This window comes from Rattus norvegicus, chromosome 1 (assembly GCF_036323735.1).
Source record: "Rattus norvegicus strain BN/NHsdMcwi chromosome 1, GRCr8, whole genome shotgun sequence".
In the NCBI taxonomy this organism is placed as follows: domain Eukaryota; kingdom Metazoa; phylum Chordata; class Mammalia; order Rodentia; family Muridae; genus Rattus; species Rattus norvegicus.
Window position 1 is genome coordinate 56,529,021 of NC_086019.1, and position 144,179 is coordinate 56,673,199.

The 144,179-nt window shown below is 44.2% G+C and overlaps 1 protein-coding gene, 1 long non-coding RNA gene and 1 pseudogene across 10 annotated transcripts; 1 reads left to right on the forward strand and 2 right to left on the reverse strand.

Moving 5' to 3' along the window:
* Positions 1–1,245: 1,245 nt before the first annotated feature.
* Positions 1,246–80,473, reverse strand: LOC134482762 (uncharacterized). Of its 7 annotated transcripts, XR_010059318.1 has the most exons (8): positions 80,356–80,473; positions 77,155–77,259; positions 59,748–59,956; positions 55,746–55,846; positions 52,951–53,047; positions 9,712–52,514; positions 6,772–8,846; positions 1,247–6,303 (listed from the first exon to the last, which is right to left on the reverse strand). It is a non-coding gene; the product is annotated as an uncharacterized LOC134482762 (long non-coding RNA). The 7 variants fall into 7 exon arrangements; XR_010059321.1 differs by having other exon boundaries at positions 1,246–6,303; positions 6,772–52,514; positions 59,748–59,795; XR_010059307.1 differs by having other exon boundaries at positions 6,772–52,514.
* Positions 80,474–106,293: 25,820 nt separating this feature from the next.
* Positions 106,294–106,786, forward strand: LOC134484866 (large ribosomal subunit protein eL24-like; annotated as a pseudogene).
* Positions 106,787–113,284: 6,498 nt separating this feature from the next.
* On the reverse strand, positions 113,285–131,910 carry LOC134482773 (sperm motility kinase 3A-like). Of its 3 annotated transcripts, XR_010059325.1 has the most exons (4): positions 129,137–131,910; positions 121,297–128,118; positions 114,080–114,339; positions 113,285–113,644 (listed from the first exon to the last, which is right to left on the reverse strand). XR_010059325.1 is itself a non-coding variant. In XM_063276972.1 (3 exons), the coding sequence occupies exon 2, from the start codon at positions 115,628–115,630 to the stop codon at positions 114,125–114,127; it is 1,506 nt and encodes a 501-aa protein (XP_063133042.1). In that variant the 5' UTR covers positions 115,631–115,656; positions 121,297–121,998; the 3' UTR covers positions 113,285–113,644; positions 114,080–114,124. The 3 variants fall into 3 exon arrangements, 2 of the variants coding, with proteins under 2 accessions (XP_063133042.1, XP_063133043.1); XM_063276972.1 differs by lacking the exon at positions 129,137–131,910 and having other exon boundaries at positions 114,080–115,656; positions 121,297–121,998; XM_063276973.1 differs by lacking the exons at positions 121,297–128,118; positions 129,137–131,910 and having other exon boundaries at positions 114,080–116,869.
* Positions 131,911–144,179: the final 12,269 nt, after the last annotated feature.

Consider the following 144,179-nt stretch of genomic DNA (forward strand, 5'->3'; position numbering starts at 1 on the left):
TTCAAAGGCCTTGAGTTCGATTCCAGTCACCATATCATAGATACTAACTATGTATTATTAGATCTGATGCCCTCTTTGGACACACAGATGTACATGCAGATAGAGCACTAAAGTAAATGAATCTTAAAAGAAAGGAACAAAGGAATGAAAGAAGGAAGAAAAGAAAGATAAAGAATGAAAGAAAGGAAAGAAAGAATGAAAGAGACAGAGAGAGAGAGAGGGAGGAGGAGGAGTAGTAAAGAAAGGAGGAAGCAAACAAGCAAGCTGCTCAGCTGTAGAGAAATGGGCCTGTAATCCCAGACACTCAAGACACACAGTAGGGAGGGGGATCAGAAGTTCAAAGCTAGCCTGGTCTACAGCATGAGTTTCAGGTCTGCTTGGACAACTTAGTGACACCCTTTATCTAAAGGTGAGGAGGGCTAAGGCTACTAACTCAGTGGTAGAGCACTCATGGGGGAAGCAGACTGCTGTCCATTGATAACTCTCCTTTCTTGCTCTGAAATAGACAATGGTGTTAGAAGAGTCAAAGGTCCCTGTCTTAGCATCCACTATTCTATTTGCTACAACGTTAAGGGTCCAATTTTTGGTATTTTTTCAGTGATCAAATCTATGAAACAAAACTTAAGCAATACTCTTATTGCTGTCAGAGTGGCAGGTGGATGATAAATGCTTGCCCACCTGCATCAGTAAAAAGCTGGTTCCTTGGACTCCCTGCAAACACATCACTGCTAACTGTACGCCTTGTGTAGGCTTTTCCAGCACTGTACGTAGCTTGAAAACCTTCCCTGCTATGGACCCTTGAGTGGGCATCCTGCCTCTCAGTCTCAGAATGGAGCAAAGATCCCCTGGTCACCTCTAGGCTCACAGGTCAGGGACCTCTTCCATCCCGTGGTGAGGAAGACTGGCACGGCTGCACACACCTTGGAAAAAGAACATATTGGCAACCCTTATCGAAAATGATGCTTCTCACTTTCCATTATGGCATTCTATAAAATATGGGTATTTCCAGGTATAATTAGACGTGTTGTTGATTGAGTGTGTGTATGTTTTTGGAGGTTGGAGGCGGATAATTCGTTTCTCCAAGCCCCTTCCTCAATTTTGGGTGATAAACATTGACTCTCATATAGACTTTTAATAATTTACAGTTATTTATATATTTTTAAGTTTTGCTTATTTTTACAAACTTTTTGTTCCTCTCTCTCTCTCTCTCTCTCTCTCTCTCTCTCTCTCTCTCCCTGTCTCTCCCTGTCTCTGTCCCTCCCTCTCCCCCTCCCTTCCTTCCTGTCTCTCTCTCTCTCTGGGTAATTAGATATAATACTCAGGGTCAGGACATTCTACCCTTGAGCTACCCCAAACAGAAAAAGGTTATAAACAGCTTTATTATGATATCTGTGACATATAAAGCTGAAACGTGTTAGACGTGAGCATCTTGATGTTCCTAAAGACATGTACTTTCTCAGATACAGAATTCCAGCGGGCTAAAATTCCTGCTGTTACTTCAGATTAACCTTTGTCATGAACTGAACCAATGGGGAACATAGTAAGCACAGTCCCTGAGCTGCTTCCTAGGTCGGTAGCACTGGCTCCATCCCAGGCACAGCTGGAGTGGGCAGCTGTAAGGTTGAGGACCTGCACTCAGGACACTGGGCTCCAGGAGCACCTCACCTTCAGGTCATCCTGTGTACCTCTGATCGTCACTCCTGGGTTCTCACTGCCTGGCACTTAACCATAGACATCACTGTAGAATTATCTAAGGCCAGAATGTCAAAAACATAGTTGTTATGAATTTCTACTTTGAAAATGTCAAATGTTGGGCTGCTTGAACAGTTTTCAAGAACAGGTTCAAGAAATGAACCTGGGAGAAACACAAGAAATATAGCCTGAAGTCTCTTCCAAAACAGCCACTCCAGCATAAGCTTCCACAGGCAGTCACTCTCCTCTGCACTACCATCCCCCTTGTTTTGCAGCTCATGGATCTCCTTGCTTAGCATGTCCACAAGGTGCATTTGCTGTTGCTTCTCCAGCTTCTCCCTGGCATCTTGTTTCCATGGGTCTGGAGACAGACTATCCCCACAGGACAACTCCTCTTTACTGATAGTTTTCTACTGCAGATTCCTGTGCTCAATAGTGGGGGGCTGCTGCTGGGGCTACAGCTCCAGAGTAACTGTTTCTTGGGGCCTCTGCAGTGTGGAAGGTTTTCCTGGTTGGGCCGGTGTGGCCAAAAGAGATAAGGAAGCAGGGATCAGGGAATGAGAGTGCATCTGCCCCAGATTCTTCTCCTGCTCCCCGTGCTTCCTCTCTGCTTCCTTATCCAGGCAGGCCTTCTATATCTCAGACCACCACTGCTGCTCCTCCTTCTTTTTTGCTAGCCAGCAGCCACCTGAGCAGACTGGGATCCTGCCTTGTTTGCAGAAGGTGGTGGGAGGGGCAAAGCCACTGAAATGCCATCAAAACCACTGGTGTAGGTGGACATGTGGTGGAGGAGGTGGTGGAGGGAGGTCTGTTCATATGGGCTGGAAGACAGTCACAGGGGTGGGCAGCACCTCTGCTGGGTTTTCCAATGGCCAGGACCACTCTTGGTAGAGTGGAAGCAGGGGTAACTGACTTGGAGGAATATTTCAGGTGCTCCTGGCTGGATGTCATAGAGTCCACTGAGGAGCTCTGGATCCACATATCATTGTCACACTAGAGATCCATGCTGGCCACTACTCAATGCAGCTCAAGTTGGTAAAACTCTTCCTGAAGTTCTTCCATCGAAGGGGTAACACACCGAGAAAAGAAAAGACGAAGATCTAATACTTCAGAGACTCACCAGAGATATTAACAAAATTTCATGCATGTTTCTTTCTCACAGAGGAGGTAAGAAAACTGAGGAATGGGTGTATAACCAGACCTGACACTGCTTTATGGCTCACTCTCCAAGTAACCAGCTGTACCTGTGTGTACAAAGGAATAAAAAGATTTTTCTATACACTGATGCATGCTGTTTGTGGCATTGTCACTCCTGCAATTTAGCTCCTAGCTTCAGGACTACGTAGAGGGGTCTGTTCTTGTGAAATGTAAAGAAATAAACAATGAGATTCATAAAACTGCATAAAAGGTGAACTTTGTCCTCGGGGATCTGTTTTACAATCTTTAAAAAAGCAATCATGGGGGTTGACACCCCAAAAGGAGCTTTGCCATCTCAGGAAGAGGTGATAGACGGGTTTGTATGAGGGGTTATTGGCAAGACAGGAAGGGCTAATATTGGATTATAAAATAAATAAATAAATAAATAAATAAATAAATAAATAAATAAATAAATAAATAAATGGTTTTTTAAAGAATATATTTTAAAAGCCATGATAAAAAATGTAATTTTGACCTTATGCTTTCAATAAAAAAAAAATCTTTTTTTTTCTGAGCTGGGTACCGAACCCAGGGCCTTGCGCTTCCAAGGCAAGCACTCTACCACTGAGCTAAATCCCCAACCCCAATAAAAAAAATCTTAAATTTTCTTATTTACTCATTTACACTAATTCTCATGTTCCCCGATTCATTAACTTATTTGACTAGTGTAATAGAAATAAACTTAAATGACCAAAATTCAGGAATGATAGTTAATGTAATTTGTTGAGAACTGTATCAAAGAAGTCAGATATTTCTCAAGTAAGAAAGTGTTCCAGCTCATCTCAGACCTCAGTGCAGAGTTCTCCAGTGAAGACAGATGTTAGCTGCTGTTCTAGTGCTATATGCACACTTCTCTCCAGGGATAGAAGGCTGATGTATTAGAAATAGTGTTAAAAACCCAAGTGTCACATTAAATAACAAGTAAAATAAACATAACAACATTCCTTTAAATGCAGGAGCCATGGCATACCCATCATACACTGAGGGCAGGATGTTTAGCACTGAGCCAGAGACAAAGATGTACCAGAAGTCGGCTTCACGCACCCCTACAAGTCTCCTGACGCCACAGACCAGGAGAAGGACTTTCTCCAGGACCAGATGAGATCTGGGCTAGAGACATGAGAGTAAATACGTGAAGCCTTTTGGAGGTTGAAGCCTTTTGGACGTTGGGGTCTCTATTCAGTATACTCCATCCTCACTACTTTGTTAGCAACTCTTTTAAGTGTAAAAATGATCTCCACTAACTTGGAAACCCGATCCATTTTGAAGACACATTTACAGTGCATTTTGATCTATAAGGTCAAGGGTTTTCCAAATAAAATCCTAATTTTGGACTAATATGAGACCTCTATGAAAACTGTATTCTAGCTGGCCAAGGGACACAAAAAACAATGATCAAAGTATAAACAATGATCTGGGTGACAAGGTGACTTAGAGAATGCCTCTTCTTACTTGTCACATTGGAGCTGAAAGGGTGATCTGCTCTGTTTTTCATCAGCCTGTCTTTACCAGGCAGCTTCGTTGGATGACTGTGCTCTGTCCAAGGCTCTTGAGGACTCTCTGGGGAGCCGTTTTGAGCTGAATTATTATAGAGCTCAAAACCTTTACTCTTCCACCTATCGATGTTGGATAATGCCATCCTCTGCTACATAAGTGGCTGGAGTCATGGATCCCTCCTTGTGTACTCATGAGTTCATGTTTTCCTACCTGGTAGCTGTGGGGTCTGGTTGGTTGATATTGTTGTTCTTCCTATGGGATTGCAAACCCCTTCAGCTCCTTCAGTTCTTTCTCTAACTCCTCCATTGTGGTCCCCATATTCAGTGTAATATTCAGCTGCAAGCTGAACAGGGCATTGAGATGGGAATGGGTGGGTGGTAGCGGGATCATACTCATAGAAGCATGGGCAGGGGGTTGGGAGAGCATGGGAAGGGGGTAACATTTGGAATGTAAATACATAAAATATCCAAGAAAAATAAAACTCATAAAAACTTCACTCTGTGCTCTGGGTTTACCTGAGCCATAACGATCTGAAACTGAAACCAAAGCCAATTCACTCATTCTCTCTCCGTCATTTTTTCTAAGATGAAGAGCTTCAAAGGATGCATCTAAAATTCTTATATTTAATAACTGCTCTTGGTATAATAGGGTGATCTTTTATATACATTCTTTGACCAGCCTAAAAATGCAAAAACGAGCAAGCAATCAGAAGAAACCATAGCCCAGGGTCTCACTATATATTTGAGGCTGGTCTGGAATTCAGTACACAGGCAGGAGGGCCCCAAAGTCACAGAAATCTGCCTCTTTCTGCATCCTTAGAGCTGGCATTAAAGGTACATGCCACCACAAATAGCTTTATACGAACATTTTGAAAAGCTTTTACATATATTGTCTAGAAAAACTTTTCATTCACTTAGTATGTATCTATGGGAGAAATTGACCTTATTTATTTTCTCAGATCTGACTTATAATTTGTAAATAACAAAGTAACTATTTTTCAAGTAATATTTAAAAGTACTCAACTACTCTTCTCTCACCTGATAACTCACATATTATTTTCCATCAATCAGTATGACAGCATCACATGGTGCTGTCCCCTGGTGTGATTATCAATGCCTGTTCACAGTTTAGTCTTCCTGTCTGCTCACCCGGGACTCATTCGTTACCCACTTCCCTCTTTGAGTTTTTAAATGGTGTTCTGCTTTAACATGCCAACACATGGTCTAGCCAGGATTGTTTCCTGTTCCTCGCTTTAGTATACAGGATTCTAGGTTGTCAGACACTGATATTGTTGTTGATACTGTAGCTACAAAGGTTAGGCGCTAAGGTGTGCAGGTTCCAAAGCTGAGGCAGGGTCAGAAGAGAGTTCACAATACTGCACTTAACAGACTGTAACTATATCTAGGAAACTGTACCATTAGATCTGATCTGAATCATGATCCAGAAGTATTTCTCAGCATCATGCACTCAGTCTCAACTAACTTCTTCCTTGAAGAGCTGAGCAAGAGCTGTGGTAGGAGCTACTACATGGGAATTTTAGGGCCTCTCTTTATAAAAATAATTTATGTGTATGAGTGTTTGCCCAGCATGTGTACACACGAATGCTTGACTCATGTCCAGAGAACTTAGAAAAGTGCTTTAAATCCCATAAAATTAGAGTTTTGGGATAACACTGGTGTTGTAAAATACTGAATCATCTTTCCAGCCCCAGATTTTGATAACTTTTAGGAGTAGCCATATCCCAATACAGGATCACTATATGTTGGCTAACCTGGCTTGAGTCACTAGCTCTTACCTCTCTGCACCATGGAGGACAATGGCTGGGTAAGAAAGGTGGACAGGCAGTGAAAGAGGATGCCTTGATTTGCAACTTCCAGGGTAACCATGGGACTGGTACTAGTCATGAGTTCTGCTGCCCTAGGAAGAAAATATAAAGAAACAGCGGTCACTGTCACAGTAGAGTCTATGTTCAGAATACTTGTGCTTAGGTTCCTCAGCCTGGTTGCTGTTTGGGGAAATAAACCAGGCTTTCAGAAGATTATGTCCTGTCCACATCACTTATGATAATTAATTATAAAACAGGTAAGTATATTCTATTCTATAACATTAACATTAAGATATTTAAACATTTTACAAGCTCTAAGTATATGTGTACATATTTATATAATTATTTAAGGTAATACTCTATACTAATATACATTCTTATGAGTGAACACAAATGAGATTCATGTGCTCTAACAACTAGGATTATTGAGGAAGGTGAGTAAACACAAAGATCTTTTACATCACTACTTTTTGAATTCAAATTTCAAAACGCAAAATATCACTTCAGTACATTAAAACTAACCAATCAGTTGAGGCTTTAAAGGAAACAATTAGTCATACCTTTCCTGAGAATGTCCAAATAGACTAAATCCATCCACAATGAGGACTTGGTCATGGGCACCTAGTTGTCCAACCTGAACCACCAGAAGGATGCAGGGGTAGGGAGAAAAGAAAAAAGGCAGCAAGTCAATGCACCACAGCATTCCTCACACCACAGAGTCAGTGCACAGCAGCATTCCTCACATCACACAGTCAGTGCACAGCAGCATTCCTCACACCACACAGTCAGTGCACAGCTGCATTCCTCACACCACACAGTCAGTGCACAGCAGCATTCGTCACACCACACAGTCAGTGCACAGCAGCATTCGTCACACCACACAGTCAGTGCACAACAGCATTCCTCACACCACACAGTCAGTGCACAGCAGCATTCCTCACACCACACTGTCAGTGCACAACAGCATTCCTCACACCACACAGTATCCACAGCCATAAGCATCTGCACATTATTTCACAAAGCTCGAGTGAAGAATGCCTTTCACTGTTTCCTTTAAAACAAATACTGACCACATCTGCAATACCTCCTTGGACAACGATTTAACATAGATTTCCAGCTTATACTGGCCAGCAGCCTATGCAAAAAAAATGGTCAGAACAGCACAATTAAATCACACAGCAGGAAATGTGCAAAACCCTGCCCACATACACCCTAGTAGCTTGACTAGTTAGGAAAGTTTCTATTTTATGGTTCCAAACTTGTAAGAAAAATACTCCTGTAAAAATGGACAATTTGGTGAGAAAATGCCCATAGACTTGTAATACTCAAAATGATTATTTATAAAGTCTGAAACAGCTACAAATCCAAAGGAATGAGAAACACCTCAAGTGACTAGCCCTTACCCATATCAGGACAGAAAACCAGCTTGGTACTAAATAATCCAGCATCTGCCTTCTCTATCTTCTATTTAAACATAAGGTTTAAATTTCAAGACAAGAAATTAACTTCTTGGAGGAAGCAGTTAACAGCACTTTGTAAGGAAATATTATCCAGAAAGTGCTCTACTGGAATTCATATCCTGGGACCGAACAGTCAAACACACTTAAATAGCATTCTATGGAGAGCTAATGAAGTGTTTTAGAAAAAGTTAGGTATTGTATATAATTTCAGGATCAAAAATATTCTGCTTAGAGATCATAATATGACAACAAAAGAGCTTTGGATCACATAGGGAAGTATTAAACCATACAGTCATGTGCATGAAGCCCTACCCGGATATTACTGGAAGTTGCACAACACTATGTGTATACTTTTGTACCAAGAATAAAATTAACTTACCTTAAAAACTATGAGATAGTATTTGATATAGTAATGTATCATAAAAAGTGACTTCAGGAAATGAAGATAAATTTCTAAAGTAGCAATCAAGAAGATGTAATTTTATGTGTAAACCATCTGTGTTTCCAGCCAATAGTTAACATTTTATTTTACCTTTTTCATTGATGAGAATGGTCCATTTTCTCCCCTGCAGTAGGGAGTAGGGAAAAGACAGCAGTCATCAAGTATGCAGTGTGTTACTGTTTCATAGGCATACAACCTGTGTTTTATTTACATATAAACATAGGGATGAATATAATAATATTATGAATAAAAAAATAAATTACATTATCTATCAATAGAAATTATATATTATAAAAGAGAATTGTCTTATACAGGGTTCTTTAGAGACACAGAACTTATGGGAAATCTCTGGACAGTAAGACAATTGGTTGATGACTTGCAGTCTATAGTCCAACTCCCCAACAATGATCAGCAACAGGTATGGATAGGAGTCCAAGGATCTAGCAGTGGCTCAGTCCTACAAATCAGGCAGGCAGATGAAAGAGAGACTCTTCCTTCTTCCAATGTCCTTATATAAATCTCCAGCAGAAGGTGTGTCCCAGATTAAAGGTGTGTACCACCACAGCTGGAACTGGGACTTGCTTTGTCCTAGGTGACCTTGAACTCAGAGATCTCCTTGTCTTAAACTCCTGAGATTCACAGCCACTTTGCCTCATGATCTCCATGCCAAGATTCAGTTCAGAAATTTGTGTCTCCCAGCCTCAAATCAGGATCAAAGGTGAGCTTTCCAATTCTGGATTGAAGTTCATTCCACATATAGTCAAGTTCACAACCAAGAATAGCCATTACAAGTATATACAATGTGTCATTATACATATACAATACAGGTACATATAAATTTGAAAATACCATAACATTTTATTAGTATATGTTAACCGAGTAAAGTGACGGAGGTGGCTGTGTCATTTGTTTGCACATCGTGCATGGGTGGGAGAAGAACTTATAAGCCCTTGCATCAAATGAGGAGCTGCAGTTAACAACAGCTGATAGAAATTCACTCTTCCTTGGGGACAAGCCACTGGTAGGACTCTGATAATCCAGTGAATGTCTGTACACACAGTATGCATGTATGACTAGCACTAATAGGGCTTACTGGGATACAAAAAATGTGTGTATGTGTATTTCTGTACACACACACACACACACACACACACACACACACACACACACACACACACACACAGAGGAATGGTTTAGTGGTGCTGACTTTTAAGCCCAGGATCAGATTCAGGTGGACCTCTGTGAGTTCTAGGCTAATTTGATTTACACAGCAAGTCCCAGACCAACCAGGGCTATAGAGTCAATCGGGTGATTCTGAGAGGAATCTTGTAGAAGTTGGAGGACAGATGTTAGGGTGGATATGACCATATTTTACTGTATACATGTATGGAAATTTAAATAAATGAAAAAATACATAAGTAACTGAGATGAAAAAAGTACACTAAATAATCGCAACTTTTTGAACTGACATTTGTCTAGTTATGTGGCAAAGAAGAAATAAATATGCCTTTTACTGATTTCATCTATGGCAATGCCAGTTTCCTTGAGTCAAAACACTTAACATAGATGATTGGAAATGACCTTGAAATCACAGTTACCTGTGGGGAGCGGGTGTGGCGGTAGTCCCAAGATGGCGCCTGGGACTGCAGCTAAGTCTCGTGACTAGCATCTGACTTCCTCACACACCTGAAACTAGCCACGTCCATTGTGAGAGCTGTGCAGGTGCACCATGATGCAAGATCAGGCCATGTGACGTGGACCTATGAACTGAGATTATGCAGTCTGGACTGAGGAGGCGGAGTTGAGGGAGGATATAAGGGAGTGTGCTCGGGGGCTGGGCTGGGAGGGAGACAGAAGAAAAGAAAAGAAAGATTCCTGTTTGCATGTTGTAAGGTTCCTGAATAAACCGCTTTGAAAAGAACGCTGTGTAGTCGCTCTTTTCTGCGGGTCGGAAACAGAAGCGACAGTTACCATCAGCGTCCATGGGCTAGATTGAAAATTTATAGTTCTGATTAATGAAGCTGGAAGATATTTCATAACTTTATATTATCCACTGCAGAGGTTATTTTATAGATCTATAGAATTCCACAACTCAGCTGTGAAATCATTCCATTCTCCCAGTAAACATCCATGATACAATAATGATGTTCTAATCTCTTTGAACAGGTGCTCTGGTGCAGAGTTTGCCTGAGATAGCCCAACAGCTGCATCCTGTCTTGTCTCCTTCTAGAGAGCTTCGTGACTTTTCTGAACAGAATACAAGGTGGGTTATTTGTTTGAATTTTACTTGGGATTTTTGACTTTAGCTTTTTCCCTGATATCTTTTCCATAATTTTTATTCTATTTTCCTAACTTTGACTTTAGTTTCTTTCAATCACTTTTTGTTACATGTAATTTTTAAAATAACCCCACACTAAGTCTGGCTAAACACAGGCATCAGAGTTTCACCCAGTCCCTATGGCTAGCTCTATGCAGCTGTGTTACTCTGCATCCTGAGGCTCGATTGCTAAGCCAATTGTGAACCAGTTTAACATGAAATACCTTGACTACTCAAGATGAAATACTGCTCTTTGTTTAAGCATGTGAAAAGATAGTCTTTTTATGAGCCAAATTTAATAATAACTAATCATAAGTCTTCGTTCATGCATTGTGAACAATGGCATAAGGAATCTTTACCTTTCTTGCTTGGTTCTCTTGAATTTTCTAGTTCTTCAGGGGGGCTCATCTGCCCTTTCTGACCCAGAGAACCCTGGAAGGAGTCCAGTGCCTAATTACTTTTCCTATAAGCAGAAACATAAGGTCTTTCTCCCAAATTAGCATGCGCTTTAGCCAGTAACCAGAAAGATTTTTAGGTTGACATCTTTCCCAGAGGAATAGTAAAATAACCAGAAAATTCAAAATCACATACATTTCGAAAATTAAATACTCATACGAGGGAACTAAACCAAACAAGCAGAGTAGAAACAGTTTTTTCGGGCCTTTTCTAATCTGCCAAGACAGGACATTTAACCCTCTTTTGAGAGAATATGAGAATCCTGTGAGACACTGAGACTTTCCTAGAGGATTTCATCCTTATCCAAATTCTGCTGTCTGCCTTGGAGGCTGTAGTTTTTCTGTTAGCTCAGTTTGTCCCTGCACAGCAGGAGCTCCCAGATAATCTGGGCCCATTTGCCCTGAGTTAGCTCTGAACCTCAGGAGGAATTCCCCAGGTGACTGTGGCCAAAATTGTGTCCTCTTCTATCTTTAAACAAAATTACACCAAATTAGCAACAACTAAACCAAACTTCATTAAAAGCAGGCAGTCTTCAGTCTCCCTCTCTGCCTGGATCCATTTATTATACTGATTCTTTTTACAAGAGGAGAACTCAGAGCCTGATTTGGGTCTGTCTATCACTGTGTTTGATTAAGATTCCCATGTGCTGGAGTCACTTGACTCATCTCTGCTCATTCAGGAATCTAATTCTCTCATCCCTAGGACAAGAATCCTAACTCCCTAGTGGATTGTTGACTACCACAGGCAACATCTTCTATTGCATGAAGTTTTAAATTAAACCCATGCAAATTCCTGCTATGCTCTGGTATCAGTGGTTATCCTGAACCCACATGGCTAGCTCTATGCAGCCATCTTGTCCTGGTTCCTGCTGGTAGTTTGCTACTCTAACCACACAACTTTAATCTGAAATGCCTGGACTACTGCTTGCATTTCTCATCGCATCCACCACCTCTGGCTGACCTGCAGAAGGTTGGATAATGCTCCTTTCACAGGACTTGCCTTAGTCTTTTGAAATGAAAACCCAGAAGCTTATACTAGCCAGATTTATAGTGGTAAATCTCAAACTCCAAAAGTCCCAGTCAAAAAACAGAAAACTCAATAATATAAGTACAAGCTGAGTGCTTAGATTAGACAAATCTAACACTACACTACTCTATTGCCCATTTATGAAATCTCTAGCTACTTGTGGCTCCTGCAAGCCACATGGGCCTGCTCCATTTTCCACCTCTTCTCTCCCATCTTCTTCTTCTTGCCCGCATCATCCATCTCTATTCTTTCTCTCCCTTTCCCAAAACATTCTGCTCTATCTTTTCCTTCCATTGCCCAATGACAGGCTGTAGCCTTTATATGGCTAATTACTATTTCAATTGACATCATCTGAATATGTGATCTATTGCACTACAGGGCCGCCCTCTTGAGAGGAAAAAATTCAAACAGTAATCCACAAGACATTTTGCTCATTTTAGTTAACACATGAAGTGACGATAGCTTCAGTTTCCAAACATCTTTTTCATTATTTTTATTCTACACTTTTAAAGTTACTTCTAGGTATTATTTGTAGTATTTTTAGCTACAATGCTTACACATAGTAAGGAGGATTTCCCAAACCCTAGGCCCCAGCAGAATCTCTGAGGAGGGAAACTTCCACACTCAGTACAAAGTCTTAAGGACTTAAGGAGCAATGCCAAGGTCCCGATATCACATCATCGCCTCCCTAGCAGTCCCATGGCCATCGAACTGCTTGTAAAGAAGCATTGGTGTAGGCCACACATGGCCAAGGCAGAAACAATGATGATGGTCAACAACCTGAACAGCATCTTACTTCCACAATTAAGAGCTTATTGAAGGACAACAGCTTTACCAAAACACCTGAAAATGGGGCCACCTAGAGGAGGACAAGGGCAGGGAAATATTTAGGCAAATAATAGCAACTGTGAGCTAATGCCATGAGCACGGTATAGTACCGAGTGAACTGAAACTGGATAAGATTATGTTGGACATAACTGGAAAAGTCAAAATCATCGACTTTTGCCTTAGAAATCAAGTGGAACCAGGGCAATGCTGAACTGGCACTGTGGTCCTTTCTCTTTTGGAGCTCCTGAACTCTTCCTCAGCAAACTTTATGATAGTCCACAGAATGACATATGGACCATAGTTTTACATTTAATGGTAGATTAAAAAAAGTCAGATTTTACTCTGTCTTCATACTACAGTTTTGAAGACCGGTTGTGGCAAGTATGTATCCTAACCTCTGTGGGGTGTCAGAAGAGATGTAGGACCTCTTGGCCTCTTAATGATAGTCAACACGAAATATAGTTTGACAGTCACAGATGTGATGATGTACCCCTGGTTAAAGGAAGATTGAAAGGCTTTCCCAAATCCCTATGAAGGACTGAGCTCTGTCAGGCTAGACCCTGCAATTGTGGAAGAAATAGAACATACTGGGTACAGAGCCTAAGATATCACAACATATAATCAAACCATGGGATCATGTGGCTTACTGTACAGGCAAGTTCTCCAGGTGCAGGGCAGAACAACAGAGGCTCACACATCGAATCCAGTTATTCCCTACCCTTGATGTATACGATGCATTACCTTTGAGCTGAAGAGGAGTGGAAGCTACCCCACCCTAGTCACACTGGTCTCCACATCCTCCAATGGCCTTGTGTTTACCTTTGGCCATTATCTTGCCAAAGAGAAGGCAGAAGAGCGAAGAGGGCTGTTCTTCTCTTCTTCCGGCCACTTCAGATGAGACCCACACTGGACAAACATACATCCATGCCAGCAGTGTCGCCTGAATTCACTGAATAATCAGCTTCAGTGAGAACAACAGCAGCAATGAGAACACAGGAATGCAAATTCCTGCTATGCTCTGGTAGTAGTGGTGTTTCTCACCCCACCTGGCTAGCTCTATGCAGCCATCTTGTCCTGGTCCCTGCTGCTAGTTTGCTACTCTAACCAAACACCTTTAATCTGAAATGCTTGGACTACTGCTTGCATTTCTCATCCCATCCACCACCTCTGGCTGACCTGCAGAAGGTTGGATAATGCTCCTCTCACAGGACTTGCGTTAGTCTTTTGTAATGAAAACCCTAGAGGCTTATACTAGCCAGATTTATAGGGGTAAATCTCCAACCCCAAAAGGCCCATGCAAAGACCAGAAAACTCAGTAATATATCTACAAGCTGAGTGCTTAGATCAGACAAATACACCACGACACTACTCTATTGCCCATTTATGACATCTCTACCTTCTTGTGGCTCGTGCAAGACACATGGGGCTGCTCCATTTTCAACCTCTTCCTCCCCCATCTTCTTCTTGCCCGAATATTCCGTCTCTATTCTTCTTTCTCTCCCTACCCCAAAACATTCAGCTCTATCTTTTCCTTCCATAGCCCAAACACTGGCTGTAGCCTTTATTTGGCCAATTACTATTTCCCATGACATCACCTGAATATGTGATCTATTGCACTACAGAGTTGCCCTCTTGAGAGAGCAAGAAAAACAAAACAAAAAACTGCAGTCCACAAGACATTTTGCTCAGTTTTAGTTAACACATGCAGTGATTGTAGCTTCAGTTTCTCTACATCTTTTTCATCATTTTTATTCTATAATTTTAAGTTATTTCTAGGGAATATTTGTAGTATTCTTAGCTACAATGATTCCACATAGTAAGGAGGAGTTCCCACACCCAAGCCCCAGGCAAATTTCTGATGAGGGACACTTCCACTCTCAAAACAAAGTCTTAAAGCCCAGGGGACGCAGGAGCAACGCCTTTGCCTCAGTGGCAGACCCATGGCCATGGAACTGCTTCTAAAGAAGCAATGGTGCCTGTCACTCATGACCAAGGCAGAGACAATGATGATGGTTGACTACCTGAACAGCATCTCACTTCTACAAGTAAGAGCTTGTGGAAGGACAACAGCTTTACCAAAACACCTGAAAATGGGGCCACCTAGAGGAGGACAAGGGCAAAAAATATTTAGGCAAATAATTGCAACTGTGAGCTAATGCCATGACCAGGGTATAGTACACAGGGAATCTAAACCTGATAAGTTTATGATGGACATAAATGGAAATGTCAAAATCATCGACTTTCACCTTAGAACTCAAGTGGAACCAGGGCAATGCTGAACTGGCACTGTGGTCCTTTCTCTTTTGGAGCTCCTGAACTCTTCCTCAGCAAACTTTATGATAGTCCACAGAATGACATATGGACCATAGTTTTACATTTAATGGTAGATTAAAAAAGTCAGATTTTACTCTGTCTTCATACTACAGTTTTGAAGACCGTTTGTGGCAAGTATGTATCCAAACCTTTGTGGGGTGTCAAAAGAGATATAGGACCTCTTGGCCTCTTAATGATAGTCAATACGAAATATAGGTTGAGAGTCACAGATGTGATGATGTACCCCTGGTTAAAGGAAGACTGAAAGGCTTTCCCAAATCCCTATGAAGGACTGAGCTCTGTCAGGCTAGACCCTGCAATTGTGGAAGAAATAGAACATACTGGGTTCAGAGCCTAAGATATTGTAATATAAAATAAAACCATGGGATCATGTGGCTTACTGTACAGGCAAGTTCTCCAGGTGCAAGGCTGAACAATGGAGGCTCACACATTGAGTCCAGTTATTCCCTTTCCTTGATGGTGATGATGCATTCCTGTTGGGCTGTAGAGGAGTGGTAGCTACCTCGCCCTATACGCACAGGCCTCATCATCATCCAATGGTCTAGTGACTTCCTTTGACCACAATCTGGTCAAAAAGTAGGCAGAAGAGTCACTGGGGCTGCCCTTTGTTTCTTGAGGCCACACCAGATTACACCCACACTGGACAAACATACATCCACAGCAGCAGTGTCGCCTGAATTCATTCAACAATCATCCTCAGAGAGAACACAACAGCAATGAGAACACAGGAATGCAAATTCCTGCTATGCTCTGGTATCAGTGGTAATGCTCAACCCACATGGCCAGGTCTATGCATCCATCTTGCCTGGTTCCTGCTCCTAGTTTGCTACTCTAACCAAACAACTTTAATCTGAAATGCCTGGACTGCTGCTTGCGTTTCTTATCTCATCCACCCCATCTCCCCGACCTGCAGAAGGCTGGCCAATGCTCCTCTCACAGGATTTGCCTTAGTCTTTTGTAATGAAAACCCAAGAAGCTTCTACTAGCCAGATTTATAGGGGTAAATCTCCAACGCCAAAAGGCCCATGCAAAAACAGAAAACTCAATTATATAATTATAAGCTGAGTGCTTAGATTAGACAAATCTACCACTACACTACTCTATTGCCCATTTATAAAATCTCTACCTACTTGTGGCTCCTGCAAGCCACGTGTGCCTGCTCCATTTTCAACCTCTTTCTCCCCCATCTTCTTCTTGCCCGAATCTTCCGCCTCTATTCTTCTTTCTCTCCATTCCCCAAAAAGTTCTGCTGTGTCTTTCCTTCCATTGCCCAAACACAGGCTTTAGCCTTTATGTGGCCAATGACTATTTCACCTGACATCATCTGAATATGTGATCTATTGCACTACAGGGTTGCCCTCTTGAGAGAGCCAAAAAACAAAGAAAAAAACAAAAACAAAAAGTAAAACAAAAACAAATAAAAGAATAAATTGCAATCCCAAAGACATTTTGGTCATTTTAGTAAACACATGCTGTGAATTTAGCTTCAGTTTCCCTACATCTTTTCCACTATTTTTATTCTATACTTTTAAGTTATTTGTAGGTTATATTTGTAGTATCTTTAGCTACAATGCTTACACATAGTAAAGAGCAGACCCCACACCCTAGCCCTCAGCAGAATTTCTGATGAGGGAAAATTCCACTCTCAATACAAAGTCTTAAGGACCATGGGACACAGGAGCAACGCCTTCGACTCAGTGGCAGCCCCAGAGCAATCGAACAGCTTCTAAAGAAGCAATGGTGCCTGACACTCATGACCAAGGCAGAGACAATGATGGTCGACCACCTGAACAGCATCTCACTTCTGCAAGTAAGAACTTGTTGAAGGACAACAGCTTTACCAAAGCACCTGAAAATGGGACCACCTAGGGGAGGACAAAGGCAGGGAAATATTTAGGCAAATAATCATAACTGTGAGCTAATGAAATGACCAGGGTATAGTGCACAGGGAACAGAAACCTGATAATTTTACCATTGGACATAAATGGAGAAGTCAAAATCATAGACTTTTGCCTTAGAACCCTAGTTGAACCAGGGCAATGCTGAAGTGGCACTGTGGTGCTTTCTCTTTTGGAGCTCCTGAACTCTTCCTCAGCAACTTTATGATAGTCCACAGAATGACAAATGGACCTGAGTTTTACATTTCATGGTAGTTAAAAAAGTCAGATCTTACTCTGTATTCATACTACAATTGAGAAGACCATTGTGGCATGTATGTATCCTAACCCCTGCGGGGTGTCAGAAGAGATGGAGGACCTCTTAGCCTCCTAATGATAGTCAACATGAAATATAGGTTGACAGTCACAGATGGGATGATGTACCCCTGGTTAAAGGAAGACTGAAAGTCTTTCCCAAATCTCTATGAAGGACTGAGCTCTGTCAGGCTAGACCCTGCATTTGTGGAAGAACTGCACCATAATGGATTCTGAGTCTAAGATATTACAATGCATAATCAAACCAGGAGATCATCTTGCTTACTGTGTGCCAAAATATGCCTACCTAGAGCAAGTCAAGGCTAGGGAAATATTGTGCAAATAATAGCTGTGATGAGCCACTTCTACGGGCAAACAATACTTCACAGGGACGTGAAGCCAAAGAGTGCTGGTTTGTATATCAATTGAAAAGTCAAGATTATGAACTTTGGCCTAGTACCTCATTCTACCCAGGGGAAATGCTGAACCAGCACTGCGATACTTATACTTTTGGTGTCCCTGAACTCTTCGTTGAAAAATTTTCTTATGTTCCAAAGAACAAAATATGGACCTTGGGTGGAATTTTATAATTTTTGGCAGTCAGAAAGTTTCCATTTGATTCTCTCTTAATTTTGGAGCTGAGAAGACAGGCTGTAAAAGAGGTATATGCTGCCTCTGGTGGGGTGTCAGAAGAGCTGGAGGACCTACTTAGCCTCTTAAAGATAGTCAACCATAAATATAGGCCAACAGTCATTGTGGTCATGATGCAACCCTAGTTCAACTAAGACTAGAAGCAGTTCCCAAATCCCTATGAGCAACTGATCCCCCTCAGGCCAGACCCTGCTAATGTGAAAAAGCAATGGAATACATTGGATTCCAAGCCCTAGAAACTAAGGACACTTCAACCAGACAATATATTAACCAGACCATGTCATCCTACTTCCTTCTGCAATGGCAGGAAGTTCAGGGGCAAGGCAACAAAACATAGGCTTGGACAGACAGTACAGTGGATGTGTTGGGAAAAAGCAGGTGCTAAGACAGTGGATGTTCTGATACAGTGGCCTCCAAGTCCTTGTGAGGAAGAAGCACTTATGCCATCCAGTAATGACCATGGCAATGACAACAATTGTGTTTATCTACCCCAACATCATCTACAAGTTATTGAGACCAAAACAAGTGGATACCTTGTCATGGAGCTGGGTGAGGTTCAACATCTTTACAAATGTATCTCAAAGTATAGCTACATAGTGAAGGACAAGGCCTGGCAAAGTTTATGCAAATATTAACAGCCTGGATCTACTCTCAGGGGCACAGAATAATCACAGGACAAACAAATAATATGTTGGATAAGAAACAAAAAGCCAAAATCATTGACTTTGACCTTAGTACCCAAGACAATCAGAGCAAATGCTGAACCTTTACAATGGTGCTAACACTTTTGATGCCCATGAACTCTTCCTAGGATAAATTTATGATGGTTCAAAGAACCACATATGAATGCTAGAGTCTTACATTTTAAGGTAGTTGGAAATGTTGCCTCTATTTTCATACACGAGTTGAGAAGACATGTGGCAGGTGTGTATCTTGACCACTGTTGGGTGTCAAGAGAGCTAGATGACCTGCTTAGCAACTTAATGACAGTCAAACCCAGATATATCCATCATAGACATGATAATGCACCCCTGCTTCAAAGAAGAATGGGAGCATTTCCCAAATCCCTATGAGGAAATGATACCTCTCAAGCCACACCCTGGAATTTTGGACGTAATGCAATATGTTCCATTCAAAACACAAGACATAATGTTCCTTTATATCAAAGAAAGTCTAAGCAGATCATGGCATTCAACTGATTACTGTAAGGACAGGCTATCCAGGTGCCTGGCTTCACAACCAGCCTCAGACAGTTACTCCAGTTATGGCTCCATTCCCTACCCTTGATGAGTATGCTACTTCCGCACTAGGCCTGGACTGCAGAGAAGTGGAAACCAACCCACCATTGGCACGTTGGACTTGTCATCTCCCATAGCCTTGTTTATGCCTATGTCCATAATTCTAGTCATAGAGGATTCAGAAGAACCACTGAGACTGGCCTTCTCTTCAGGCCACTCCAGAGGACACCTGCACTGGACAAAACATACATGCCAGGGTGTCTTCTGCCTTCAGTCAACAAGCAGCCTTAGGGTGAAAAGAAGCAGCAATGAGAACACAGAAGACAACCTATTATTCCTCTGTGCCTAAGGAGAGGGCAACACTGTCCCCAGTAGTGGCCATCCAAAAGGCTTTAAGGATGGAACAAGAAATAAAAAAAAATGTCCTGATGAAATGTGTTGCTGCTCTTCATCAAGAAAGAAATCTCACCTGAGGCAGAACACCTTGTCTCTTTTGAGAAATGAAGCACAGTTAGAGCATCCAGAGAACAAGTTGCAGGCACAACCCAGGTACCTTTGTGCTAAGTCCTACCCAATTTACTCTATGAGGGTCCTCCTGTGTCTCTGATTTCCATTTGTTCAAAATTGTTTCCTTTTTAACTTCTGTAAGTACTATATGATTCTTGGTCTATGCCAAGCCCTCTTGCTGTTCTATATTTCTCTAGTTCCCAGCAGGCATTAAATATGACTGATGTGTACCACACTCTACAGACTTGTCCTGCTGACCCCATGCCTTCATCTGTACTTAGAGCACCCCAAAATACAACAGCTCCCACAAGGTCAGGCCTAGAGGCCTACTATGGGCTAATGGAATCTTCCAGAGGCAACTGTTCCTAACATATCTGGCAATTAATCACAAGAGCTGAAGAACAAATTCTTAAGTTTTCAGAAGTAACATCACATTCCATTACGCCTCAAAAATAATAACCAGCAATTCCTTCAAAACAGTGATGGTGGACTTAGTAAACAGTGTGGATCCTGTGACAATGTTGGTCCTGCAATACTGGAGGCAATGAGATAGTGCAGGTACTTTTACATTGGAGGTCAGGCAACATTGGAGGACCAGCATGAGTAGAGTTCCTGGGAAAATGGAGATGGGACTGGTACAGTGGAGGTCCTGACTAAATGCAGGTGCTGCAAGAGTGGAGGTCCTGCAAGAGTGGAGGTCCTGCAAGAGTGGAAGAACGGTGATAGTGAAGGTGCTGGGTCATTACCATACTGGAACAGTGGATGTCCTGCTACAGTGGCTGTCAAAGTGCTGGTAAAGAAGAAGCAAGGGTGACAGCCAGTAATGAAGATGGCACATGTACTGATGATTTTTGACCATTCCAACATCATTTCACTACTCCAAGTAATTGAGTCTGAAACAAGACAATACCTTGTCGTGACGCTACTTGAAGGTCACCAGTTTTACAGACACGTCTGAACAGCTGGCCAGTTGGTGGAGAACAAAACCAGGGAAACATTTAGGTAAATACTATCAGACATGAACTACTGCCATAGTCACATAATAGTTCAAAGAAACCTCAAAACACATGATATTTTCTTGGACAAGAAAGGAAAAGTCAAAGTCATGGTCTTTGGCTTTATGAACCAAGTTGATATAGGGCAAATAGAGAACTGACACTATGATGATTACCTTTTGCTGCCGTGGAGCTCTATCTAGGCAAATTTTATGATAGTCCAAAGAATGACACAGGGAAGACATGAGTAGTCTTACATTTCATGGTAGTCAGAGGTTTCATTTGACTAGTCATAAAAGGGCTGAGAAGTCAGGTTGTAGCCTGTGTGAATCCTGCCCCCTGTGGGATATGAGAAGAGCTGGATGACCTGCATAAGTTCTTAATGAGAGTAAACCCCGGATACAGGCTGACAGTCATGGACGCCATCATGCAAATCTAGTTCAAGAGAGACAGAAAAGCATTCCCAAATCCCTATGAGCAACTGATCACACTCAGGACAGAACTTGCAATTGTGGAAGCAATACAATATATTTGGTTCCAAGCCCTAGATACTACAGGTACCAAAAAAAGTATATCAAGACCATGGCATCCTATTGCTTACTGCAAGGGCAGGCTATCAAGGGACATGGCTGCACAACACAGTGTCACCTAGTGAGAACAGTTATGGCACCATTCCCTAACATTGATGCTGCTGCTGCTTTCCCTCTAGGAATAAAGAAGAGCAGAAGCCAGCCCACCATCAGCACATTAGTTTCGTCATCTTCCAATGGTCTAACTTCTGTTTTTATCCAAAATTCTTGTTATAGAGTAGGCAGAAGACCCAGTGGGACTGGCCTTCTCTTCAGGCCACTCCAGATGACACCAACACTGGACAAAAGACACTGTCTCCCACATTTACTGAATGAGCAGCTTCAGGGAGAAGAGCAGCATCAATGAGAACAGAAAAAACAACATATTCTCTGTCTGTGCTTCAGAAGAGTGCAAGATATTCACCAGCTGGTGTCGGAGCAGAGGCTTTAAGAGATGGAGGAAGAAATGGGGGAAGTTCCCTGATGAACCTTTGTTATGGCTTTACACCCAGAAAGAAACTTCACAAGAGGCAGGACAGAGTCTCCCCAAAAAGAACGAATAAGGATAGCATGCAGAGAACAAGGACCAGGTACAGCCCAGGTACCTTGGTGCTTTATCTTACTCAGTTGGCTCTGTGCTGGTTCTTCCTCTATCATTTCCATTTCTTTAAAATTGGTACCTTCTTACCTTCTGTAAGTACTTTTTGATTCTTCCTCTATGCCAAGGGTTATTCCTGTTCTGGATTTCTCCTCTTCCCATCAGGAACTCAATGTGACTGATGTATACCCCACTCTACAAAGTTATCACTTGCTGATCCTATCCTTTCACCTGAATTGCATTACCCTCTGAAAGGCAACAGCTCCCACAAGGTGAGGAATAGAGGGATATGAGCTATTGTGATCTTCCAGGGGATAACAGTCCTAGAACATGTGGAAATCAGTCACATGTGCTAAAAAAACAAATTCTTGGGCTTTCAAACGTAACATCACATTCCAGTAAGGGTGAAATATAATAACTAGCAATGTCAATAAAAATTGAAAGTGAACTTGATGCAGCTGTGCCTATCATGAGTCAGTGTAGGTCCTGAAACAATGTAGGCACAGAGATAGTGGAATTACTGTAACAATGGAAGTCCACCATTATTGGCAATCATAAAATATTGGAGATAATGAGAGAGTGGAGATTAGGCTGGAACAGTGGGTGTCCTATAACAACGGAGGCACTGTAAAAGTGGATGTCCTGCAACCAGAGATGTCCTTCAATAATGGAGCTACTTGGACTGAGGAAGTCCGTAATACTGGAGGTCCTGGGACAGTGGAGGTTCTGCAAGAATGGTATTCCTGTCAATGTAAAAGTAATGAAACTATGGAGAACCCTCAAAAATGGAGGTCACGTGCCAGCAGAAGTCCTGCAAAAGTCTAAAAGAGTTGATATCCTGTGACAGTGGAGGCCCTGTGACAATGGAGGTCCTGGAACATTGGAGGTCCTGCCCCTGAGGCAGTTCAGTTGCTCCAACATTGGAGGCCCTGAAACAGTGAAGGTCCTGAGACAGTGGAGGTTCTTTGATAGTTAAGGTGATTGGAGAGTGAAGGTCCAGTGTCCGTTGAGGTCCTGCGACATTGGAGGTCCTACAGATATAGTAGACGTCCTGAGACAGTGGAGATGAGCCTGGAAGAGTGGAAGTCCTGTGACAGAGGAGGTCCTGTGACAGTGGTGGACATGCAACAGTGGAAATCCTTCAACACTGGAGGTCCTACAAAGGTAGAGGTCCTGAGACAGTAGATTTACAGTGAGAATGGAGGTCATGCAACAGTGGACTTTCTGTGCCAATTGACATCCTATAAATTCTAGTTGGTAAGATAATCGATGTGCTTCAACAGTGGAGGTCCTACAATAGTGAAGGTCCTTCAAGAGTGGCAGCCTGATACACTGGAAAACCTGCAACAGTGGGCATCCCTTAAGAGTTTAGTTGCTGCAACAGTGAAAGTCCAGCAAATGTGTACATCCTGTGCTAGTAGATGTCCTCAAATTTGTAGTCCTTAGAAAGTGGAGTTGCCTAGACAGCAGAGTATCTATCACAGTGGAGTTGCTGCATAGTGGACATCAAAGTCCTGCTAATGTAGAAGCAATGAGCCAGCCAGTAATGACCATGGCAGTAATGATAATGGGTAACCACCTCAACATGATCTCACTTCTTCAAGTCATTGTGAGCAAAACAAAATTATGTCTCATCATGGAGCTTGTTGAAGGTCAACAGCTTTCCAAATTCATCCAAAAGTATGGCTACCTAGAACAGGACAAGGTCAGGAAAATATTTTGCAAAGAACAGCAGTGATGATCTACTGCCATGGGCACACAATGTTTCACAGCTACCTGAAGCCATATAATATAATGTTGGATTTCAATGGAAAAGCCACAATCAGCAACTTTATCCATAGTACCCCAATTGAACAGGGCAAATGCTAAACCGGCACTATGGTGCTTACAATTTTGGTGCCCTTGAACTCTTCTTTGTCAATGTTTATGGTCAACCATCATAATTTTCTATTACTAACAGTAAACCCCAGATATAAGCTGACAATCACAGATGTAATAACGCAATCCTGCTTCAAAGAATGGGAGGAAAGTAATAAAATATATTCAGTTCTAAGCCCGAGATATAAAGAATCTTTATATTAAAGATAGTATAACCAGACCATGGCCTCCAATTGCTTACTGGAAGGGCAGGCTATCCAAGTGCCTGGCTTCACAACCAGTCTCAGACTGGCTCCATTCCCTACCCTTATGATTATGCTGCTTTCCCACTAGGACTTTAGAGTGGAAACCAACCCACCATTGGCACATTGGACTTGTCATCCCCCCTGGCCTCGTTTCTGCCTATGTCCAAAACACTAGTCATAGAGGATTAAGAACCACTGAGACTGGCCTTCTCCTCCAGGCACTCCAGATGACACCCATGCAGGACAAAGAATACATGCTAGAGTGTCTGCTGCCTTCAGTCAACAAGCAGTCTCAGGGAGAACAGAAGCAGTAATGACAACACAGAAGACAATACATGATATTTTCTTGGACAAGAAAGGAAAAGTCAAAGTCATGGTCTTTGGCCTTATGAACCAAGTTGATATAGGGCAAATACAGAACCAACACTATGATGATTACCCTTTGCTTTTATCTCTCTGTGCCTCTGGAGTAGGCAAGTATGTCCCCAGCATGGCCTGGCCCAGAGGATTTAAGAGATGGTCTAAGAAATTAGGAATATCCAAATGAAGCAGTGTTCTTTTGTTCGATCATGCAAGAAAACTCCCCTGGGACAGGACAGTGTCTGTCCTGAGAAATGAGGGATAGACACAGCATCCAAAGAACAAGCAGCAGGCAGGCACAGCCCAGGTACCTTTGTGCCTTGTCCTGCCCAGTTTGCTCTGTGCTGATTCCTCCTGTGTCTCTGATTTCCATTTCTGCAAATAGTTTCCGTTTTAACTTCTGTAAGTACTGTCTGTTTCTTCCTCCTCCCCATGCCTTCTCCCTATTCTGGATTTCTCCTTTTCCCAGCAAGGACTCAATGTGACTGATGTGTACCCCGGACTACAGAGTTGTCCTGCTGACCCCATGCCTTCACCTGGACTGTAACACCCCCGAAACAAAACAGCTGCCACAAGGCGAGGTCTAGAGGGCTGTGGGCTCGTGCACAACTCTAGGGGCAACTGATCCTAGCACATCTGGTAATTAGTCACAAGATGTGCAGGAAAAATTGTTATTTTTTCAAAAATACCATCACATTCCATTAAGCCTCAAAACTAATAACCAGCAATGCTTTCAAAAAAGGGACAGGGGAATTAATGAAACAGTGCAGATCCTGAGACAGTTTGGGGCCTGCAACTGTGGAGGCACTGGGATAGTGCAGTTTTGTATTTGAGGTTGTGAACATTGGAGGTCCTGTAAGAGTGGAGGTCCTGAGACATTGGAGATGGGACTGGTACAGTGGAAGTCCAGAGACAATGCAGGTGCTGCAAGAGTGGATGTCCTGGAACAGCGGAATTCCTTAGACAGTGGAGGTCCTGCAATAGTGGATGTGTTTAGACAGGGGAGGTCCTCCAACAGTGGAGGTCTGTGACGGTGGAGGTTCTACAACAGTGGCACTCCTGTGATAGTGGAGGGTTTGAGACAATGTAAGGCTGGCAACAATGGAGATGCTATGCCAGGAGAGGTTCTACAAAAGTCTAGTCGGTGATAGAGTGGATGTTCTGAGACAGTGGAGATCTGGTGACAGTGGAGGTCCTGCACCATTGGAGGTTCTGGAACAATCGAGGTCCTGAGACAGTGTAGTTGCTCAGGCATTGGAGGTTAGGCAACATTGTAGGCCATGTGAGAGTGGAGGTGCTGGGAGAAATAAAAGTGATGGGACAGTGGAGGACCTGTGACTATTGTGGTCCTGCAACATTGGAAGTCCTTCATCAATTGGGGTCCTGGGATGTTTGAGGACCTGAAATATTGGATGTTCTGCAGTGTTGGAGGAGCTGATTCAGCAGAGATGAGCCTGGTACAGTTGAGACCTGGCTAAAATGGAGGTGCAACCACACTGCAGGTCCTGCAAGAGTAAATGTCCTAATACAATGCAGTTGCTCCAAGTTTATAATTCCTGCAATACTTGGTTTTCTAGGACAGTGAAAATCCTACAAATGCAGAGGTTGTGTGTCAGTTGAGGTTCTTTGACAGGGAATGTCCTAAAACAATGGACATCCTTCAACATTGGAGGTCTTGCAACAGTGGAGGTCCTGAGACAGTGCATTTGCACTGTCAGTGGAGGTCCAGAACAGAGGAATTTTTTTGGGCCAGTAGAGGTCCTGCAAAAGTCTAGCTGCGGAAAATGTGGATGTCCTACCACATCGGAGGTCCTGCAACAATTGAGGTAATGCAACAGTGTAAGTATACCTACTGTGGACATCCTGTGCTAGTAGAGGTCCTGCAAGTTGGCGTTGCTGAGACTGTGAAGGTGCAGGGACACTGAAGGTTCTGCAAAAATGGAGGTCCTTATAACAGTTGAGGAACTGCAACTGTGGATGACCTGTGCTAGTAGAGTTCCTGCAATTTGAAAGTCCTGAGTCAGTGGAGGGGCTGAGACACTGGAGGTCTTTTGACAATGCAGGTCCTTGTCACCGTGGAGGTGCTGTGATATAGGAGGTCTTACAACAGTAGAGGTCCTTGTAACAGTTGAAGTGCTGTGACAGTGGAAGTCCAGGGGCAGTACAATTCCTGTGCCAGTAGAGATCTTGCAGTTTGGAGGTAATGAGACTGTGGAGTTTCCTGACAGCTGCGGTACTACCACAGTGGAGGTCCTGTGACAAGGGAGGTCTTAGGATAGTGCAGTGACTGGGACAGTGAAAGTCCTGCTACTGTGGTTATCAAAGTGCATGCAAAGAAGCAGCAAGGGTGCCAGTCAGACAAGAGCATGGCCAATATAATGAAGATATTCATCCACACCAATATCATATTGCTTCACCAGGTAATTGAGTCTGAGACACATCTATACCTTCTCATGGAGCTGGTTGAAATTCTATAGCTTTACAAATTCATCTGAAAGTCTTGCCACCTCGAGGAAGACAAGGTCAGGGAAATATTTAGGCAAATATTAGCAGACTCGATATACTGTGATGGGCACGGTGTAGTTCACAGAGACTTGAAATCGAGTGATATTTTGTTACACAAGAACGGAAAAGTCAAAATCATCAACTTTGGCCTTTCCTAGCAAAGTTGAACCTGAGAAAACGATGAGCTGGCACTACGGTGTTTACAATTTTGATGCCTGTTATTACATCCTAGGCAAACATTGTAATGGAACAAAGAACAATATTTGAGTTAAGGAGTAGGCTTATATTTCACTGTTGTAGGATTTGACTCAGTTGTTATAAAAAGGTGAGAAGACATGTTGTGGCCGGTGTGTATCCTGCCCACTGTGGGATGTCCGAAGAGCTGGAGATCTGTGTAGCATCTTAATGGCAGTCAACCCCAGATATGGGTTGATAGTCATAGAAGTAGTGATGTACCCCTGGTCAATGAAGAGTGGAAGTGGTTCCCAAATCCTTGGAGGAACTGATCCCCCTCACGCCAGACACTGCTAATGTGGAAGCAATTGGATATTTTGGGCTTCGAGCCTAAGATATTATAGATACATCAAAGAAAATATTACCAGACCGTGGCATCCCATTGCTTACTGTAAGGGCAGGCTCTCTATGGGCATTGCTGCAGATCCCAAGGTCAGCAAGTTTGTCCAGTTATGGCAACATTCCCTACCCCTGGTGATGGCACTGATTTCCCTCTAGGACTAAAGAGAAGTAGAAGTGAGAACACCATAGACACATTGGTCTCCTCATCTTCCAAGGGTCTAATGTCTGCCTATAATAATGAGGCTAGTCAAAAGGAAGCAGAAGAGTCACTGGACTGCCCTTCTCTCCAGGACACTTCCGATGACAGCCACACTGGACAAAGCATATATACATGACAGAGGTTTCCCCTGCATTTACTCAGCAAGCAGACACACTTACAAGAGCAGCACCAATTAGAACATAAAGGACAACCTATTCTCCAGGTGTTTGTCAGCTGAGAGCAGGCCTTTCCCCAGCTGGGGCCTTCCCAGAGGACTTAAAGGATGGACCAAGAAGATGAGAGAATCCCTCAAGTTGTGTTTCTGCTTTACATCAAGAAAGAAACCTTACATGAGGCAGAACAGTGTTCTCTCAGAAATGAGGCATGGCGAGAGCACCCCGAGAACAAGCAGAAGGCACAACCGAGGTACCTTTGTGCTTTACCCCTCCCACTTTGCTTTGTGGTCATTCTTCCTTTGGCTCTGTTTTCCATTTCCCCACAATTCTTACCTTCTTATACTCTCTAAGTACTTCACGATTCTTCCTCCACCACAAGCTTTCTCCGCCTTGTGGATTTCTCCTTTTCCCAGCTGGGACTCAATACGACTTAATTGTACTCCACTCCACAGAGTTGTCTTGCTGATCCAATCCCTTCACCTGAACTGTATGACCCTCTAAGCACAACAGCTTCAACAAGATGAGGGCTACAGAGCTATCAGATCAGGGAATCTTCCATAGGTTACTGGTCCTAGCACATGTGGCCATTAATCACAAATGATACAGGACAAATTCTTATGTTTTCAAAAGTAACATTACATTCCATTCATCCTCAAATCTAATAACTGGTAATGCCTTTGAAAAAGTGTAATTAGAGTTGCTGCAATAGTGCAGATCCTGTGAAGAGGTAGGTCCTGTAACAGTGGAGGCACTGAAATAGTGCAGGTTCTGTGACAGTGAAGGTCCTTTGAAAGTGGAGGCACTGCGATAGGGGAGGTCATTCTACCTACAGTGGAGATGCTGCACAATTGAAGATTTGGCTACAGCGGTGGTCCTGTGACAACTGAGGTCCTGCAAAATTGTAATTGCTGACACAGTGGTATTCCTGTAAATGTAGAGATCCTGTGACAGTGAAGGTGCAGCATCATTAGAGGTCCTGCTTCAGTTGATGTCCTGAAACACTGTAGTTGCTTTGACCCTGGTAGTGCTACAACAGTGGAAGTTCTGGGACAGTGGAGGTTATAGGCTAGTGGAGGGCTTACCAACAGTGCATATCCTGTGCCAATGCTGGTCCTACAAAAGTGTAGTTGCTGAGTCATTGGAGGTCCTGTGACAGTGGAGGTCCTGCAGCAATGGAGGTCCTGTGACAGTGGAGATTCTTCAACATCTCAGGCTCTGGGACAGTGGAGCTGGTTGATGTATGGACAGTGGAGGTTCTGAAATAGTGGAGGTGTTTAGACAATGGAGGTCCTGTAATAGCATTTTCTCAGTTCTGGATTTCTACTCATCCCAGAGGGGACTCACTATGACTGATATGTAGCCCACTCTACAGAACTGTGTCCTGCTGATCCCATCCCTTAACCTGGATTCAACTTCTCCCAAAACACAACACCTCTGACCAGGTGAAGACTGGTGGACTAAGGGCTCATGGAATCTTCCAGGGGATATCAGTCCTAGAATATGTGGTCATCAATCACATGTGATGCAGAAAAAATTCCTGTGTTTTCAAAAGTAATATCCCATTCCATTAAGACTCAAATCTAATAACCAGCAATGTCAACAAAATGTGAAAGTAGAATTGGTGCAACAGTGCAGATCCTGCTACGGTGTAGGTCCTGCAACAGTGGAGGTACTGCAACAGTAGAAGTCCAGCAACATTGGAGATCCTGCAATAATATGGGTCCTGAGACAGTGGAGATGAGGCTGGGACAGTGGAGGTGCTACAACAATGGAGGCACTCTAAGAGTGGGGGTCCTGCACCATGGAGGTCCTTCAAAAATGGAGGTACTTAAGACTGAGGTTGTCTGCAATAGTGGACATCCTAGGACAGTGGAGGTGCTTCAACAGTGGAGGTCCTGTGTTAGTTAAGGTACTGAGACAGTGGAGGACCATCAGCAATGGAGGTCCTGGGCCACTACAGGTCCTGCAAAACTCTACTAGCTATCCTGCAACTGTGGATATCTTTTAACAGTGGAGGTCATGCAACATTGGAGGTCCCTGAGACAGGAAATTGGTCCGATATTGGAGGTCCTGCAACAGTGTAGGTCCTGCGACAGTGAAGGAGTTGGGACAGTTAAGGTGATTGGACAGTGGAGATCCAGTGTCATTTGAGGTCCTGTGACATTAGAGGTCCAACAGTTATAGTGTAGGTCCTGAGACAGTAGAGATGAGTCTGCGAGAGTGGAGGTCCTGCAAAAATAAGTGTGCTAAGACATGGGAGATCCTGCAACAGTGAATGTCCCGAGACACTGGAGTTTCTGAGATAGTGGATGTGCTTGACCAGTGGAGGTTCTCCAAGAGTGGAGGTCCAAATCAATGAAGGTCCTGTGACTGCATAAGTGCTGAGAGAGTGGCGATCCTGTGACAGAGAAGGTCCTGTGATAGTGGTGGCCCTGAAACAGTGTATGTGCTTCAACACTGGAGGTCCTGCAACAGTGAAGGTCCTGATACGGTGGATTTATCATGACATTGAAGAACCAGCAACTGTGGACTTTCTATGCCAGTTGACATTCTGCAAAATTCTAGATGCTGAGAGAATGGATGTGCTGCAACAGTGGAGGTCCTACAATAGTGGGGGTCCTTCAAGAAGGGAGGTGCTAAGACACTGGAAATCTTGCTAAAGTGGATGTCTTTTAAGAGTTGAGTTGCTACAAGAGTGAAAGTCCTGCAAAAATGTACATTCTATGCCAGGGGAGGTCCTGCAATTTGGAGGTCCTGAGAAAGTGGAGTTGCCTGAGAGTGGAGGTTCTACCACAGATTAGGTCCTGTGACAGTGGCTGTCAAAGTCCTTGTAATGGAGAAATAATAATGCCAGCCAGTAATGACCATGGCAGTGATGATGATGGGTGACAACCCCAACATCACGTGGCTTCTTCAAATAATTGAGACCAAAACAATATTATATCTTGTCTTGGAGCTTGTTGAAGCTCAACAGTTTTACAAATACATCCAAAAGTATGGCTACCTAAAGCAGGACAAGTCAGTAAAATATATTGCAAATATTAGCAGTGATGAACTACTGCCCTGGGCACACAATATTTCACAGGGACCTGAAGCCAAATAGTATTTATCTTGGATATTAATGGAAAAAAACAAAATAATCGAATTTCGCCTTAGTACCCGAGTTGAACCAGGGCAAATGCTGAAGCACCACTGTGGTGCTTACACTTCTGTTGCCCCTGAACTCCTCTTTGTCAACGTTTATGATGGTCAACCATCATCATTATCTCTTAATCACAGTAAACCCCAGATATAGGCTGACAGTCACAAACCTCATAATGCAACCTTGCTTCAAATAATGGGAGGGTTTCCCAAATCCCTATGAGGAAATGATACCTCAGGCCACACCCTAGAATTGTGGAAGTGATGTAATATATTCAGTTCTAAGCCCAAGAAATAAAGATTCTTTAAATCAAAAAAAATTATTAACGGATAATGGCGTCCAATGGCTTACTGAAAGGGCAGGCTATCCAGGTGCTGGCTTCATAACCAGGCTCCCTCATTGAGTCCAGTTAGGGCTCCATTCCCTACCCTTAAAGATTATGCTGCTTTCCCTCTAGGACTTCAGAGGAGTGGAAACCAACCCACCATTGGCACATTGAACTTGTCATTCCCCATGGCCTCTTTTATGCCTATGTCCATAACTCTAGTCATAGAAGATTCAGAAGAACCACTGGGACTGGCCTTTTCTTCAGGCCACTCCAGGTGACAGCACACTGGACAAAACATACATGGCAGGGTGTCTTCTGCCTTCAGTCAACAAGCAGCCTCAGGGAGAACGAAAGCAGCAATGAAACCACAGAAGACATCCTATTATCCCTCTGGGCCTCAGGAGAGGGCAAGACTGTCCCAAGCAGGAGCATGCTCAGATGATTTACAGGGTGGACCAAGAAATTAGGAATATCCAAATCAAGCAGTATTCCTGTGCTCCATCAAGCAAGAAAACTCTCCTGGGACAGCACAGTGTCTCTCCTGAGAAATAAAGGCTAGAGTACATCCAAAGAACAAGCAGCAGGCAGGCTCAGCGCAGGTACCTTTGTGCTTTGTCCTACCCAGTTTGTTCTGTGCTGGTTCCTCCTGTGTCTCTGGTTTCCATTTCTGCAAAATTGTTTCTGTTTCACCTATTCTAGCATTGTATGATTCTTACTCCACCATAAGCCTTCTTTCAGTTCTGGATTTCTACCCTTCCCAGCAGGAACTCAACACAACTGATGTGTACCCCACACTAGAGTTATCCTTCTGACCACATGCCTTCACCTGGACTTTAGCACTCCCAAAAGACAACAGAACCCACAAGGTGAGGCTTCGAAGGCTATCGGCTCATTGAGTTTTCTATGCGCTACTGATCTAGCACATCTGGACATTAATCACAAGAGCTGAAGAAAAAATTCTTAACTTTTCAGAGGTAGCATCACATTTCATGAAGCCTCAACACTAACAACAAGCAATGCTTTCAAAAATGTGACAGTGGAGCTGGTGCAGCAGTGCAGATCCTCTGACAGTGTAGGTCCTGTAACAGTGGAGGCACTGAGATAGTGGAGTTACTTTCACATTGGAGGTCATGCAACATTGGAAGACCTGCACGAGTGGAAGTCACGATACAGTGGAGATTTGACTGCTGTAGTGGAGGTCAGGAGACAATGCACATGCTGCAAGAGTGGATGTTCTGCAACAGTGGAGGTCTTGGACAGTGGAGGCCCTGTGACAGTGAAGGTTCTACAACAGTGGCATTTCTGTGATAGTAGAGGTCTATAGACAATGTAAGACCAGCAACAATGGAGATCCTGGGCCAGTAGAGGTCCTGCAAAAGTCTAGGTGGTGATAGAGTGGATGTCCTGAGACAGTGGAGGTCCATGACAGTGGAGGTCCTGCACCATTGGAGGTTCTGGAACATTGAGGTCCTGAGACAGTGCAGTTGCATAGACATTGGAGTTCCTGCCAACAGTGTAGGTCCTGTGAGAGTGGAGGTGCTAGGAGAATGAAGGTTATGGACAGTGTAACTTTTGTGTTCCTAAAATGATGGAGGTCCTGCAATAGTTGAGGTCTTGATACAGTGCAGTTCTTCCAACTTTGGAGGCCCTGCAACAGAATAGGTCTTGGGAAAGTGGAGGTTCTGGGACAGTAAAGGTGATGGGACAAAGGAGGTGCTGCATCACTTGAGGTCCTGGGACATTAGAGGTCCTGCAATATTAGAGGTCCTTAGAAAAGTAGAGGTCCTGAATGAGTGCATTTGCACTGACAGTGGAGGTCCAGCAACAGTGGACTTTCTCTGCCAATAGAGGTCCTGCCAAAGTGTAGCTGTTGAGAAAGTGGATATCCTACAACGTTGGAGGACGGGCATTAGTGAATGCCCTGAGACACTGGAGATCCTGAAATAGTTGGTTTGCTTGGACAGTGAAGGTACGACAAAAGTGGAGATCCTGCATCAGTGGAGGGGTTTGGATAAAATGGAGGTGCTGCCACACTATTGGTCCAGCAACAGTGAATATCATGAGACAATGCATTTTCAATGACAGTGGATCTCCAGCAACAGTGGGATTTCTGTGCCAGTAGAGGTCCTGCAAATTCTAGAAGCTGAGAGGGTCCATGTCCTGCAACGCTGTGGGTCCTGCAACAGTTGAGGTACTTCAACAGTGTACGTCCAGCTACCATGGATATCCTGTCCTAGTAGAGGTCCTGAAAATTGGCCTTGCTGAGACAGTGGATTATCCTGTGAGAGTGGAGGTCCTATGACACTGGAGGGGATGGGACAGTGGAGGTCATGCCAAAATTGCAGTCCTTGTAATGGTTGAGTGGTTATGACAGTGGAAGTCTAGCAACAGTGGACATCTTGTGTCAGCAGAGGTCCTATAACATAAAGGTCCTAGGACAGTGGAGTTACTGAGACATTGGCGGTCCTGTGAGTATGGAAATTCTTTTAACAGTTGAGGTGCTGTGACACTGGAAGTACAGAAAATGTAAATGTCCTCTGATAGGAGAGCTCCTGCAAATTGGAGCTGCTGAGAGAGGGGAGGTCCTGCAACAGTAGTGATCCTGAGACAGTAGAGATCCTGCAACAGTGGAGGGGCTGAGACACTGGAGGTCATTTGACAGTGGACTTCTTTTAATTGTAGAGGTGCTATGACAAGGGGGTTCTGCAATGATAGAGGTCCTTGTTACAGTTGAGGTACTCCAACAGTGGAAGTTTAGGGACAGTAACTTCCAGTGCCTGTAAAGGTCTTGCAATTTGGAGGGTCTGAGACAGTGAAGTTGCCTGACCACAGACACCCTACCACAATATTGGTCCTTTGACTGTGGAGGTCTTGGGATAGTGCAGGTGTTGGGACAGTGGAAGTTCTGCTACAGGGGTTATCAAAGTGCATGCAAAGAAGAAGCAATGGTGCCAGCCAAACATGACCATGGCAAATATAATGAAGATTTTCATCCACCCCAACATCATCTTGCTTCTCCAATTGAGTCTGAGACAAGTCTAATAACTTATCATGAAACTGGTTGAAATTTTACAGCTTTACAAATACATTTGAAAGTCTTTCCCCTTAGAGGAGTACAGGGTCAAGGAAATATTTGGGTAAATATTAGCAGGCTTAATCTACGGCTATGGGCACTGTAAAAGTACACAGTGACCTGAAACCAGATTATATTCTGTTAGAGAAGAATGGAAAAGTCAAAATCATCAACTTTGGCCTTCAAGGCAAGTCAAATTTGGGCAAATGCTGAACTGGCAGCATGGTGCTTATCCTAATGGTGCACCTGATCTCTTCCTAGGAAAACGTTAGGATGTTCCAAAAACAAAATAAACCCAACATATGGACTTAGGAGTAGGGTTACATTTTGTCATACAAGAGCTGAGGAGACAGGTTGTGAGTGGTGTGTATCCGGCCCACTGTGGGGTGTCAGAAGAGGCAGCTTAGCCTCCTAATGACAGTGAATCACAGATATGGGCTAACAGTCACATAGGTGATGACACACCCATGCTCAATGAAGACTGTAAGTGGTTCCCAAATCCCTATGAGGAAATGATCCCTCTCATGCCAGACACTCCACTTGTGAAAGCAATGTAATATATTGGGTTTTGAGGCCAAGAGATTATAGATTCACTGTATCAGGGAAGGTACAACCAGAGCATGGCATCTTATTACTTAATGTAAGGGGAAGCTATTCACCGGCATGGCTGCATAACCCAGGCTCAGCAAGTTTGTCCAGTTAGGGCCCCATTCCCCACCCTTGCTGATGGCACTGATTTCCCTCTAGGACTAAAGAGGAATAGAAGTGAGTACACTGTAGACACATTGGTCTCATCTTCCAATGGTTAAGTGTCTGACTATGATCTTAAGCCTAGTCAAAGAGGAGGCAGAAGGGTCTGCCCTTCTTTTCAGGATACAGCCAATGCCACCCACACTGAATAAAGCATACATACATGCTGGAAGTGCCCTGTGTCTTCAATCAACAATCAACCACACTTAGAAGAGCAGTAGCAATGAGAACACAGAGGACAACCTACTTTCCTGCTGTTTCTCAGCAGAGAGGACTTTCCCCAGCTAGGGCCTTCCCAGAGGCTTTGAAGGAACGAACAAATTTCAATAGGGAATTCACTAATGAAGTTGTGTTGCTGCTTTCTTTCAAGAAACAAACTTTATATGGGGAGAAGAGAGTGTTCTCCCAGAAATGAGGCACAAGGCGATCGTCCAGAGAACATGCAGAAGGCACAACCCAGGTACATTTGTGCTTTGTCCATCCCAGTTTGCTCTGTGCTCATTCTTCCTCTGGCTCTGTTTTCCAGTTCCCCATAATTCTTACCTTCTTATATTCTCTAAATATTTTACGATTCTTCCTCTAACCCAAGCCTTCTCCCTCTTCTGGATTTCTTCCCAGCAGGGACTCAATATGACTGCTGTGTACCCCACTCTAGAGCGTGGTCTTGCTGACTGCATCCCTTCACCTGAAGTTTATCATCCTCTGAAAACACCAGTTTCCACAAGGTGAGGTGGAGAGTGCTATGACCTCATGGAATCTTTCCATAAGTTACTGGTCCTAGCACATGTGGCATTAATCACAAGAGGCACAGAACAAATTCTTATGTTTACGAAAGTAACATCACATTCCATTGAGCCTCAAATCTAATAACCAGTAATGCCTTTGTAAAAGTGCAATTAGAGTTGCTGCAACAGTGCAGATCCTGTGAAGAGGTAGGTCCTGCAACAGCAGAGGCACTGAAATTGTGCAGGTTCTGTGACAGTGAAGGTCCTTTGAAAGTGGAGGCACTGCGATAGGGGAGGTCATTCTACCTACAGTGGAGGTGCTGCAAAATTGAAGGTTCGGCTACAGTGGAGGTCCTGTGACAACTGAGGTCCAGCTATTGGAATTGATGATACAGGAGTATTCCTGTAACTGTAGAGATCACATGACAGAGAAGTTGGAGCATCATTGGAGGTCCTGCTTCAGTTGATGTCCTGAAACAGTGTAGTTGCTGTGACCATGGTGGTGCTACAACAGTGGAAGTCCTGGGATAGAGCAGGTTATAAGACACTGGAGATCCTGCGACAGTTGTAGTGCTCCTACAGTGGAGGTCCTGTGACAGTGGAGGTCCTGCAGCAATTGGTGATCTGTGACAGTCGAGTTGATATATGGATAGTGGAGGCCCTACTATAGTAGAGGTGTTTCCACAGTGGATGTCCTGCAATCATAGTGTTGTTTGGACAGTGCAGTTCCTCAGACAATGGAGTTCTTGTGACATTGATGATCTTATGACATTGGACGTTGTAAGACACTTGAGCTCCGGCACAGTAGAAGTCCTGTGATAGTTGAGATACTGAGACACTTGAAGTCCTGTAACAGTGGAGTTGACACACAGACAGTGGACTTCCTGAGGTAGTGGTGGTGCTTAAACAGTGGATGTCCTGTGACAGAGGAGGTCTTGCGATATAGGAAGAACAACATATGCTGGCTGGACCACCCAGTGCTTCCAGTAAATAGACCACCAACCAAGGGGTGTACAGGGATATGATGTGTGTGTGTGTGTATACATATATATATATATATATATATATATATAATTTTCTCAAACACAGTTTAAATCTCTTAAGTGTGCTCTCAAATCTGCCCTAATTCACATAAATCAGTCAAAACTGTTGGCTTTGTAAATAGTTCTCTCGTGTCCCAATGTTTATATGCTGGTCACCCCAACAACATTATACTTGTCTACATGAGAGTCAAACAATGTGGGATCCTTGTACCAACTGGACCATGCAGACCCTGGGCTCACCTTCAGGTTCTCACATACATATACAAGCACACACACACACACACACACACACACACACACACACACTCATGAGAGAAAGAGAGAGAGAGAGAGAGAGAGAGAGAGAGAGAGAGAGAGAGAGAGAGCACTTATCATCTATTTCTAAGGCATAATGTGTGCTCTTGGAGTTGAGCACTGGGACTTGCACATCTAAACAAGTGCTGTACACCTAGGAACATTTTCTGATTTGTATTTTCTCTTTTATATCCAGTTCCTTGGACATCTTCAAAAGCAAGTAGGGCATTGACATACCATGAAATCTTGGACGTAAAAGTAAATTTTAATACAAAGCTCACATGTCACTCACAGATGACTCTAATAGGAAGTACATTAAGTTCAGTATCATTCAATCTGAAACCCTCAATGTGTATACACCACTCTCACTGCCCTCACGAAATCTCATGTTTGAACCACTCTGCCTAGCTGGAGATACCTGTTTATCTCCCAGAATAAAAGGGAGGCTCCAGGCTCAAGTGGAACAGCAGATTCAAGGTGGGACTGTTGGGTGACATTACAGTGAACACCAGGGACTGCCCCTCAGAGACAGGAAGTGGCCCTTTCATTCCTGCTGGGGGAGCAGTATCTAGATTGTCCTGCATGGGACAGAATCCTCTCATTCTAGCAGATATCCTGGGTGACAAAAGGAATGTGAGTAGATTATGAAATCAAACTACCACATTTCTTTCTGAGGCAGAGACATTTGAGAACCTTGGCCTAGGAGCTAACAGCTCCAGATAGCAAGGTGATGTCAGTGTGGGCCCTGTATTGACCTATGTATAGTTATTTATGTTAATCACCAAATATGTAAAACTTACAGCACTTAAGAGCAAAGTCTCCCAGGAGGCTCAGCTAAAACTAATCAGTGAGTTTTTAAGAACACAAACAAGTAGGAAATTTAAATTCATGTGACTGCTAGAAGTAAAGCAAGATGCTCTTGGTAGATAAGGTGATAACCTCTGTGTAAGACCCCTAAAATCATACACAACTTAAGATGTGAAGTACTCAGCTAGCATGCTTAGTGCCATGAACCCAAGACAGAGCTTCTCTATGTCTCATCATCTCTGAAGCACAGTCCACAAACAGTTGCAACAAATCTTCTCTTCCTCCAAGTTCAAAGTTACCTTTACTCTTATTGTTTCCACAGTTAACTGAGCTCTCCTGGATACACAGGTTTGACTAACCGTCTCTAAACTTCTCCCACCCACGTACAGATGATACCTCCCTCTGCACATGAAGCCTGTTCCTCTCAGGCCTGCTGTTCTCCTTCCCAGATAGAACTGGACACCTTTCAAACCTACATTCTTAAGTCATCTATCAACATTGGGTACACGATAGGCACAAGTTGTCATTGAGTGCCAAATGACACTTTCCTACCTGACAATGAATAGGGTCCAGGGGTTCCAAACATGAAAACTGGCCAGATAAGGTCAGGTAACCTCCATACTATCTCCATGTAGAGAAGAAAATTGACACACCTTCTCAAGCAGACTTTCTCAGCTGTCTCAGACCACACAGCAGTCCTTTCTTGAGCTTCCTTACTTCCAGTGACTGATTAGAGTACATGAGAAGATGCTTGATTTCTAGAAGACCTGGACCCCATGAACCATAGCAGCAGCAGTTTGTGATCAAAAGTTATATCAGGAACTGAAAATACCTAATGTTCATGTGTTGATTTGAATATGCTGAGCCCAGGGAGTGGGACTATTTGCAGATGAGCCCTCATTGGATAGGTGTAGCCTTGATTGAGGAAGTGTGTCACTGTAGATGTGACCCTTATGTTCCTTGTCCTAGCTGCATGAAAATCAGTTTTCTAGTAGCAGCCTTCAGTTGAAGATGTAGAACTCCCAGCTCCTCCTGCAACATGTCTGCCTAGATGCTGCCATGCCCCTACCTTGATGATAATGAGCCAAACTTCTGAACTTGTAAGCCAAACCCAAATAAATGTTCTTCTTATAAGAGTTGCTTTGGTCATGGTGTCTGTTAATAGCAGGAAAACTCTAAGTAAGTCATTTTCTACCACAGATTACTAAGTTAGTTGAGTGATGTCTTCACCTGAGGAGACATGGCCTCTTATTAAGATGCTAATCTCCAAGCAATTTCAGGCTCTCTTCTGGTATAGGCATTGGCTATAATATTAGTCTTCCCAGTGTCTTTTTCTCTGTAAACTGTACATTTTGTATTTCTTTTTGCCCCATTTGCTATTTTTCATTGAAGAGTATAAGCACAGTATGACAGAGGCCATACTGGGCTCTCTTCAAATTTTCATCAAAGAAATTTGTTTATTACTTTTGAATTTAGCCTCAAGTAAGTTTTTAGGATGTGGGCAGAAAGGAAGCCACATTTTTGTAAAAGCCTCATAGGAATTATCCTAGACCAGTTACAAACATTTTTTTTCCTTCTGAATCCCCTTCTCCTGGGCTTCCACAGTCTGAATAGCTCTTGGCACTCCTGACTCCCAAGTTCTTGCCAGTGTAGCCCATTAAACTCATCTTAGAGCACTGGAATTCTTACACATTTCCCAAAACAAGAAACAAGTACAACCTGGCATCGTCAGGTGTCACACAGCAAGAGTCCACTCCATTAAGTCACCTTCTGCATTAGTTACATTTGCATTTCTGTGACAGAAATGCCATGAGCACAGCAAACTATAAAACAAGTAGGACATTAGTGATTCTATTTCAGAGAACGTGTGTTAGCAGAGGTTAAGTTCCATGACTACAGGGCATGGTGGAAGGAGGAGGAGGCTGAGGTATGACACTAGAATCACAAGTACAAAGCAGATGGTGCATTGGGAGTGGTGCAAAAGCACTAAAACCTCAAAGCCCAGCCCCGCTGACATTCTTTCTCCAGCAAGGGCACACCTCCTGAATCTTCCCAAACAGAGTCACCAACTGGGAAAGGAGTACTCAAATGCCCGAGACAGTGGAGGATAGCTCATGCAAAATGTCATGGTGATTCAGGAATTCGAATCAGTAACAGAGAGAACCTTAACTCTGGGTCTTGGTGTGTTGCTGCAGAGCCAGCAAGCTGCACTCCCTCCACTTTCACATAAGATGTGGATTAAGTAAAAATGTAAACAAGCATCTCCATGGAAAATCAACAGCCCTGTTAATCTGGTCACACTTACAGTATAGGTCTAGAGGTATTGGACACTGAAATCACAGAAGGATCCAACCCAAACTCAAACCCTTTAGTCTTCAGGAATAAAAATACCACAGAAGGCAAAAGGGGCAAGGACATGAAGCAAACACTCATTCACTCAGCAGATGAAATTACACCTAGTCCTAACCCACAGACCTACTTCTTAAACAGCGTACATTCTGCTGGTACCTATTCAACATGATCCTAAATGCTGCAGTCAGAACAAATGGTTTCTTACTTTGTTGAGTATGACTTAAAAACACTAAAGTCCTCTGAAGGAAGTGAATGGAATCTTCTCAGAGCCTAGGGAGGTCTGCTAAGGGAGTACAAAATAACAAAACAACACAAACCAATTACCCCACCAGGAAGTAGAAACCGGTCTGATGTCAGTTGCCAATTCCTCAGGGTTTAAGAGAAGCCTGCAGACTGGAAGGACTGAGGAAGTTGAGGTTAAAGTACAGTTACACTGAAAGTTCACTTTAGGAATGAGTACGGTAGCAATTGGACAGTGCTCTGTGTGTGTGTGTGTGTGTGTGTGTGTGTGTGTGTGTGTGTGTGTGAGTGTGTTCCATGCATGTGTTTCTGTGTGAGTGTGGTTGGGTTGTTGTTGTTGTGTGGTTAATTTGAGACAGAGTGTCACCACAAACTGAAGGTGTCCTAAAACTCACCCTGTACACAAGGGTGGTTTTGAAGTAACGAGACCTGCTCTCTCCTGAAAGGGGGGATTAATGATGTGTAGCACAAGCTATGTGTGAATGTAAATTTCAAAATCTGAAGATTTTAGAAATCTCATTTGGCTTGCTTTAACAATGCTGGTGATTACAGAAATACATGGTACACTGAGGACAGAACAGAATATACAGTGTGAGCTTTTGAGATTGTTCAGAGGTGAAAGGAATAGCTGATGATCTGAGTTTAGTTCCAGAGGCACTGTTAATATTCAAAAACAAATATAGTCAATTTTTATCATTTGTAAAATCATTAAAGGCATCCAGTCAGAGATTAAACTATTTTTGGTGTTGTGATGCTACACAATCATAAGACTGATTCCTGTGGAACAGGCTGGTGGAGCAGACAGTAATCAACAGGACATCAGAAAACCTTCAGAGCAGGAACTAGAGAGATCGTTCAGGGTTTGAGAGCACTGGCTGCCTTTGCAGAGGACCTTCACTTATTTTCAACACTTCCAAGTCAGCTCACAGTCATGTGCAACTCAAGATCTAGAATATCTTACCCTCTTCGGGTTTTATGGGCCCTACATAATACACACAGTGTAAATATACTCATGTACACCCTTGTTGGACAACCATAATCCAACCACAGAAGGGAGAGACCTTGCCACACTCAAGCTTGCCATTTTGAAGGAGGAAGCCTTCTTGTTAAAAGCACTGGAGAACAGCAGGCACAAGGACACCTGACTCACACATTCCACCCGAGATCTTGAAATGGAAGCCACACATAACTCTGGCCTTCTCACTGAAGAGAGGTCATCCTTGGGTAAGGAGCTTTCATCTGATCCTGTTTTCCTCTTGGATCCCATTACAGAAAAGCATTTGTGTTTGTCTAAGTCTGCACAGATTCCCAACACCCTTCCTAGTCATGTCTGACAAATCCATATGGAAACCACTGTGTAACTGGAGTCCTAGTCTATAGCATCTCTCTCCTTCATGTTATCCTCCTTTTATAATGCATATTTGATAGGGAAAATATATTCTTTGTGTACTTACAAATCCCACATTGTTTACATGTGGCTAATGTTTCTTCCTCAGCATGTTTGCCTGGAGACAAGGCTGGATGCAGGTATCCTGGAGATAGGGCAAGATTCAGGTGCTGTGGTAGCCATAGGATAGGAGCCATCACAGCTGTAGCTCAGTGTATGGCATGCATTAACAAAGAAGACTCTGTCAGTCCCAAGGGCAGCTACATCCACAGGGGCCTAAGGAGAGAGACCTGATTGCTACTGTTGATGTTGCATTTCCTCTTTGTTCTGTTTTACATGGAATTGCCCATACACAACAAACTTCCTAGGATATCTGACAGCCACACACAGATGCACATCCAGGTAAAACACAAAAGCAAGTGAAATAAAAATAAATAATTTTAAAGTAGTATATAAGAGAAAAAGACTGATGTTTATAAAAGAGAAACTTACCCTCAAAAACTATTTACGGTCCTGAAACCTATTTCTCATAGGCAGAGGAAAATAGGCATGGAATTCTTTCTCTCTACACTTCTCAGTGTGTTCTGAGCTACTCTAGCTTCACAGGTATTGGGTGAAAAGTTGACGATCTTAGTAAGATTAGCATCATGTTGCACGTCAGCTGTCTTCAGTCCCTCCTGAATTCCATGTTTTCAGCTGAGGATCTCTTGCAGGGGGTTCTGTATCCTGAGTTGTTGTCTTGGTCTGTGGAACTTCATTTACTACTACTACTACTACTACTACTACTACTACTACTACTACTACTACAACTCCACACACATACACACACACACACTCACACACACACACACACACACACACACACACACACACACACACACACACACACACGTACCAGTTTAAGACAAGACAGACTGTGTGTCTGCAGGGGATTCAATGCCTTCTAGAATCAGGACCTGAAAAAAGAGCACTATACTTCAAAACAAAAGTCCAAGGAAAGGAAACAACTGGAGTTTCAGTGGAGGTTGTGTCAGAAGAGCCTGTGAGGAGATGAAGGGCACACTGAACACCCAGCCACACTGGAAATGTCTGCATCTGAACTGTGCAGCATCCCACTCGGAGTGCGGCGTGCTGTGGGGTGTCTGAGAAACCATATCTGATGACCTGGGTTTGCACTTATTGAGACCAAGTATTTGGGGGTTGGAGGTGACTACTATATCTATACATCAATTAAAATTAATGTGGGTGAATCATGGTGCATAAACAGTACAACACAGCTGTCCAGGACCAGCTGTTGGATGTATCATTAAAGCATTATTCCTTAAATACTTCTGAGCTCGAGGAAGAAAGATTTAGGATTAATTTCTGTTCCACTACTGGATGACACACTAAGTGGCAATCTCAATGGAGGGGACCAGCCGTCAAAGGAAAGCCGCAGTCCTTTCCATCTTTTACAACTACAGTAGTCTCCGCAAAGCTAACACTCACATGTGTCTCATCAGTCAATCAGTCTACAGGACAAAGATTACCTATGCGGATCTCAGGGTCAGAATAGCATTTTCTGTTTCCAGTTCAACTACCTTTTTTTTCTTTAACCTGCAACCCAGGATCCAAAAGAAGAATGGACCAACACAGCATGTACATGCCCACATGAAATACCATGATTGAACAGAGTGCAAGAAATGGTAGAAACAGTCTCAGCAAGGAGAAAGTCAACTGTCAGGTTGTGAAGACTCCTTCACATATTGCAGAGGCAAGACAAGTCAGCCTCAGCAAGGCCTGGCCGGCTACACACACACACCCCATGGCTCTGAGCCCATCAGCTCCAGACCTGAGGACTACCAGGGATGCAAGCTGTACACTCGAGACTCTTTTATCTTTTGGTCAGGAAGGTGCCATGGAAAGTAGCTGGGAAGCAGAGTTTACAGAGAAAGCCATAGAAACAGTTCAGCCTTAAAAATAAAAATCTGATCCCTTCAAAGCCAGGTGTGTGTGTGTGTGTGTGTGTGTAGGTGCTCATAAGACGTAGGTAGGCTTGGAAAATCAAGGAGAGGAAGGATTCATTGAGAAGCTGAGATGGTGGGGAATGAAGGGTGGTGGATGTTGGAAGGAAGCTAGAGCATGGTGGGATTTTAATAGCCAAAGAAGTGAAATTCGTATTTAATGCCCTTAAGACAACTGGTCCAGGTTCAGTGTTCCTGGTGGTGGCTCAGTGTTCCAGCTGTGGATTCAGGGAACTCAGAACATCATGATGAAAATAATCTCTCAGACTACAGAGTCAAATTCCTGCTGGTGCTCCAGTCTCATCAGAGAAGAAATTAAGTCCCTCCTCCTATGGATCCTCTCATTTTTGTCATTCTCGCCTGCAGGAGATTCAGTCCTTCCTTTGAGGGGGCTACTCATACCTGCAGGTGATTTAGACCCTCTTGAAGGGAATTCTGTCTCCACATTGGGATGCGGACCCTGCTGTTAGGGAATTAACTCTCTAAATCTTCTCACAGAGTAATGTGAGACAGCATTATCTGCACTTCTAAACTCTGATTGGTAAAGAGAGCCCATGGTGTGAGTTTGAAAACCTCTGAGTTATACACTGTCAATTTCTAAATGTGTTCACTTGATTATGAAAATCTCTGTAATATGTTGATGAAGTTTATTATTTTCTAGATTTCAAAAATAATAGAAGCTATAGTTAAAAGTTTAGTATGTGTTTGGTCAAAGTAATTTGAAAATACTTTTGATTTTTTTAAACATGCTGTATGACATAGAAATTTTACCTTAATTTTGTGCTGTTTACTGATAGGCTACAGAACTGCTTCATTTCTGCTGACAGATCTTATATTCATTGGTCTTGTATAACTCACTATTCAGTGCTAAATTTTAGCAGATTCCTTAGGGTCTCTTCTATTTATAATTGGATTCCATCTACAAGTCGACTGCCTTTTTCTTCCTTACTGATGCGAAGCCTTTTGTTCAGTTTCCCTCCATAAATGACAGATTTATACCATGAGAACAATTTTGGACAGCAGTACCAGAAAGACCTGGGACACAAACATTTACAAAGTCTGGTCCAATTAGAATGGGGCTCTGTGAGAAATTTCTGTCAGGTTTGCCCTGACCCTATGAGTCTCTCTTGAGTGCCTTAGGTTGGACAAGATACACCCCAATTCATATGGTGAAGGATGAAGTCCCTGACACTAAGCAGGTGACACTAAAAGACAGTTCCTTCAAGGTCATCGATTCAAGGAAGCCTGAAAAGTGGGCTCTGTTGTAATGTCTTTGGGGTCCTTATGAAGGGAACCCTAGAGCCACAGACATTAGAAGGGTACAGAGGGAGAACACAGGACATCAAGAGGAATCTGCTACCTACAAACTGAGGAGAACTGGAGCCAACTCTTGGACCCAAGACTTCCAATCTCAAGCCCACAGAAACCTCTGCTCAAATGTGGAGACAGCCCACAAAGATTATTACAGTGTGCATTCTTGGTGTGCCCTGGAGTCTGAAATTGATGCTACAAGCCCAGCTGTATCTTGGGATGGATGGAAGTCCTAAGATTAGTCTCTCAAGGTGAGGTAAAGTGGTCCTGAGTTAGTGCTAAGGTACAGTCCCAGGATGAAGCTTCTGGGTAGCTTCTGGAGCTTGAAGCAGGGAGAGTTGTGCTCTCCTTAAGGACCTGAGCACTTGTTGCTGGAACAGAGATTTCTTCCTTCAATGTACACTTAGGCAAATTTGCAAAGATCCAAAATGCTGCCTGCGGCTCTCACCAGTTTCCTTGGAGCATGCCCACAGACTTCCTTGTCTGCTAGTTGGAAGTCAAGCCTTGTCTTCTAAGGGGCTGCTCAGTAAGCATCTGACCTCTCTGGTCAGCAAGCACTACCTGCTAAAATCTCACTTTTAAGAGGCAGATCAGATCATCTTCTCTCTGGGTAAGGTCACAGTATAGTCTTTTTTGTTTGTTTGTTTGTTTGTATGGTTGGTTGGTTTTTTAATTTTTTATTAGATATATTTCTTTACTTACATTTCAAATGTTTTTCCCCTTCCCAGTATCCTGTCCATAAGCCTTAGGTGGGGCTGATTTCAGATCAGGTAAGGTCCAGACTCTCTACTTGGCAGCCATTACCACACATGGTGTTTATATTTTTGTTCACTTTATCCATTTATTTATTCTGCTGTGTGCTCTACGAGGGCAAAGAGTAGGGTTACATAATTTTTGGTATTAGTAGCTGTACTCCCAAATCCTGCTCAGTATGGAGTCTGTGAATGTTCAGCATAGCTGAGGGAGGTGCCAAGTCAGGGGACCTAGATGTGCTGATGCTGCAAATGCAAGGTCAGAGAGGACCCAAGTGGGAGTTTGAGGAAGGAGCCATAAAGACAGTTGGGAGCAAACAGGTCAACTTCCCTAAGATTCTGAAAATTTGATCTCCATCCCAAGGGAACTCAAGACTCAGAAAACAGTGCTACGATGACAACCCCAGTTCTCTTATTTTTTCCACGTCCCTTAGAGCATGGAGAGATGGTTTCAAACTCCCTGGGCTCCCTTCATACTCACTGGCATTTGATGCTGAAACTGCCACTAACTCTGTTCTGGAAATCCCCTCAGGGCATAGCTAAGTCTGTAGGGGGAGGGGCGGTGGGTATTGTTCATTGGCCACTCATAAGCAAAAGCGGTATGCCTACCCACAGAAGTTTTCCTGGGTAGATTACCTGCTCATTGAATATGGGACTTTGCTTCTGCCTTCTCAAGAAAAACAGAGTCCCCACAGTGCTTGTAGAGTACAAATCAATTTACTGTGGCATTGAATACTCGTATCACCTGGAGACCTAACTTTCCCAGCCAACTTGCGATCCTGCCTCCTGAGCCTTCCGATGGAGGAGACTCTTCCCCATGCCCTCTACTATCTCAAGAGAGCCTACCTAACAGATAATGTCTTATAGGGTCCTTCAATCAACCTGCACAGGTTCTGTGTTCATTTCTCACAGTGTTAACAGTTACACACACATATGGTTTCTCGTCTGATCCCCTAACCTGTCATGTATGTGACTGCCTGGGATCACAGGGTGAGCAGGGGCAGTACTATCTGTATACTGCTAAAAATGATTAAGCAACCTCAAGACTGGCACTTACCTCCCAATGCCTTGAGTGAATAAGTTGAAAAATTTTGTAAATAAACATAATCACCCGGCACTTTAGGAGATGAACATTTCTTCTGCCAAGTCAATCAACCAACCTATTCTGCTTTAATTGTATCATAAATTCATGAGTATATGTGTTTCTGAAAACACTTTATTACCTGGGAATGGACAGAGGAAGACTCATGTAGGATTTGGCAGAAAATGAAGTGGTACAGAGACCAGGGAAAACAGTAGGTCAGAGCCACAAATCCCACACAGGACAGGGTGCATAAGAAGACATGGTCCTCGATCAGGACCAAATCTAGTTTCTAATGGATATCTCCACAGATTTAAAAAACCTGTAAATTAAAATATCGAAATACAAACTCTAATTCTAATATATAAATTCTGCTCTTCCAAAAATGTTCCCCCCAAATTCCTTAAACCCTCAAACATGCCTTCCCTTTCTTAAAGTTCCTTTGCATTTTTTACAGGACACTGTGGAGTGTCACAGTTTACCATATAACAGTAGTCACAGTCATTCCCTGTTCATCTGAACTTTACATCCTTTGAGTAACAACCGCCTCACTCCCTCCTTGTATTTCACCCATCCCCTGAGATTTGGATGCTGTCCTGCTGCCCTGCTCAAGCAAAGTATGCATGAGAGTGAGGGGACACAACATCTCACTGACCCTTCAGCCTGCTGGAACTGATCAGTGTACCTTGTGCCATGATAATAAAGCATACCTTCATTCCATCAGTACTGAGTGGCCACTTACATTTCAAACATGAACGACCAGAAGACCTTTAAGGCAATGGGCTTATCAGTGAATATGTTTGGGGAGTCCAGGCATTAGCATGGGGCAGTGAAAGGAGACATTTCCCCACAGTAATGTATGCTATTCAATGTGCTCTTACAACACATATTCACATCTGACCTCACTGCCCAGGGATGGCCAAGTCTATTTCACTACAGGTCTCACAAACACACATGCAGATTTTTCAGATGCTTGCAGGTTCTTGAGTGCATCTGTCTTCCCATGCACTAGGGATAGCAGGTACCTGCTCTTCTTTGGGAGGTATTGTTATGCCACCAAAGGCTGCCCATGTGCTGCAGAAACAAGGAGAATGCACTTCCTAGGCAAGACAAGTGTGCAAATCCTTCATCAGCTCTCTGGGACATTCTATTCTCTTACAGAGGAAAAAGCAAAGACACACTTTCAAATAGGAAACTCGATAAATGTAAAAAAAAATACTTATGCTTGTATTTCAACACTTGATCGTATAGCTTGTATTAAAAAGAATTTTTGGGTTGAAAATGCTTCTGTTTTATTTGAAAGTGTGCATATTTCACTGATGCACAGATTTCTATGGATCAGAAAAATCTTCTGAACCCACATTAGGGATTCTGAAAATAGAAAATGTGATGAAATCATAAAATCCCCTTTCACATAAAATAAGCAAACTGAGGTCTTTTTCCATAAATCACCTAAGGAATGACAGTGCAAAATTCAGGAATTAAAATTAAATAACTCTATTATGCTGAGAAAGAGTTGCAGACTCGACTGACACAAGTGTTCTTCTAGCACTTAAGTCACAGGAGGTACAGCAACACGCTTCTTCCTTTCCTGACAGTGTATCTACATCTCTTTACTAAATTTACATCTTTTCAGATAGCTATGTTTGACGGCCACCTATGAGCTCCCACTCTTCTCAGACATCTTTGCTCCTACCTGCAAGAATGCTGTGTAATGCTGTGAGAGTCCTAGAGTCTTTGGAACCTCTGAAGAATTAGTTAACTCTCTAACAGAACTGTCACCTATAATGTCCACCAACGATTAGTGTAATGTTGATTTGAATTGATAAAAATAAAATCCCTAGCATCAAATCTGAAACCTTTCTTTAGAATTTTTGAAATTAAATCATGAACTAGATATTCAATCTCAAATATTTACATCAGATCTGAAGGCTCACATTGTTGAAGAATGATGTGTTGTGTGCCTTATATAAAAACCTCCTTCTAGCCACCTCATGCAAATTGAAGAACATACAGGCAACATTTCACCTGCCCTAAGAGACCATTCTCCTGCAGACAGGGTCCACATGACACAGTAGTGGTCTGGAATTCTCAGCTATCACTGTCTGGTAAGCAAATGGAGTTTGGAGAAAGAATGGAAAGGTAATTTCTAGGCTTACTGCCCTTGGAATGACAAAGGAGAAGATAGGATAGAGGAAACACCCTGTCATCTTTACAGTCGTTCATTCTGCCCTCTGGGTCCAAGACTGACAAAGCTAAAAAGAACAGATAACTCCTACATTTGATAAACACCATCAGCAAAGTTTATGGATACAAGTTTAATTAAAAAAAATCAGTAGGACTCTTTTAAACAAACAATGAAGGGATTGACAAATTAGGGAAACACTACTATTTACAATAGCAACAAATAATATAACAAAAAGGCCTCAGTGCAATTATAAGAAAAGGAAAGATCTGTATGACAAAAAATTTAATCTCCAATTAAAGCAATTGAAGAAGATATCATAAGAAAGGTCATGGACAGGTAGGATTAATAATTTGAAAACTACCATCTTACTAAAACCAATCTAAATTGTGAAGGCAATACCTGTCAAAGCTGAAAACAAGTCTTTACACACCTTAAAAGAGCAATTCTCAACTTCAAGTGAAATATTTAACAAACACAGGGAGCTAAAACTTTCCTGAACAATAAAAGAATTTCAGGAGGAATCACCATCTCTGATTTACTGCTGTTCTACAGAGCTATAGTAATACAACTATATGGTATTGGTATAGGAACAGACAGATTGATCAATAAAATTAAATCCAAGACCCTGAAATAAACCCACACAACTATGGATGCTTATTGTCAAGAAAGGAGGCAAAATCATATGACAAAAATAAGAAAGCATCTTCAACAGGTGGTGCTGGTCTAATTGGATACAGGCATAAAGAAGAATGCAATGACCCTAATGTATAAAGCTCTGCAAAACTCAAGTCCAATTGCATCAAAGACCTCAACATAAAACCTTATCCGTCAAACCTGATACAAGAGAAATTGGAAAATAGGCTTGAGCACATTGGTACAGGAGACAACTTCCCGAACAGAACCCCAGTGGTGCTCAGATATTGAGATCCACAATAAACGAAACTTGAAACTGAAAAGCTTCTGTAAGGAAAAGAACACACTTGATAGGAGAAATGGCAGACTACAGGTTGGAAAAGGATCTTCACCAAGCCTATATCTCACAAAAGACTAATATCCAAATTACATAAATAACAAGTTAAACTACAAGAAACCAGATATCCTAATCTAATAATGGGGTGCAAAGCTAAATTCATCAGCGGAACTTCGAAGGGCCAAGAGACACTTGAAGAACTGTTCACCATCCTTGGTCATCAGGTATATCCAAATCAAAAGCACCCTGTGATTCCAACTTACATGAATCAGAATGACTAAAATAAAAATCTCAAGTGACATCCAGCACATGCTGGTGAGGATGTGGAAAAAAGGGAATACTCCTCCATTGCTGCTTGGATTGCAAACTTGTATATCCACTTTCAAAATCATATTGGCAGTTTCTCAGAAAAGTGGGAATCGTTTTACCACTGGACTTAGCAAAACAACCCCTGGACATATACGCAAAAGATGCCCCACCATCCCACAAGGATGCTTGATGAACTTTGTTCATACTGGTTTTATCTGTCATAGCCAAGAACTAAAAAAAGCCTAAATACCCCTCAACTGAAAAATGGATACAGAAAATATGGTATATATCTATACAAAGGAATACTCTTCAGCTATTAAAAATAAATACATTATGAACTTTTTAGGCAAATGGATGAACTTTAGAATGTTATCCTGAGTGAGGAAACCCAGAACCACAGAAAAACGTATGGTGTGTACTCACTTATAGGTGGACATTATCATACAGTGTAAGATAACAGATAGATAGACAAGAAGAAAGAATTCTGGACGGCCTAAATGAGGAGGTGTGAATCTAACTCAGAGGGAAAACAAAATAGTTCTCAGAAGGATGAAGTGATGGAACAGGTTAAGAGAAGAGGCAGGAAAGGAGACGGAAATAGTGATCAGGTCAAGGGAGAGGGGTTTGGGAGAGGGATGGGAGTGGGAATACAAATTTTCTGGGCAGGAGGGAGCAGGGATCTCTGGTGACTTGCTGGATGGCTGGTAAGGGAGAGCATAGGGGGAGTCTACGGGGGTGACCCTAGGTTAGAATCCTACCAGAGCAAGAGACAGAAATGGCTACCTCTTGTTGCAAGAAAGAACTTCTAGACGAGGAAGTGGACATCAATGCACTCACAGCACCAACTCAAAATCTATCTTGCTAATGAATGTGCAGGGATAAAGATATAGCAGAGATTGAGGGAACAACCAATCAATGACTGCCCCAAAGTGAGATCCATCTATGTGACAGAGATAACCTCTGACAGTATTTATGATACTCTGATATACTTGTGGACAGAAAAGAAACATACTTGTCTCTGAAGAGGCTTCATCCACAAGCTGAAACCCACAGCCAAACATCAGATGGAGCTTGGGAAGTCTTGTGGAAGAGTGAGGGAGAATTGTGAGCAAACTAGAGGGGTCAAAAACACTACAAGAAGTCCCCTACAGTCAGATACTTTGGACCATGTATACTAGAGCCTGTGCAACCAACTCCAGAGCCTGGTGTAGCTATCTGCAGTTGGTCTCCATGTGGGTCATCTGACAAGTAGATCCAGGACTGTCTCAGTCTTTGTTGCCTGCCATTGGATCTCTTCCCCATACCCGGACTGCCTGATTGTAAATCTGTGGGGCAGAATGTGCTCGGTCCACCTGGGACTAGATGTCCCAGGGTGGTGTGGTACCCAGGGAGTATCCCCATCTCCAAAGAGAAGGGAGAGCATTGTTAGAAAGGATTTGTATGGTGGGACTGGGAAGGGAAGAGGGAGAGTAGCTGGGATCAGGATGTAACCTGAATAAAGAATACCTTGTTGAAAGTAAAAAAGTTACCTTGGAAATGGGAAAGATTGATAAATGGTTAAGAGCACTGAATGCTCTTCCAGGGGTCCTGAGTTCAAATCCCAGCAACCACATGGCAGCTCACAAATATCTCTAATTAGATCTGATGACCTCTCTGTTGTTTCTAAAGACAACTACCCTGTACTTATATATAAGAAATGAATGAATGAATGAATGAATGAATGAATGAATAAATAAATTTTATCTGGTCTTAGTTTTTGGGCAATGAATAAAATGTCCTGAGATTAAATTCAAACCCATGTCATGGACTGCCTGGATCTTTCAGGTCTGCAGGAAACATCTCAAGGAAGAACAAGAGAGGCTGGAGAAGGATGGGGAGGGGTCTGATCCCTGCAGCTCCTCAGTGTCCACTAGCACAGCACTTGCCCTTGGGAGATGACGTCTTTCACTCTTCCAGACTGTTGCACCAATCAGAATTACGTGCTCTGTGGATGAACCTGTAAAAGAGGACAATTGCTCTTGGGCCAATATGGAGGTTCCTGGCCTCTCAGCAACTTTACTGCTGACTTTTGAGGTCTCTGGTGGGTGAGCAAAATGAAGACACACAGAGTAGCCTCAGGTTGAGTCAGCCAGGCCCAGAGGGCTCAGTGGTGTCTCTCAGATTCCCAGGCCCTCCCTAAGACTGGACACTCTACACAGTGTAAGTGGATTAGGGGATAACCAGGAAATGCAGTTGCTCAGGTGGCTGACTCTGTAGGAGGGAAATAAATCACAGTGGGAAGCTTCAGGACAGTCAGGTGACCTGAGCCCTCCACAGAGTCTAAGTCCAGACTCACAGACATTCATCTGTCCACAAGTCTCCTAAACACAGGCCTTGTCTGACCTGCAGTCCAGAGTATTGTATTATACTGTCCCCTTAGAGAGAGGACATACTTTCCAGGTAGTTGTCTTCTGTGTCACACTGAGACTGGGTCTGTGGTACAGTTGATGCCGATGGGAACTGCTCACAACTGTCATTCTATCCCACCACCTGCATTAAACAAACAAACAAACAAACATACAAATAACCCATCTATCTCACTCCCTACAAACCTCATTGTTGCCAAATGGGAGTGCTTCTGTGACCTTCTTCTTACACATAAAAGCTGACTTCCCTCAGAGAGATGGATGGATGGATGGATGGATGGATGGATGGATGGATGGATGGATGGATGGATGGATGGAAGGAGAGTCAGATGGATAGACAGACAGATGGATAGACAGACAGACAGACAGACAAGTGAATTGCCTTAATCAGTTTCTTCCTGTCCTACTCTTCTGAGCAAAACACCTTGTACATGGCTGGTGCAATATGCCTGTTATTCATTCCCGCTTTTTTTGGCTGTTCATTCAAGACAGCTCTCTTAGAATCTGCTCAACTCAATAAAGGCCCATCTGTGGAACGTGTAACTCCTCAGTTAGGAGCTCTGGCATTCTTGCAAGGCCCTCCCAAGATCCCTTCTGGGGCAGTTGGCAGTGTTCTCTACTTCAGACAGCAGCTGCATGAAGCAAACAGACAACTTTCCGAACATTCCACCTTGGCTGCATGCCTCAGTGAACCTCCAGCAGGGTCCCTGCCGGTTGCACATTCCACAGGGTCACAACTACAAGATCCCTTCCCCAGGACTCCTGCCCCATTGCACCACCCCCAGAGTCCCTGCTACACTGCACCTGCCCCAGGGTCCCTGCTCTGTTGTAAATGATCCAGGGTCCCTGCCCTGTTGTACCTGGCCCAGGGTTCCTACTCAGTTTTACCTGCCCCAATGTCCCTGGCCCACAGCACCAGCCTCATGGATCCTGCCCCATTGTACCACACCATGATCCGCCTTCCTGAGAGTACCTACTACCTATCTTGAGGAGGCATTTTTTAAAATCTAACTGAAAGATCTCGCCAGTCAGAGCCCATGGTCTTTGGTGGCACCAAGTATATATTTGCAGGGCTTCATCACCTTCCCTTTTTCAATCCCTTCTCCCAGTTGGCCATGTGGGAGCAAAGAAACTGGCAGCAGAACACGGACTATTCACTCAGGATATCATCACCTCTAGACTTCTCATGTGATGGGCTGCTCTGACATGTGATACAGGGGTGGCAGGTAGGCTTTGACATTGAACAAGCCCATGCTGCTGCCTCTGCTCATGTGTGCCAGCACCTTAGCCTAAATCTACATGTTCTAAACTCCGAGAGGAGGAAGGAGATCTTCCTACATAGCGGCTGCCCTCTGAATCTGTGCTGGCCAAGGTCAAGTCAGAGTGTTTGAAAATGCCAGCTCCAGCCCCTGAGGGTTCTCTGCCTGCCTGGTGTTTGTTGTGCTTTATGTCTGGTGAGGTGAAGATGTGGTTCATACTAGGAAAAAGTTTGAAGACAACTGCCCTGGGTTCCCATGCTAAAATTCAATTCAGGACTGACAGGGACCTAAATAACAACAAGACAGTGCCAGGATCATGAGTTCAAAACGAAGAGCAAATGGGGCCTTGCTGCCATCATGTGCTGATCTGACAAGAGTTGGCACACACAATTCACCTGCACATACAATGCCCCTTGGGAAAATCATCTGTCAAGGGCAGGTGTTGCCTCATGAGAGTGAACTCTCAGGGTAGGAAATGACACTTGGGAATACTGTCCTGAAAGCACCAGTATCAGGTGAATGGGCTTTGAAAAGTTTTCAGAACACAGGATAGGGGTTTGCAACCAAGTGCAGGTAATCCTTGGGAAACACCCAGTTCCTGGGGAGGTTCTGAGAGCTGTTGGATCCACTCCTGGAGAAGACAGCATTGTGTTCAGGGGGTAACAGAGCAGGAGCCTGCTGATGCTATTCACAGTATTGCAATGGAGCAGTAACAATTCCCTTAGGAGCAGGATGTCCTAGCACTCTCAGATCAAGCAGACAGTCTGGGGCTTCTGGTCCCATAGTCCCAAGAGAATGCAGCTCATCTTTGAAGCTGCTAAAGCCTGGAACCTAAAGAAGGGAACATGAACACTGTCTCAGTTAAGTGTTTACTGTTGAGAAGAGGCACACACAACCAATGCAGCTCTTATAAGGACAACATTAATGAACACAGGATTGCAGGTTCAGAGACTCAGTCCAGTATCATCAAGCTGGGAGCATGGCAGCAACCAGGTATTCATGGTGCCAGAGAGAGTGAGAGTTCCACATCGTCATCTGAAGGCTGGTTGGGGAAGATTGGCTTGCATGTGGATAGGAAAAGGGTCTTAAAGCCCATGCCCAATATGAACACCTACTTTAACAAGACCATGCCTCCTAATAGTGCCACTCCCTGAGCTAAGCATATACAAACCATCACAGACATCTTCCATGAGGGTGGTACTGTTCTATCAGAGAGAAGCCTCAGCTCCCATTAATATACTGAGGTCAACCCTGGATAGGGCACAGAGCCCTCCACACATCCTGGGACTCAGGGAGGCATCCTACGAAAGAGCTTTTTCCCCAGAAGCACACATGGGTCTCCAGGCCTCCCTTCTAGCCAGGCCCTAGGGAGTTTCCAGTGCTAAACTCTTTATCTCCCTTTGCCGAAGTTAAATATAATAAAAATTCACACTTCACAGTACAGTGAATAACAAAAATGATGAAAGTGGTAAATAGGACTGATCAGGTCTCTGAGCATGAGGGTTGATTCTATATGAAATGCGTTTGGATGCAGTATCCTCTTCCATGTACCATGGTTCTTACCCTGCTCGATGCTGCTTTAGACAGAACCATCTGGAATTCACTCACTGAGGGACTTATGCCCTGGATGGCAGCTACAGGTAGGACTTCTGCATCCAGGTCACCTAGCCCAGGGACAGAGATGCATGGATTAAATGGAGAGAAGCAGACTGGAATGGTGGAGAGGTTAACTGGACAACAGCCCCAAGCCCCCAGCAGGGTGAGAATGGAGAACGGCATACAGTTTCCCAGCCAGCCTCACTCTCCATAGACAGACTTCTTCCAGTCCTTCCTTTTGGCCAAGGGAAAGAAAAACTGCATGAACCAGCTCCCTCCCGCCTTCCTGTCTGAGACCATAACCAGCCACAGCCCGGTTCTGTGCTCATCTCTAGAGGCACACGGACCCAGGTTGATGAGCCCTTGTATCACAAACATTCTACAGAATTCTATGGGTGTCAGTCCTGATTCCCTGAGCCTGAGGTGTTCTGCACTGTTATTCAGAGAAGACTTCTCCTGATCTCTGTACAAAGATGTCTGTGTTGGATGTCAGAGGAGAATGTCCACCAAGCATCGGTCCTGTGGCTCTGGCCCTCTAATGTGTTAGCCCATGTTAACATCCCAACAGATCCCCACCTGTCTTTGTGAAACTCCTCCTTGATTGCCTTTTGTCAGAAAACATTTAGAGTCTTTTACAAGAGGCAGGGAAAATGGCACACAGCTGAAGGTGTTAGACAAAGCTGGGGACATATCAAATATTGGGCTGGTGCGAGGCTCTCTAAGCCATTCCTGGGCAGGCCTGTGCCAGAGCTCCCATAAGACCCTTTGTTTCTACCCCTGTACAGAGTAAGAACCAATTACAAGGCTCACCATCTGCCCACAGCAGAGGGAGAAGGGAACTTGGATTCCAGCCCTAGCCCAGTCCTGTAATACCTGACCTTATAGACCTTGCTTTCTTTGGGGCTCAACAGTCCCCGTCAAATGTAGACAGCAAGGTCTAGATAGTGTTCACAGCTTTTCTTGCCTGAAACTGTGCTGCGTTTGAAACTACAAACCAGAAAGCAGTGACTTGAACTTTAGACCACTGACTCAGGCTAGGGAGGACTCCAGGGCACCTGAGCTCAGCTGCAAAGGCAGAAGCTGAACCACAGTGAGGAGAGGTGGCACATTTTGCTCTTTCTTTGCTTTTCTGCTCTCAGGCCTTTCAATGAACTCTGCACATGAGGATCTTTCCTCATAGGCTTAGTGTCTTCAGACATGAGGCTCCTCTATAGGGGACTCAAAACCCCAGAAGAGTCTTCAAAAGGAAAGTGCTACACAATGCACTGCCCGCAGCACTCTGAAAAACAGAGACCCTTTCTGGGCTTGGTCCAGTCAGTGCTCAATAGTTAGCTTCTGGCTGCCCTCGGTGCTCACAAATAACACAGCTGCCTGGGTCCTGTGACCTGGCTATCATAGACTGTGAGAGTTTATTTTAACTGTGTCAGCATAGCCACTCTCTTCCTTCTGGCCCCAGGGACCACAGAGCTTCTTGTCCTCACACACGTCTGTTCTACCATCGGAATGTAACAACTAAAGTGAGCCCCACATTCAGGATGGACTTGGTTTTCTGTACATCATGTTAACCTCTGTGTAAGAGGGAGTGTTTGCATGTGTATGCATACCTCCTTCTGTGCCTAAGTGTCCATGCACAACCCTACACCTATGTCCTGTAAGAGGTCATCATCTGGACAGGTATGTGCACCTGTCTGCAATTCCCAACCCCACCTCATTCCATGGATGCTGAGCTTATGGGCTTTGCTGATGCTTCCAACAAAGCTACAGCAGCAACAGGAGCAACAGCAGCAGCAGCAGCAGCAGCAGCAGCAGCAGCAGCAGCAGCAGCAGCAGGAGGAGGAGGAGGAGGAGGAAGAGGAGGAGGAAGAGGAGGAGGAAGAAGAGGAGGAAGAGGAGGAGCAGTAGGAAGATTTTGCTTCCCCGTGCCCATGAGAATTGCTGAATGACTACTTCTGGAGACAGGTATCATGCTGAGAACTATTTATCAAAGTGATTTAACAGAATATTAATGTTCATAGAAGACCGCTAATATTCCTGAGGTCCTGCAGCCCTGGAAGATAGAGTTACATGGCAGAGGCAAGCAGTGTGATATGTTCTTAATGCTCTCAGAGCTGATGACGTAATAGGTCTGAAGAAGCATTTCATGGGAGTCAGGGTCCAATCCCCCTCTGTCAGGGCACACAGAGCTCCTGGCCTTGCATCATGCCTGAGAGGTGACCTGGTCCTCACAGGGTCCTTGGATTGATTGGTTCCCCCTCAGTCATGGTCTACCCTATACCCCATGGTGTGTGGAACTTGTATGGGCTGGATTTACATTAGTGACCCACTGGAGCTGGACCTGGACCCAAAGAGCACGGAAGCCCTGGACACTGAGGACAATAAGACCAGCAGACAACATCTCCCCTGCCTCTCACTCTGCTCCACGAGCCAAGGCAGCTCCCACACAGCAGGCATCCAGGCTAAATCCCCTCAGAGAGAGTGTGAGATGTCTGTGGAAGAGCCCACAGGGACTGCAGGATTCTGTGGGAAAACATCTGGTAGCTTCTGGAGGAGCTGCAGCAGCCAGGCCACATGGAACTACACTGGGGGTGAGCTATAGGCCCAAGTAGCAAAGAGCCTTGTCTGGCCATTGCTAGTCTGAATCCCTGGTTGCACGCTGGAATGGTCACTCAGGACTACTACAGTGAAGGCCAGTCAAGGGCATGCAATGTGTCACTAACACTGTGTGTGGCTACATTCTCAAAGTCTTGTCCAGGAAAAAACCACTGGCCTTGACCACTAAAGTTGAGTCCAGACTCATGGGCTACAGGATAGCAGATTGAACTGAGTCTGAATTCCCATGAGTATGACCTCTGGCTGATCCCTGGGCTCAGGATAGATGAGCATGAGAAGGCACCATTCCTGTGTCTGCAGGAGTAGCAGAGAGCTCAGAATACATGAGCCACTCCTAACCCTGACTGGAGCCACTCTGGGGAGGACATGGCATCATTTGTGAGATGGCCTTATATGGGACACTGTGCTCTGGTTTGTGGCACATACAGCTCCTGTCTTTCTTGCTGACAGGTCAGATCCTCAGCTGGCCTCATCACGGACAGTCCCATGAGGAAGGATGTGTGGTTCCTACTTGAGAGTTACAGCAGGAATGAGCCCAGGACACGATGGGCCACCACAGTGAGTACGGGCAGTGCTCCTGTCTTGGCCCTGATTTACCTGTCTTTTCTTCCTCATCCTCCTCCAACTCATCTCAGCAGCCACCCAGAGACCTTTGCAGGAGTGTGGGTCAAGCTAATCAGGGTGCAGGGCTTGAGGTCAAATTCTGGGTAAGGTCTCCATATAGCCTGGATGGCTCCCACACACTGCCCAACTAAGATTTTCAAATTGGGTCCTCAGGGTTGTGGAGAATCCTCTACAGGTCACGCTGCAGGTACAGCCAATTCCTTGGGAACACTGGTTTAGCAGTGGTCCTCTGCTTCAGGCACAGAGCCTTAGTGGGAGGGCTTGCTGAGTGGCACACCAGGACCAGAAGAGTGTAGAGCCTTGGAGAGGTGTACATGAAGAACTGCAAGACTTTATTTCTACCCTTCTTTACCTCTATCTTGTACTAAAGGGTTTTTACCAGACCCCTAGGGACCTAAGAAACTTGAGTTTGTACCACCATAGGGCACTGGAGAAACTAAACCAGCAGCCCTGTGAAACCCCGGTAGAGGACAGTGTGGGCTCTGTGTTTCTGGACTGAATCTAGACTGGCATGAAGGCTGATTGACCAGCCAGCACGATGCTGGACTCACTGAGAGTTAGGAACAGTTAAAGAGTGGGAGGAGAGAGCATAAGAGGCAGTCACAGCAGAATCCAGGCCAACAATGGAACTAACTCATGTAATAGAGAAGCACATGCCCTCCCAAAAGTCTGTCAGCTTAAGGCACCACACTGAAGAATTGAACCAATAACATGCCCCATTTACACATCTCCTACCTGTGGTTCGTGTAGGGTCCTCAGGGAAGATCCTAAAGTCCATCGTGGCTGAAAAGCAGAAATATGCACATCACTGCAATGTGAAGGCTACTCTCAGCTGATGGGACCCACACAGTCTGTGGACAAGTTTGCTTAAGTGAAAGGTGGCCGTCCTGGAACTCTGGCGGTTCTTTCAGGGTAGTATACGATGACCACATCTAGAGCCATTCCTGAAAGACATAAGTGCTAAAATTCAACAATAGGGAGAGAATACTACACTGGATGGAATCACTCGACCCAGTGTGGACAAAAAGAGGTCCTACGCCATGGCATGGAGGCTCCCAAGAACCTCTAGGATGAATGTGAGCCCCACACGAGGCCACAGCCCAGCCTGGAAGAACATTAAAATATCTGAAATTATCAGGGATCATAAAGTAGGTGGGGCAGGACATGGAGCTGTTGCATGCTGGAAAGGTTGGAGGAAACAGCATGGGGCAATATAGAGGGCAGTGTGCCATGAGAGCTAAGACAGAGAACCAACAGGATGACCTATCACACCCAGGACAGATTGTCTATGCCAGAATTAGAACAGTCTGGGTAGACCTGGAGCCCTGGGATTGTAAGAGCATAGAAAGCACCAACAGTCATGGTGAGGACTACCACCATGTTGCTGTATCTTTCTGCAGGTTGAAGAGGAAGAGAACAACCACAGAGGTGACCAGTATGTCCTCAGCCTGGACAATGCCTGTCTGCTCAGTCATACAGACAGTTCATGACTAGATCACCCAGCGAAACCTGAGACTGCACACTGGTTAGCTCCTCTCAATGGCATGAAGTTCATTCTGTGCTAGCCTGGCAAAGATCCACCCCTGCCAGATATTGTAGTGTAGGCAAGAGCCATACAGCAGCCCTGTCTGTGCCAGCCAGCCTTTAAGGTTGTTTGGTAACATTCCAGAACCAGCAGCCTTTGGCCATGTCTGGGCAAGGCAGTTTTTGGCCCTCAACCCTGATGCACACTATAAAGGTCTTTTTGCCTGCCCACTTTTAGAAGATAGGCAGCCAGTTCTGTCATTAGCTTAGGGCATGTGGTGGGCCCTATTCTTCCTTCACTGAAACTAAGCTCCTAGGATTCTCAGGTGCAAACGTGTCTGAGAGAAACAAGTGTCTATGTTAGCCCTGAAGCAGCTTGGGCTCCTGTCTTAGCTGCAAGAGTTGTCATGGTGAAACTTGGGCAGTAGAGGGAGCTCTATGACTGTAAAGCCTGCCTAAGCTCCAAGGACCCAGAGCTGGCTACTGCAGGATGTCTTAGATCAAAACTCTGTAGGTCCTTTTCCCATGTCTTGCTTTTAAGTACAGTAAGCAACACAAAGGCCTCCCTTGCAGTATGTCTCACTTCCACCCAAACCTTGCAAACAAAACACCAGTGGATGCAATGGGAAAGAATCCTTACCCCATTCCTCAGGCTGTGGGGGCTGCCTCCACCTGGCATGATAGTGTTCCTGGGGCAGTGGTATAGGGCTGTTTGGGGTCTCCTCTCCTCACCTTAGTCAAGCAGGTTCAGGGGCCAGTAAGCAGGTGCAGTTCATGGGCTCTGGGAAGGTATATGGTACGTTATCTACCCATGGAGCCCTCATGATTCCTTTACTGCCCAAGGTCCAAAGAAGTATTTGATGTCCATTTACTTGGGCAAGAGGAGACTTGAATGTCACTGCTGAGCTCAGATTCTTGGTAGTTGTGCCAGCATTGTGTGAGAGCCACATCTGGATCCCTTCTAACATTCGTCAGTGTGGAGCTCAAGTCTACCTGGCTGGGTAGGGCAGAACCTCCTCATCTAGGCCTTCTCCTGTGGGTCCTGAGCTCAGCCAGAACGTGGAGTTTGGACAACCAGTCAGGATGTCAGTTGATGCAATGACTCACACTGGGGCACAGGCAGAGCTGAGCGTTCTATTGTCTGGACAATGTGATAACAAACAGACTGGGAACCATGGGAGGAGGAGGACCCCCAAGCTAGCTCAGGTTTCAATCCCAAAAGATCAGTGTTCCCCATTCTTATGAAGTGCGTTAACTATCCCTGACCAAGAGGTATGTTAGCTTCTATTAGAAAAAGTTTGGGAACAAAAACCCTAGTGTTAAGTGGGGACTGTGCCAACTGTGAATGACCAGCATGGGGCAGGACTGGTGTCAAGACATGCCCCCCTGACACACACACAGGCACACATGCAGGTGCATATATAGGCACACATGCACATGAGCATGTGCAAACACACACACACACACACACACACACACACACACACACACACCACCTGGTACCAAGGGGGTGTGTCCTCCTTGCCTTTCCTTAGCTTCCCCTCATCACATATGTCCCTGAAGAGTCTGAGCCAAGGGTAGTCCCTCCCCTCTCTGAGGTTTTTATCCCTCAAGCTCAGGTAAGGTCACTCTGATCCTCTTTCCTTGCCTGGCCTCAAGCTTGTCACCTGGTCCTGGGGTTCACAAGTGCTACCAAGGAAGAAAGTACCCCCCCGCCAGCATGCTAGGAACATAGCATATTTGTATTTTATGGCAAAACTACTTTGAATTTGGTTGTCTGGCCCTCAGTACCCTACCCTCTCCTTTTTTAGGGCCACAGTTCCTGTCCTCTGGCTTCTGGTCCTCATCATTCTCCACCCTGGTTTCTTAAGTAGTTGGTTCGTTTTAGTCTTCCTGACCTTCAACCAGTGGTCTCAGTCCTGCTCCTCCTTGTGGCAGTTTCATATTTGCTAATACGAATTTGCTCATTAAACATTTTGTTGTATTAAAAAAAAAGGACGAAAGTGCAAATGTCTCCATTTTTACCCAGCTGCTCATACTGCTGGCTCTGGTCATGAGTCAAGTGTGGACAGGAGCTTGGTAGGGTCTAGGTACTTCGTTTGTCAGTGTGTCCACCAACACAAGTCTCCTGTGGTACCAAAGCACTCCAAATAGAGCTTGGGATGTGCTGGGTGGCATGGCTGAGTATGCCTGTGAATAGCAGACAGGCCCAGTACAGCCACAGTACAGCCTTCTCTGGGCGTGAATGTGCCTGAAAACAGATGATGTTTTGTTGGACAGGAATGGAAAAGTCACAGCTATGCACTTTGGCTTCAGTACACAAGTTGAACTAGGGCAAATGCTGAACCAATACTATGGTGGTTACACTTTGCTGCCTTTGAACTCTGCCTAGGCAAACTTCATAATAGTCCAAAGAATGACATATGGGACATAGGAGTAGCCTTATATTTCACGGTCGTCAGAAAGGTCTCATATGACCCTATAATCATGCAAGACTTGAGAAGACAGGTTATGGCCTGTGTATACCTCGTCCACATGTGGGCTGTCAGAAGAACTTAAGGGCCTACATCATCTATCTATAAGGCATATTGTGTGGTCTTGGAGTTGAGCACAGGGACTTGCACATGTAAGCAAGTGCTGTACGCCTAGGTCCGTTTTCTGAACTATATTTTCTCTTTTATATCCACTTCCTAGGATATCTTAAAAAGAAAGTAGGGCCTTGGTCTACCATGAAATCTTGAACCTGAAGGTAAAGTTTAATACAAAGATCACATGTCACTCACAGATGAATCTAGTAGGAAGTACATGAACTTCAGTAGCACTCAATATGAAACCCACAATGTGTGTACACCACCCTCACTGCCCTCATTTAAACTCATGTTTGGACCACTGTCCCTAGCTGGAGACACCTTGTCATCTCCCAGAATAAAGTGGAGGCTTCGTGCTCCAGTGGAACAACTGATTCAAGGTGCAAGTGATGAGTAACATTACAGTGAACACCAGGGACTGCCCCTGCAGAGGCAGGAAGTGGCCCTTCCATTCCTGCTGGGGAAGCAGTATCTAAATTGTCCTGAACAGGGGAGGATCCCCTCACTCTAGCTGATATATTGGGTGACACAAGGAATGTAGGTAGATTATGAAATCACAGTACCACATTTCTTTCTGAGGCAGAGACTCTTGAGAAACTTTGCCCAGGAGTTAACAGCTCAAGATAGCAAGGTGAGGTCACTGTGGGCCCTGCATTGACCTATGAAAAGTTATTCATATTAATCACCATATCTTTAAAACTTACAGCATGTGAGAGCAAAGTCTCCTAGGAGACTCAGCTAAAACTAATCGGTGAGCTTTTAAGAACACAAACAAGTAGGAAATTTAAATTCATGTGACTACTACTAGTAAAGCAACATGCTGGCAGGTAGATAAGGGCCTTTGTGTAAGGCCCCTGACAACATATAGAACTTGAGATGTCAAGTGCTCAGCTCACATGCTCAGTGCCATGAACTCAAGACAGAGCTTCTCTGTGAGTCACCATCTCTGAAGCATGGTGTGCAAACAGTGGCAACAAACCTTCTCCCAAGTTTGAAGCTGACTTTACTGTCATTGATTGTTTGCACCCTCCCCCAGATTGCCAGATTTGATTAACATTCTCTGAATTTCTCTCACCCATGTACAGATGGACCTCCCTCTGCACATGAAGCCTGTTCCTCTCAGGCCTGCTCTTCTCCTCCCCAGATTAGGAACTGGATACCTTTCAAGCCTACATTCTCAAGTCTTGTATCAAATTTGGGTACACAATAGGCACAACATGACATTGAATGCCAAATGACACTTGCCTACCAGACAATGATTACAGTCCAGGGGTCCCAAATGGAAACTGGCCAGGGAAGGTCAGGTAACCCCTATCCTGTCTCTATGTAGAGACAAAAATTGACACACCTTCCCAAGCAGACTTTCTCAGCTGTCTCAGCCCACACAGCAGTCCTTTGCTGAGCTTCTTTACTTCCAGTGACCAATGAGAATACATGAGAAGATGCCTGATTCTGGAAAGACCTGGGCCCCATGAACCACAGCAGCCACAGCTTCTGATCAAAGGTGATTCCAGGAACTGAAAATGTCTAATGTTCCTGTGGCGATTTGAAAACAGTAAGGCCAGGGAGTGGGACTATTTGGAGGTGTGGACTAAGTGTGGCCTTGATGAAATACATGTGTCACTGTGGCTGTGACCTTTACGTTTCTTGTCTGAGCTGCCTGGAAATCAGTTTTCTCCTAGAGGCCTTCAGATGAAGATGTAGAACTCTCAGGTCCTCCTGCACCATGTCTGCCTAGATGCTGCCATGCTCCCACCTTGATGACAGTAAAGTAAACCACTGAATCTGTAAGCGAGACACAAATGTGTTCTTTAAGAGTACCTCTGTTCATGGTGTCTGTTCACAGCAGTAAAACCCTAAATCAGTTACTCCTGATTACAGAATAGAAGCTTAGTTTAGTGATGTCGTTCCTTGAGGAGAGATGGCCTCTTATTAAGGTGCTATTCTTCTAAGAAATTTCAGGCTCTCTTCTGGCATGGGCATTCATTATAATATTAATCTTCCCAGTGTCCTTTTCACTCCAAACTATAATTTTTTATTTCTTTTTTGCCTCCTTTGCTTTGATTCATTATAGACCTGTTAAGAGTAATTGCTAAGAACAACATGACAGTGGTTATACAAGGCTCTCTTCAAATCTGCACCAAATAATTTTGTTTATTACTTTTAAATTTAGCCTCAGGTAAGGTGTTAGGGTGTGGGAAGAAGGAACCCATATTTCTGTAAGAGCATCACAGGAAATATCATTAGCCAGTCGTAAACATTGTTCCCTTCCGAATCCCCTTGTTCTGGGCTTCCCCAGTCTGAATAGTTCTTGGCACTCCTGAGCATTCCAAGCTCCTGCCAGTATAGACCATTAAGCTCTTCTTAGACCATTCAACAACTTCTAGGTCAAAGTTCCAAAGTTTTCCATATTCCCCTAAACAAGAACCAAACAAGCACAACCTGGCAGGATCAGGTGTCACACAGCAAGAGTCCACTCCATTACATCACCATCTGCATTAGTTACATTTGTATTTCTGTGACAGAAATGCCATGAGCACAGCAAACTATAAAAGAAGTAGGGAGTTAGTGATCCTATTACAGACACCACTTGTTACCAGAGGTTAAGTTCCATGACTACAAGGCATGGTGGACATATAAAGGCAGACCTATCAGAATCACACCAGACTTTTCGCCGGAAACTATGAAAGCCAGAAGATCCTGGACAGATGTCATACAGACCCTAAGAGAACACAAATGCCAGCCCAGGTTACTGTATCCTGCAAAACTCTCAATTAACATAGATGGAGAAACCAAGATATTCCATGACAAAACCAAATTTACACAATATCTTTCTACAAATCCAGCACTACAAAGGATAATGAATGGTAAAGCCCAACATAAGGAGGCAAGCTATACCCTAGAAGAAGCAAGAAACTAATCGTCTTGGCAACAAAACAAAGAGAAGAAAAGCACACAAACATAACCTCATATCCAAATATGAATATTACAGGAAGCAATAATCACTATTCCTTAATATCTCACAACATCAATGGCCTCAACTCCCCAATAAAAAGACATAGATTAACAAACTGGATACGCAATGAGGACCCTGCATTCTGCTGCCTACAGGAAACACACCTCAGAGACAAAGACAGACACTACCTCAGAGTGAAAGGCTGGAAAACAAATTTCCAAGCAAATGGTCGGAAGAAGCAAGCTGGAGTAGCCATTCTAATATCAAATAAAATCAATTTTCAACTAAAAGTCATCAAAAAAGATAAGGAAGGACACTTCATATTCATCAAAGGAAAAATCCACCAAGATGAACTCTCAATCCCAAATATCTATGCCCCAAATACAAGGGCACCTACATACGTAAAAGAAACCTCACTAAAGCTCAAAACACACATTGCACCTCACCCAATAATAGTAGGAGATTTCAACACCCCACTCTCATCAATGGACAGATCATGGAAACAGAAATTAAACAGAGACGTAGACAGACTAAGAGAAGTCATGAGCCAAATGGACTTAACAGATATTTATAGAACATTCTATCCTAAAGCAAAAGGATATACCTTCTTCTCAGCTCCTCATGGTACTTTCTCCAAAACTGACCATATAATTGGTCAAAACACGGGCCTCAACATGTACAGAAAGATAGAGATAATCCCATGCATGCTATCAGACCACCACGGCCTAAAACTGGTCTTCAATAACAATAAGGGAAGAATGCCCACATATACGTGGAAATTGAACAATGCTCTACTCAATGATAATCTGGTCAAGGAAGAAATAAAGAAAGAAATTAAAAACTTTTTAGAATTTAATGAAGATGAAGGTACAACATACCCAAACTTATGGGACACAATGTAAGCTGTGCTAAGAGGAAAACTCATAGCACTGAGTGCCTGCAGAAAGAAACAGTAAAGAGCATATGTCAGCAGCTTGACAGCACACCTAAACGCTCTACAGCCAAAAGAAACAAATACACCCAGGAGGAGTAGAAGGCAGGAAATAATCAAACTCAGAGCTGAAATCAACCAAGTAGAAACAAAAAGGACCATAGAAAGAAACAACAGAACCAAAAGTTGGTTCTTTGAGAAAATCAACAAGATAGATAAACCCTTAACCAGACTAACGAGAGGACACACAGAGTGTGTCCAAATTAACAAAATCAGAAATGAAAAGGGAGACATAACTACAGATTCAGAGGAAATTCAAAAAATCATCAGATCTTACTATAACAGCCTATATTCAACAAAACTTGAAAATCTGCAGGAAATGGACAATTTCCTAGACAGATACCAGGTACCGAAGTTAAATCAGTAACAGATAAACCAGTTAACCAATCCCATAACTCCTAAGGAAATAGAAGCAGTCATTAAAGGTCTCCCAACCAAAAAGAGCCCATGTCCAGACAGGTTTAGTGCAGAATTCTATCAGACCTTCATAGAAGACCTCATAGCAATATTATCCAAACTATTCCACAAAATTGAAACAGATGGAGCACTACTGAATTCCTTCTATGAAGCCACAATTACTCTTATACCTAAACCACACAAAGACCCAACAAAGAAAGAGAACTTCAGACCAATTTCCCTTATGAATATCGACACAAAAATACTCAATAAAATTCTGGCAAACCGAATCCAAGAGCACATCAAAACAATCATCCATCATGATCAAGTAGGCTTCATCCCAGGCATGCAGGGATGGTTTAATATATGGAGAACCATCAACGTGATCCATTATATAAACAAACTGAAAGAACAAAACCACATGATCATTTCATTAGATGCTGAGAAAGCATTTGACAAAATACAACACCCCTTCATGATAAAAGTCCTGGAAAGAATAGGAATTCATGGCCCATACCTAAACATAGTAAAAGCCATATACAGCAAACCAGTTGCTAACATTATACTAAATGAAGAGAAACTTGAAGCAATTCCACTAAAATCAGTGACTAGACAAGGCTGCCCACTGTCTCCCTACTTATTCAATATAGTTCTTGAAGTTCTGGCCAGAGAAATCAGACAACAAAAGGAGGTCAAGGGGATACAGATCGGAAAAGAAGAAGTCAAAATATCACTATTTGCAGATGATATGATAGTATATTTAAGTGATCCCAATAGTTCCACCAGAGAACTACTAAAGCTGATAAACAACTTCAGCAAAGTGGCTGGATATAAAATTAACTCAAATAAATCAGTAGCCTTCTTCTACACAAAAGAGAAACAAGCCGAGAAAGAAATTAGGGAAACGACACCCTTCATAATAGACCCAAATAATATAAAGTACCTCGGTGTGACTTTAACAAAGCAAGTAAAAGATTTGTACAATAAGAACTTCAAGACACTGAAGAAAGATCCTCAGAAGATGGAAAGATCTCCCATGCTCATGGATTGGCAGGATTAATATAGTAAAAATGGCCATTTTACCAAAGCATCTACAGATTCAATGCAATCCCCATCAAAACAGCAATCCAATTCTTCAAAGAGTTAGACAGAACAATTTGCAAGTTCATCTGGAATAACAAAAAACCCAGGATGGCTAAAGTATCCTCAACAATAAAAGGACTTCAGGGGGAATCACTATCCCTGAACTCAAGCAGTATTACAGAGCAATAGTGAAAAAAACTGCATGGTATTGGTACAGAGACAGACAGATAGACCAATGGAATAGAATTGAAGACCCAGAAATGAACCCACACACCTATGGTCACTTGATTTTTGACAAAGGAGCCAAAACCATCCAATGGAACAAAGATAGCATTTTCAGCAAATGGTGGTGGTTCAATTGGAGGTCAACATGTAGAAGAATGGAGATCGATCCATGCTTATCACCCTGTACAAAGCTTAAGTCCAAGTGGATAAAGGACCTCCACATCAAACCAGACACACTCAAACTAATAGAAGAAAAACTAGGGAAGCATCTGGAACACATGGGCACTGGAAAAAATTTCCTGAACAAAACACCAATGGCTTATGCTCTAAGATCAAGAATCGACAAATGGGATCTCATAAAACTGCAAAGCTTCTGTAAGGCAAAGGACACTGTGGTTAGGACAAAACGGCAACCAACAGATTGGGAAAAGATCTTTACCAATCCTACAACAGATAGAGGCCTTGTATCCAAAATATACAAAGAACTCAAGAAGTTAGACCGCAGGGAGACAAATAACCCTATTAAAAAATGGGGTTCAGAGCTAAACAAAGAATTCACAGCTGAGGAATGCCGAATGGCTGAGAAACACCTAAAGAAATGTTCAACATCTTTAGTCATAAGGGAAATGCAAATCAAAACAACCCTGAGATTTCACCTCACACCAGTGAGAATGGCTAAGATCAAAAACTCAGGTGACAGCAAATGCTGGCAAGGATGCAGAGAAAGAGGAACACTCCTCCATTGTTGGTGGGGTTGCAGACTGGTACAACCATTCTGGAAATCAGTCTGGAGGTTCCTCAGAAAATTGGACATTGAACTGCCTGATGATCTAGCTATTCCTCTCTTGGGCATATATCCAAAAGATGCCCCAACATATAAAAAAGACACGTGCTCCACTATGTTCATCGCAGCCTTATTTATAATAGCCAGAAGGTGGAAAGAACCCAGATGCCCTTCAACAGAGGAATGGATACAGAAAATGTGGTACATCTACACAATGGAATATTACTCAGCTATCAAAAAAGATGACTTTATGAAATTTGCAGGCAAATGGTTGGAACTGGAAAATATCATCCTGAGTGAGCTAACCCAATCACAGAAAGACATACATGGTATGCACTCATTGGTAAGTGGCTATTAGCCCAAATGCTTGAATTACCCCAGATACCTAGAACAAATGAAACTCAAGATGGATGATGAAAATGTGAATGCTTCACTCCTTCTTCAAAAGGGGAACAAGAATACCCTTGGCAGGGAAGAGAGAGGCAAAGATTAAAACAGAGACTGAAGGAACACCCATTCAGAGTTTGCCCCACATGTGGCCCATACATATACAGCCACCCAATTAGACAAGATGGATGAAGCAAAGAAGTGCAGGCAGACAGGAGCCGGATGTAGATCGCTCCTGAGAGACACAGCCAGAATACAGCAAATACAGAGGCGAAAGCCAGCAGCAAACCATTGAACTGAGAATAGGACCCCCGTTGAAGGGATCAGAGAAAGAACTGGAAGAGCTCGAAGGGGTTCGAGATCCATATGAACAACAATGCCAACCAACCAGAGCTTCCAGGGACTAAGCCACTACCTAAATACTATACATGGACTGACCCTGGACTCTGACCTCATAGGTAGCAATGAATATCCTAGTAAGAGCACCAGTAGTAGGGGAAGCCCTTGCTCCTGCCAAGACTGAACCCCCAGTGAACGTGATTGTTGGGGGGAGGGCGGCAATGGGGGGGAGGGGGAGGGGAACACCCATAAAGAAGGGGGGGATTAGGGGGATGTTTGCCCGGAAACCGGGAAAGGGAATAACACTCAAAATGTAAATAAGAAATACTCAAGTTAATAAAAAACAAACAAACAAACAAACAAAAACCAAAAAAACAAGGCATGGTGGAAGGAGCAGGAAACTGAGGGCTCACATCTAGAATCACAAGTACAAAGCAGAAGGTGCACTGGGAGTCACGAAAATCACAGTAACCTCAAGTCCAGCCCAGATGACATTCTTTCTCCAGCAAGGGCACACCTCCTGAATCTTCCCAAACAGATTCACCAACTGGGAAAGGAGTACTCAAATGCCCGAGACAGTGGAGGATAGCTCATTCAAAATGTCATGGTGATTCAGGAATTCGAATCAGTAACAGAGAGAACCTTCACTCTGGGTCAATGTGTGTTGCTGCAGAGCCAGCAAGCTGCTCTCCCTCCTCTTTCACATAAGTTGTGGATTAAGTAAAAATGTAAACAAGCATCTCCATGGAAAATCAACAGCCCTTTTAATCTGGTAATACTTATAGGATAAGTCCAGAGGTGCTGGACACGGAAATCACAGAAGGATCCCACGCAAACTCAAACCCTTTAGTCTTCAGGAATAAAAATACCACAGAAGCCAAAAGGGGCAAGGACATTGAGCAAACACTCACTCACTCAGCAGATAAAATTACACCTAGTCCTAACCCACAGACCTACTTATAAACAGCATACATTCTGCTGGTACCTATTCAACACAACCCTAAATGCTGCAATCAAAACAAATGGTTTCTTACTTTGTTAAGTATGACTTAAAAACTCTGAAGGAGTCCTCTGAAGGAGGTAAATGGAAACTTCTCAGGGCCTGGGGTGGTTGGCTAAGGGAGTACAGAATAACAAAACAACAACACCCAATTTCCCCACCAGCAAGCAGAAACCGGCCTGATGTCAGTTGCCAATTCCTGAGGGTTTAACAGAAGCCTACAGACTGGAAGGACTGAGGTAGGTGAGATTAAAATAGTTACACTGAAAGCCCACTTGAGGAATGAGAAAGGTAGCAACTGGACATTGCTCTGTGTGTGTGTGTGTGTGTGTGTGTGTGTGTGTGTGTGTGTGTGTCTGTCAGTCTGTCTGTGTCTGTGTTTGTGTCTGTGTGTGCCTGTGTAGAGGTCTGTGTGTGTGTTTGGGTTTTTGTTGGTTATTTTCAGGCAGGGTCACACCACAAAATGTGGCTATCTTAATATTTAACATGTAGACCAGAGTAGTTTAGACAGTTTAGAGAGCCTCTCTCTCCCAAGTGGTGCCATTAATGATGTGTAGCACCAGTTATGGGTGACTTTAAATCTCAAATTCTGAAGATTTTATAAGTCTTCTTTTGCTTGTCTTAACAATGCTGCTTCTTGAGGCAATACATGGTGCACTAAGAACAGAATAGAATATACTGTGTTCGTTGGTGAGATGGATCAGAGGTGAAAGGAACTTACTGACGATCTGAGTTTAGTTCCAGAGGTACTGTTAATATTCAAAAACAAGTACTGTCAATTTGTATTCTTTCTAATAATCTGTCAGGGCATCCAGTCAGAGATTAAACTGTTTTTCGTGTTGTGATGCTACACAATCATAAGACTGATTCCTGTGGAACAGGCTAGTGGAGCAGACAGTAATCAACAGGACACGAGAAAACCTACAGAGCAGAAACTAGAGAGATGGTTCAGGGTTTGAGAGCACTGGCTGCCCTTGCAGAGGACCTGCACGTGTATTGCAGGACCCATAGGCAGCTCACAGCCATCTGCAACTCCTGGTCTCAGGTATCTGACCCTCTTATGACTTTGGGGACACTGCCTAATACATACAGTGCACATACCCACATATATGTGGACCATGCATATACACAAAATAAAATACCTAACTCTAAAAGAAAATAAATCCTTCAGAGACATCAAACAGATTCATGATACCCTGTTGGACACACTGACTTTTGTGACATGAGACAATGGCCAGCTTTGCTCTTATGACCTTGAAGAGGAGCTATTAACTAACCTTCATGACCAGAGAGAGCAGGTATTCTAAATCTTATGACATGGGAGAGTGGCTATACCAAAACATGTGTCCTGACACTTGAAGTTAAATCCATAACTACCAATATTAGCAGTCAGCAGCTTTCTAAATTCATTTGTGATGACATTAAATTACAGCCAAATATATTCAAAACGTGACCAAAATAACTATTTCTGCAGACTTTCTGACATGTACAACAACTGATAAGTGATAGAGTTATTACTACCATTTCCCAGCATCAAACACTGAGCCTCTCCAATCTGAAGATATTCCTGCACAAACCAACTTCTCTCTTCTGGAATATACTAAACTGAAGCTGAAGAGTTAAAATAAAAACTTCATAAAAACTGCAAAAGAACAGCAGATAAGGGGGCAGGACAGAGCTGGCCTGAGATGTGCCCGGCCAAGCCTATAAACAAGGTCGAGGGATTGTTCCAGGAAGGGGGCCATCCGGACGGATGACTCCCTGCTCTACAGATAAAGACATTCTCCTATATTGAGAACACCCCAGCCCGCACGTACTGCTTGCAGATGAGACCTTGTACCCATTTCCCTTGCTGATAACCACGCGAAACCCCCTGGCTTCTCCTATATAAACCCCTGCCTGAAGAGGCTCGGGGCCGATTCCTCTGTCTCCTGTGTGAGATAGGTGTCAGTCCGGGATCTCGTTAATAAACGCTACCTCTTGCTGTTACATCAAGACCGGCTACTCGCGTTTCTTGGGGGCACCTCAACCTGTGACTGGAGAGAGTCTCCCCAAGTTTGGGGGTCTTTCAAAGCTAAAGCCATCTCAGTTCACCTCTACAGCTGCAGCCTGGTCCTCCTCTCACAAGCACTCTTAAAACATAACCCCATGACAGTAGTCACACTGTGAAATGAGTGTTGTTTAAGGGTGCCTGAGCAAGTCCACTTTCTGTTGCAAGAACAAAATGACTGAAGCTGGCTTATGCATGAAGAGGTTTGTTTGGGACAGTTTTGTTATTGAAAGCTGGGGTGACCTCACTGGCTCAGCTTTGGTCATAGTACCATATGATATCATGGTTGGAGTGTGTGCTAGAGAGAAAGATCCCATGGCATGATGAGAAGTGAGAGGGGTTTGGGAAGAGTTTGGATCTTTTCATAGCCACCAGGTTTTGCTACACCGGCTCCCTCTAGACATGACATAACCATCTTGCAGTAGGCACCACCTGTGTGTGTGTCTGTGTGCTTGTGTGTTTATGATATGTGTAGTATAATGTAGGTTGTGTGTGTTCGTATCTATATATGTGTGTCTTTGTGTGCATGTGCACTTGTGTGTGTGATTTCCATGTGTTTATTTGTGTGTGTGCCTCTGTGTGGTATGGCATGATGTGTATGGTGTGGTATATGTGTATGTGAATGTGTGTGTGCACCCGTGTGTGTGGGCATCTGAGTTGTGTGAATGCATGTATGTGTGTGTGTGTTCCATGTGTGTTTTTGTGAGTATGTGCATGTGTGTGGGCATGTGTGTGTGCACATGTGTGCCTCTGTGTGCATTTGTGTGTGCACATATGTGTCTGTATGCATGTATATGTCATGAGTGTGTGTTCATGTATGTGTGTTTGTGTGTGTGTGTGTGTTGTGTGAGCATGAAGAGACAAAATGAAAAGATTAAGTCCTTTTTTCATCACTCTCTCCCTTACAAGTTCAAGTCAAGCCACTCACTGAAACACAAGTCTGTCATCTCAGCCAGGCTGACTGTCAGCTACAAGAATAGGCTGGTATCACACTGTCCCACAGTTCTAGGATTATGGGCATATATAGTCCACAGTCACAGCTGGTTAGTCCTAATGGTTCTTACATGAGCTTCCAGCACAAGGCCTTTTGGGGACATCCATAATCAAATGATGACAGGGACAGACCTTGCTACCCTCAAGCATACCATTTTCAAGGAAGAAGCCTTCTTGTTAAAAGCAGTGAAAACAGCAGGCACAAGAACACCTGACCTCACTTTCCTCCTGAGACACAGAGATAGAAGCCACACATAACTCTGGTCTTCCCACTGAAGAGAGGTCAGCCTGAGCTAAGCAGCTCTCATCTGTCCCAGTTTTCTTCTTGGCTTTCATCATAGGGAAGCATGATAAATATTTTTCCAAGTCTGCACAGGTCACCAACACCCTTCCTAGTTGTGTCTGACAAAGCCACATGGAGACTACTGTGTAACTGGAGTCCTAGTCTATGGCATCTCTCTCCTTCACACTACACTCTTTCTAATGAAGCTTTGATAAGGAAACTATATTCTTTGTGTACTGACAAATCCCACATTCTTTACATGTGGCTATTGTTTCTTGCTCAGAATGCTTGCCTGGAGACAGGGGTGGATGCAGGTATTTTGGAAACAAGGCGAGATGCTGGTACTCTAGTAGCCATAGGACACAAGCCATCACAGCTATAGTTCAGAGCATGGCATGCATTCACAAAGAAGACGCTGTAGGCACCAAGAGCAGCTACATCCACAGGGACCTAAGGAGAGGGACCTGATTGCTACTGTTCATGTTGCATTTCCTCTTTGTTCTGACTGTTTTAAATGGAATTGCCCAACACAACACACTTCCTAGGATATCTGACAGCCACTCACAGATGCACATGCAGGTAAAACACCAATGCAAATGAAATAAAAATAAATAATTTTAAACTAGTATATAAGAGAGAGAGACTGGTGTTTATAAAAGAGAAACTTACCCTCAAAAACTATTTACTGTCCTGAAATCTATTTCTCATAAGCAGAGGACCATAGGCATGGAATTCTTTCTCTCCACACTTCTCAGTGTGTGCTAGGGTACTCGATCTTTATAGGTATTTGGTGAAACATTGAGGAGCTTAGAAAGATTAGCATCATGTTGCATGTCAGCTGTCTTTATAGTCTTGAGTTCCATGTTTTCAGCTGAGCATCTGTTGCAATGGGTTCTGTATCCTGAGTTATTGTCATGGTCTGTGGAACTCCATTAACTACATGGATACAGGGGCCACAGAATGGTCATCTGGTACTTCCCCAGCCCATGAACATGACCCATGTCCAGTCACAAGTCAGAATTGGGTCCTCAAAGCTGCCACCAGGAATGCATGTAGACAAAACTAAGGTATCTGAGGAGGGTAAGGAGGAACAGAGTCAGGTTGAGGCCTGTTTCAAATTCAGAATTGCCAAGTATGTATTTCAGTTAACTGCTTTCATATTTCCCTACTGGGTGAAATCTTATCACTTGTTAGATTGGATCTTTTAAGCCAGAAAGCTAACACTGCTGAAGCAAAATCGTCATACAGACAGGCTATCAGGAATGTCACCCATGTTTATTATCTCTGGTAACAGCAGAAGTGCAGAAACATTTCCTCACTCAGGGTGAGTATGGCACAAAGAAAACCAGTGCATGCTCCTTACACCCCTGAGGGCTTCCCAGTGTAGGGGCCAGCACACTGGGTTCTGACAGTCAATGTGTCTGTGATGTGACTAAGGCACTAGGGACTGCTTACATCATCAACAGCAAGGGTCACTTTTCTAGGGATGGCACTGCAGAGATCAGACAGTAGTTAAACCTGAAAGCTCATCACATTCAACTTCTCCCTGAGCTCCTAACACACCTGATCCCCACACCCTAAGCACTTGCAAGGCCTTCATGCCTGCTGCTGTACTTTCACACTCTGCTTCCATGCACTCTGCATTCTTCCTCCTCTCATGCTCTGCTCCCAAGGCCCTGCCTTCCACCCTGGTTTTTCTTTATTTTTATTTCATGCTCCTACCTCTTCCATGTATTCTGAGTGGATCAGCTATGGGGTAGGATCATGAAATCTGTGGTTCTAAACACACACACACACACACACACACACACACACAGAGAGAGAGAGAGAGAGAGAGAGAGAGAGAGAGAGAGAGAAACACACACAGAAAAACACACAGACACATAGACACACACACACACACACACACACACACACACAGAGACACACACACAGTCGTACCAGTTTAAGACAAGACTATGTGTCTGCAGGGGATCCAATTCATGCAAGATTAGGGACCTGAAAAAAGATCACTAAACTTCAAAAGAAAAATCGAAAGAAAATAACTCAAAGGAGTGTCACTGCAGGTTCTGCCACCCAAGAAGAGCCCGTGAGAAGACGAAGGGCATACTGAACAACCAGCCACACTGGAAATGTCTGCATCTGAACTGTGCAGCATCCCTATCCTGGAGTGTGGCATGCTGTGGGGGTGTCTGAGACACCATTTCTGAACACCTGGGTTTGCACTTATTTAGACCAAGTCATTGGGTGTTGAAGGTGACTACTATATCTATAGATTTATTAAAACTTATATGAATGAATTCATGATGCACAAATTGTACAACCCCACTCTCAAGAACCACCAACTGTTGGACGTATCATTAATGAATTATTCCTTAAATACTTCTGAGCACGGGGATGAAAAATTTAGGATTAATCTCTGTTCCACTTCTGGATGACACACTAAGTGTGCACCTCAGTGGAAGAAACCAACCATCTAAGGAAAGCCGCAGTCCTTTCCACCTTTTTGCAACCACAGTAGCCTACGCAAAGCAAACACTCACCTGTGGCTCATTGGTCAGAGCAAAACATTACTTCGTTATCTCTGCCAATCTCAGGGACAGAACAGCATTTTCTGTTTCTAGTTCAACTATCTTTTCTTCTTTAACCTGCAACCAAGGATCCAAAAAATGCATCAACACAGCACTTACCTGCCCACTTTGAAACACCATGAATGGACAGAGTGCAAGAAATGGTAGAAACAGCCTCAGCAAGGAGAAAGTCAACTGTCAGGTTGTGAAGACTCCTTCACATACTGCAGAGACAAGACAAGTCAGCCTCAGCAAGGCCTGGCCGGCTACCCACACACACCCCATGGCTCTGAGCCCATCAGCTCCAGACCTGAGGACTACCAGGGATGCAAGCTTTACACTCTGGACTCTTTAACCTTTGGTCAGGAAGGTACCATGGAAAGTACCTGGGAAGCAGAGTTTCCAGAGAAAGCCATAGAAACAGTTCAGCCTTAAAAATCAAAATCTGATCCCTTCAAAGCCAGGTGTGTGTGTGTGTGTGTGTGTGTGTGTGTGTGTGTGTGTGTGTGTGTGTGTGTGTGCGTGTGTGTGTAGGTGATCATAAGACATACGTGGTTTGGAAAATCAAGGAGAGGAAGGATTTATTGAGAAGCTGAGATGGTGGGGAATGAAGGGTGGATGTTGGAAGGAAGCTAGAGCATGGTGGGGTTTTATAAGCCAAAGAAGTGAAATTCGTATTTAATGCCCTTAAGACAACTGGTCCAGGTTCAGTGTTCTTGATGGTGGCTCAGTATTCCAGCTGTGGATTCAGGGAACTCAGAACATCATGATGAAAATAATCTCTCAGACTACAGAGTCAAATTCCTGCTGGTGCTGCAGTCTCATCAGAGAAGAAATTAAGTCCCTCCTCCTATGGATCCTCTCATTTTTGTCATTCTCGCCTGCAGGAGCTTCAGTCCTTCCTCTGAGGGGGCTACTCATATCTGCAGGTGATTTAGACCCTCTTGAAGGGAATTCTGTCTCCAGATTGGGATGCAGACCCTCCTGTTAGAGAATTAACTCTCTAAATCTTCTCACAGAGTATGTGTGACTACCTGGAGACAGCATTATCTGCACTTCTAAACTCTGATTGGTAAAGAGAACCCACGATATGAGTTTGAAAACCTCTGAGTTATACACTGTTAATTTCTAAATGTATTCTGTTGAGTATGAAAATTTCTGTAATATTTTGATGAAATTTACTTACTTCCTAGATTTCAAACAATAATAGAAGCTATAGTTAAAAGTTTAGTATGTGCTTCCTCAAAGTAATTTGAAAATATTTTTGATTTTTATTAAAGATGGTGTACGACATAGAATTTTTCCCAACTATTGTTTTGTTTACTGCTAGGATATAGAAATGCTTTATTTCTGTTGACAGAGCTCATATTCATTGTTCTGGTATAACTAATTGTTCAATGCTAAACTTTAGCAGATTCCTTAGGGTCTCTGCCATTTATAATAGGATTCCATCTACAAGTTGACTGCCTTGTTCTTCCTTTCTCATGTGATGCCTTTTGTGCAGTTTCTCCCCATAAATGACAAAGTTAGACCATGAGAACAATGCTGGATAGCAGTGCCAAAAAGACCTGGGACACATTTACAAAGTCTGGTCCAATTAGAATGGGGCTCTGTGAGAAATTTCTGTCAGGTTTGCCCTGACCATATGAGTCTCTCTTGAGTGCCTTAGGTTGGATAAGATATACCCCAATTCATATGGTGAAGGATGAAGTCCCTGACACTGAGCAGGTGACACTTAAAGACAGTGCCTTCAAGGTCATCGATTCAAGGAAGCCTGAAAGGTGGGCTCTGTTGTAATGTCTTTGGGGTCTTATGAAGGGAACCATAGAGCAACAGACACTTACAGGGTGCAGGGAGAAACCACAGAACACCTAAAGGAATCAGCTACCTACAAACTGAGGAGAACTGGAGCCAATTCTTGGACCCAAGACTTCCAATCTCAAGCCCACAGAAACCTCTGCTCAGTTCTGCAGGCAGCCCAAAAATATTACAGTGTGCGTTCTTGGTGTGTCCTGGAGCCTGAAATTCACTGCTGTAAGCTCAGTTCTATCTTGGGGTAGATGGGACTAAGCATTAGATCTTAAGATTTATTTCTCAAGGTGAGATAAAGTGGTCCTGAGTTGGGTGCTAAGGTACAGTCCCAGGGTGAAGCTTCTGGATAGCTAAGTTGGGCCTTGAAACAAAACAGAGCTGTGCGGTCCCCAGGAAACTTAACACTTGTTGCTGGAACAAAGGTTTCTTCTTTCAATGTCCACTTAGGCAAATTTGCAAAGATCAAAAATGCTGATTGTGGTTCTCACCACTTTCCCTTGGAGCATGCCCACAGAGTTCCTTGTCTTCTACTGGGAAGTCAAGCCTTCTCTTATAAGGAGCTCTCATGCAGTCATCTCACGTCTCTGGTCAGGAAGAAAACCTGCTACAAACTCACCTTTAAGAGGCAGAACAGATCGTCTTCTCTCTGGTTAAGGTCACAGCATAGTCTTTATATGTTGGCTAGGATGGTGGGGCTTGAGCTCCCATTCCCTCAGTCTCTACCTTCTTTCCAGTATACCACAAGCCCTGGCTGGTCACATATCACTTTCCACAGAGACCTCTGTCTTCTAAGCCCTCAGTCTCCTCTGTTGAACAGGAGCTTTCTGTCCCTGCAGCCCAGACAAGGACTCTAACTTTAGGGTGGGGCTGAGTTTAGATCATGTAATGTTCAGACTCTCTGCTTGGCAGCCATTATCAGGCATAGTGTTTATATTTTTGTTCACTTTATCGGTCTATTTTTTCTACTGTGTGCTCTAAGAAGGGAACGCGTAGGGTTACATAATTTTTGGTGTTAGTAGCTGTACTCCCAAATCCTGCTCAGTATGTAGTCTGTGGATGTTCAGCATAGCTGAGGGAGGTACCAAGTCAGGAGACCTTGAGGTGCTAATGCAGCAAATGAGAGGTCAAAGAGGACCCAAGTGGCAATTGGAGAAAGGAGCCATAAAGACAGTGAGGAGTAAACAGGTCAACTTCCCTAAGATTCCGAAAAGAAGCAGACCTAATTGGGCTCCATCCCAAGGGAACTCAAGATAAGACTCACGAAAGAGTGCTACCAAGCCAATCCCAATTCTCTTATTTTTCCCACGTTCCTGAGAGCAGATAGGGGCGGTTTCAAATTCCCTGGGCTCCCTTCATACTCACAGGTATTTGATGCTGAAACTGCCACAACCTCTGTTCTGAAAATACTCACAGTAACGAATGAAGGGCGTGGCTAAATCCTAGAGAGGGGGGGCTAGTATCGTTCATTGGCCACTCATGCCCATGCGCACTATGCCTACCCACAGGAATTTTCCAGTCTAGCTTACCGGTTCATTGAACCGGTTCATTGAACCCACAGGTTCATTTTGCTCCTGTCCTCTCAAGAAATACAAGGTCCCCACAGTGCTTGTAAAATACAAATCAATTTACTGTGGCATTGAATACCCATCTCACCTGGAGGCATCTCTTTCCCAGCCCACTCGCGATCCTGCCTCAGACTTCCCAGAGAGCAGGCCCTTCCCATTCCCCTCTACCATCTTGCGAGCATACCTTACAGATAATGTTTTGTAGGGTCCTTCAGTCAACCACACAGGTTCTATGTTCATTTCTCACACCGTTAATTAAATTAAAATTAAATAACTCTGTTATGCTGAGAAAGAGATGCAGACTCAACTGCGACAAAGTGTTCTTACAGCACTTAAGTCACAGGAGGCACAGCAACACGCTTCTTCCTTTCCTGACAGTGTATCTACATCTCCTTACTAAATGTTCAAGTTCTGAGATAGCTGTGTTTGCCTGCCACCCACGAGCTCCCATTCTTCTCAGACGTCTTTGCTCCTACCTGCAAGAATGCTGTGTAATGCTTTGAGAGCTCTAGAGCCTTTGGGGCCTCTGAAATATTAGTTAACTTTAGAACGGAATTGTCATCTTTAATTTCCACCAGTGATTAGTCTAATAATGATTTGTATTTTTAAAATTAAATCCCTAGGATCAAATGCAAAATCTTTCTTTAGAATTTTTGAAATTAAATAATGAATTAGATATTCAATCTCAAATATTTACAATAGATAGGGAGGCTCACATTTTTGAAGAATGATATGTTGTGCACCTTACATAAAAACCTCCTTCTAGCCACCTCATGCAAATTAAAGAAGGTACAGCCAACATTTCACCTGCACTGAGAGACTTTATCCTGCAGACAGGGTCCACTATGACACAGTAGTGGTCTGAAATTCTCGGATATCAATCTCCCGTAGGCAAATGGAGTTTGGAGAAAGAAGGGAAAGATAATGTCTAGGCCTACTGACCTTGGAATGACAATGGAAAAGGTAGGGTAGAGGAAACACCCTGTCATCTTTACAGCCCATCATTCTGCCCTCTAAGTCCAAGACTCCCCACAGCTAACAAGAACGGGTACCTTCACCTTAGTCAGATCACTAAGAACTAGGCAGGGTTTTTCTTGGTAAAGTAAAACAAAGTTTCTTGGATTTGGAACAATTGCAACCATTTCAGAAAAAGAAATTAAATATCACTTAGAAGTACATTTGTTCCTTCTTCTTCAGGCCCACTCCCACAAATCCACTGCCTAGGTCAGACCTGCTTGAGTACAGGTGACCTGTCTCTTCTCACTTACTGTTCAGTTCATTCTCAAGCTCTGTTAACTTAAGAGAGACTTTCATTTTGTCAGACACATCAGGACCTTGTGAAAAGTGGGGCAGATGCTCTTTAAATATCAGGTTTTCAGGGGCTCCAGAACTGCCAGGTAAGTCTGCATCGTGGCTGGAGAAGAAGAAAATACAAACGATCATGCATAAAAATACAACTAACTTGCCTAACTAAATTTTCATCAGAATATTCATGTTTCAGTGAAATTTATTCTTTGTTGCATATTATTTCAGTAATTTTATGTATTGCGGCTGAGACAAGCTACACCTACGCTTTGGTCTGAGCAGAACTTTAAAACCCAATCTGTGCTCATCAACTAAATGTAAGTTCAAGGAAAAGGGCAGGGTTTGTGACATAGGCCTATAACCAGTCTCCCAAAAAGTTATGAATACAACTTAAAATATAACAAAAGTCTAATAAACCAAGAAACAATTCCATGTAGAAAAGGGACAATATATTTTCTTGACAGTAACTTTCAAAAATAAATATGCACACTACAGATGGCCCAGTGGTCAACCGAAGATTACATAAATGCTAGAAAGACAAGGCAAACAGCTTAGCCATTGAGAGACCCTCTTTCAATGAGTAACAGACAGTAATTTGAGGATAATTTCTGTCAACCTCAGGGTAAGCCTCCACGTGCACCTATGTACACAGATATATATGGTAATGCAACAAACCCACACTAAAAATGGAGAAAGAAAATAACGAAGACAGTGTTCTCAATTTCAGTAAGCAGGCAATTTGTGCCACCTAAGCAAGCATAACTACGGGGGTTGTTTAAAAGTACAGCGTTTCCACAAACTTTCCCCAATCTAATACGGAGAGTCAGAACAGCCCTGATTAATGTAATTCAGTTTTACAAAGGCAGAGGACATCTAACCTGAATGGATGTTTAACTATTTACATATATACTTATGTAGATATATAACCATATACAACAAACAGACAATATCAAACAAAATGGAGAGAAATTTGAAGCAATACTACTAAAATCAGGGACAAGGCAAGCCTTCTCATTCTCCCAGTATCTATACAGTATATTATGGGAGGTTCTAGCCAGAACAATTAGATAACAAAAATAGATCAAAGGAATGCAAATTGGGAAGGAGGAAGTTAAGATATCACTATTGGTGGATGATATGATAGTATCAACCGGTGACCACAAAATATTCTACCATAGAACTCCTTCAGCTGATAAACAATTTAAGCAATGTGGCTAGTTAGAAAAATTCACTCTAACAAATCAGCAATCTTCCCCTACTCAAAGGAAAAATGGGCTGAAAAAAATTAGGGAAACAGCACCCTTAAAATTAGTCGCATATAATATAAAATACCTCAGGGTGACTCTAACAAAGCAAGTGAAAGATCTGAACAATAAGAACAAGACTCTGATAAAAGAAATTGCGGAAGACCTCAGAAGATGGAAAGATCTCCCATGTTCTTGGATCAGCAGGATAAACATAGTAAAATGGCCATCTTACCTAAACCAATCTATAGATCAAAGCAATCCCCATGAAAATTCCAACTCAATTCTTCATAGAGTTAGAGCAATTCTCAAATTCATCTAGAATGACAAAAAACACAGGATAAAGAGAAAATATTCTCAACAATAAAAGAAATTCTGGGAGAATCAGCATTCCTGACCTCAACCTGTACTACAGAGAAATAATTTTAAAAAACCACAGTTATTGATACAGGGACAGGCAGGTAGATCAAGGTAATACAATGTACAACCCAGAAAATAACCCCACACACCTATGGGCACTAATGTGTGACAAAGTAACCAAATCTATCCAGTGTAAAATAGACAGCAGTTTCAACAAAAGGTTCTGGTTCAAATGTCAGTGAGCATGTAGAAGATTGCACATGATCCCTAATGTTTATACAAGTCTTATTTATAATACCCAGAACTTGTAGCCAATCCAGATGTCCGAAAATGGAAGAATGGATATAGAAATTGTGATACATTTTCACAATGGAGTACTACCAAACTATTATAAACAGTGACTTCATGACTTCATGAAATTTGCAGGGAAATGGATAGAACTAGAATATATTAACCTGACTGAGTAAACAAGACGCAAAAGGACTCACATGCTATGTACTCACTGATAAGTTGATATTAGCCCAAAAGCTCAAAATGCCCACAATAACCCTCACAAACCACATGGAGCTTAAGAAGAAGGAAGACCAAAGTGTGGACGCTTCAGTCCCACATAGTAGGGAGAACAAAATAATAACAGGTGGTGGAGCAAGGCAGGGACCAGGGAGCAAGAGAGGAGGGGAAGAGAAATATGCAAGGGTTGGGGAGGATAGGATCAGATTTTAGAAGGGAAATGGGCAAATTAGAGTTTCAGAAAATTGATTAAAAATATGTAGCAGTGGGGGATGATGAACTGGGTGTAGCCAGTATAAGGTCCCAGGTGTTAGGGCAGTGAGAGTCTCCTAGGACGCAAAAGGATGGCTTTATCTGAAGTATACAACAAAGGGACATACAACCTGTAGAGACACCTCCACTAATCTAGACACGGCTCCAAGTTGAAGGATTGGGACACACGACCATCTCAAAATTTTTGCTTAGTTATATTCCTGTCAAAAGTAAACACAAAAATAAAAAACTGGAACAGACACTGAAGGAAAGGCAATACAGAAACTACCCCACCTAGGATTCCATCCCATCAGCAGATACAAATTCTATACACTATTCCTAATGCCAAGATGTGTTTACTGACAGTAGCTTGGTATTGGTGATCCCTGTTATATCAGCATCTGACCAATACAGCTGCAGATACTCACAGCCAACCATCAGCCTGAGCCTGGGGACCACAAAGGAAGAGCTAGGTGAAAAACTGAAGTAGCTGAGGGAATTGAACCCCATAGGAAGAACATTATCAGCTAACTAGACCACCCAGAGCTCTGATAGACAAAACAGAAACTAAAGAGTATACATGGAAGAAACCATGATTCCAGTTACATGGCCTTCACTGACATCAATGGGAGTGGAGGACCCTCGTCCTGTGGAGGTTTGATGTGCCAGCCTAGGGGGATGTTAGAGTAGTCAGGCGGGAGTAGGGGAGAGAGTGGAGGAGCTCCCTCATAGACGCCAAGCTGAGGGGCATGGGGAAGATGGAATTGGTGGTTGTGGAGGGGCAACAAAGAAGGGGGATATCATTTGAAATTAAATAAATAAATTGATTAATTTAAAAAAAATCTCATGATCATCTCAGTAGATTCTGAAAAAGGCCTTTGACCAAATGTGACAGTCCCTCATGTTAAAAGTCACGGAGAGAGAGGGTTACAGAAGAATACATGAACACAATTAAGGTAACATACAGCAATCCACTAGCCAACATCACATTAAATAGAGAGAAACAAAGCAATTGTCCTAGGCTCAGGGGCAGGGCAAGGCTATCCGCCCTCTCCCTATCATTTCAATATGGTTCTTGAAGTTCAGGCAGAGCAATAAGACAACTAAAGGTGAACAAGGAGATATACATTGGAAGGGAAGAAGACATCATATTGGTATTTGTAATGATATCATAGAATATAGAAGAGACACAAAAAATTCTATCAGAGAACTCCTACATTTGATAAATACCTTCAACAAAGTGGATAGATACAACATTAATTAAAAAATTCAGTATCACTCTTTTAAACAAACTATAAAGGGGCTGACAAATAAATTAGGGGAACACCACTCTTTACAATAGCGACAAATAATATAACAAAAAGGTCTCAGTGAAATTATAAGAAAATGAAAGATCTGTATGACAAAAATTTTAATCTCTGATTAAAGCAATTGAAGAAGATATCATAAGAAAGGTCATGGACAGGTAGGATTAATAATTTAAAAATGACCATCTTACTAAAACCAATCTAAATTGTGAATGCAATACCCGCCAGAGCTGAAAACAAGTCTTTACAGACCTTAAAAGAGCAATTCTAAACTTCAAGTGAAACATTTAACAAACCCAGGATAGCTAAAACATTCCTGAACAATAACAGAATTTCGGGAGGAATCTCCATCTCTGATTTACCGCTGTCCTACAGAGCTATAGCAATAAAACTACATGGTATTGGTATAGGAACAGGCAGGCTGATCGATAAAATGAAATCCAAGACCCTGAAATAAACCCACACAACTATGGATGCTTATTGTCAACAAAGTAGGCAAAATCATATGACAAAAAACAAGAAAGCATCTTCAACAAATGGTGCTGTGCTAATTGGATATAGGCATAGGGAAGAATGCAATGAGCCTTATGTATAAACCTGTGCAAAACTCAAGTCCAATTGCATCAAAAACCGCAACATAAAACCTTATCCATCAAATCTGATACAAGAGAATGTGGGAAATACGCTTGAGCCCATTGTACAGGAGACAACTTCCTGGATAGAACACCCATGGTGCTCAGACATTGAGATCCACAATTAATAAATGAAATTTGATGAAACTGAGGAGCTTATGTAAGGAAAAGAGTACACTTAATGGGAGAAATAACAGCTGAGCTCAGGTGTCCTGGAGTCCTCCCTAGTCTGTGTCAATGATCTCAAGTCCAAGTCACAGCCGCCTGATTTGTAGTATCAAACACAGCAATGTTTCAGGCCAAGGGAGCTGTGAACACCATGTACACCTTGCTGTTTGAATTTTACGGGAACTGCTGAGCACCAAAGGAAGCAAGGGCTACAAGGTCAGGTATTACAGGACTGGGACAGAGCTGGAATCCAAGTTCCCTTCTTCCGCTGCTCTGGGCAGAATGTGGGCCTGGTAATTGGTTCTTGCTGTGTATAGGGGACAGAACCAAAGGGTCCTTTTTTTTTTTTTTTTTTTTTTTTTTGAGCTAGGGCCCGAACCCAGGGCCTTGCGCTTGCAAGGCAAGCGCTCTACCACTGAGCTAAATCCCCAACCCCCGAATCAAAGGGTCCTATGGGAGCCCTGGCACAAGCCTGCCCAAGCCTGGCTTAGGGAGCCTCACAGCATCCCAGTATTTGATGTGTCCCCAGGTTTGTCTACCACCTTCTGTTGTGTGTCATATTCCCTACCACCTGCAAAGGACTCTAAATATCTTCCTACAAAAGGTTTTCAAGGAGGAGTTGTACAAGACACATGGTGGCTCTGTGGTGAAGTTAACATGACCCAATAGATTAGAGGGCTAGAGCCCCAGGACTGATGCTGGGTGGACACTCTCCTCTGAAATGCAACACGGAGATCTTTGTATAGAAATCAAGAGAGTGCTCTGAATAGCTGTGCAGAGCACCTCTGGCTCAGGGACTCAGGACTGACACCCATAGAATATTGTAGAGGAGCCATTTGTGATACAATGGGTCATCTTCTTGGGTCCCTGTGCCTCTAGAGATGAGCGGAGGACTGGGCTGTGGCTGGTTATGGGCTCAGACAGGAGGGTGGGAGGGGACTTGTCCTCAGCTCCTGGGAGTAGAGCAGCTTTTCTTTCCCTGCCCCTGCTTTTTGGATTTTTTTCCCCTTGGCAAAAAGGAAGGACTGGAAGAAGTCTGTCTATGGAGAGTGAGGCTGGCTGGGAAACTGCTCGCTGTTCTCCCTTGTCATCCTGCTGGGGGTTTGGGGTTGTTGGCAGGTTAGCCTCTCCACAATTCCAGTCTGCTTCTCTCCATTTAATCCATGCATCTCTGTCTCTGGGATAGGTGACATGGATGCACAAGTCCTACCTGTAGCTACCACTCCAGGGCATAAGTCCCTCAGTGAGTGAATTCCAGATGGTTCTGTCTAGAGAGAAATTGTACAGGGTCGTTGCTCAGTATGTAGGTACATGGAAGAGGATACTGCACGGCACCCAAACACATTTCATATAACATCAATCCACATACTCTGGTACTAATCGGTTCTATTTACACCTTTCGCCATTACTGCTATTCACTGTACTGTGAAGTGTGAATTTTTATTATGTTTCACTTCTGCAAAGGAAGAGACAGAGTTTAGCACTGGAGATTCCCTAGGGCCTGGCCGGAAGGGAGGCCTTGACACACATGTGTGCTCCTCGGAAAAAGCTTTTTCATAGGATGCCTCGTTGAATCCCAGGATGTGTGGAGGGCTCTATGCCCTATCCAGGGTTGATCTCAATATATTAATGGGAGCTGATGCTTCTCTCTGATAGAACAGTACCACCCTCCTGGAAGATGTTTGTGATGGTTTGCATATACTTAGCTCAGGGACTGGCACTATTAGGAGGCATGGCCTTGTTAAGGTAGGTGTGTCACATTGTGCATGGGCTTTAAGACCCTTTTCCTATCCACATGCAAGCCAATCTTCCCCAAGCAGCCTTCAGATGAAGATGTGGAACTCTCACTCTCTCTGGCACCATGCCTGCCTGGTTGCTGCCATGCTCCCAGCTTGATGATACTGGACTGAGTCTCTGAACCTGCAATCCTGTGTTCATTAATGTTATCCTTATAAGAACTGTATTGGTTTTGGTGTGTCTCTTGTCAACAGTAAACCCCTAACTGACACAATGTCTACGTTCCTTTCTTCAGCTTCCAGACTTTAGAAGCTTCACACATGAGCAGAATTCTCTTGGGACTATGGCCCTAGGCTCTAGGCTATCTGCTTGATCTGAGAGTGTAAGGACATCCTGCACACCCCTATCCTGTGTTCTGAAAACTTTTCAAAGCCCATTCATCTGAGACTGGTGAGTTCAGGACAGTAGCCCCAAGTGTCTGACAGTTCACTCTCATGAGGCATCACCTGCCCTTGACAGCGGATTTTACTAAAGGGCATTGGATGTGCAGGAGAACTGTGTATGGTGAGTCTAGTCAGATCAGCACAGGAGGGAATCAAGGTCCCGTTGGCTTGTGGTTTTTAAACTCATGGTCCTGGCACTGTCTTGTTGGTATTTAGATCCCTGTCAGTCCTCAATTGAATTTTAGCATGGGAAGCCAGGGCAGTTGTCTTCAAAGATATTCCTAGCATGGACCACATCTTCACCTCACCAGACATTAAGCACAATAAACACCAGGGGGGCAGAGAACCCTCAGGGGCTGGAACTGGCATGTTCATACACTCTGGCTTGACCTTGGCCAACAGAGGTTCAGAGAACAGCCTCTATGTAGAAAGATCTCCTTCCTCCTCTCAGAGTTTACAACATGTAGACTTAAACTAAGGTGGTGGCACACATGTGAGCAGAGGCACCAGCCTAGGCTTGTTCAATATCAAAGCCTACATGCCACCCCTGTATCACAGTCACATCAGCCCATCTCATGAGAATTCTAGGGGTGGTGATATTCTGGGTGACTATTGAATATTCTGCTGCCAGTTTCTTTGCTTCCACATGTCCAACTGTGAGAAGGGATTGAGAAAGGGAAGGTGATGAAGCCCTGCTAATATCTACTTGGTGCCACCAAATACAATGGGGTCTGATTGGCAAGATCTTTGAGTTAGATTTTATAAAACACAACCTCAGGGCAGTTAGTAGGTACTCTCAGGAAGGTGTAGAATGGTGGGTACAATGGGACAGGATCCCTGAGGCTGGTGCAGTGGGCCAGGAACCCTGAGGCAGGTAAAATTGTGTAGGGAGACTGGAACAGGTACAACAGTGCAGGGACCCTGGTGGAGGTTCAGTGGAGCAAAGACTCTGGGGGAGGTGCAATGGGGAAGTTGTCCTGGGGAGGGGACCTTTTATTAGTGATCCTGTGGCATGTGTAACTGGCAGGGACCCTGGGGCAGGTGCACTGTGACATGTTCCCGAGCTAGAATGTTCATACAGGTGTGTGTTTGCTTCATGCAGCTGCTGTCTGAAGTAGAGAACACTGGCAACAGCCCCAGAGGGGATTTTGGGAGCTCCTTTCAAGAACGCCATAGCTCCTAACTGAGAAACTATACATTGCACAGATGGGCCTTTATTGAGATGAGCAGATTCTAAGGGGGCTGCCTTGAATAAACAGCCAAAGAAAGCAGAAATGAATAAGAAGCAATTGCGCCAGCCATGTCCAAGGTGTTTTTGCTCAGATAATAGGCCCTGAAGAAATCAGTTAAGTCAAATCACCTATCTATCTATCTATCTATCTATCTATCTATCTATCTATCTATCTATCTATCTATCTATCATCTATCTATCTATCTATCTATCTATCTATCTATCTATCTATCTATCTATCTATCTATCTATCTATCTATCTATCTATCTATCTATCTATCTATCTATCTATCTATCTATCTATCTATCTAATCTCCCTGAGGGAAGTCAGCTTTTATTTGTAGTAAGAAGATCACATCCGCGCCCCCTTGTGGTGAATACGAAGATCGCATGTCGTGAGATGGGTTATTTCTTCCTTTGTATCTTTGTATCTGTGTTTCTTTCTTTGTTTCTCTCTCTCTCTCTCTCTCTCTCTCTCTCTCTCTCTCTCTCTCTCTCTCTCTCCTTCCTTCTTTCCTTCTTGTTTTTCTTTCTGTACTTCTTTATTGCTTGATGTGGGATAGAATGCCATTTTTGGCCAGTCCCTATCAGTATTGGCTGTAACACAGACCCAGTCACAGTGTGACCCAGAAGAGGCCTACCTGGAAAGTTTGTCCTATCTCTAAGATACACTGTATAATACCATAGTCTGGACTGCCGGTCAGACAAGAACTGTGTTTAGGAGAATTGTGGACAGAATGAATGTCTGTGAGTCTGGACGTAGACTCTGTGGAGGGCTCAAGTCTCCTGACTGTCCTGAAGCTTCCCAATGTGATTTTTTTCCCTCCTACAGAGCCAGTCACCTCAGCAACTTCATTTCCTGGTTATCCCCTAATCCTCTTACACTGTGTAGAGTGTTCAATCTCAGGGAGGGCCTGGGAATCTGAGAGACACCACTGAGCCCTCTGGGCCTGGCTGACTCAACCTGAGGCTACTCTGTGTGTCTTCATTTTGCTCACCCTCCAGAGACCTCAAAAGTCAGCAGTAAAGTTGCTGAGAGGCCAGGAACCTCCATATTGGCCCAAGAGCAATTGTCCTCTTTCACAGGTTCATCCACAGAGCACGTAATTCTGATTGGTGCAACAGTCTGGAAGAGTGAAAGACGTCATCTCCCAAGGGCAAGTGCTGTGCTAGTGGACACTGAGGAGCTGCACGGATCAGACCCCTCCCCATCCTTCTCCAGCCTCTTTTGTTCTTCCTTGATAAGTTTCCTGCAGATCTAAAAGATCCAGGCAGTCCATGACATGGGTTTGAACTTAATCTCAGGACATTTTATTCATTGCTATAAAACTGAGACCAGGTAATTCATTTGTTTGTTTGTTTGTTATATATAAGTACACCGTAGCTGTCTTCAGAAACACCAGAGAGGGCATCAGATGTCATTAGAGATTTTGTGAGCCACCATGTGGTTGCTGGGATTGGAACTCAGTACCTCTGGAAGTACATTCCGTGCTCTTAACCACTGAGCAATCTTTCTAATTTCCAGGCTAACTTTTTTTAATTCCAATAATGGTTTCTTTATTCAGGTTACATCCTGATCCCAGTCACTCTCCCTCTTCCTTTCTCAGTCCCACCTTACAAATCCTTTTCACCATAATGCTCTCCCTTCTCTTTGGTACTCCCTTTGGTACCACCCCATCCTGGGGCATCTAGTCCCAGCAGGATCAGCCACCTCCTGTCCCACAGATTTACAATCAGTTAGTCCAGAATGCGTAGGGTTCTAGTGGCAGCAACAGAGAATGAGACAGCCCTAAATCTACTTGTCAAATGACCCACATGGAGACCAGCTCCAGATAGCTACATCAGGCTCTGGGGTTGGTTGCCCAGACTCTAGCATTCTCCATGGTCCAAGGCTAATTGACTCTGGGGGTCATCTTGTAGGGTCTTTGACCCCTCTGATTTGCTTATCCCCCACTCTTCCTCAAGACTTCCTGAGCTCCACCTGACATTTGGCTGTGGCTTTCAGCCGCTGAGTGAAGCCTCTCCAGAGACAGGTGTGCTACTTTTCTGTCTGCAAGTAAATCAGAGTAACATAAATACTGTCAGAGTTTGTGTCTGTCACATGAGATGGATCTCATTTTGGGGCAGTCACTCTTTGGTTCTTCCCTCAATTTCTGCTCTGTCTTTATCCCTGCACATTTATTGGCAAGACAGATTTTGAGTTGAACATTTCGTGAGTGTATTGATGTTGCCTTCCTTTTCTAGAAATTCTTTCTTGCTACAAGAGGTGGCCATTTCACTCTCTTGCTCTGGTTTTAATCTAAGGTAGAGTCACCCTCGAAGACTCCCCCTATCCTCTACTTTACCAGGCATCTGGCAAGTCACCACAAATCCCTGCCCCTTCCTGCCAAGACAGTTTGCATTATCAATCCCTTTCCTCTCCCAACTCCTTCTCCCTAGACCTAATCACCGTTTCTATCTCCTTTCCTGTCCCTTCTCTTGTCCTGTTCCATCACTTCATCCTTCTGAGGACTGGGACTATTTTTTTTTCACTTTCTGAGTGAGATTCACAACTCCTCAGATAGGACCTCCTTCTTCCTTCATTCCTATCAATCTGTTATCTTGAACTTTATGATTAATGTGCACTTACAAGTGAGTACACACCATAAATTTCTCTGTGGTTCTGGGTTACCTCCCTAAGGATGACATTGTCAACTTCATCCATTTGCCTACAAAATTCATAATGTATTTATTTTTAATAGCTGAAGAGTATTCCCTTGTGCAGATATTACATGTTTTCTGTATCTTATCTTCAGTTGAGGGACATCTAGGTTGCTTTTAATTCTTGGCTATTGCAGATAAAACCACTATGAACATAGTTCATTAGGCGTCTTTGTGGGATGGTGGGGCATCTTTGGGTTTATGTCCAGGGATTATTTAGCTAAGTCCTGAGGTAAAACGATTCCCAGTTTTCTGAGGAACTGCCAAATGACTTAGAAAGTGGATGTACAAGTTTGCAATCCAAGCAGCAATGGAGGAGTGTTCCCTTTTTTCCACATCCTCATCAGCATGTGCTGGATGTCACTTGAGATTTTTATTTTAGCCATTCTGATGCACATAAGTTGGAATCTCAGGGTGCTTTTGATTTGGATATACCTGAAGACCAAGGATGGTGAACAGTTCTTTAAGTGGCTGCTGGCACTTGGAAGTTCCTCTGAAGAATTTAGTTCTGCACCCCTTGTGTCCCCATAGGCCCAGAGAAAAGGCAGAAATAGAATCTTTATGGGACCCACGTGGCTTCTCAGGGTCAGTCAAAGGTCTTGGCTCCTTTATTCTCTATAGACACAGGGCACAGGTCCTGACCTCCATGCACATGCTGCACACACTAAGGATGAGTTATGCTGGCCTCTGCTGCTTTTGGGAGTACTGAAAAACATAATCCCTGGACCAGGGGAATAATGGGGGACAAGTGAGCTCAAGGCTCCTGCCACCTGCCTGAGGATAGAAGCCCCAGCAGGGTTCTCACTGCTGTGTTCCCCAAGATAATGACAAGCAGCTGTTACAGCAGGCCATGCTCTGGTTGAAAGGGCAGACAGGCACATCCAGGCCCAGAGGTGTGTACTGTTGCCGTGCTGGTTCTGTCTGCTCTTTACCGGCATACTCAACCATGCCACCCAGGATTTCAAAAGTTCTGTCTGCAGTGCTTTGTTTCCACAGAAGCTCTGTGGTCATGGAGAGACTGACAAACCAAGGACCAAGACCCTGCCAAGTACCTATCCACACTGGACTCCTGCCAGAAGCCAGCAGTATGGGCAATCATGTAAAAGTGGAGATATGGACTACTTTTTTCCTTGGGAGCACTTGTGAACCCCCAGGGTCAGGTGAAAAGCTTGATGCCAGGCAAGGACAAGACGGAGCAGAGTGACCTAAACTGAGCTTGAGGGATAGGGAACCCTTTGACTCACAAACTTCAGGGACATATGTGGTGGAAGGCGAGGCAGGCTGTACACACCCCCATGGTAGCAGGTGGTGTGTGTGTGTGTGTGTGTGTGTGTGTGTGTGCATGTGTGTGTACCTCAATGTGTGTCCATGTATGTGTGTGGGTGGGCCTGTCTTGACACCTGTCCTGACTGATGCCAGATACCCACAGTTGGCACAGACTCCACTTAACACTAGGGTTTTTGTTCCCAAAGGTTTTCTAATGGAAGGTAATATGCTTCTCGTCAGGGCTAGTTCACCAGATTTTGTATGAATGGGGGACACTTATCTATTGGGATTGCATCCTGAGCTAGCCTTGTGGGCCCTCCTCTTCCCACTGTTCCCAGTCTGTTCCGTGTCACAATGTCCAGGGAATAGAACCCTCAGATCTGTCAGCACCTCTGTGTGGGTCATTGCATCAGTTGACATGCTCAATGGTTGTGCCAAACTCACATGTTCTGGATGAGCTCAAGATGCACACAAGAAGGCCTAGATGAGGAGGTGCTGTACTACCCAGCCAGTCAGACTTAAGTTCCACTCTGACAAACGTTAGGAAGAGGTGCAGATGTGACTCACAAAAATGCATCCACTATTGGGCTCAACTAGCAAGAACCTGTGAGCAGCAGTGACATTCAGTTTCCTCTTATCCAAGTAAAGGGACATCAAATACTTCTTTGGACCTTGGGCAGTCAAGAAATCTTGAAGACTCCATGGGTTAATAATGGACCATGCACCATCCCAGAACCCCAGGACTGAACCTGCTTGAAGCCCCTGGACCTCCTTGGCTAAGGTGAGGAGAGGAGACCCCAAACAGCCCTTTACCAGTGCGTCAGCAACACTGTCTCACCAGATGGAGCAGACTCCATAGCCTGAGGTGTGCAGTGAGGGCTTTTTTCCATTTCATGCAGTGGTGTCTTGTATGTATGATCTCGTATGGAACTGAGACATACTGCAAGGGAGGCTTTGTGTTGGGTACAGTTAAAAGCAAGACATGAGAAGAGGAACTGCAGAGTTGTGATCTAGGAGACCCTGCAGTAACCAGCTCTGGGTCCTTGGAGCCTAGGCAGGCTTTGCAGTCACAGAGCTCCATCTACTGCCCAAGTCCCATTCTGACCCCGTCTCTAGCAGATAAGACAAGAGCCCAAGCTGCTTCAGGGCTAACAAGACAGTTGTTTCTCTCAGACACTTTTGCTCCAGAGAATCCTAGGAGCTTGGAGACAGAACCAAGAAAAATAGGGTCAATCCCAAGCCCTAGGCTCATGTCAGAGCAGGGTTCCCCCCCGCCCCCGCCGTCTCCTACAAGTGGGCAGGGAAAGGACTGAAGTGGTAGGCAGAAGTGCTGAGGGCCAACAACTGACTTGCATGGAAATGGCTGGAGGCTGATCATGCTGGAATGCTCCCAAACCACCTTCAAGGCTGGCTGGCACAGACAGGACTACTATATGACTCTTGCCCAGACCACAATGTCCTCAAGGGTAGGGTCTTCCCCAGGCAAGTATAGGAAGAGGTAGTTCCTGAACTTCATGCCATTGAGAGAGCGAAGCTCTTGAGGACCCAGCTGGTCCACCAGTGTGCAGTCTCAGGTTGCTTTGGGTGAGATAGTCGTGAGCTGTCTGTATGATTGAGCAGACACTTGTTGTCCAGGCTGAGGACATACTGGTCACCTCTGCGGTCATTCTCTGCCTCTTCAACCTACAGGGAGATACGAAAACATGGAGGTAGTCTTCACCCTGACTTTTGGTTCTTTCTATGCTTCTACAATTCCAGGACTCCAGGTATTCACAGACCACCTAATTCTGGCTATTCGATCTGTCCTGGGCCAGATAAGCCATCCTGTTGGTTTCTCTGTCTCACAACACATTTCCCTCTATGTTGCCTCAGGCTGTCTCCTCCAAGCATCCCAGCATGCATCAGCTCCATATCTTCCCCAACCTACCTTAGGGTCTCTGATAATTCCAGATACTTTAATGTTCTCCCAGGAATGCCTGTGATCTCTTGTGTGCCTCACATTCATCCTAGAAGTTCTTGGGAGCCTCCATGCCATGGCATAGGATGTCTTTGTGTCCTCAATGGGCCAAGTGATTCCCTCCAGTGCAGGATTCTCTCCTTATTGTTGAATTTTGGCACTTATGTTTTTCAGGAATGGCTCTGGATATGTTCACCACACACTACCCTGGAAGACTGGAGAGTTCAAGGACGGCCAACTTTCACTTAAACAAACTTTTCCATAGTCTGTGTGGGTCCCATCAGCTGAGAGTAGCCTCCATATTGCAATGATGTGCAAACTTTTGCTGTTCAGCCATGATGGACTTTAGGATCTGCCCTGAGGACCCTACACAAGCCACAGGTAGGAGATGTGTAAATGGGGCATGTTACTGGGTCAGGTTATCAGTACAGTGAGGCTGTTCCAGACGCTGCCAGTTATCTTCCCACGCAATCATGCAGTCGCTGTGGGTTCATCCACAGACATCTCACACTCTCCCTGCTGGGAGTTAGGCTGGATGCCTACTATGTGGGAGCTGCCTTGGCTTGTGGAGCGGAGTCAGAAGCAGTGGAGGAGATGGTGTCTGCTGCTCTTAATGTCCTCAGTGCCCAGGGCATCCCTGTGATCTGGGTTCAGGTCCAGCTCCAGTGAATCATTGATGTAATTTCAGGCCATAGAAGCTCCAGACACCATGAGGTACAGGGTAGACCAGGAATGAGGGGGAACCAAGCAATCCAGGACCCTGTGGGGACCAGAGAAGCCAATATTCCATGTCATCTCTTAGGCATGATGTAAGGCTAGGAGCTCTGTGTGCCCTGACAGAGGGGGATGGGACCCTGACTCCCACAAAATGCTCCTTCAGACCTATTACACCATCAGCTTTGAGAAGGTCTTCCTCATTAAGAACATTCCACACAGCTTGCCTCTGCCATCGGACTCTATCTTCCAGGGGTGAACCCCCTCAGGAATATTGACATGTCTTCTATGAATGGTTAATATTCTGTTAAGTCGTTCTCATAAACAGTGCTCAGCAGAGTATGTGTATCCACAAGAAGTCATTTTCAATTCTCTCAGGGAAAAGGAAGCAAAATCATCCTCCTCCTCCTCCTCCTCCTCCTCATCCTCCTCCTCTTCCTTCTCCTCCTCTTCCTTCTCCTCCTCCTCCTTCTTCTCCACATTTTCCTCCTTTTCCTCCTCCTCCTTCTCCTCCACATTTCTCTCCTTCTCCTCCTTCTCCTCCTCTCTTCCTCCTCCTCTTCTCTTCCTCCAGCTCCCCCCTCTTCTCCTCCTCATCTTCCTCCTACTCTTCCTCCTTCTGCTACTGCTAATGCTGCTGGTGCTGTTGCTTCTACTCCTGTTGCTGATGTAGCTTCAGCTGGTGTCTTTTCCTTGGCCATGTCTCTGATGTCACCTCCTGTTTATACTCAGGACATGACAGAATTTCCAGATGGCACTGTGAAAGAGACAAGACAATTTATTGCAAGCCAAAAAATAAAAAAAAATAATGAGTTAGAATTCTTAGATTACTATTTGGGGCTTTGATTGCCTTACTATTTTATTATTTCTCCTTTTCTACTTCCCAGTTGAGATCTTTGAAAGAAATTATTTAGAAATGTTACCTATAAAATCCTATATATCACTAGGTCTTAGGAACAAAAAATCAGTATGCACAAAACTATGCATGCATGCACGATTCTGACCATCAACAATAACCAGCAAACTAGGCTGTTGATACTTATTCAATGACAAACTTTGTTATTAGTTTTGAGACTTACTGAAATGTGATGTTACTTTTGAAAAGATAAGAATCTGTTCTGAGGCACTTGTAATTAATGACCACATGTGCTAGGACCAGTAGCCCAAGGATGAGGCTATGAGCCCATGACCCTCTAGTCATCACCCTTTGGGAGTTATTGTCCTAAGGGGGAGATAGAGTCCATGTAAAGGGATTGGGCAGCAAGACAATTCTGTAGAGTGGCATACACATCATTTATATTGAGTCCCTGCTGGGAAGAGGAGAAATCAAGAAGAGGGAGAAGGCTTTTTGTTAGGGAAACATCAAAAGAAATTAGAGAAGGAACAAGGTAAGAATTATGGGGAAAATGGAAACCAGAGACAGAGGAAGGACCAGCATAGATCAAACTGGAAAGGACAAAGCACAAAGGTACCTGGGCTGTGCCTGCTGCTTGTACTCTGGACTCTCCCTGTGGCTCATTTCCAGGGCTAGTTGCTGTTCTCCCCCACGCGAGGTTTCTTTCACCTTGGCAAGCAGCAACACAGCTTTATCAGGGCATTTCCTTTATTCCTGGTCCACCCCTTAAATCCTCTGGGCCAGACCCTGCTCAGGATGGGCTCATCCTCTGCTGGGGCTCTGTGGGAGAGTAGATTGTCTTATTTTCTTACTGCTACTTTTCTCAGTGAAGATGCTTGTTGGTTGAAGGCATGGGATACTCATGGCACATTTGTGATAGTGGTTCTGTGTAGGTGTCTTCAGGAATGGCCTGAGAAGACCAGGGACAATGGATCTTCTGCCTCCTCTTGGAGTAGCCTTCTGGCCATAGCCAGACCTTGACCATGGGAGGATGACAGTAGCAAGGTGACAAGAAGTAGCACAATTCCACTCCTCTTTAGTTGTAATCTGAAAGCAGCAGCAGCATCAAGGCTAGGGAAATGGGGCTGTAACTGGACTCACTTGCTGTGCCTGGGCTATGCAACCATACCCTTGGAGAGCCTGCTCTTGTAGGAAGCAATAAGTTGCCATTGCCTCATTATATTTTCTTTTCATTAAAGAGTATTTTATTACAGAGGCTTGGAATCCAATACATTCCACCGCATCCAAAATTGCAGGGTCTGGTGTGAGGGGGAGTAGTTCTCCATAAGAACTTGGGAAACCCTTCCAGTATTCTTTCAACCAGGAGTGTTTCATCACCTCTGTGGCTCTTGATCTATAGCTGGGAATTACTCTCAGTAACAGACTAAGGAGGTCCTCCAGCTTTTCTGAAACCCCACATGAGGAAGGATACACTCTTGCCACAGCTTGTCTTTGAAGCTCTTGGATGATCAGTGAATCTAATTCGAACTTTCCCACCACCATATAACACAAGACCACTCCTATGGTCCACATGTCATTCTTTGGCCCGTCTTATAGATGGCCAAGGAAGAGTTCAGGGGCACAAAAAGAGTACGCACAGCAGTGCTGGGTTAGCATTTGTCCCGGTTGAAATTGGGTGCTAAGACCAAAGTCGAGGACTTTGACCTTTTCGTTTTATCGATCATAAGATCATCTGGTTTGAGGTCCCTGTGAACTATACCAGGCCCATGGCAGTAGCTCACTGCTGATAATATCTGTTCAAATATTTCCCGGGCCTGGTCCTCCTCTATGTGCTCTGACTCTCTGTTGGCCTTCCACCAGCTCCATTATGAGGTATATTCTAGGTTTGCTCTCAATGATTTGGAGGAGCGAGATGATGTTCAGGTGGTTGGTCTTTCTCTATATATTTGCTTCCGTCATAGCTTGCTGGAACCACTGCTTGTACTTTAGGAGAACTTTGACAGCCACCGGGGTGCCTGTGAGCCAGTGGTGGACCTTGGCGTGGCTCCCTTGCCCAATTGTCCTCAATACTTTGTATTGGGAGTGAACGTTTCCCTCCTCAGAGATACTGGGCTTGGGGATATGGAGTGGTAACTCCTCCTCACTCTGTGTAGACATTTGATCAGTACTGATGCTGTCTAAAAATAACATTAAAAAGTAGGAATCAAATAGTGAAAAAGATGTAGCAATACAGGAGCTAAAATTACACATGTAAATAATCAAAACAATAATATTCCACATAAGAACATAAAAACTACCACAATAAATAAAACCAGACACCCTAATAAAGCATAAAAAAAATCGAAACCTCAGTAAGGAAATAGCCAGTGGTCCTCCAAATATATGGCCTAAATCTATCTCTTGTATTCATACAAAAATCAGTCAATCTATAAATAAGAAGCCAGCCATCTACATAGGCCTTTAATCTGATATTATGGGTTGGCATACCAAAGGCCTGGAAGCGACTGGTCATCCAGCCCAGATAATTGGCCAGCTGCAGGCCAGTGAGAGAGCCTGTCTTGAAAATAAGGTTGAGGACCTACCTCAGGAACAGCAGCCGGGGTGACTTCTGGCCTCTACACTCTCTTGCACTGAGGTGCAGATAATATAGATACAAGGGGCAAAAGGGGATGGAGACACACACACACACACACACACACACACACACACACACACACACACATCTCCCTGACATACAGGCCACCACGTAGATGTAAGAGGATACTGCACTGCACCCAAACACTTTCCATATAAAGTCAATCCTCATGCTCAGGTACTAATCTGTTGTATTTAAACCTTTCACCATTTTTGCTATTCGCTGTATTGTGAAGTGTGAATTTTTATTTTATTTTTCTTCTGCAAAAGAAGAGACAGAATTTAGCCCTGGAGACTCCCTAGGACCTGGATGGAAGTGAGGCCTGGAGAGTCATGTGTGCTTCTGAAAACAAATCTCATTCATATGATGCTTCCCTGAGTTAAAGGATGTGTGGAGGGCTCTGTGCCCTATCCAGGGTTGATCTCAATATATTAATGGGAGCTGAGACTTCTGTCTGATAGAACAGTGCCACCCACCTGCAAGATGTCTGTGATGGTTTGTATATGCTTAGCTCAGGGAGTGGCACTATTAGGAGGCATGGCCTTGTTAAAGCAGGTGTGTCACTGTGGGCATGGGCTTTAAGACCCTTTTCCTATCCACATGCAAGCCAATCTTCCCCAAGCAGCCTTCAGATAAAGATGTGGAACTCTCACTCTCTCTGGCACCATGCCTGCCTGGATGCTGCCATGCTCCCAGCTTGATGATACTGGACTGAACCTCTGAACCTGCAATCCTGTGTCCATTAATGTTGTCCTCATAAGAGCTGCATTGGTTGTGTTGTGTCTCTTCACAACAGTAAACCCCTAACTGAGACGATGTCCGTGTTCCCTTCCTCAGCTTCCAGACTAGATGCACAGAACACATGAAACTCAAGAAGGATGACGAAAATGTGAATGCTTTACTCCTTCTTTAAAAGGGGATCAAGGGGCTGGGGATTTAGCTCAGTGGTAGAGCGCTTACCTAAAAGGGGATCAAGAATACCCTTGGGAGGGGATAGGGAGGCAAAGTTTATATCAGAGACTGAAGGAACGCCCATTCAGAGCCTGCCCCACATGTGACCCATACATATACAGTCACCAAACTAGATAAGATGGATGAAGCAAAGAAGTGCAGGCTGACAGGAATTGGATGTAATCTCTCCTGAGAGACACATTCAGAATATGGCAAATACATAGGCGAATGCCAGCAGCAAGCCACTGAACTGAGATCGAGATCCCCACTGAAGGATTCAAAGAAAAGACTGAAAGAACTTGAAGGGGTTTAAGACCCCATATGAACAACAATGCCAACCAACCAGAGTTTCCAGGGACTAAGCCACTACCCAAAGACTACACATGGACTGACCCTGGGCTTCAACTGCATAGGTAGCAATGAATAGCCTAGAAAGGACACCAGTGGAAGGGGAAGCCCTTGGTCCTGCCAATACTGAACCCCCAGTCAATGGGATTGTTGGGGAGGGTGGTAATGGAGGGAGGATGGAGAGGGGAACACCCATATAGAATGGGAGCGGGAGGGGTTAGGGGCATGTTGACCTGGAAACCAGGAAAGGGAATAACAATTGAAATGTAAATAAGAACGAAATTTTTAAAAAGATTAAAAAAGGGGGGGATTAAAAAAAGAAGTGAATGACTGGGACTGGGTTGTGGCTGAGCCATACATCACTGCTTGGAGTATAGTTATTTTCTCATTACGAAATATGGCCCAAGGCAGCTGAAGGAAGGGAGGGGGCTTGCTTTGGCTCATGGTTTGAGGAAACACAGTCTAGAAGAGAAGGCGCTGTGATGGGAGCATAAAGTGGTTGGGCAGATGGTGACCGCAGTCACAAAACAGTGGCTATGGAGTGCTGGTGTTCTTCTCTTTCCCTCTCCTTTTCTCCTTCAGGGTGGGATCCTAACTCATAGAATGCTGCTGCATTCATTGGAAGAAGGGAGTCTTCTCTCATCAGTTAAGCCTCTCTGGATACATCCATAGAAGTTGGCCAGAAGTGTGCGTCCTAAGTGAGTCTACATCCTGTCAAAAGGACCATCAAAATTAAACATCGCATTTAGTATGGACATTACAGAAAAATGGTGGGAACAAAGGAAGGAAGGGGAGAGAGAGAGAGAGAGAGAGAGAGAGAGAGAGAGAGAGAGAGAGAGAGAGAGAGAGCAGGTGGGAGAGGGAGAAAAAGGGAGAGGGGGGGAGTGAGGTGGGAGAGAGATCTAGGAATACAGTCACTATTGACTTGATTTCATCATTCATTCTACCAGGACTGTAAAGTATAAACTATTCTTGTTTTTAAACCTCTACATTTATGGAGATTTTAAAGGAATAGGTGAAAGGTTTTGAATGGGGAGTCGTCGGGAGGGACACTGAAATGGATCTCTGGGGAGTGAAGAACTTTTCATAGAAGTTATTATAGCTGTGGACAGACAGAGAGGCAAATGCATCACTGTGGCTTCAAGGATCATTCAGGACCCAGCAGCAGAGACAGACTGTGTGGTGGTGTCTTGGAAGAGAGGAAACTATGGCCTCACTGCAGAAGTAGGGATATCTTTTTCTGATTTCTGGAGATAGGGGATGTCTCACAGTACAAGTCTGCTGCCATACGTTCTAATTCCTAGGCAGGTGTCAGGGAAAATGGTGGGAATAGAATGTCTGGCTTCTAATGCGCCCTGTGATTTAACCTGATGTCCCAGGTGAGAGATCCTGATACTGGGAACTCTGTCAGCTTAGGGCCCCAGAAACAGGGTCTCAGTGGGATGCTTGTCAGTATCTTCAAAAAGGCAGTGGTGGCATCTGCAGATATTGTGATCTGAGCAGCAACTGGGTCTCACAGGACATTCTTATAGCAGGAATAAAAAACTGATGCAGTAAGCAAAATATTAGAGAATCAACAACTGACATTGTGGTCAACTGAAGTGAGCACGTAAATGATTTCCTCAGTGTCAGAAAGACCCTAAGGAGCCCTCGGTGTCTGTCAGCACAGCACCTTGAGTGGTAACTAGTACAAAAAGTGGGGCCAGGGTCCAGGTGAAGGTGGTGTGCGGGTGTTGGGGTGGGGTGTGTGTAAAACTGTCTCCTCTCACTGGTCAGGTGACTGCAGAAATGCCCTGGGTAGTTGGTGAGCGTGCGTTCGTGTGTGTGTGTGTGTGTGTGTGTGTGTGTGTGTGTGCGTGCGTGTGTGTTCATGCACACATTTGTGTGTATGTAGAGCCCAATCTAAGCAGGCTTTGGGGATGACTCGATTTCTCTACCTTTTGACCATCACTGCTTCCTCATTTGGAAGATGGAAACAATTCTTCATACAAAGTAGTAATACTGACATGAAAGTCTGCTGTGGAGAATGCTATAGCCTCCATTGGAGACTGACTTCTCAATCTTCAAGGACCTTTGAATAGCCAAATTGAAGTCTTCAGTGTGAGGGAAGGTGTTGAGCTGCTGGGGAGCATGTGAGTCAGGATATGGAGCACTCACTTCCTCAGCAGGTCAAGAAGAGCTGAGGCCTAGCAGGCTCCTGCTAATGACTTGTCTATCTCCACACACAGGTGATGGTTTTAAGAAACATGTTCAAACTGGCTCTTTACTATGTGGGAGCAGATAAGGAGAAAAAGTTGGCTTGGCTCTCTCTGGTGGTACATATTCCCGTGCCATAATGGACCAAGGTACTTTCAACACTGACCTGCAGGGTTCAAGAGGGTTGAACCACTGTTATGACATCCCACTTAATGGAATTCCATTTTTGTGTCTCACTTAGTTCTGTGGTCCACATGCTGATGTCTATTTGGAGTGCCTGGTTTTATAAGATATGCACACAGTCCCTAAATGTTCCTGAACAATGACTGTTATTCTTTACTGGGCCTGGGGCTTGCTCTATGCTAGATGCTCATGGGTTTTCTTCATTGTTAGTTCTAGCTGTGGTTTTGATGGCAATGCAAAGTTGGGTGAATGCCAGCCACTGCAGCATTCCTAGAGGGAAACACTGCTGCTCTCTCGGTTGGAGACATCAATGACTTCATTAACTTGCAGAGAAACCATGCTGGCCAGGGTTTTCTCTTCTGACATCTGGAGACCAAGGTGGAGAAAGTGCTCAAAGGGCCTCAGACTCCTTAACTTCAAACACAGGGAGCTCCAGTTCCTAGACTGCAGGAGACACAGCTGGCAACTGATGCATCACTGAGGAACCAGAGCAAATGTAATCAACTTGTGGGCTTCAAGAGGGCCCAGGGAGTGGTCCTTTGTCACCTGGCCCAAGAAACTGCCTTTCCCACAGGCAACTCACTGTTTCTCAGAGGAATGTTCTCCTCACAGGATTTTACCCAGCCCAGGAAGGGCTTTGGCTGAAATGGAGACTTTGATCTTTTAGTAACAAAAACATCAGAAAAAAAGCTGAATCAGTTGTTTGAGGCTTCAGGAAAAAAAAAAGCCTTCTGACAGTTTCCCCTCCCAGAGCTCAGCACAAGCCAGACAGAAGGCTCAGAAGGGAGCCTGCTCTCCAGGGCAGAGGCAGCATCTGTGTTCTGCAGGAGGCCACTCATTCGAGCTCCTTTCCTCTGGGTTTGAAGCCGTGGGCATCACTGTGACCTGCAGCACTCCCAGGCAGGTAGAACACCCAAGGCCTGGCCTGAGACAAGCCAGCAGACAGTGCCCGGGATGATGGCCACCCCAGTGGAGCTGCCTCAGCTGGCCTGTGTTTTCCTGACGGTCCTGCACCCTGAAGCAAGGCTAAGCAGGCAGGGGAGTCCTGTGCACAGCTTCTGTTTCAGTTCTGATAAAGCTCTTTCCTCTGTCAGAGAGGAATCTCATGGGATTCACTGTCTTGAAATATACGTGTACAGCCTGAAAACAACCTGCACTGCCACAAGTCAAATAAATGCCCAGACTGGAAAAGTCAGGGTTTTTCTTAGAAGATATTCTTTCCTTCGTCAAAGAAATTGCTGAGCAGACTTTAGGCCTCAGGAGCTAGAGGCCTGGAAGGCTAAAGACCTTACTTGCTCAGATTCTTGGTTAAAATGAGCCTGCTGGGGTCTTTGCTGAACACTGTCAATGGTAGTAAACCCAAGTCCCTCAGAAAGACATGCTACTGTGGCATGCTGGCACTATCAGCAACCTGACCACACACACTAAGAAGCATAAAATAGGAAACTGCATTTATTTCTGGGCCTGTGTCTGTTAGTTTACTTTCCTCTGTGTTCTGACAAAAGCCACTTAAGGACAGATTTGTTTTGGCTCACAGTTTTGGACTACAGTCCATCACAGAAAGGGAAGCATCCACCCATCCATCTTCCATCATCCAGGTTAGGGAGCTGCTCACATTGTGTCCACATTCAGGAATCAGAGTTAATGAATGTGAGCACTCAGCTAGCTTTCTCCCTTTTAATTCATCTTAGGAATCTCAGGACATTATTACATGGTCTTCCTATATCTGTTAACTCAGTTTCGAAACTCCTTACAGATATTTCCAGAATGTTCTTTCCTAAGTGATTCTATATCCCATGCAGTTAGCAAACAGTAGTAACCATTACACTCCCTGACCATTCATCTATCCACCTCTCCATCCACTACCCTTCCATTCATCATCAATCCATCCATCATCCATCTCTCCATCACACATCCATGATTTATCATCCATCCATCATCCTTCCATCCATCTGCCATCCATCCATCTGCCATCCATCCATCCATCCATCCATCCATCCATCCATCCATCCATCCATCCATCAATGTATCATTATCCACCATTCATTCATACACCAACTCACACACCAGTCCATCCATCAATCCAGTGATCCATTCATCCTCTATCCAAGCATTTATTACTCAGTCCCTCCCTTCTTCACACGGTCTATCCACCCATCCATTCTCTGCCTTGTTCCAATACAGGGCCAATTATTGTGAGTTTCTTGATACCTAATGAGTAGAGAAAGAAGTTGAAACCGAACAAAATAGACAACAGAGAAACGGTAAAAAGAAAATGAAAGCAATGTGAAGTCAAGTTGATCTTTATTGGAAATCTTCCATTAAGTTGAAAAGAAATAAAAAGAGAGAGGGAAGAGTCAAAACACAGTTCTCTGTATTTAAAAAATAAGTCTCAAGCAACATAATGGTAACAATTAATAAAGCATGCAGCTGTGAATTAATATTTATTTATTTATTTATTTATTTATTTTTGAGACCACATCTCACTATGTAGTCTATGCTGTCCTCAGCTGTGGAATCAGTGGGATCAAGTCTCATGCTGGTTTCATATTGAAAGTAAATCAAACACATCTTTCAAAATCAAGATAATTTTCTGCTAGAAATATCTAAATTTATGTGGCTTTTTGCAACAGTGTTTATTTTAAACTTAAAATCACACCAAGAAAGGAATGCATTTTTTAAAATCATTATCAGAAAAAGCACACAGAGAGGGTGTGTTTGAAAGGAATCAGAGACATCTGTCACCATGAAGGTAGAGCTGTGCAGTTTTAGCAGGTACAAGATCTACTCTGGACACGGGCCTCGCTATGCCAGGACCGATGGGAAGGATTTCAAGTTTCTTAATGCCAAATGTGAGTCTGCATTCCTTTCCAAAGGAACCCTCGGCAAATTAACTGGACTGTCCTGTCCAGAAGAAAACACAAGGAAGGACAGTTGGAAGAAATTCAAAAGAAAGGAACCCGCTTGCAGTCAAATTCCAGCAGGCCATCACGGGTGCTTCTCTGGCTGATATAATGGCCAAGAGGAATCAGAAACCAGAAGTTAGGAAAGCTCAGCGAGAACAGGCTATCAGAGCTGCCAAGGAAGCAAAAAAGGCTAAGCAGGCATCAAAGAAGACAGCAATGGCTGCTGCCAAGGCCCCCACAAAGACAACCACTAAACAATAGATCGTGAAGCCTGTGAAGGTCTCTGCTCCCCGAGTTGGTAGGAAATACTAATTTGGTAGATGAGAGTTTAAAAATAAAGATTTGTCTTTAACTCAAAAAAATTAAAGAAAAGAAAAAAGAAAAAAGAAAGAAAGAAAAAGAAAGGAATCAGATGTTGGAGTAGTTACTGGGTTTGCGTTGGGTCAGATCTCCCCCTCGTCGATGTGTCTCCATCTTCCTTTCATGTCTCTGTTTCTTTTCTGTGACAAAACACTCTGACAGAAGCTACTTAGCAGAATGGGGTGGGTTTATTCCTGCTCACAGTTCTAGGTAACCGTTCCTTATTACAGGACAATCACAGATGCAGGAGCAGGCTCATCTGGTCACATTGCAACCACAGTCAACAATAGAGCAGCCGGATTCCTGGACTACAGACAACTTTTTCAACCTCATGGGTCAGCACAGAAAAGAAGCTCTGTAGAGGCTTTCTGTCACCCGTGGGCAAACAGTTTCAGGAGGGAGAGACATGGGTTATGGCTTCAGCATTTCCTTAGTACCAAGCCCCATACCTGACTCGTGTAAGGATTCATAGTCAGTGTTTCCCCCCTGGCAGGCCCCTCAGTCTTCCTCAGGAGAGAGGCTGCCCCTTTCTGTGTGCACTAATAAACACAGTCCCATCTGGTGAAGGTTGGACTCCTGTGTCTTTCTGTCTTCCATCTCTGTATTCTACCTTAAAAAGGTAACAGTCAAGCAGCAGAGAGCAAGGCATGCAGCTAGCACAGTCCAGAAATCTCAGCAAACGACACATAGGACCAGGCAAGACAAACTAAGGGACCAGCCAGTCAGATTCCAAGACCTTATGAATTTAACCCATGTCAGGCTTTCAGAGGGTGAACACACTCGAAGACAGAAGGTGCATCAGTAGGATGGGTGGGGGTGGGGATGCGGTGGAATTCCCACAGCTGAGTAAGACCCACAGGAGTCTGGACACAGTAGCCTGGCATATTAAGCTGTGTGCTGGCGAAGACTAAATCCTGCTTCATTTGTTTTAACTGTGGAATAAGGTAAACTTCAGTTTCTCTCTGTGTGACATTTTTCTTCACAGACGGAATCTTAAATGTAAATGTGGGTGTTGTGTGTGGTGGGAAGCATCTGTGTTATCTGAGAGCTTCAGTAACTAAGAGCAGCTGAAGCACAGAATGAGGACTTGAGCACTAGTGTGCTCTTGGGACAAGAGAGTGTCCACGGGACATTCACAAGTATGAAAACCTCAAGAGAGAGGCGAATCCTCAGTGAGAATTGGACATCCCAGGGGAGGGGAGGGGAGGAGACCCAGCAGTGATGGAAGTGGGTGGGAAGGTCCTGGGACTGCAGAGGGCTTTCTCCAATGGAGGTTGATGACAAAACCCCTGGGCAAAAGAAAAGGCAGTGCTCTGACTATGAATAGCAAACAGTACACACAGACTGGTTAGCACTTGATAATAGCAGCTTACCAGCTACTTTGGGGATGTGACCACACAGTGCTTTTCAGACCACCCTAGGATCACCTCAAGAGAGACAAGTAGGGGCCCATTCCAATATGTAACTTGAGGAGGGAAAGTTAAAGAACAGAGTTAGAGCTGTTCTGCTATTTAGACTTAGTGATTGCCTTTGTTACTATAGGAGTTCTCCATTGTGGAGTGCATTCAATGGGCTGGGTGCTTTCCCACGTACTTATGAGCTTCATTTTTAGAAGAAGCTACAATGTAGATTAAGTTTTTAATTTATATCACTTAATTAGGTAATTCTTTGAGTACACACACCCACACACACATCACACACACACATACATACACATACACACACACACACACACACACACATACCACACATTAAACAATTAGCAGAAACAAAGGACTCATAAGGCACAGTGTGTGTACAAACTGCCAACACCAGGGAGTCCCACAGGGAACTCGGTGCTGACATAAAGGGCGGCAGGCCCCGCTGGTGCTCTGCTTGTACTGGATGAGGCTCCCTTCATCCCCACACAGCAGAGCCACATCCTTTGGAGAGAAGTGCACATCAGTGCACACACTGCTGCTCTGCTGTCTTAACGATTGCATAGAATCCCCTTCTACAAATGAGCTATAATTTATTCAGCCAGACCCCTTTAAGGAATGTTTGGATGGCTGCCAATCCTTTGCTTTTAAACCCCATTGTGCAAGGGATACCATGATTTCACAAATGGTCAACTGCCCAGACACAGCTTCTCAAATCCGATTCCAGCATATCCCTCGACGTCCTCATGGGGTTTGCTTTTCCAGCTCCAATCCTAAGCAAGGCCATATTTTCTCTTTACAGACAACTAAAACAATACATCGCTATCTGTGGACAGGAGCAAAACTGGGACCCAGCTGTCTCAGTAGGCCAAACAATGAACATACTGTCATATGTAAAACAGTGCCCTCTTCCCACCGATTTCTAACAGTGTAATTGCCGTGCGATGGAGTTATTTTTATTTTATGATATAGTAAATATCTTTTCAATTTCTCATTTTAGCAAGCTGGGGAAATGAATAGAGTACTCAGTAAAGTGCTCGCCTTGTAAGTCTGAAGACCTGAGTTCACTCTCTAATACACATATTAATAAAGCAAAACAGCTGGGTGGGGCTAGAGCTGCCTTTAATCCCAACACTCGATGGGCAGATGCGGGCAGATCTCTGTGTGCCTGAGGCCAGCCTGGTCTACAGAGAGTATTCCAGGACAGCAGTGGCTACAAAATACACCATGAAGATTGAGAGGGAGAGGGAGAGGGAGAGGGGGAGGGGGAGGGGGAGAGGGAGGGGGAGGCGGAGGAAGAGAGAAGAGAAGAGAAGAGAAGAGAAGAGAAGAGAAGAGAAGAGAAGAGAAGAGAAGAGAAGAGAAGATCCAAGCATGGTAGTGCACACTTCCAATCCCGGCACTGGCAAGATGGAGCCAGGCAAATCCCTGGGGCTAAATGGCCAGTCTAATGCTCTGACCAGGCCAACTGGTGTTGCCATTGGCAGGAGTCAGGGGCAGCATTTCTATACTCATGTCCTCAGGCCCCGCTCACCTGCACACAATCAAGGTTCAGGGTCCTCTCTCCCATGTGCTGCTGCTTCTAAGAGATTGGCCAGCTCATGGAATGACAAAGAGGGCACATATGTGTAATATGTAAGCGGTGTTGATTGCTTTCCCGGGTGTGTACCCACGAAGAGTTCTCCAGCAGAGTGCAAACTGGTGCACAGGGCTCATCATGTGGTACAGCCCTGGACTTCACCCATCCGGCTGATTAAAACCATCTGTGTGTTTTAATTGGCATCTCAGCACTGTGCGTGCACCCAGGCATTTCTGGATGTTTATGGACTGGTGCTGTTTCTGTAAACCATGCATTCTTACCCCCTTTAATTTTCTATTGAGTAATTGAAGCACTTTTTTCCCTCTTGGCCACTTTTGGTCATAGATACTGGGAAGACTACTTTTTTATCTGGGAACAGTCAACCACCCCGACCCCTCATGATATTTTTTTCGTCTTTACTTTGACACATGCTATTTTTTCTTTTGTATAAAATGTTTCAGAAAATCTATGTGTCCAAATTAACTAATTAATTGCATCTTTTATGACTTGAAGTTTACAAGCTATTTAAAAAAAAACCTTTTGTGTTGAAGTTTATGAGAAGGAAGTTTTCTCAAGTATCACACAATACACAGGAAAAGGAAAAGTTACTTGAAACAATGTATTTCTAGGTACGATTAGTCTCAGTGGGTGTCTGTGCTTGCTTTGTACAAGCTGCTTTTGCTTCATGAAGAAAACTGAAATGGGTCTGGGAGGTAGTGGTGCACACTTTTAATCCCAGCACATTGGAGATAGAGGCAGGAGGAGCTCTTCCAGTTTAAGGCCAATCTGACCTATGTAATGAATTTCAGGACAGCCAGGGATGTCATTGAAGGACCTCATGTCAAAAAAACAAAAAACAAAAAAGGAGAAAGGGAGGGTATGTGGGGAGGGAAAAGGAAGACCAGGAATGGTGTAGCCACACACTTCATTAGAAATGAGGTTTGCTGGAGCTTCCTAATAGGGAATATGGGGATGAGATGGTGAGGACGGTGGAACTGAGGGTGAGTCATTCATTACCAGTGCAATTCATGAGTTCTAGTCATTCATTAGCAATGGAAGACAGTCTTGTCTCGGGTCCTTACCATTAACCACACCCTGGCTCAGGTTGTGACCTAACTCAGGGACTGTGAAGACAGGAGTCAGTGTTTCCAACCTCCTGCTGACCCAAGGAACTCAATCCCAAGTGGCTGTGATGGATGAACCGGTCAGTCACAGGCTCTCCCTTATCCACAGTCCCAGGGAGAGCTCTCCAGGCTGCTCCATAGGCCACCCAATGCTGCCCTTGGCAGAGCACAGGGTCAGCTCTCTTGCTCTCCTGCCTTCAGGGCAGGCTCACCTCTACTCTAGAGTCCAGAGCCAGCTCCCAAGTGCTGCTCAGTCAAGGCTCTGGGTCCACTCTCCCAAGAGCTACAGCCTGGGAGGGACTGGGTGTGTCTCAGGGCGCGAAACAAAATAATTGGGACTAAGGAAAGGAAGAGATAGCAGAAGAATTGGTAACTGACGAAGGACTCTGTAAATATTTGTAAATAATTTTAAAAAATTTGTGTATGAGTGTTTGTGTGTGTGTGTGTGTGTGTGTGTGTGTGTGTGTGTGTGTGTGCGTGCGCGCGCACATGTGTATATGTAGTACCCACGGAAGCCAGAAAAGGCCACTGGATCCTGGGGCTAGAGTTACTGATGACTGTAAGTCACCATGCATGCTGGGTAACCTTGGTCCTCTGCAAGAGCAGCAATGGTTCTTTGTTACTGAGTCATCTCTCCAGACTCTGATAGGGAAGATTTTGAAAAACTGTTTTAAACATGGTGGTAGGCACCATTCAACACATGTGCAAACACTTCCAAATCTTATAGTTGTCTTAACTGTCAAGAATTATTAAAATGGACACATGTTTAAAGAATAATTTTTATTTAAAAATCCTAAGTTCTGAGAGGAGCAAAGGAGAATCCTTTCTGTTCCTCGCCAAACAACATCAACAATAAAAAGCTCCCAACTCTTGATTCGTTTTGTGAAAACATAGGAGAGAGCGACTTGATGGGGCATTACATTGTACCTTAATGAAAAATGTCCAGCCGGGACAAGAGGCAACCAGCTCTCCCCAGACTGCCATCGTCCTTGCCTCCTGTGCACATAGCACTCTCCAGCTGAGGTCCCTTTCAAAGGATGGGAATCGTCTGCCCCGTCTTCCTGTCAGGGCAGGTCCCCAGGTGGGACCCTGAGGAAGGGACCTGAAACTTCCAAAGAACGGAGGAACTTGTGCCACTTGATGCAAGCAAAGACAGTTTCTACCTGCCTGAGATTTTTATTACAAAGGTTGTTCAACTGGACAATTACAACTCGAGAATTGCCCAGAAATCCAAGCGTCGTCCTCCTTGCCAGAGTACAGTCTCTAAACACGACCACCACTGTCTGCTAGGTCATCTCTGAGAGTGCTGTCTCACCCAGATGAATACTTGGCCTAGGTAGGCTGTGACTCAGATGGTGAATAATGTGGTTCTCAACTATCCTATTGCTGCGACCCTTTAATATCTTTCCTTGAATTGTGGTGACCCCCTAATCATAAAACTATTTCTGGTGCTACTTCATAACTGTAATTTTCCTGCTGTTATGAATCCTAATCTAAATATCTGTGTTTTCTGATGGTCTTAGGTGACCCCTGTGACTTGAACCCCAAAGGGGAACGACCTACAGGTTGAGAGCTGCTGATGTAGAAGAATGAGAGCTGGGCCTGTCAGGAGGGGCTCTGAGGGGTTTCCTGGGAGGAAGCCACCTAAGGGTCCAGGGTTGAGGACCTAGTGCTCTGCACAGAGGAACCCACCACACCCAGTCCAACAGTCTCTCAGAGAATTCCAGGGTCTGTCCAGTTTAGGCTGGATCTCAGAGGGCTGTGAGTGAGAAAGGGAGAGGCCCTGTTATAAAAACTGAAGGCCTTAGGAGCACAGTGTCCTTACCGAGCTCTTAGAATGTTCGTTGTCATGGCTCAGTGCTGGGTTCCTGCGTCCACGGCCCTGTCTGTCCATGCTCGTGGCCTCAGTCATTTTAGACTCCTAGGTCTGTGCAATGGTTGTCTCACCATTGCTAGCTGTGCTGAGAGAGCAGAGACTGGGCTGACAGATGAGGCGATTGAGGATGCAGAGCCACTTTGAGGCCTTTGGGCATCCATAGAGGCGATACCGGAAGAGGGGGCTCTGCCTTGTCACTGGTGACAGTGAAGCATGCCGGTGAGGCACCTGAAGGAGTAACAAATTTGACAGAAGGGACAGGAACTCCCAGCGCCCAATCCTATGGAGGCCACTTAGAGGCAGACTATGACCAGCACACAGTGGTCCAGCATGTAAGGACCCCATTAGGACACATGACCTTTTTGGCCCTGAGGTGGGCCCTATTACCCAGTGCTTCCTGGGGCCTTGGAATGCCACAGGGCCAATTTCCCTATGTGAAGAAGATGCAGAAACATCTACGAGGTCATCTTTCACAAACAGCTATTTTATTCTCAGAGTCGGATAAACACATTGAGAAGACATATATTCTCCACTAAGAGTGAGGCGAGAACTTGTGCCAAGAGGAGGTGTGTGATGTGACCCTGGTCGGCAAAAGGGCTCTGGTCTTTACCAGCTTTGGACTGGTTTTCAACCTCCACCAGGAAGAGTGATGCCTTTGAGGTGCTCTCTTGCCACCTGGCATCTCTTCATTTGCTTTCATCCTTCCACAGCTGACCTGGAAGGTGACAGCTCTCACAGCGCTCCCTTCTGCAGGACCGTGTCCACACGTGGGTCCACTTCAATACTGGGACTGCAGAGATGCAGCATCCGGCATCCTCTAGTGATCTTCTAAAAGGCAATGACACATGTGAGAGGGACTCTGGGACCTCTGCTGGACAGGGCATCTCTCCAGCTGTGGTCACCCTGTTCCAAACTGCTCTCCAAGCTTCTCGGAACCTCTTCCCCTCATCTCCTAGCCCCCACCCCATACCACCCTCTCCTCCCTCAGCATCTCCTTCTCTTCCTTCTCCAACTTCATCCTCCTACATTGGTTAGTATCCTGCTGTCTCTTTCTAGTTGAATGTATTTTAGTATTCCCATGAGCAGGATGAACATGGGAGTTACAGTCGGCAATGATAGATGTGCTGGTAGCTTAGACTTAACCATCGTACCACGGTGTTTTAGACCTAGCTTCCCCGTGCATCGTCCCATAGACATACACACTATGATAACCTGCCAGTTGACTCAGACACGAGCAAAATAGATACAAATTCAGCAATGTACCTGGGCAGTGTTGGATGCTTGCTCTCTGGATTCCTTCCATGTTCTTCATTTCTGGGGAACAACTCTGTTGTGCCCCAGGGGAGGTTTTTTTCTGGACGGAATGCAGCAACACAGGTTCATCAGGCCATTTCGGATGTTCTTGACCCACCCCCTAAATCTTTTGGGCCAGGGCCTGCTTGCGACAGGCTTAACCTCTGCTGAGTCACTGGATTTGTCTTCTGTGCTTTCAGTGTTGATGGTCTTCTTGCCTCTGCTGTGCACTGAAGAAAAGCAGGGGTCACTAATAGAAATTCTGTGGGTTAGCTCCACTGTGGGTGCTATCTGACGTGGCCTGCAGAGAAGACCGCCAGGCCAACTGGCCCTCTTGACTAATCGATGACTAGGAGTCTGGCTGAGGTCAGAACCTTGACTATCGGAGGATGACCCGAGCCATCTGGGCTCGCTTCCTCGACTTCTGAGCCCTCGCACTGAAGTAGCAGGGTAATCAAGGGTCGGGAATGGGGTCATGCATGGATGAGGCCGGGTTGGGTTGTCACACTCCTGAAGAGCCTGCTTTTCCAATAGGTAATAACAAGCCATACTTTGGTTGAATTTCTTCTGATCGAGGGAGTCTTTAACCTCTTGGGCTTCAAATCCAATGTCCTGCATTGCTCTAAGAATGGCTGGGTCTGGCCTGAGGGGGATGAGTTCCTTACAAGGTTGTGGGAACCCCTCTGAGTCTATCTTAAGCCAGGGATGAGTCAAAAGATCAGGAATTGTGGGCCTCTGCTGGGAGTTCACTTTCAATAAAAGACTCAGCAGGTCTTGTAGCTCTTCTGACAGGCCAGGTGGGACAACGTACGTCCCTAACACAATTTGCCTTCGGAGTAGCGGTATGCTGGCAGCCTCAAATGGGACCTTTCCAACTGTCATATAATAAAGAATTACTCCTAGGGCCCACACGTCGACCTTGGGGCCCTCATAAAATTTCCCGAGTAACAGCTCAGGAGCAGAAAATGCATAAGTCCCATAGGGCTTTCTCAACTTTTGCCCAGGCCGCACTTGAGTGGCAGAACCAAAATCAATGATTTTAATTCTTCCCTTGGTATCGACTAACAGATTATCAGGTTTAAGGTCCCGGTGTATAATGCCTTCTTCATGGCAGTATCCCACAGCACTTAATAATTGTCTGAATATGCCCCGTGCTTCATCCTCCTGCAGATGGCCAGCCTCTTTGATGTGAGAATAAAGCTGGTTCCCCTTGGCCAACTCCATGATGAGGTATGTTATCTTTTCAGTGTCAATGACTTGTATGAGAGATACAATATTTGGGTGGTTGATCCTCATCATGATTTCTACCTCAGATGTGACCTGCTGGCACCACTGTTGTCTCTTGAGGAGCATTTTGACAGCCACGGGGGTACCTGTGAGGCGGTGCACGGCCAACTTCACGGCCGCGTGGAAACCATGGCCGATGGTATTCAAAACCAAATATTGAGAGCAGAAACTCTCTGTGCAAGAGCTGCCCTGAGATCGGAGCCTTTCTGACTCCCGTTTGCTCCCGAAGCTCATTGGAGGTAACAGAGTATAAATGCTACCTAAGAGGAAGGAAAAAGAAATAAAGGGAAGAAAGAAAGCTAAGATGGAAAGTAAAATAGTGAAAAATAAGAAAAACAGAAAACTAAAACCAACCAAAACAACAACAGAAACCCTCAAAAGTAAAACAAAGCACAAAGCCAAGGAAATCCTAAGTAAAAAACTACATACTAGTCACTAGCAGGGAGGAGCACAGCTCAGCCACACTAAGATCAACATCACTGATTGTGTAAGAAAAAGAATGTACAATGAAATGAACGATCAAAGAAATTAAAACTATTAACAGTTAGAAAACCCAAGCTACAGAAAATGAAATGAAACAAAATCAACTTCCAAACAAGCAAAACTACATAAAAGCTAAAAACCTAGAGATTAAAACAAAATAGAACGCACTCATCAAAACTCCTAGAATATAGAAAGTATTAAAGAGACAACTCTAAGGAAACGTCCCAGTGAACAATTGGGATTAATTGAGATAGGGGTCTTCAAAGGGTTTTTCTCACAAGTCATGCATGGCTAAGGAATGTATGGCTAAGAAATATATATGTATATGTTCACCATCTTGGGCCATTAGGGAGATGAAAACTAAAACTAGTTTGAGACTTCATCTTATTCTAATCAGAATGGCAAAGGCAACAATGCTGGGGTGCATGTGGGGGATGGAGACCCTCATGCACAGTGTCCGTGGGAGGATATAAACTGAGGTGGCCACTGTAGAGTGTGGGGGTTCCTCAGAAAACTAGAAATAGGTGTGCCACCTGATACAGCTACGCCATTCCTGGGATATACTCAAGGAACAATATTTCCTGCTGCAAAGACACTTGTTCATCCATGTTCACTACTGTTTCATTTGTTCACGGTGCAGGGAATGTAGACAGCCTAGGTATCCGTCCAGCTGATGAATGACTAATGCGAGTGTGGTACCTACACACAGTGGAATGTCATTCAGATGTAAAAGAAACTGAAATTATCAAGTTTCCAACTAAATGCTTGGAGCTAGACAAGGTTACACTAAGTGAGCTCACCCAGACTCAAGATAACAAACACAGCATGTTCTTACTCATATGCACATCCTTGCAAGAAGTCTTCAGATTTAATAGTACAACTCTCATATCTCAGAGAAATTTCTTGGTGCAATTGCACAGAAACTCATAGCTGCTAAAAGACTGGAGAATACCTGTTGACAAAGTGCTCAGGCAAAACAGGTGTGGTGGTGTGTCCACATTCCCTCCCTCCCTCCCTCCATGGCTCAGGGACTATAATGGAAAACAAGGGCAGAGACATTGTAAGATTCTGGGGTTGGGAAGAGACGTATCAAAATATCTTCTCAACACATGACCACCTCATTCATAAACTCCCAACAGCTGTGACTGCCTGCATCAGATCTCCACAAAATCAAGCAGTCCTGCATGACTAACCCAGAGTGGGAACATTGACAGTTGATGACACATAGGGAAGAGAGTCATTCCCCACACTCAGGAACACAGGACACCAGGTTATTAAAAAACCATGAATTTGTGGGTTGTGGCAGGTGACTGTGAAGATGGATGTGGGAGGAGTTGGTGAAGGATGCAGGGAGTGAAGAGGATCCAAATACATTCAATGGAAGATGAAATTCTCCAAGAATTTATATAACATTTAAAAACCACAAATAATCACAAACTCAAATCCCCAGTTAGAGTAAAAACAGCAATAACCAAAACTCCCATGCATAAAGAGTCCTATGAGAGGTACCCAAATCCCATGGGGGAGACAGCTGGACTCTCAGAAGTGAGGAGAATTCTGGGAGCATGGGGGAGGCCACCAATTCTCCTCACGTTCCTGGCAGAAGAGGAACCTGCCTAGAGCCCCGTGCACCCAGGATCCTAGGAGCAGTCAGGCAGTCTCTCCCTGTGCAAGAATTGAAAGCCATTCACAAGGGGCGAAGACATACTAGAGAGCAGTTCTAAGACCATCAGTTCTGCTCCAAGGGTCCTGCCTGAAGCCCTCAGGACACACCAACCCAGGAGCAGTCTGGGATAGAACCCTTTCAGTTCCTGCCTCCAACCAGAGCTGAGCCAGTCCCAAAGCTCTCTGTACCCAGAAATGACTGTGTGAAAGCCGGTCTCCAGGATTGCTGATACACAGGCTTACAGGAGGGTCAAGCCACTGTTATCGTCAGCAAGACCAGATAACACCAGAGACAACCAGATGGCAATTGAAAATTGCAGCAACCTAAGGATAATAGGGATGGAAGAGAGAAAGATTCCCAACTTAAAGGGCCAGTAAATATCTTCAAAAAATTATTGAAGGTAACATCCCTAACCTAAAATAAAAGATGCCCATAAACATCCAGGAAGCCTAGAGAACTCCAAATAGATTGGACCACAAAAGAAACACCAAATGCACAAAACAAAGACAGAATATTAAAAGCAGTAAGGGTAAAAGGTCACGTAACATATAAAGGCAGACCTATCAGAATTGCCGCAGACTCCTCACCAGAGACCTTGAAAGCCAGAAGATCCTGGGCAGATGTCAAACAGACCCTAAGAGAACAAAAATGCCAGACCAGGTTACTGTATCCAGCAAAATTCTCAACCAGCATAGCTGGAGAAAAGAAGATATTACATGGCAAAACCAAATTTACACAATATCTTTCCACAAATCCATCCCTAAAAAGGATAACAGATGGAAAACTCCAACACAAGGAGCGAAACTACCCCTTAGAAAAAGGAAGAACGTAATCCCCTTGTAACACACACAAAAGAGAGCCACACAAACATAATTCCACCTCTAGCAATGAAAACAACAGGAGACAGCAATCCTTAGATCCTATTCCTTAATATCTCGTACCAGCAATGGACTCAATTCCCCAATAAAAAGACATAGTCCAACAGGCTGGACATGTAAAAGAGGACCCAGAATTTTGCTGCATTGAGGAAACATACCTCAGTGTCAAAGACAGCCTCTACCTCAGAGTAAAAGTCTGGAAAACAATTTTCCAAGCAGATGGTCCCAAGGAACAAGCTGGAGTCGCCATTCTAACGTCTAACAAAATTGACTTTCAACCAAAAGTTATCAAAAAACTTTCATATTCATCAATGGAAAAATCCACCAAGATGAACTCTCAATCCTGAATATCTCTGCTTCAAATGCAAGGGCACCTATATTCATAAAAGTATACTTAGTCAAGCTCAAAGCACACATTGCACCTCACACAATAATCATTGGAGACTTCAACACCCCACTCTCATCAATGGACAGATCATGGAAACAGAAACTAAACAGAGACATAGCTAGTCTGACAGAAGTTTAGGAACCAAATGGATTTAACATATTTATAGAATATTTCATCGTAAAACAAAAGAATATACCTTCTTCTCAGTACCTCAAGATACCTTCCCCCAAACTGACCATATAATTAGTCACAAAACAGGTCTCAACAGATACAAGATTGAAACCAACATTAGCACAAAATTCTCCAAATTGTAAACATAAGAAAAACAAAAGAGAATTAAAAAATAACAACCTCAACAACTCTGAAAGCCAAAAACAATCCAAGCAAAGAAAACCAAAAAATAAAATCAGAAGCATAAAAGGTTAAAACTCAGATAATCCCTGGGTCGTGATGGTCCATACCTTTCCTCCCAGCACTCAGGAGGCAGAGGCAGGAAGATCTCTGAGTTTGAGGCCTGCCTGGTCTATAGAGAAAGTTCCAGGGTACTCAGGGCTAAGCAGAAAAACCTATCCTTAGGAAAATAAACAACGAAAAAACCCAAACCCAAGCACAAACCCAAACCCTCCAATATCCCCAGGCTAGGGAGATAGTTCAGTAGTTAACTAGCAAAACTCAAGGGAAAATGTTCTGATCTTTAAAACCCATATAAAAGCTGTCAACCGTAAAATTTTAATTTTGGATTATGAAGTAGATCAAAGATCTCAACATAAAATCAGACACACTAAATGTAATACAAACAGTGTTGAACTCATTGGTTCAGGAGACAACTTCCTGAACACAACACCAATAGCTCAGATACTAAGATCAACAATGGGACCTCATGAAACTGAAATCTTCTGAAGTTGCAGAGGACACTGTCTTTAGGACAAAACAACAGCCTAAAGAGTGTGGAAAGATCTGCATGATCCTACATCTGACAGAGGGCTAATATCCAAAATACATAAAGGAGCCAAGAAGCTAGACATTGTGAATGCAAACAACCCAATTGAAAAGGGGCACAGAGCCAGAGAATTCTCAAGTGAGGAATCTCTAAAGGCTGAGAAGCACTTAAAGAAAAGTTCAACGTACTTAGTCATCAACGAAATACAAATCAAAATGACTCTGAAATTCCATTTTACACCCATCAGAATGTGTAAGATCTAAAACTCAAGTGACATCACATGCTGTTGAGGATATGGAGCAAGAAGAACACTCTTCCATTGTTGCTGGGAGTACCAACTTGCACAACCACTCTGGAAATCAATTTGGCCGTTTCTTAGAAAATCGGGAATAGTTCTAACTCAAGACCCACCTATACCACTCCCAGGCATATATCCAAAAGATGTTTCACCATACCACAGGCAACTTCCTCAACTGTATTCATAACAGCCTTATTCATAACAGCCAGAAACGTGAAACCACCCAGATGTCCCTCAATGAAGAATGGATAAGAAAATGTGGTTCATTTACACAATGGAATATTACTCAGCTATTAAAAGGAGGACACTGTGAAACTTGAACGCCAATGATTAGAAACTGAACATGTCATCCGGAGTGACGTAACCCAGACCCAGAAGGACAAACCTAGTATGTATACACTTATAAATGGATATTAGCTACAAAGTACAGGATAACCATGCTATAATCAACAGACCCCAAAAAAGCTGAATAAGGATGACTCAAGGCAGGATGCTTGAATCTCATTCAAAAGGGAAATTCAAAAAGTTGAGTGGAGGGAGGCAACTGATGGGGAGAGGATTGGGGACAAGAACAGGGCAGGGCACAGAGGGAGGGGAAAGGAGAAAGCTGGGTTTGGGCAATGCATCTCTGGCATGAAGGAGACTGGGGGTGGGAGGCTCCAGGGAGTCAGAGTGATGCTAGCTGAGCCTAGTAGCAGCTGGGGTTGGAGAGACTGACATACCCATGTCCTGTAGGTAGAAAGGATTTTCACTAGGGGAAGGGGGACACTAACCAACCCACAAAACCTTCAACCCAACATTTGTCTTACTTACAAGATGTTCAGGGATAAAGGTAGAGCAGAGATTGAAGGAAAGTCCAACTAATGACCGGCTGAACTTGAGACCCAGCACATGGGACAGAGCATTGTTAATTATATTCTATGACTTGCAGACATGACTTAATGTAAGTGTCTTCTTCTGACAATTGGAGCAGAGGCTATCTCTTACTCTGTTGCCTGACTTTGGATCCCTTTCCCCTACATGGGCTGGTTTTTCTAGCCTTAGTGGGTGAGGATAAACTTAGTCCTGCTATTTCAGGGCAGAGTGATACCCAAGGGGTTGGCTACTTCTTCTCTAAGAAGGGAAGGGAATTATAGGAAGAGGGGCAGTGAGGTGGCACTAGGAGGAGAGGAGAGAGGGAGGGGCTGTGATTGGGATGTAAAGTGAATAAACAAATAAACTTAAACCAAAATATGGTAGATGCTTACCTTAGGAACAATGGCCAAGCTGACTGCCAGCCTCAATACTTTTCCTCACACAGGTGTTCTCACACTTACAACTAGTGCACGTACGTCACAACAGACACTCACACACAAGTTGGGCACACACACACCCACACACACAGATGCACTCACAGTCACCCCCAAGTATACCAACACACACACACACACACACACACACACACACACACACACACACAAAGGTACTCACACACTCAAGTAAACTTAAAACACAACATACATGCACACGCAAACACGCAAACACACACACACACACAACACACACACACAAAAGCGACCCTCCACACAAACACTGACCTAGACACACATACACAAGCTACTCACAAATCAATCAAATGCAAAATCCACACACTGCTCACTAGATCCACCAAAATCACCAAAGTCTCCACTCCACCACTCCTCTAAACACACTCAAGGAAATCCAGGCCTGGCTACAGCTTAACATCTGTTGGCTGGACCGCCTCACAATCACTCCTCATGAGGTCACAATAGGACCTGTCCTTGCATGGTTGGGAAGGACTCCAAGGCTCTGGCTTAGGTTGGCTATGGGGAGCCTTTAGGCTTTTATAAATCAAAGCCTGCAGGGTGGTTTGCTGTCCTTAGTTCTCTGAACTTTTGCTGTGCCTCCTCCTTTAAATTCCTTATGTCTACCTTCCATGGGTCCCTTTTGCATTCCAACTGAAGGGTTTAAGAAGATGCTACAGATATATATATATATATATATATATATATATATATATATATATACATATATATATGTGTGTGTGTGTGTGTGTGTGTGTGTGTGTGTGTGTGTGTGTGTGTGTAATCTTCTCTTTAAGACCTGGGTGGCTGCTGCCTTTCTGACATTACTGTAGCCACTTTGTTTTAATACCAGTCACCAGCCATCTTACATTATTACAGAGGACCTTTCTCATGCCCAGCTAATCATTAACTACATATCGCACTAAGTTGTGTGGTCTGTTGTTCCTGGAAATTACCCTAACCTGTGCCCTCCTTTAGGGCCAATCATAGTTAAGTTTAGTTAGAATTGCTTTGTATGCTAGTAACAATAACCTTGGACCCGAACCAACTACCCAACTGCCTGGGAAGACTTTCGGCACCTGTGTATGAGCTCTTAGTTGCTAAGAGCTTCTGTGGTTTTGCCTTTCATACTGCAGTCCTTGGAAATAGGGTTGCAGTCTCTACTCCCCTGTGTGACATGTGTCTCTGACCAATCAGTCCCAGGATATATGTTCCATAAACTGTCCCTGCTTGACTGAAATGGCTGTCTGGTTTGTGGGGTGATTCCTGCACCCCAACACTGCTCATGAGACATAATAAAGAAGCTTATTACCACCTGTAGGGTGACAGGAAGATGCCTTCCTCACAGCTTCCAAGGCTTTTGATTCTCATCTGCCCTGCAAAGGGTGAAGACCTGATTTTGAACCCATGCGAAAGTTGAGCACACACCTGTAATACCAGAGCTTTTAGGAAGCAGGAAAAGCAGGAGAGACAGAAATTTGCCTGGGAGCTTGTCATTCAGGCAACCTGCCATGTGCAACATCAAACCACACACCTAGTTCCAAACAAGGTAAGATAAGGTCTGACAAAAATGTCCTCTAACCTCCACACACATGGTGGGACACATCCATAACAGTGTACATACAAGACTGCTTCATTCTTTTCTCTCTCTCTCTCTCTCTCTCTCTCTCTCTCTCTCTCTCTCACACACACACACACACACACACACACACACACATACACACACACAAGCACACACATACCACACCACACACATTCCCACCCTTTATTACAAACACACAGACTTACACTCACACAGACTCACAGAATGGGTGAGTATACACAACACTATACAAAAACAACAACACAAACACTCTTTAGGAACTATGATTTTCTAGTAAAATTTTCCTTCAAAATTGAGGAAGAAAACTAAGAAACTCCCACAGATGAAGACCGATTTAAAGGATTTCAGAATCTCAAGAAGAAATAAAGAACAGGTGATCCCCGGACAATCCCCAAAGGCAAGGTGAACTTCTGCTTCCTCCAAGATGTGAGAGATGCCATGTTATATGACCACAAACAGCAGTGCCACCGAGGCTCATGTACACAGACATCTCCTTCATTGACATCAGAAACTGAAGAAGTTGTTCAGGGCTGTCAAAATAGCAGTAATACAGTTCACATAGGACTGGTAGTATTTTAGCATTTTCAGTATGATCTCCATGGTAACAAAGAAAAAAAGAACCAAACCCCAGATCAACAGAAAGGAAGAGAAAGTCAAGCATTTCTTTACAAAAAAACCCAACACAGCAGAAAAGGCAATAATCAGGGAAGAGAGACAAAGCTGTAAGGCTAATGAAGAATACAGGAATGCTTCTTTGGTGGCTAGTGCATGTTCTCTCTCTCTCTCTCTCTCTCTCTCTCTCTCTCTCTCTCTCTCTCTCTCGCTTGCTCTTGCTCTCACTCTTGCTCTCTCTCTTGTTCTGTCTTTCCCTCCATCCATCCCTCTCTCTCTCTCTCTCTCTCTCGCCATCCTTCCATCCCTCCCCTCCCCCTCTTTACACACAGAGGTTGGCAGGATTTTATAGAAAACCAAGTCCATCCTGAGTGTAGGGCTTACTTTAAGACACTAAGGTCCAATAGTGGAACAGGTGTGTGTGAGGACAAGGAGCTCTGTGCTCCCTCAGACCAGAAGGAACAGAGTTCCTGTGCTGACACAGTTAAAATAAACTCTCAATCACAGTCTGTGACAGCCAGGTCACAGGACCCAGGCTGCTGTGTTATTTGTGAGCACCCAGTGCAGCCAGAAGTTAACTATTGAGCACTGACTGGCCCAAATCCCAAAAGGGTCTCTGTTTTTCAGAGTGCTGGGGGAAGTGCAGTGTGTAGCACTTTCCTTCTGAAGACTCTTCTGGGGTTTTCAATCCCCTGTAGAGGACCCTCATGGCTGCAGACACTAAGCCTGGGAGGAAAGATCCTCATCTGTAGTGTTCATTGAAAGGCCTGAGAGCAGAAAAGGAAAGAAACAGCAAAATGTGCCCCTTCTGCTCACTGTGGTTCAGTTTCTGCCTTTGCAGCTGAGCTCAGGTGCCCTGGAGTCCTCCCTAGCCTGAGTCAGTGATCTCAAGTTCAAGTCCCAGCCTCCCAGTTTGTAGTATCAAACCCAGCACAGTGTCAAGCCATGGGAGATGTGGACACTATCTAGGCCTTGCTGTTTGCATCTGAGTGGTGCTGTTGAGCACCAGAAGAAGCAAGGGCAACAAGGTCATGTAGAGTACTGACAGGCACTGGGCTACTAGTGACTATTAAGTCACCCTTCACCCCCACCAAGGTGTTCAGGGACATGCAGCCTTGAGCTAACCTTCCAACCTCGATTTTATGATCCCTCTAGCTCTATATTTTGGTTCTGCAACACCTCCTAGCCTCTCCTCAGACAGTTGTATCTCTGAAAGAGAAGGTAAATTGCCCTTCACCAACCCCTCCTTTGAAAGATGTCCTTTCTAATACACAGTGGCACCGCAGAGACTGGAACAGAACGAGACCGCCCTTCACGGTGGCATGGTCAGAGCAACAGGGTTTGCTGGTTCCCTGAGCAGCAGCCCTGAGTCCGTGTGAGCACTGGATCCTGGAGACCTGCATTCAGAAGGAAGATGGGACAGAATGAGTTAGACTCTTTGGCATGCTCTCCATCATGTCCTTAATTCACCCAGTGCCACAGGACAATCAGAGACACATTACTGACTTGTATTAGACCTTTATATGTTGTTTCCAGTTAGAAAGGAGACATTTGTGTTGTCTCAAGCATTCTGCAAGCACTGGTTGACTTAATGTACCATTGGTCAGGAAGGTGGTGTGGTGCACAGCCAAAAGCCTAAGTACCCAGTCCCCAAGCCTGCAGTATCCTATGGAACTGGGAATGTCCCCATTCTGCTGTGCTGGCACAGGCCACTCACAGTTCTAGAAGGGCAGAAAAACATCCACTAGGTTCACAACATAGAGGGTAGGTGCTCAAGTCTCCACTCTACCCCACACCTCCTGATTCCTTGTCCACAGCATGGACTGAAAACAAGAAACACCCTAAGTTGCTAACATGGCATCCAGAGGGTTCTTCCCACGGATACGACATCTACTGGCCTCGTGCTTACTATTGTGCCTATTGGAGTGGACAAGCCAGAGTGCCTTACAGCATTTACATCTGCATACCATGCTCTGCCTTTCCATACTCCAGGGCCTGTGCCTCTTCTGAGTCCTCAGTTCACTTCCCTGAGATGTGGCCTTGGTGTTCCTTCTACACAGGCACTGGCCCTGTTGTGAAAGTAGCTAAAAGACCAGACCGCAGTTGACTGTAACACAGAGGGTAGTCATGCCCAAGCCTATCATACCCTGACTGCACAAGCCTCCTTTAAAATCTCTTCACTCATTTTGGTGTTCCTATATACATGTGTGCATGGCAGGCATGTGTGTAGAGTGAGGTGTGCATGCATGTGTGCATATAAGTACAAATGGCACGTGTGATGTGCACAGTGTATATATGTCTGTGATATATGTAATGTGCATGCACATCTGACACGTGATGTGTATGTTGTGTGGGTTTAGGAATATGGAAGATATATACATATATATATATATATATATTTGTATAGTGTGTGTGTGTGTGCATGCGTGAGTTTGTGTATGTGTGTTGTGCACTGTGAACATCTGATGGGGTCCTTTTGTTCTCATAGTAGCTGGCCTGCTGCAGAAAGGAAACAGGTCTCCCCAGGAGAGTCTAAGCATCCAGCCGTCCAGGGATGGGCCTGCACATGAACATAGTCTGGCCAGAAACACCCTCTAAGCTCTTAATAAAGAAATTCTCATTCCAGAAGAAGCAAGAGAAAACTAAAAAGAAGCCAGACAGCAAACTGAGCTTCCACCACAGAAAATTCTTATATGGGAAAGCTCCCAATTCCCTGAGAGTGAGATGTTTACGACCCCACTGCCTGCTCTGGAAGCAAACCCACTCCCCTGCTGAAAATTGGGGCCTTCCTGTAATCTCCTACCCTGAAGACAGGCAGAGGGAGAGTGGCTGGGATCAGGATGTAACCTGAATAAAGAATACATTATGGGAATTTAAAAAGTTAGTCTGGAAGTTGGAAAAATTGCTCAGTGGTTAGGAGCACTGAATGCTCTATCAGAGGTCCAGAGTTCAAATCCCAGCAACTATATGGTGGCTCACAAATATCTCAAATGAGACCTGATGCTGTATCTGGTGTTTCTAAAGACAGCTACATTGTACTTACATATAACAAATAAATAAACAAACAAACAAATGAATTACCTGGTCTTAATTTTAGAGCAAGGAGTAAAATGTCCTGAGATTAAATTCAAATGCATGTCATGGACTGCCTGGATCTTTCAGATCTGTAGGAAACATCTCAAGGAAGAACAAGAGAGGCTGGAGAAGGATGGGGAAGGGTCTGATCCGTGCAGCTCCTCAGTGTCCACTAGCACAGCACTTGCCCTTGGGAGATGACGTCTTTCACTCTTCCAGACTGTTGCACCAATCAGAATTACGTGCTCTGTGGATGAACCTGTAAAAGAGGACAGTTGCTCTTGGGCCAATATGGAGGTTCCTGACCTCACAGCAAGCTCACTGCTGACTTTTGAGGTCTCTGGTGGGTGAGCAAAATGAAGACACACAGAGTAGCCTCAGGTTGAATCAGCCAGGCCCAGGGGGCTCAGTGGTGTCTCTCAGATTCCCAGGCCCTCCCTGAGATTGAACACTCTACACAGTGTAAGAGGATTAAGGGATAACCAGGAAATGAAGTTGCTCAGGTGGCTGACTCTGTAGGAGGGAAATAATTCACAGTGGGAAGCTTCAGGACAGTCAGGTGACCTGAGCCCTCCACGGAGTCTAAGTCCAGACTCACAGACATTCTTCTGTCCACAAGTCTCCTAAACGCAGGCCTTGTCTGACCTGCAGTCCAGAGCACTGTATATACAGTATCCCTTAGAGAGAGGACAAACTTTCCAATTAGGCCTCTTCTGTGTCACACTGAGACTGGGTCTGTAGCACAGTGGATGCTGATGGGGACTGGCCACAACTGGCATTCTATCCTACCAAAAGCAAAAAAGAAGTAAGAAAGAAAGAAGGAGAGAGAGAGAGAGAGAGAGAGAGAGAGAGAGAGAGAGAGAGAGAGAGAGAGAGGGGGGGGGGGGAGGAAGGAAGGAAGGAAGAAAGAAAGATACAAAGAAACAAAGATACAAAGATATAAGAAGATACAAGGAAGGAAGAAAGAAATAACCCATCTATCTCACTCCCTGCAATCCTGGTTTTCACCATAATGGGGCGCGGATGTGACCTTCTTCCTACAAATGAAAGCTGACTTCCCTCAGGGAGATAGATAGATAGATAGATAGATAGATAGATAGATAGATAGATAGATAGATAGATAGATAGATAGATAGATAGATAGATAGATGGATGGTTGATGGATGGATGGGTGGATAGAGAGATAGAGATAGAGATAGAGATACAGAGATAGAGAAGTGATTTGACTTAATCAGTTTCTTCCAGTCCTATTCTTCAGAGCAAAGTCACCTTCGACATGGCTGGTGCAATTGCTTGTTCTTCATTTCTCCTTTTTTGGCTGTTCATTCAAGGCAGCCCCCTTAGAATCTGCTCATCTCAATAAAGCCCCATCTGTGGAATGTATATCTTCTCAGTAAGGAGCTGAGGCATTCTTGGTAGGAGCTCCCAAAATCCCCTCTGGGGCAGTTGACAGTGTTCTCTACTTCAGACAGCAGCTGCATGAAGCAAACACACACCTGTCTGAACATTCCAGCTTGGGTGCACATCACAGTGCACCTGCCCCAGGGTCCCTGTCAGTTGCCCATTCCACAGGGTCACTACTACAAGATCCCATCCCAAGGGCTCTTGCCCCATTGCTCCTCCCCCAGGGACCCTGGCCCACTGAACCAACCTCAGGGATCCTGTTCCATTGTACCCACCATGCTGCACCTTCCTGAGAGTACCTACTGTCCTGAGGTCACTTTTTATAAAATCTAATGCAAATATCTTGCCAGCAAAACCACATTGTCTTTGGTGGCACCAAGTAGATATTAGCAGGACTTCATCACCTTCCCTTTCTCAATCCCTTCTCACAGTTGGACATGTGGAAGCAAACAAACTGGCAGCAGAATACAGAATATTCACCCAGAATATCACCACCCCTAGAATTCTCATGAGATGTGCTGCTATGACTATGATACAGGGGTGGCAGGTAGGCTTTGATATTGAACAAGCCTAGGCTGGTGCCTCTGCTCACATGTGTGCCAGCAGCTTAGCTTAAGTCTACATGTCGTAAACTCTGAGAGGAGGAAGGAGATCTTCCTACATAGAGGCTGTTCTCTGAACCTGTGTTGGCCAAGGTCAAGCCAGACTGTTTGAACATGCCAGTTCCAGCCTCTGAGGGTTTTCTGCCTGCCTGGTGTTTGTCCTGCTTTATGTCTGTTGAGGTGAAGATGTGGTCCATGCTAGGAATAAGTTTGAAGACAACTGCCCTGGGTTCCCATGCTAAAATTCAATTCAGGACTGACAGGGACCTAAATACCAACAAGACCGTGCCAGGCCCATGAGTTCAAAAACCAAAAGCAAATGGGACCTTGATGTCCTCCTGTGCTGCTCTGAAAAGACTCAGGACACACAATTCTCCTGCACATCCAATGCCCCTTCGGAAAATCCTCTGTCAAGGGCAGGTGATGCCTCATGAGAGTGAACTGTCAGGGTAGGAAAAGACACTTGGGACTACTGTCCTGAACTCACCAGTCACAGATGAATGGGCTTTGAAAAGTTTTCAGAACACAGGATAGGGGTGTGTAAGCAAGTGCAGGTAATCCTTGGGAAACACATAGTTCCTGAGGAGGTTCTGAGAGCTGTTGGATCCACTCCTGTAGAAGACAGCATTGTGTTCAGCGGGTAACAGAGCAGGAGCCTGCTGATGCTATAAACAGTATTGCAAGGGAGCGGTAACAATGCCCTTAGGAGCAGGATGTCCTAGCACTCTCAGATCAAGCAGACAGCCTAGCGCCTATTAGGGCCATATCCCAAGAGTATGCCGCTCATGTAGGAAGCTTCTAATGTCTGGAGGCAGAAGAAGGGAACATGGACATTGTTTGAGTTAGGGGTTTACTGCTGAGAAGAGACACACCACAACAAATGCAGCTCTTATAAGGACAACATTAATGAACACAGGATTGCAGGTTCAGAAACTCAGTCCATTATCTTCAAGCTGGGGAGCATGGCAGCATCCAGGCAGGCATGGTGCCAGAGAGACTGAGAGTTCTACATCTTCATCTGAAGGCTGCTTGGGGAAGATTGGCTTGCATGTGGATAGGAAAAGGGTCTTAAAGCCCAGGCCAATGTGACACACCTACTTTAACAAGGCAAAGTCTCCTAATAATGATACTCTAAAGCTAAGCATATACAATCACAGACATCTCCAAGGAGGGTGGCACTGTTCTATTAGAGAGAAGCATCAGCTCCCATTAATATATTGAGGTCAACCCTGGATAGGGCACAGAGCCCTCCACACATCCTGGAACTCATGGAGGCATCCTATGAAAGAGCTTTTTCCCAGAAGCACACGTGTGTCAAGGCGTCCTTTCCAGCCAGTCCCTAGGGAATCTCCAGTGCTAAACTCTGTCTCTTCTTTTGCAGAAGTAAAATATAATAAAAATTCACAGTACAGTGAATAGCAATAATGGGGAAAGGTGTAAATAGAGTGGATTAGTACCTGACCAGTAGGATTGATTTTATATGAAATGTGTTTGGGTGCAGTGCAGTATCATCTTCCATGTTCCTACATACTGATGAACGACCCTGTCCAATTTCTCTCTAGACAGAACCATCTGGAATTCACTCACTGAGGGACTTATGCCCTGGAGTGGCAGCTACTGGTAGGACTTGTGCATCCATGTAACGAAGCGAAGAGACAGAGATGCATGGATTAAATGGAGAGAAGCAGACTGGAATGGTGGAGAGGCTAACCTGCCAACAACCCCAAACCCCCAGCAGGATGACAATGGAGAACAGCGAGCAGTTTCCCAGCCAGCCTCACTCTCCATAGCCAGACTTCTTCCAGTCCTTCCATTTTCCCAAGGAAAGAAAAACTCAAAAAGCAGGGACAGGGAAAGAAAAACTGCTCTACTCCCAGGAGCCAAAAACAAGCTCCCTAGCACCTCCCTGTCTGAGCCCATAACCAGCCACAGCCCAGTCCTCTGCTCATCTCTATAGGCTCAAGGACCCAGGCAGATGAGCCCTTGAATCACAAACGGCTCCTCTACAGCATTCTATGGGTGTCAGTCCTGAGTCCCTGAGCCTGAGGTGCTCTGCACTGCTATTCAGATAAGAATTCTCTTGATCTCTGTACAAAGATCTCTGTGTTGGATGTCAGAGGAGTGTGTCCACCCAGCATTGGTCCTGGGGCTCTGGCCCTCTAATCTATTGGTCCATGTTAACTTCACCACAGAGCCACCATGTGTCCTTGTACAACCCCTCCTTGATCACCTTTTGTAGGAAGATATTTAGAGTCCCTTGCAGGTGGCACAGAAAATGGCACACGGCTGAGGGTGGTAGACAAACCTGGGGACACATCAAATGCTAGGATGTTGTGAGGATCCCTAAGCCATGCTTGGGCAGGCCTGTGCCAGGGCTCCCATAGGACCCTATCTTTCTGTCCCCTATACACAGCAAGAACCAGTTACCAGGCAGGGGTGAAGGGAACTTGGATTCCAGGCCTAGCCCAGTCCTATGATTCCTTACCTTGTAGCCCTTGCGTCCTTTGGGGCTCAACAGTTCCCCTACAATGCAGACAGCAAGGCATACCTGGTATTCACAGCTTACCTGGGCTGAAACTGGGCTGCGTTTGATACTAAAAACCAGGAGGATGTGACTTGGCCTTGAAATCACTCACTCAGGCTAGGGAGGACTCCAGGGCACCTGAGCTCAACTGCAAAGGCAGAAGCTGAACCACAGTGAGCAGAAGGGGCACATTTTGCTGCTTCTTTGCTTTTCTGCTCTCAGGCCTTTCAATGAACTCTACAGATGAGGATCTTTCCTCCCAGGCTTAGTGTCTGTAGCCATGAGGGTCCTCTACAGGGAACTCAAAACCCCAGAAGAGTCTTCAAGAGGAAACTGCTACACACTGCACTGTCCCCCAGCACTCTGAAAAACAGAGACCCTTTCTGGGCTTGGGCCAGTCAGTGCTCAGTACTTAGCTTCTGGCTGCACTGGGTGCTCACACATAACACAGCAGCCTGGGTCCTGTGACCTGGCTGTCACAGACTGTGATTGAGAGTTTATTTCATGTGAGTCAGCACAGCCACTCTGTTCCTTCTGGTCCCAGGGAACACAGAGCTCCTTGTCTTCACACATTCCTGTTTTAATGTTGGACCTTAATATCTAAAGTGAAGCCCACACTCAGGATGGACTTGTTTTTCTATACATCATGCCAACTTCTGTGTGAGAGGGAGTTTTTTCGTGTATATGCATACCCCCTTATGTGCCTAGGTGTCCATGTATATCCATGGTACCCATGGACCAACTGTCTCCCGTCCCCAACCCCACCCCGCCCCTGGGATGCCCAGCACAGCCACAGTACAGCCTTCTGTGGGTCTGGATGTGCCTGTCTGCCCTACCCACCAGAGCATGGCCTGCTATGACAGCAGCTCTTCATTATTTTGGGAAACATAGCAGTGAACCCAGGTGGGGCTTCTGGTCCTCAGGGAGCTCACTTGTCCCCCACTAGTTCCCTTGGTTGAGGGATTGTGGTTTTCAGGACTCCCAGAAGCAGCAGAAGCCAATGGACTCATCCTTAGTGTGTGCAGCAGCTAAAGGTGCATGGAGGTCAGGACTTGTGCCCTGTGTCTTCAGAGACAAGAAGGAGCCAAGACCATTGGCTGACCCTGAGAAGCCACTTGGGTCCCATAAAGATTCTATTTATGTCCTTCCTCTGAGCCTGTGGAGACATTGTGGGGAACTATACCAATTTCCTTGGATGGCAGGCTGTGCAGAACTGCAGACTGTGGTCACAATCCATAGGGAATGAACAGGACAATTAAAGGCCAGGCTCTGCCATGTCTCTGCCAAAGAGAGTTCAGTGGGGTCAAGGTGTGGGCATAAGGAGGAGCCCAGGCAGATTCCAGAGTCTCTTTCCTATATTCATCTGAAGGCTGGGGAAAGAAAGTCACCACAAAATCATAGTGACTTTACATGACTGCCTATTAAAAGAAACATCAAAGATGACAGGCGTAAATCATGAAAATGGCATCTGTGTGTGCGGAGACAGCTGTCTGCATGGACAGAGTGTACCCACACTCCAAGCACAGACTACAGGCATGGGGAGTGTCTGTCTACACTTGCAGCAGGGCATACATGCTACCAAACACACAATAAAGGCCATCATGTGGGGCTGGGGATTTAGCTCAGTGGTAGAGCGCTTACCTAGGAAGCGCAAGGCCCTGGGTTCGGTCCCCAGCTCCGAAAAAAAGAACCAAAAAAAAGAAGCCATCATGCCCAAGCCTTGGGTCTATAAGTCACTGAAAGCCTCTCACCCCTCAGTGGGGTCCGAACTCCAACACCTTAGAGACATCCACAGACTGTGCCTGTCAGAATATGGAGAGCCATGATGAGAGTCTCCCCCGGGAACTCTGTGGTCTTGCTGGAAAATCAAGAGGAAAGCCCAGCCTATAGGCCAACGTGCAGCACAGTTAATACACAGTGTAAGCTGCATTGACACACAAAGATGCTGAAGACAGAACATGGGAGGGCCTGGCAGAACTGTAACTCGGCCAAAGGTGGTGCGGCTTACAAAAAAGAGCAATCATGCCTGTGGTAGCTCCCTAAAGCCCAGCTCTCTGCCCCCTGTATTTTGGGGTCTCTGAGGAAGACAAACTGATGGACTCCTAGAGCATCCTGTTGATTAGCTTGCTGTTCAGATGTGGGATGTGGTCACAGTGCTCTGACAAGGCCATAAGGGCATCTGTTAGGACAGCCAGACTCTAATTGATAAAGAAGGCCTCCTTCAGGGCAAACCCAGTCACCACAGACACAGCTGTAAAGTAAGCAGTCCAGTCGCTTGTGAGCATGCTATCCAGACAGGAACAGGCAAACAGAGGTGGTTCTTGGAGGGACCATGGGACCCACCCACTTCCCAGACAGGCACCATGGCCTGGTAGTCATTGAGGTCCCTTGTTGGATACCACAGTCCTTTTAACTGCAGGTAACCCTTTTTCTAGACACAGAACAACATAAGGCCCATCATGGAGTATAACATGGCCTTCTGTTGACAGTTCACAAGCTCTCTCTACTGTGTTGCCCTTTGATGACTCTGGCATTCTTGACTGGGCAGATGTCGTCCCCCATTCACCTGCATACACACTGCTGGCCCAGTCCATGTGCTGAAACCTGCCCCCAGGAGCTGCTCAGCATGGTCGGGTGGGTCCACTGGAGATGAAGCCCAGTGCAGTGGTAATCCACAAATACCTGCCCTTGCTTTCTCGAGAAGGTCAGCTTGGCTGGACTTTGGGGCTGTGGTCCGGAGAGTGGAAAACAGAAGGGTCACAAAGGTCTGTCAATCATCAGACAGAGCTGAATGTCTGGGAATCCATTGGCAGACAACTGAGACTCCCTAAGCACCATGAGGCAGGCTTTGCTCAAGCACTGTCCATAGGGGGCAAGTCCTGGAGGTGGATGTGCCTACTAAACAGACAATGCTGCCCTAAGCAGTCTCGTCCCTTACAGAAGTGTCACTGTAGCAAGATGGAGAATGTCCATCTATACTGGCTTTCCATAGGAGTGAAAACTAGCCTGGGTGTGTCCTGCTGTGCCCAGGGCTCTGCACTCTGGCTTATGATGTGGAGGCCCAGAGCAGCTGTCCAGCATAGCATGTGAGACCTTGAACGCACTGCATTTAAGTCCTAGGGTGAGTCTCATGTGGTCAAACTGCATGACTCAGGTGGCTGACATCTAACCTGCTGTGATTGACATCGCTGGCTTTTACAATGTGGGTGTAGCCTTAGGGGCCATGTTCTCTGAGTTGCATACCTCTGTGGATGAGGCCCACAAACTCCAGGGCACTGGTGACAGACCTGGAAAAGGACAGCATGAGTCAGAGGTAACCCCCTGGATGATCTGACAAGGGATAAGCACTCTGCGCTCAGGGTAACCTTACCTTACTCATCTGACAGACAATTCTCATGTGAACCAAGTGTGGTAAGTTTAAGAAAATAGGCTGGGGCTGGAGAGCAGGCTCAGTGGTTAAGAGCATGGCTGCTCTTTCAAAGGCCTTGAGTTCGATTCCAGTCACCATATCATAGATACTAACTATGTATTATTAGATCTGATGCCCTCTTTGGACACACAGATGTACATGCAGATAGAGCACTAAAGTAAATGAATCTTAAAAGAAAGGAACAAAGGAATGAAAGAAGGAAGAAAAGAAAGATAAAGAATGAAAGAAAGAATGAATGAAAGGAAAGAAAGAATGAAAGAGACAGAGAGAGAGAGAGGGAGGAGGAGGAGGAGGAGTAAAGAAAGGAGGAAGCAAACAAGCAAGCTGCTCAGCTGTAGAGAAATGGGCCTGTAATCCCAGACACTCAAGACACACAGTAGGGAGGGGGATCAGAAGTTCAAAGCTAGCCTGGTCTACAGCATGAGTTTCAGGTCTGCTTGGACAACTTAGTGACACCCTTTATCTAAAGGTGAGGAGGGCTAAGGCTACTAACTCAGTGGTAGAGCACTCATGGGGGAAGCAGACTGCTGTCCATTGATAACTCTCCTTTCTTGCTCTGAAATAGACAATGGTGTTAGAAGAGTCAAAGGTCCCTGTCTTAGCATCCACTATTCTATTTGCTACAACGTTAAGGGTCCAATTTTTGGTATTTTTTCAGTGATCAAATCTATGAAACAAAACTTAAGCAATACTCTTATTGCTGTCAGAGTGGCAGGTGGATGATAAATGCTTGCCCACCTGCATCAGTAAAAAGCTGGTTCCTTGGACTCCCTGCAAACACATCACTGCTAACTGTACGCCTTGTGTAGGCTTTTCCAGCACTGTACGTAGCTTGAAAACCTTCCCTGCTATGGACCCTTGAGTGGGCATCCTGCCTCTCAGTCTCAGAATGGAGCAAAGATCCCCTGGTCACCTCTAGGCTCACAGGTCAGGGACCTCTTCCATCCCGTGGTGAGGAAGACTGGCACGGCTGCACACACCTTGGAAAAAGAACATATTGGCAACCCTTATCGAAAATGATGCTTCTCACTTTCCATTATGGCATTCTATAAAATATGGGTATTTCCAGGTATAATTAGACGTGTTGTTGATTGAGTGTGTGTATGTTTTTGGAGGTTGGAGGCGGATAATTCGTTTCTCCAAGCCCTTTCCTCAATTTTGGGTGATAAACATTGACTCTCATATAGACTTTTAATAATTTACAGTTATTTATATATTTTTAAGTTTTGCTTATTTTTACAAACTTTTTGTTCCTCTCTCTCTCTCTCTCTCTCTCTCTCTCTCTCTCTCTCTCTCGCTCTCTCCCTGTCTCTGTCCCTCCCTCTCCCCCTCCCTTCCTTCCTGTCTCTCTCTCTCTCTGGGTAATTAGATATAATACTCAGGGTCAGGACATTCTACCCTTGAGCTACCCCAAACAGAAAAAGGTTATAAACAGCTTTATTATATCTGTGACATATAAAGCTGAAACGTGTTAAGACGTGAGCATCTTGATGTTCCTAAAGACATGTACTTTCTCAGATACAGAATTCCAGCGGGCTAAAATTCCTGCTGTTACTTCAGATTAACCTTTGTCATGAACTGAACCAATGGGGAACATAGTAAGCACAGTCCCTGAGCTGCTTCCTAGGTCGGTAGCACTGGCTCCATCCCAGGCACAGCTGGAGTGGGCAGCTGTAAGGTTGAGGACCTGCACTCAGGACACTGGGCTCCAGGAGCACCTCACCTTCAGGTCATCCTGTGTACCTCTGATCGTCACTCCTGGGTTCTCACTGCCTGGCACTTAACCATAGACATCACTGTAGAATTATCTAAGGCCAGAATGTCAAAAACATAGTTGTTATGAATTTCTACTTTGAAAATGTCAAATGTTGGGCTGCTTGAACAGTTTTCAAGAACAGGTTCAAGAAATGAACCTGGGAGAAACACAAGAAATATAGCCTGAAGTCTCTTCCAAAACAGCCACTCCAGCATAAGCTTCCACAGGCAGTCACTCTCCTCTGCACTACCGTCCCCCTTGTTTTGCAGCTCATGGATCTCCTTGCTTAGCATGTCCACAAGGTGCATTTGCTGTTGCTTCTCCAGCTTCTCCCTGGCATCTTGTTTCCATGGGTCTGGAGACAGACTATCCCCACAGGACAACTCCTCTTTACTGATAGTTTTCTACTGCAGATTCCTGTGCTCAATAGTGGGGGGCTGCTGCTGGGGCTACAGCTCCAGAGTAACTGTTTCTTGGGGCCTCTGCAGTGTGGAAGGTTTTCCTGGTTGGGCCGGTGTGGCCAAAAGAGATAAGGAAGCAGGGATCAGGGAATGAGAGTGCATCTGCCCCAGATTCTTCTCCTGCTCCCCGTGCTTCCTCTCTGCTTCCTTATCCAGGCAGGCCTTCTATATCTCAGACCACCACTGCTGCTCCTCCTTTTTTGCTAGCCAGCAGCCACCTGAGCAGACTGGGATCCTGCCTTGTTTGCAGAAGGTGGTGGGAGGGGCAAAGCCACTGAAATGCCATCAAAACCACTGGTGTAGGTGGACATGTGGTGGAGGAGGTGGTGGAGGGAGGTCTGTTCATATGGGCTGGAAGACAGTCACAGGGGTGGGCAGCACCTCTGCTGGGTTTTCCAATGGCCAGGACCACTCTTGGTAGAGTGGAAGCAGGGGTAACTGACTTGGAGGAATATTTCAGGTGCTCCTGGCTGGATGTCATAGAGTCCACTGAGGAGCTCTGGATCCACATATCATTGTCACACTAGAGATCCATGCTGGCCACTACTCAATGCAGCTCAAGTTGGTAAAACTCTTCCTGAAGTTCTTCCATCGAAGGGGTAACACACCGAGAAAAGAAAAGACGAAGATCTAATACTTCAGAGACTCACCAGAGATATTAACAAAATTTCATGCATGTTTCTTTCTCACAGAGGAGGTAAGAAAACTGAGGAATGGGTGTATAACCAGACCTGACACTGCTTTATGGCTCACTCTCCAAGTAACCAACTGTACCTGTGTGTACAAAGGAATAAAAAGATTTTTCTATACACTGATGCATGCTGTTTGTGGCATTGTCACTCCTGCAATTTAGCTCCTAGCTTCAGGACTACGTAGAGGGGTCTGTTCTTGTGAAATGTAAAGAAATAAACAATGAGATTCATAAAACTGCATAAAAGGTGAACTTTGTCCTCGGGGATCTGTTTTACAATCTTTAAAAAAGCAATCATGGGGGTTGACACCCCAAAAGGAGCTTTGCCATCTCAGGAAGAGGTGATAGACGGGTTTGTATGAGGGGTTATTCGCAAGACAGGAAGGGCTAATATTGGATTATAAAATAAATAAATAAATAAATAAATAAATAAATAAATAAATGGTTTTTTAAAGAATATATTTTAAAAGCCATGATAAAAAATGTAATTTTGACCTTATGCTTTCAATAAAAAAAAAAATCTTTTTTTTTCTGAGCTGGGTACCGAACCCAGGGCCTTGCGCTTCCAAGGCAAGCACTCTACCACTGAGCTAAATCCCCAACCCCAATAAAAAAAATCTTAAATTTTCTTATTTACTCATTTACACTAATTCTCATGTTCCCTGATTCATTAATTTATTTGACTAGTGTAATAGAAATAAACTTAAATGACCAAAATTCAGGAATGATAGTTAATGTAATTTGTTGAGAACTGTATCAAAGAAGTCAGATATTTCTCAAGTAAGAAAGTGTTCCAGCTCATCTTAGACCTCAGTACAGAGTTCTCCAGTGAAGACAGATGTTAGCTGCTGTTCTAGTGCTATATGCACACTTCTCTCCAGGGATAGAAGGCTGATGTATTAGAAATAGTGTTAAAAACCCAAGTGTCACATTAAATAACAAGTAAAATAAACATAACAACATTCCTTTAAATGCAGGAGCCATGGCATACCCATCATACACTGAGGGCAGGATGTTTAGCACTGAGCCAGAGACAAAGATGTACCAGAAGTCGGCTTCACGCACCCCTACAAGTCTCCTGACGCCACAGACCAGGAGAAGGACTTTCTCCAGGACCAGATGAGATCTGGGCTAGAGACATGAGAGTAAATACGTGAAGCCTTTTGGAGGTTGAAGCCTTTTGGACGTTGGGGTCTCTATTCAGTATACTCCATCCTCACTACTTTGTTAGCAACTCTTTTAAGTGTAAAAATGATCTCCACTAACTTGGAAACCCGATCCATTTTGAAGACACATTTACAGTGCATTTTGATCTATAAGGTCAAGGGTTTTCCAAATAAAATCCTAATTTTGGACTAATATGAGACCTCTATGAAAACTGTATTCTAGCTGGCCAAGGGACACAAAAAACAATGATCAAAGTATAAACAATGATCTGGGTGACAAGGTGACTTAGAGAATGCCTCTTCTTACTTGTCACATTGGAGCTGAAAGGGTGATCTGCTCTGTTTTTCATCAGCCTGTCTTTACCAGGCAGCTTCGTTGGATGACTGTGCTCTGTCCAAGGCTCTTGAGGACTCTCTGGGGAGCCGTTTTGAGCTGAATTATTATAGAGCTCAAAACCTTTACTCTTCCACCTATCGATGTTGGATAATGCCATCCTCTGCTACATAAGTGGCTGGAGTCATGGATCCCTCCTTGTGTACTCATGAGTTCATGGTTTCCTACCTGGTAGCTGTGGGGTCTGGTTGGTTGATATTGTTGTTCTTCCTATGGGATTGCAAACCCCTTCAGCTCCTTCAGTTCTTTCTCTAACTCCTCCATTGGGGTCCCCATATTCAGTGTAATATTCAGCTGCAAGCTGAACAGGGCATTGAGATGGGAATGGGTGGGTGGGAGCGGGATCATACTCATAGAAGCATGGGCAGGGCTTTGGGAGAGCATGGGAAGGGGGTAACATTTGAAATGTAAATACATAAAATATCCAAGAAAAATAAAACTCATAAAAACTTCACTCTGTGCTCTGGGTTTACCTGAGCCATAACGATCTGAAACTGAAACCAAAGCCAATTCACTCATTCTCTCTCCGTCATTTTTTCTAAGATGAAGAGCTTCAAAGGATGCATCTAAAATTCTTATATTTAATAACTGCTCTTGGTATAATAGGGTGATCTTTTATATACATTCTTTGACCAGCCTAAAAATGCAAAAACGAGCAAGCAATCAGAAGAAACCATAGCCCAGGGTCTCACTATATATTTGAGGCTGGTCTGGAATTCAGTACACAGGCAGGAGGGCCCCAAAGTCACAGAAATCTGCCTCTTTCTGCATCCTTAGAGCTGGCATTAAAGGTACATGCCACCACAAATAGCTTTATACGAACATTTTGAAAAGCTTTTACATATATTGTCTAGAAAAACTTTTCATTCACTTAGTATTGTATCTATGGGAGAAATTGACCTTATTTATTTTCTCAGATCTGACTTATAATTTGTAAATAACAAAGTAACTATTTTTCGAGTAATATTTAAAAGTACTCAACTACTCTTCTCTCACCTGATAACACACATATTATTTTCCATCAATCAGTATGACAGCATCACATGGTGCTGTCCCCTGGTGTGATTATCAATGCCTGTTCACAGTTTAGTCTTCCTGTCTGCTCACCCGGGACTCATTCGTTACCCACTTCCCTCTTTGAGTTTTTAAATGGTGTTCTGCTTTAACATGCCAACACATGGTCTAGCCAGGATTGTTTCCTGTTCCTCGCTTTAGTATACAGGATTCTAGGCTGTCAGACACTGATATTGTTGTTGATACTGTAGCTACAAAGGTTAGGCGCTAAGGTGTGCAGGTTCCAAAGCTGAGGCAGGGTCAGAAGAGAGTTCACAATACTGCACTTAACAGACTGTAACTATATCTAGGAAACTGTACCATTAGATCTGATCTGAATCATGATCCAGAAGTATTTCTCAGCATCATGCACTCAGTCTCAACTAACTTCTTCCTTGAAGAGCTGAGCAAGAGCTGTGGTAGGAGCTACTACATGGGAATTTTAGGGCCTCTCTTTATAAAAATAATTTATGTGTATGAGTGTTTGCCCAGCATGTGTACACACGAATGCTTGACTCATGTCCAGAGAACTTAGAAAAGTGCTTTAAATCCCATAAAATTAGAGTTTTGGGATAACACTGGTGTTGTAAAATACTGAATCATCTTTCCAGCCCCAGATTTTGATAACTTTTAGGAGTAGCCATATCCCAATACAGGATCACTATATGTTGGCTAACCTGGCTTGAGTCACTAGCTCTTACCTCTCTGCACCATGGAGGACAATGGCTGGGTAAGAAAGGTGGACAGGCAGTGAAAGAGGATGCCTTGATTTGCAACTTCCAGGGTAACCATGGGACTGGTACTAGTCATGAGTTCTGCTGCCCTAGGAAGAAAATATAAAGAAACAGCGGTCACTGTCACAGTAGAGTCTATGTTCAGAATACTTGTGCTTAGGTTCCTCAGCCTGGTTGCTGTTTGGGGAAATAAACCAGGCTTTCAGAAGATTATGTCCTGTCCACATCACTTATGATAATTAATTATAAAACAGGTAAGTATATTCTATTCTATAACATTAACATTAAGATATTTAAACATTTTACAAGCTCTAAGTATATGTGTACATATTTATATAATTATTTAAGGTAATACTCTATACTAATATACATTCTTATGAGTGAACACAAATGAGATTCATGTGCTCTAACAACTAGGATTATTGAGGAAGGTGAGTAAACACAAAGATCTTTTACATCACTACTTTTTGAATTCAAATTTCAAAATGCAAAATATCACTTCAGTACATTAAAACTAACCAATCAGTTGAGGCTTTAAAGGAAACAATTAGTCATACCTTTCCTGAGAATGTCCAAATAGACTAAATCCATCCACAATGAGGACTTGGTCATGGGCACCTAGTTGTCCAACCTGAACCACCAGAAGGATGCAGGGGTAGGGAGAAAAGAAAAAAGGCAGCAAGTCAATGCACCACAGCATTCCTCACACCACACAGTCAGTGCACAGCAGCATTCCTCACATCACACAGTCAGTGCACAGCAGCATTCCTCACACCACACAGTCAGTGCACAGCTGCATTCCTCACACCACACAGTCAGTGCACAGCAGCATTCGTCACACCACACAGTCAGTGCACAGCAGCATTCGTCACACCACACAGTCAGTGCACAACAGCATTCCTCACACCACACAGTCAGTGCACAGCAGCATTCCTCACACCACACAGTCAGTGCACAACAGCATTCCTCACACCACACAGTATCCACAGCCATAAGCATCTGCACATTATTTCACAAAGCTCGAGTGAAGAATGCCTTTCACTGTTTCCTTTAAAACAAATACTGACCACATCTGCAATACCTCCTTGGACAACGATTTAACATAGATTTCCAGCTTATACTGGCCAGCAGCCTATGCAAAAAAAATGGTCAGAACAGCACAATTAAATCACACAGCAGGAAATGTGCAAAACCCTGCCCACATACACCCTAGTAGCTTGACTAGTTAGGAAAGTTTCTATTTTATGGTTCCAAACTTGTAAGAAAAATACTCCTGTAAAAATGGACAATTTGGTGAGAAAATGCCCATAGACTTGTAATACTCAAAATGATTATTTATAAAGTCTGAAACAGCTACAAATCCAAAGGAATGAGAAACACCTCAAGTGACTAGCCCTTACCCATATCAGGACAGAAAACCAGCTTGGTACTAAATAATCCAGCATCTGCCTTCTCTATCTTCTATTTAAACATAAGGTTTAAATTTCAAGACAAGAAATTAACTTCTTGGAGGAAGCAGTTAACAGCACTTTGTAAGGAAATATTATCCAGAAAGTGCTCTACTGGAATTCATATCCTGGGACCGAACAGTCAAACACACTTAAATAGCATTCTATGGAGAGCTAATGAAGTGTTTTAGAAAAAGTTAGGTATTGTATATAATTTCAGGATCAAAAATATTCTGCTTAGAGATCATAATATGACAACAAAAGAGCTTTGGATCACATAGGGAAGTATTAAACCATACAGTCATGTGCATGAAGCCCTACCCGGATATTACTGGAAGTTGCACAACACTATGTGTATACTTTTGTACCAAGAATAAAATTAACTTACCTTAAAAACTATGAGATAGTATTTGATATAGTAATGTATCATAAAAAGTGACTTCAGGAAATGAAGATAAATTTCTAAAGTAGCAATCAAGAAGATGTAATTTTATGTGTAAACCATCTGTGTTTCCAGCCAATAGTTAACATTTTATTTTACCTTTTTCATTGATGAGAATGGTCCATTTTCTCCCCTGCAGTAGGGAGTAGGGAAAAGACAGCAGTCATCAAGTATGCAGTGTGTTACTGTTTCATAGGCATACAACCTGTGTTTTATTTACATATAAACATAGGGATGAATATAATAATATTATGAATAAAAAAATAAATTACATTATCTATCAATAGAAATTATATATTATAAAAGAGAATTGTCTTATACAGGGTTCTTTAGAGACACAGAACTTATGGGAAATCTCTGTACAGTAAGACAATTGGTTGATGACTTGCAGTCTATAGTCCAACTCCCCAACAATGATCAGCAACAGGTATGGATAGGAGTCCAAGGATCTAGCAGTGGCTCAGTCCTACAAATCAGGCAGGCAGATGAAAGAGAGACTCTTCCTTCTTCCAATGTCCTTATATAAATCTCCAGCAGAAGGTGTGTCCCAGATTAAAGGTGTGTACCACTACAGCTGGAACTGGGACTTGCTTTGTCCTAGGTGACCTTGAACTCAGAGATCTCCTTGTCTTAAACTCCTGAGATTCACAGCCACTTTGCCTCATGATCTCCATGCCAAGATTCAGTTCAGAAATTTGTGTCTCCCAGCCTCAAATCAGGATCAAAGGTGAGCTTTCCAATTCTGGATTGAAGTTCATTCCACATATAGTCAAGTTCACAACCAAGAATAGCCATTACAAGTATATACAATGTGTCATTATACATATACAATACAGGTACATATAAATTTGAAAATACCATAACATTTTATTAGTATATGTTAACCGAGTAAAGTGACGGAGGTGGCTGTGTCATTTGTTTGCACATCGTGCATGGGTGGGAGAAGAACTTATAAGCCCTTGCATCAAATGAGGAGCTGCAGTTAACAACAGCTGATAGAAATTCACTCTTCCTTGGGGACAAGCCACTGGTAGGACTCTGATAATCCAGTGAATGTCTGTACACACAGTATGCATGTATGACTAGCACTAATAGGGCTTACTGGGATACAAAAAATGTGTGTATGTGTATTTCTGTACACACACACACACACACACACACACACACACACACACACACACACACACAGAGGAATGGTTTAGTGGTGCTGACTTTTAAGCCCAGGATCAGATTCAGGTGGACCTCTGTGAGTTCTAGGCTAATTTGATTTACACAGCAAGTCCCAGACCAACCAGGGCTATAGAGTCAATCGGGTGATTCTGAGAGGAATCTTGTAGAAGTTGGAGGACAGATGTTAGGGTGGATATGACCATATTTTACTGTATACATGTATGGAAATTTAAATAAATGAAAAAATACATAAGTAACTGA

Coding starts and splice junctions, on each gene's coding strand:
- LOC134482773 (XM_063276972.1), bottom strand. CDS start 115,630: ATGAGCTTCGGGAGCAAACGGGAGTCAGAAAGGCTCCGATCTCAGGGC.